This window comes from Vigna radiata, chromosome 5, assembly GCF_000741045.1.
Source record: "Vigna radiata var. radiata cultivar VC1973A chromosome 5, Vradiata_ver6, whole genome shotgun sequence".
Classification (NCBI taxonomy): domain Eukaryota; kingdom Viridiplantae; phylum Streptophyta; class Magnoliopsida; order Fabales; family Fabaceae; genus Vigna; species Vigna radiata.
Genome location: NC_028355.1, coordinates 23,149,226 through 23,256,988, shown reverse-complemented (window position 1 = coordinate 23,256,988; position 107,763 = coordinate 23,149,226). Strand labels below are relative to the sequence as shown.

Below are 107,763 nucleotides of genomic sequence, written 5' to 3'. Positions count from 1 at the left end.
TTTAAAACTATACTACAGTATTCAAATGCACTTACGCACTTTATTTTAATATAAAAACATAGACATAGGTGTACTAACAAAGCCAGTTCTTGAATTATGTTTAGTGCAGTCTCCTCAATACAATACAAGTTCAAACAGTGTCACCATATCTTAATGAAACACAAAACAGAAGTCAAACTCTAAAAAGGTGGAAAAGAAAAAAATCAATCATGCTTATAGGGCACCTAGGATGAAAATTTTAATCACAAAGATATATATATATATATATATATATATATATATATATATATATATATATATATATACACACACACATAAAAGATATTTATCACTTCCAGTCAAACTGTACCACGCACAGTATCCATTTTCAAGCTTCCTATTGATAGAAAGGTGTAGCGCTGACTGAACTTTAATTAGACTTTTAAAAAAGTTGAAAAACTTAATATCATTTCAAGGCAAAGCAATAGGAGAGAACAAAACAGAAGGTACTGAGTGTTGCAAGTAACCTAGTATTATTTGGCTACTCAGCTTTCTTCCCAGACGTAGTGCTGTGGTTTTGAATTTATCTACCCGCAAAAAATGTGTTTACTTTTCCATTCATTTAGTGTGTGTGTGTATATATATATATAAAATTAAAGGTTGTAATGTCAGAGTTTTCAATCATAAGAGGGCTCGTGTAACTTTGTAAAAAAGTATAGTAGTGTATTCAGCAATAGGGGGCAATAGGGAAGGGTCAGTCATAAAAATTAATGCCAGCGGTTAAAGTACCATCTAATATCTATAGTCTGTGCTGCCTGCGGCTGGATATGCAAATCAAAATCATCAGAACCAATGCGTTACCAATTTTTCACTTACAAATATACAAAGAGAACACAGACAGTGACGATCATGCATGCAGCCATTATTTCCACAGCATAAAATAATCAAATAACCAGAGCCAAATAATTTAAATCATGGATTCAAAAGTTAATTAAAAGTAAAAATGAACAATACATTTCTGCATGCACTCCTATAGCTGTGGAAACTACAGATCCTAGCAAAATAGAAATTCCCACTGATCCTAGATGATTGCAGATTTACAAACTGTATAACCTCTAATTGCAGAAACCCTAGATCCAGTAACTTCAACAACTGCAAACAACATAATGAGAAAAACAAAGACAAAAACATAAGCTATTCGCAAACTACACAGGAAGTGAAAGGCATCAATGCCATGGGAAACTCGTAGGGCATACTCAGACCCGCATAAAAGCCCCTAGATTTGTTGGGTTTCCACTTTCCAACACTTGCAGAAAGTAAAACAAGGTTCTCTATCCTTCATTTCTGACCCCAAGTGTCCTGCAAGATTAAAACTTCAGAGACAAAAACACAGTGTAACGTTAAAATCACCAACACCAAACAAGAAAAAAGTTAAAATTAAACTGATATTCTTCGTGTAAATAGCTGGAGACAATATCCTACAGGAGCCTTTATCAGACATGTAAAAAGCCAGCGTGGTGTATGTAGATGTCACATAAAACCAAACATGAGACTAGAAAAAAAAAAACGAGGAAAAAGGATGGTGGGGTTCTGTTTACCTACCATGTTATGCTAATTAACAGTCAAAAAAAACTCTAGAGAGATTTGAGAATAAGATATATCACGAAAGGCTTTACAAAGAGCAGCCAACACAGCTCTGTTGGCAGTATGTCCACCTCCTCGTAGTGGTGAAAAAATGCAAGAGAAAGAAACATACATCAAATGGAGGTGGACAGAATGCCAAGAAACTCTGCAAGCACCCCTTTGTTAAACCCGTGTGAAGAAGTGAAGACAGAGAGAGAAAGAGAGAGAAGCAACATGAGATGAAGCACAGCACAAGCAAAGAGAATGAAGAGAAAGTTTGTGGTGTGGCCTATTTAAGATGTGATGGAGCATGAGAATAAATAAGAGAGAGAAGAGGGTGGAGGAGGTGGCCTTGATTATTGTTTAATTAATTAATTATTAATTAATGAGACTGAAAAAGATTTGATAAGCAATGAGATTGGATGGTTCATTCTTCCTGATCCTGAAGGAGAAGGGCATATTTAGAAAGATCAAAGGTGGTAGGATCATCATGGTTGTTCTCTTCTTCCCTCGTTCTTGATGAAAATCACTCTTTCTTCTTCTTCTTCTTCCTCTCTTTTCCTTCACATCCTCGATTCCGATGCCCACAAAACAAACAACACACTTGGATCTGTCTCACCAAGCTCTCTCTTTCGACACTTGGACGTCCGTGCTTAACATTTTTTCCCCTCAATGCTTTTCATAAATTATTACAGCTCATACTTATCATTTCAGCTTTTATTGTTATATCAAAATGAATAAATAATACTTTTTTATTACTGTACATCTGAAAATGTTCAAATAACTATACTTTAATATTAAACTAAGAAATATAATTTGGTTATAATTGAATGCAACAGGTTAGAGGGTCTTACCTGCGTCAATTTATGGTTATGAACAAAGACTGAATAGCTGCAAATACTCAAGTGGAGTCCATGAAGTGTAAAAAAGCTTAAAGAAGAATATATCTAAAAAGGGTCTATACCTATGTTATAGGCTAAGGAATGAAATATTTAGAATCAGATGAGAAATGTTTACCTACCTGTCAACCAGATTTAGGTGTGCTTGAGGTTAAAAATCAATTGTGAAGAATTTTGACTTTAAAGTTGACTGATATCTAGATTAATGAAGGTTATTAAATTCATTAATATATATGGTTATACGAGAAAGACAGATAAATATTATTAGTATGTTTGATTTCTAAACATTGGTTTTGCATTTTCTAACCACATGCAGATGACCAAATATACTTCAAGCCATGTATATTGTTCAAAATTTTACATAAAATTGCATTTAAATATAGAGTCATATAAAAATAAATAATGTAAATAAAATTATAACATAACATGATATTAAAATTCAAGTTAGTTTATAAATATAAATTCAAAAAAAAATATGTACAAAATATCAGTTTTAAGTAAAATTAATTTATTTTAAAAATTTAATAATATACATTTAAATTAAGAAATTAAATGTTATATATATATATATATATATATATATATATATATATATATTAATAACTAGTGATCAAAATACTGGAAACAATGAAATATAAAACTTGATTATAAAAAAATGAAGCTTAAAACCAGTCTCTAAAATTAATAAAATTCAAAATTAATCCTTAAAAAGTAGGGTTCTTCTTTTTACATTGTCTTTTACATGAATATAACTAATAACATTTGTTATATAATAAGAGACCTTATATGATATCTCCAAGGATTATCGTTGTTACTCATTCACAGTAGTTATTTTACTTCACACATTATATAAAATCTCAACTATTACCTTATTTTTCAAAGTGTTTATCATATAGAGAGGATCAGAATAGTCAAAATCAGAAGTAGACAAAAAAAAAATGCAGGTTTTATCATTTTGTGTGATTCCTACAGAAAAAACAAAACTACAAGAGTAAAACCTAAAATACAGGACATACATGTACGAAAGTTGATTTTATAAAGAAGAAATACTGCACACGGTTAGATTAACATGAATAATTTATATTAACTCATTTTTTACAGTAAATAAAATGGATTAGTTTAGTTGGTTTTTTCTGAGAAAAAAGAGATAAAGGTTAAGTTTATCTTTTTATTTCATTGATGTAGTATTGGTGTAGTAAGGACCTACCTTCCTTCCACTACTTCAGAATCCAAGGTATCATATCTTCTCTTCAACTGAACCAGATGACTTTGAAAAAATGAAGTAAAAAAAAGAAAAAACTTTTGACCTAGAAAATTAGAGGATGATAGAAAATGTTAAACTGATTGAAAAAAATAGTGAGTGACACAGCAGAGGAAGTATGATTTAATGTTTCCTTTTTGTCGTGTGAAACGTCGCACTCATCACGCCCACAACCACAAAGCCACGCTCTAGGCTTAGAAAAACTCACTCGTCCAAACCCCAATATAATGAATCACAACAACAAACTCCCACACAAATAATTACCATTACCATCTTCTTCTTCTTTTTTTATGCTACTTATGTGTGTGCATGCATTTATGACACCAACCCATTTTACTTCCCTTATTTATTGTTTCAAATCTAACCCTCCAACCATAATTTAATACCTTCTTTCACCCTTTGGAAGTTCAAACAAGAAACCCAGAAGATATCAGGATCCGTTCTTCCCACCACCATGACATGACCTTCACTTTTTTCTACTCTTTCTCTCTCTTTCTGAATCACTGTCAGACACAGCTATGATTAAATCATTGGAACAATGCAAAATTATTAACACCAGCTTCTCTTACTATTTACTATTACATCACACCTCAATGCACCATTTTTCTTTCTTTCTCTTGCTAACCAAATTCAACTCACTGTATTGTTCAACTCCCCCACCTTCTTCATTTCACAACTACTGTTCTATTCTTTCTTTCCTTCTTCTGACCAAACAAATAATTTTGATAGATAAAATCAAATTTTTAATAGATAAATTAATTAACTTTATTTTTTGTTTCCACTTTAGTAGACAAGAAATTGACAGGGTTGTTGATTCATATGGAAGTTGAAAAATTATTTGAAGAACTAAAAAAATCAAGAGTATTTATTTAGATCAATGGGTGTGCTGATACTGAACCAAGTCAATGTTTTACCATAAAGCATTTATAAATAATTTTCTTTCAATCCTCTTTTCAAGTTTGAATTCTTCATGTAACAAAAATGAAAGAGTAATACTAGAAGTGCTTTCATACTCACAGTTAATCAAACTTAAAAGTTTATACTCATAATTCTCACATGTGATCATAAGTGACTGATCAAATTTTTAACTTTTATTATAAAAATTACATTTTTGTGTTTTATTATATCTTGAACTTTAAGTAAAAATAAAGAATGCTTGACAATAGATACTAATATAGACTGTTAAAATAGAATTCCATTATAACTAGAGAATAGTATTTATACCATCAATATAATGCTATATTTTAAATTAATATAAAAAACAATAGTTTTCAACATAAAAAATAAACACATGACAGAAAACAAAAGTTAAAACTTAAATATGTATTTTAAATTTTTAAGTATAACAATTTAACATGTACATAAATACAAATTATAATAAACACATCCATTTTTTACAAAATAATATTACTTTTATAATTTTATTTTTTATTTTTCAAAATAGATCGATCCCAACTAAACTTGTTTAGATTGCGAGTAAAAAATAATCTAGGTAATACTTCATGTAATTTTTTTAAAACATTTTTCTATCTGTTAGACTAACTTTACTTTAACATTTATAGTGATAATGAATTTAAAACTATTAATTTGGTAAATTTAAGAATGGATGAATGAGAGAGAGAGAGGCACTGAACACATGACAGAATAGATATATAAAGTTTAGAAGTTGATTAAGATAATTAATATTTTCACATACACTAATTTTTTACATTTATTTTCTTCTTTTATAAAAGATATAAAAAATTTCTTTTTACGATTATTTTATTTTTGTAATAATACTGATGAAATTGACTTATGAGATGCAGAAGAAACAACTTTGTAGTCCACTTTGAGTTTAACCTTTCAGAAAAGTACATAAGCTTTGCTTCCTGCTTCAGTGTCAACTTTTATTCTTCTTTCTTTTCTTTCTTTATTGAAAGGCATTTTTAAGAGATGGTGCAACTGTGGGGACTAAATTTCAGGTATAAAAGTTACCATGGCGCAAACCAAAAGGAAGAAAAAGGCTGTTTCTCTTTTATCTTACCTTTTGCTGCATCAATTTTTTGCTTTTGGGACACAAAACATTAATAATGGAATTATTCTAAAGTACCACTAATTGGACTATTAAATATGCAAAATGGGTTTATTAGTACTCTAATTGAATATCAAACAGATATTAGGCATACTTGAAACTACTCAATTTCCCAAAACTCGATGCATAGGAATCCACTATTCTTCATGATTATGAACCATTGTTATCCTAAATAAAATGCTATCATGTTTTTCGATTTATACGTAAAAAGTTTTTGGATAATGATATGTCATGTTCTGCCTATTCAAATAATGTAACTTTTGGACCAATTACTTTCTCCTAAATAAAGGCCCAAATACTGTATGTGCATTTGTGGGACCCTTTACTTTAAACTACTGTTAGCCTCAGCATAGTTTACTTGCAAGAAATTTTAAGAAGATTTGTAACAGAACAACTTTTCTACATGTAAATTAAAAAAAGTAAAGTTAGAAGGATATAATTTAAGTTATCAATGTTCTAACCAAAATTTTGTAAAATCTTTTAATATTAGGATTTGTCATTTTTTAAAAAAACCATATCTTCTTTGGAGAATTATTGTTGTGGGTGTTTTAAGAATGATTTCATATGTAATTAACATATGATACTAATACAGACCATTTGATCTAATTTAACCTAGTTTATTACGAGTTTCAATTTACAAAAGCTGGTGAGTTAATTAGAAATTTTTTGTCAATTCAAAAAAATAAAAAATAACTTCTAATTTAAATATAAATAAAGATTTTAAATTCTAAAGACAATTTGAAACGACATTGGATTTTCTCATAAAAGTTAAGAACACATTGGATTTACAGCCTTGGCACATGGTAGATTAAACGACAACTTCGTAAAAGTAATTGCATTCTTAATAGAAAATATGCCTTTCATACCATTAAATCAAATGCCCACATTTATTGTAAACATATTTAAAGAAGATTGATAGAAACACTCATTCTTTCTCAGTATTCTGTTTGGGCTTTAACAACTACAGGCCATGTTCCATTTCTTTACTTTGGGCTTTTCTTCTGTCCCGTGTGAATTGTCTTTTTATTTTTAGTATTTGGGTAGTTCATGGTCCAACTGTGTATTCTAATTAGGGGGTGTTGCTTTCTCCATCACCCCGAGTCTTTACACTTCTTTAATATTTTTTTTATTTCAGAAATATCCCACACTTTTCCATGTTGTAACCCTGGATTTTGAAAAGTGATGAGGAACAATATGTGTTGAGCAATCATATGACTTTGCTATTCCACGCAGCGAAAACAAAGTCTACAATCTTTCCTTAATGGATTGAAGCACTCTCCAAGGGTTTGGTATAGTAGGATTGACAGTTATTTACTGCATAAAAGATTTTAAGGAAATGAAACTGAATGTAAAAAAGGTCATGAAATGAAGTACAATTCATTGTGCTGTTGTATTTTGATGATTTGTTGATCATTGAAAATAGTTTAGATTCATTAAGCAAATTCAAACATGACATGGAAACTCAATTTGAAATGACTAATTTGGGAGAAGTGAATTATTTTCTTAGAATGGAAATATACCAATGTGATGCGTGGATTTTCATCACAAAAAAAAAAAAACTAAAGTTGCAACATATACAGATGTAGGATACTTATGGAATAAAAGAAATTAATGAGAAGACGTAGGAACTTGGAGTGATGGATGGAGCAACATCCCTCAAAGTCATATACCAATGAAAATTCAAAATAAAACATTTATGAAATTAATGTTGTTACAATTTTGATTAACATTTACATATTGGTATTTTTTATTATATTTTTTATATACAAATAGGACTTTTTCTATCAATAATAAGACACACAAAAATTAATTTTCATTCTCTCTTCTTTCTGTTTCTTTTTTCCTATGTTATAAGCTTTATTTCACCGTACTTTATCGGCACCATGTTCTTAACCCGTTGAGTTAGAAGAATATTTAATCATTTTTTTTATTTATAATTTTATTTTTTATTTTTATTTTTGTGATAAGAATTATTCGATTTTATTATTTTTTATCATTGTATTATTATTATTATTTATATTTATATTTGATTTTTTTTAATATTCAATGTTGCTTTATTAATTTTATAGTTTTATACATGAAAAGAATATTATTATTAATATTTTATGTGTTAGTTCTAAATATAACAATCTTTGCAAAATTTGAATTTGTGATCCTTAATTACGAGGAGTAATTATTTTATTGGTGATGTCATTAAATAAATAAACAAAACATCTAAACAACTATTTTGTTCTTACAACAACAATATCACGAAGAATAATTTCACAAATTCTTTGAATTAATTTCATGCTTCTTTATGGCTTAACAGAATAATAAGCTTTTGATGAAAAATCACGAAACCCTGACCAGCCCATTGGTTCAACACCATCCCTATAAGTGAATGCAGTAATGCCTTATTTGTATTTTCATGGTCATGGCTTTGATTATGGTTGTGGCCTGCAAATGATCGTGATTGTGGATAGATATTATCATAAAGAAATTTTTAAAAACACATTCTATATCATCAAAAGTGGAATAATAATGTGAAAAAGAGAAAAAAAAAATGGAAATAGTAAATAAGATAAAATTATAAACTATCATTACGGTTGTAAAAGTTATACGAGTTATACTTGTCACACAACAAAACATGTTAAAAAACAATGAGAAGAATATAAAAATGCATTTTTCTTATGAAGATGGCGATTTTGATTATGATGATACGGATGTTACTGATCTTGATATTTTTATTCTCATTGCTAAATTAGATGAAAGCATTGATCACCTCAATTGGTAGTATGAGTATTAAAAAATGTTTTCTTTTCTTTTTTATAAAATGGGAAAAAAAATTCTCTTACGTGATGAATTTTTAAAATTATTTTGATTATAATTTAATTCAAGGTAAATTTTCTATGGTATTTTTAATATATATATATATATATATATATATATATATATATATATTAGTTTAAAAATGTATATATGAACTCGGTATATAATGAAGTGAATATCTTTTATATTAATACATATATTACTGTAAGAATGTGAAATAAGGATTTTGGTATTTTGATTTTGTAGAGAGAGAGATTAAAAGACTTTTAAAAACAAGTTTTTATATTTGGTTTTATTTTATATTATGTGATAATACATATTACTTTCATAATTGATTAATTTGGGGTGGTATATGCAACAAATTGAGGTTATGTCCATTAAAATGTAATTAAATGTATGATTGTTTGGTATGTGTTGTATAGACTAATAAATCATGTTTAATAAATAAGAGTGTAATAACTCATATCATTCTCAACAATAGTATTTTTTTTTTTTGTTAAGTGAGAAATAATGTTAACATTATTTCTGGTACTACAAACATATTTAAAGACTTCAAAAGAGCTACAATACTTCTATTCTATCAATAAGTATATATTAGAAATTTATTAAATTTTAAGAATATCTATCCAAATGAATATCATATTAAGCAAACAATGAATAAGATGTAAAATATCTCTATACTAGTAAAAAAAAATCACAATTTAAAATAAATAGTTCGTATTGAATAATATATAAAAAAATATATAACAATTAATAAAAACATAGACTATTTTTATAATTATTTTGTATGTTATATTATATTAGAAGTTTGTTCTTAGATAATGTTTTTTTATTTTGATAACATCAATAACTTTCTAATTATATCTTTCATTTTATGTTTGCATTATGTAAACAAGATTATTCTCAAGATAAAAACTAAAAACTTTAAATATAAATGCTATTTTGAATTTTATGAAAGTTAATTATAAAATAAGTAAGTCTTATTTGTATGACATCACTTAATTTTAAAACGAACATTATATAAATATGATTTTAAGTTTGATATTTTACTCCAAGTTGACCAAAGTAAGTTTCATGATATTGAAAAAATTATATAACATAAATACAACTTTAATTAATGGTGCACACACTTTATACAAAACAAAAGTGTATCTCTCCCTACATAACTCCAATTTGAATTACATTAATCAAGTTGTATTTAAACCACATAATTTTACTATTAGTATACAATCCTCTTTTAAGTAAAAATGATTTCATGCTAGAGGTTAAATACCATGAGAAGTATATTTACTTTTAAAAAACTGGTATTGCATAAACATGAATTACTAGTATAAGTTTTTTTATATTTAAATTTAAATAAAAGTTACACAAATTCTGTCATCTAAATATAACGTACTCATGAATATATATTTTTTAAAAAATTATGATAAACATTGTATTACGTTGATCAAATTCCCGGAGTCTAAAAGTAATAATGTATTTTGATTAATTTTTAATTTTGATAATGCATAATTAATTGCACTACTAAAACTTATCATATTTTCACTAATACGATATTATGTGTAGTGAGAAATAGGGGAACAAAATCTATGCATAAATCAAATTATATATAAATATTTTTAATGATCTGGTGACAATAATAACACGTAGTTATTTAGTCCCCATTTATCTATTATTTGTTTGATTAGGAAATTTCTTTTCTGTAACTTGAATTAAATAGACGTCTAATTAAAATAAAAACAAAAAAACTCATCCACTCCAACATCAGTGGATAAGGTTGGAGAGTTTCTGGTATTATTTCCTTAATTATCTAATACTTAAAATAGTTTTTATACTTCTTAAATGCACCTATATGGAATTGATATTTTCTTTAATGCTTTTAGTGTAAAATAGTGGGAAGTGATAAACCAAAGGGTGCAGGTGACAGATGGATGGCTGAAACATTAAATCGAATGGATAAGATATTAACGTGACCAACAAATAGGATAAATTCTGGATGGATATTCTAAGACTATTTTATTATCAATTTTTTAGATTATCTAATGTTTTGTTTTTGGTTGGAGTATAGCATGCATGAACAGACCTTGCTTAATTTCACTCCTGCTTTCTGGAACTTTGAATTCAAAATTGTTGTGTTGAGTAAAATAATATAGACAAATTCGTCCCCTCTTCATTCGTTAATTAATTATCTACAGAACTTGGTGTTATATTTACTCCACGTATTCATTTAAGAAACAATGATAAGATAATAATAATAATAATCATATTGATAGTAATATTTTTTAATGTACATCAGTTTGAAAATGTACAAGAGCTCCATAAAATCTTATTATAATTTATCATAACTTTCAGGATACCTTGAAAAATTATTTGAAAGTTATACTTTGGCTAAAAAGTAAAAGAAAGAGTAATTATAATTTATTTCTAATAAATATTTTAATTTAATAATTTATAAAATAAGAAATAAAAAATTAATGAAATTTTAAAATAAATAATTATTTTATTAGACATTAATTTATATGAATATTACGATCACTCGAAATTTAATATTAATTTGAGGTGTAGACTATAATTTCAAATACTACCTATACAATAAAAAAGATAATCATGTCCTAGTGTATGTTATGTAAAAATGATTAGAAAGTCAAAAAAGCCTAATTGAGTAAAGGATGACACCATCCACATACATTAAATACTACATTTAGCAATTAACTCGTATCACATTGTTATATTTGGCCTAAGTAATACAAAACTGTTATTAAATGAGATTTTGAAATGTTTTTTTAAAAGTTAATTAGTTAAAGTTTAATATTTGGAAGATGAGTTCTCTGTTTTATTAAATTATGTTTGTTTGAATGTCTAGGTCTCCATTTTGAGAGTTTTTTTTATCTTCAAATCTCACTAATATATACATCATATACCAACAAATATAATTTGTTCATCTAACAAGTAATATATATATATATATATATATATATATATATATATATATATATATATATATAAAATTGATTACCACTGTATATATTCTATAATAAATTTAAAATCTTTAATATTATATATTTTATCATAAAATTGAAATTTTCAATATTATTAACTTAAACTAATTAATTTAACAATTGTAATTTCGTTAAAAATATTTTTATTTATTAAATATAAACTAGGAGAAAAATCTTGCACTTACTATCTTTCCTATTAGTTGTGTTCTCTTTCATTGGTATTTTGTGCAAAATATAGTCGCATTCTACAATAAAAAGGGAAATCAAAGAAGAACTGGCACCACACTAAAAAATGACAATCAATAAATATTTTTTGTAAAAATAAAAACTGGTAGGTAGAGAAATATATTATATAAAAAAATATTAAATTTTATAATATTTATTTAAAAACATTTTCAGTTATTTTCTAGATAAAAATATTTTTAACCGACTAACAGTATAAAACGTCACATTACTAATAATACATTAAATGTCTTTTACCCTGCTTAACTGTTCTTGATCTTTTGATCTGTTGTGTTTATGATAATCATAATGTCAAATAAAGGTTCAAGTTGCGCGTGCCTAGTTTTATTTATATTATTATATTTAATAACAATTTAAATAAGAAAATGCAAAGTAAGTTAATAAAGAAGAAAGCATGTCTGGTTGAAAATGTGCATGGCTAGTTTTTTATTTAATTTTTATATTTGATAAGAATTTAAAAATGCAAAATAAGGTGATAAATAAAAAAGGTAGTGTGATTATTAGAAACAGAGAAAAGAGTAGTAAATGCATGATGTGTTTGATTGTTTGATGTAGAAGGAAGATAGTATGGTTTGATGTCTGAGGCATGGAAGGGCAGAGGAGTCAGAAACAGAGGTGCATGTCAACGCTCCTAAACTCTTCACACAGACCGGTCTGCAACAGTGCTCTCTCTATCTGTCACCCTTCCAATAAAGGAACACACTCAACCAAGTAACATAATAATATAATATAATTTTTCAAATATTATATTATATTATAAGCTTTCTTTTTCTTGGGACTTTGTACCCTACTTACTGCGTCCGCAATGGCAGAAAAAGCCAACTATGCTGAGTAACCGTTCTCCCACGCGGCCACCCTTCTTCTTTAATTCCCATTTTCTCCCACCCTCTCCTTCTCTCTTCCTATTTACACCTTCATTCATCACCTTTTTCTTTTCCAACAACACTCCACCCTTCTTCATTTTCCGCTCCGAATGTCATCTCTGCCGGAAACCTACGCCGGAGAAGACGGAAAACACTACCCTGCTCCACTCGCTTCTCATGACGACGTCGTCAGGGACTCCTCTCTCTTCTGGGACACTCTCAGACGCTTTCACTTCCTTATGGGTACCAAATTCATGTGAGCTTCTATTTTTTATTCTTCCTTTTATTTATTTATTTACTTATTCTTTTTCACATTTTTTCATTAATAAAACTGTGCTGTTGATTTAATGGGGGTTAAGGTTTGATTTTGAAAAGTGTTTTTGTGATATTATTATTAAAAATGGTTAAAATAAAATGAAATGTGGACCGTTTTGGCCTGGTCAACTTGTGAAGGATTCCTGTGATTGGAGGGAAGGAGCTGGATTTGCACGTTCTTTACGTGGAAGTTACCAGAAGAAGTGGCTACGAGAAGGTGGGTTCCCTCCCTACAACCTCTCTAACGACACCCCTAATTAGTATTTCTTAATTGTAAGAAATGGAACATGTTTTCTTTTTGTAACTCCCTAAATGTTCAGGTGGTTGCAGAGAAGAAATGGAGGGAAGTTGGAAGCGTTTTCAAGTTCTCAGCAACCACCACAAGCGCTTCTTTCGTGTTGAGGAAACATTACTTCAGTCTTCTTTATCATTACGAACAGGTTCACTTTTTCAAAGCTCGGGGTTCTGTCTATACTCCTTCAACAGGTGCCACATTACATTTATTTTTTAATATTTATTTTATATTTTCTCATTCATTTAACCTCTTGATGGATGAAATGCTATCCTTCAGATGCATTTTCCGGGAACAGTCCTTCTTGGAGACCTGAATTAGCTATCGTGGAATATTCTCCTAAGCCCTTGAATAGTAGTGCCGAATCCCGTGCCGAAGGTGAATAAGAAAGAAAAAAAAAAATTAAATTTTTAAGATTAATTTGTTTAATTTCGGTGTTGCTAGTTTTTGGAATTGTCATCTTTGTGGAATGGAGTGATTAATTTCTAATTCATTTATCGATGTTGTTGCGTTCTATAATTAATGAAACTCGGTTTCTCTTGTGTAAGCTGATTACATTAATGGCTGCTTATTCATCTCATGCACACAATTTATCTTGGTTGAATGTTGAAAAGGCTGACTTCAACAAACCCTCGAATACATGTATAATGTTATGTAAATGTAATTTGAAATGAACAATGGTCGGACAAGAAGGTTGTTGTTATTTGTAAGGAATGTGTTTGACTTGGTAGTAACAAGTAGTGCTGTTATTGGCATAATCCTTGCAAATTAGCTTATGGTTTTTTAAGAATGCAGTTATTTATTTAAGGTTGTTGTGTTGTGTGTAGAAACATCATGTCTCTCAGGAAATGGAACTATAGAGGGAAAATTTGAGTGTGGTTATTTGGTGTCAGTGAAACTGGGTTCAGAGGTTCTTAGAGGGGTGCTTTACCATCCAGAAAAAATGGCTGCTCCTCCGTCGATTCCACAACACGAGAATGCCATCGTGCCGTTCAAAAGCAAAGGTCACCGTTCTGGTCGGAGGAGGAGAAACAAGAGAAGGTGGGACCCTAACTATCCAAAGCCGAATAGGAGTGGCTATAACTTCTTCTTTGCTGAAAAGCATTACTCTCTCAAAGCTCTCTACCCGAACAGAGAAAGGGAGTTTACCAAGATGATTGGCCAGTCATGGAACAGTCTTAGTCCCGAAGAACGACTGGTTATTGTTTTTTTTCCTTTTCTTCCTGTGTTGTTGTTATTATCTGGATTATTCCAATATAGTTTTGATTAAAGCATGGATGTTGGAAAATAATAAATTGTTGGTTAATGATGTTTGTTGCAGGTTTATCAGAACATCGGATTAAGAGACAAAGAAAGGTACAAGAGAGAACTGACGGAGTACAAAGAGAGGATGAAGCTTAGGGAGACCCCAGAAGTTGGACTTCCATAGAATCTTACTGCTTACCCTTTTCTGGAAACCAAAGAAAGAATGGCTTAGAAATCTTGTGGACTTTTACATACATACCATTCATGTGGATAATGGTCCACTGGACATTATTGTTTTTTCTTTCTTTATTTTTTCAGAAAAAGAAAACCATTATCGATCCTTTCCTTTCGTTTAATCAATCAATTATCTTCCTAAATTTGTTCTTTCTGGATGGATGGTACAATCTATTTAATATATTACATCCATGCTTTCTGGATGGATGCTACAATCTATCTACTGTATAGCGTGGTCCACACAATCTTTAATATATATACATCTATTTATTTTTAATTCTTCAAATTTTCGTTCATCTTTGAAAATAAAAAAAATGATTTAAAATCGTTCGTCTCCTTCTCTTTTTCATGTGGTTAGAATTTTTCTCAAGTGTTTTGAATTTAATTTTACCTTTTTTATTGGTTGTGCTCGTTTTAACTTTACCTTCCTCTTTTGTATATAAAAAATAATTGGTGATATTTTTTAAAAACATCATATTTAATATATTTATTGTAAAAAAGGACCTGTTTTTACTGAGTATATTTAATTAATTAAAAAGAAACCTATATTTTGATTGAAATGAGACAGTGCATCGTTGATATAATTATTCATCATATTCTGTTTGAGCACAACTTATGCTTTCTCCTTAATAAAACTATTACTCCATTTTCATCGTATTATTATTTTCAAAAGTAAAATATCCATAAATTTCCTCTATTTCAATGGAGAATTGAAACCAAATATTTTCTGGACTTTTTTCCTAAAATATAGTTACTATGGATTACACAAAATGCGTGTTGCGCCCAAACCTTTGTCCTTGTAAGAAATTCTTTGTTTTGTTGCTTGAAAATATCAGTGGTTCCTAAAGTGGTTTTATGATTTTGGACCCATAATACTTTAGTATCACAATAAATTAAATATATTTATTAATATTCTTAAAATAAAACTTTTGTTCAAATATACTTTGTTCATATAAAATTTATGACTAAACAAAGAGTAACATGTCACGAGACAATAAAAGTGATTAGATGTAAAATGGTGAGAAAAGCTTTACATATCTTTAATTATAAACGAAAAAAAAATATTACGCATATGGAAATTTCTAAAAAAAAAAAAGAATAAAATCATAAGTCTCGGGAAAATATCATGACAATACTAATAATTTAGTCACATAAAAAAAAATAAAGATTACATATTATTTGTTAAAAAAAATATTTAAAAATTATAAATAAAGTTTCACTAAACCCTAGTTACTACCTGTAAGATAATGAAAATAATTGGTAATGAAATATTATATGACTGATCAAAACCTAATGCACATTTTTAAAAGTTGGACACTAAAATTTATAGTTAAGGAAGTATTTAGTGAATGAATCTCATTCAACAATACCACAAACTTTAACAAGGGAAACGAAATTTCTAAGTTTTCTAAGTTTTTCAAAATTGTTTTCATTCTATGCTAAAGTCAAAAGGTTGCCTATTAACAAATATAAAGTCTTTATATATTTTTTAAATTAGTTAAATTAAGAGATAATTGACATAACTAGGGATCACTTGTTCTTTATTCGTAATTATTAACTGAAATGCTATTTATAATCTTTGGTTTGATACTAATTACTGAATTAAATGTTTGTTAATAAACGGAAAATGTAATCATAATCCGATTATAACTCTTTCTAGTTAAGAATTTATTATGCAAACGTTAGGATTCATTTTTAAATGAATTATCTGACGTATATCATAGTTACCTTCAACACATAACACGTTTTCTTCATTAACTATTCCAATGTCAATCTGATGAGAAGGTATGCTGTAAAATAAATTTGTATATTTTTCACAAAAAGGAATATAAAAAATAACATACTATATATAGAGGAGATAATAACAAATATTACAAACTTTTAATATGAAAATTGCACATCTTTAAAGCAAATGAAAATGATTTTTGAGAAGAATAACAAAAAAGAGAAAAACGACCACACAAGACTTGAATCAAGATGATAACTTAGACTGAGGATGATAAATTCAATAGATTATTTTTATTATATAATATATTTTTCGTTTTGTATCTTAATTTCCATAAAAGAATGATAATCTATACTTTTTTCTTAAAAATAATAATTATTATGCATTCCAAGTGCAAAAACTGTACCATAGTAGAAGTGGTCGTGATTTATTATGTGTTATCAACCCCACATGGCTAGAAATGTTTTTTTTACTAGTTTAAATTTGAGATATTAAGCTTAGGTTCATGTTGTGATCATTTTATATAATATTCGAATTCTGAGTTAGGTTTGAACCGAAAAAAAAAAATCATTACACCAAAAACTTAAGGGGGATAAAATATATGCAGAACAATCCCATGATTCCAGGAATCTAGTATCATACATGCAATCAAATTATTATCAATGAGATTCAATATTATACTATCAATAAGTACTTTTTTATTTCAATAAGTAATGAAGCATAGTTAAAATATGTAAAATCGCAAGGTAAAATACACACACCGATATATATATATATATATATATATATATATATATATATATATATATATATATATATATATATATATATATATATATATATAATAAGTAAAAGTAATGATCTTACATTTGATAGAAATATGATAAAATTAAGAATGGAAATATATTAAAAATGTAGATAATTAAAATCTAAAATAAAATAATTTTAATGTCAAAATTTAAAGCAAATAATCTGAAATTTAAGAGATAAATAAGTCTTAGCATAAAAAACCATTTGCAAATATTTATATTTATTACTTATCAGGAAAACTATTATATAAATATAAGATATATCATTAAACTAATGTATTATAATTTTAAATAAATAAATCTGTTAAACTAGTTTTTATTATAATTTAAAATAATTACGAAACTAGTCTGCGTTCACCCGTCTATAGCCCACTAAATTGAAGAGCCCAAGGGATGGATCAAAGCAGATGGCGAGCTGAAAATGTGAACGCAACCCTTTCACTCATGAAGATTTTTTTATTTTTATTTTTTATTTTTTTTTACGAATCAATTCATAATGAGTAGCTCTGATTGAAAATTTTAATTAAATAAAAAATATTTTGATGATAATTATTAATTATGCATAACTATATTCAATGTAGATTAAGGACATTTAAAAACATTCATTTGTTTGTATAAAAAAAGTGTTATAGGAATGGCATAAAATGAGAAAAAAAAGATGCGTGGATAAATTATAAATAAGAGGGTGAAATAGTAAAAACAAATTTAGTTGTGCCTGACTAAGTGTGAGTGTGATGTTATGGTAGTTTATGCGGGAGGCGAGAGAAACAAGGTGCGAGAGAGTGTTTGGTGGGTGGGTGATGCTATCAAAGATGTATATAAATTAATTATTTAATATATTAAAAAACGACTTGTATTTTATTGTGTTTATCGTCATTGTTTAATCTGTATGGTTAATTTTTGTGTACAATCCACGTCGATTTGGGTTAGTCAAGCTAACGGTGCGCATTACTCACTCCCCTCATTAATGATGTTATTTAAAACTGACATCCATTAATTTCTCGACACGAGTGCCAGAGCAATTTTTGTTTCATGCAGAGGTCTTTTGATGTCCTTCCAACTTCCTTGTTCTTGTTCGTCTCATATTACGATATTATGGATCACTGATCTTTGCTTGCTGACTCGGATTCAGTAAACATGGGAGACACAGAGAGTTGCAATAGCGGAATTTTGAACTCTGGCTGGAATCATCGATGTCCAAAACAGAGACAGAAGGTTGGAGTTTACAACGAGGTTTTGTGCAGGCTTAAGGAATTGAATGTCCCAGAAGCTGTGGTTCCTGGTTTTGAGGACGATCTTTGGGCGCACTTCTATCGCCTTCCCGCAAGGCACACCGAATCTTCGTTTCTCGTGCTTTTTACTGTTTGATTGTTCATACGTTGTTTTAGTGTTGCCGGTGATCATTTTCGGAACTTGTCATTGGAGTTGTTGTGAATTGAATTGATATGTTGTCGTGTTAGGTATGCGTTGGATATGAATGTGGAGAGGGCAGAAGAAGTTCTTATGCATAAGAGGTTACTGGACATCGCCGGAGGCCCAACTACAGCAATCGGACCTGCAATTGAAGTCCGTCTTGTACAGGTCATTTTCGAAATCACAACAATACAATGGCCACCAAACACACTTTATTTATTTATTTTTACCACCAAAATAAGTTTTGACTTCTTATATTTGCTTTCACCTTCATGGGTCAATTTTCCTTGAATTCCAATCACTATAATACTATATAGTATATGTTTATGTATGACGCACTACTGGCTATTGGCATTAGGCGACATTGTTGGCGAAGGAACCAACGTCACGCTTCCTTTACTACAAAGAAATTACCTATAAAATATATATAAATGGAAATCTATTTTTTATTTTTTATTTTTGACTTTATTATTTACTAATGGCCAACACTCCCTTTAATTATTAACTAAGCCTCTTTAACATTCCAAAAACTATTATCGGATGTGTCTTATGGTTTTGTTTTTTTCTTTCCTTTTCTTTTTCTCACCATAACGTAGCCACTTCAAAAATGTGAAAGAAAATATTACTTTAGAACTCTGTCAAGGATTATATCTTTTGTATGACAGTTCATCTAGAGTTAAAAATTAAAGATGTAATTTAGAGACACAGTTAAAAATGTTACTCAGTAAAAAATACTAATATTTGAATTTTCATTTAAATTATCAATTTCTTCTCTCCATTTACCTATACTTTTCACTTAAAAATAGTACTTTTCAAAAGCAATGTATTGTCTTTTTCTTTTTAAATTGTTATCCAATTATTACGTTACATTTAAATTAATATAAAATATAATTAATATAATTTTAAAGTAATTACTATAAAATTAATAAACTTTATTACACATGATGTTTTACGATTAAATAAATAAAAAATTAACGAGAACGAGGGCGTTTTCTCAAACATTTATACATTACAAACGATTACGCTCTGAATTCAGTAGTACGTAGAACATAAATTTCTTCACTTTATATATAAGGCACTTGAAACTTTGCTTGTGGGTACCTGCTGGTTGATTTTGCTCTATTCTGACAATATATGTTTTATGCAGGTTCGTTCTGCTTCTGCTTCTGCTGGTGGTTCTAGTAAATCTCTTCTTTTAAATTCACAAAGTAAAGTTTGTCCTGAAGATTCTGGTATTCCAGGCAGCATGAGGCATGTTAACAGTATATTGAATTCATCACCTACATTTTAAGTTGTATGATAAAGTTTTTGTTGTTCATGCTTTCTCAGCTTCCATCCTCCACCTGCCTTCGGTTCGTCATCTAATGTGGAACATAACACCCAGTTCTTACCAGTCCGAGACAGGGATAACTATTTGAGTTTTTATACACATTATTCTCGGTAAATGTACTGCTTATTTGTTTAAATTTCCTTTCTTTTGAATGCAATATATAATGTATGTAATGATCATTTGAAGAGTTTCTTACTATCACTTACGGTAGGCCAATGCATGAAATCACAATTTCAACAAATGACAAGCCAAAACTTCTGAGTCAGGTAATTAATTAATCTTCTTATTGTTGTGCAAATGTTTTCTAGCTAACGAGAAAAGCCTATGCTTTTAGCCCCTTACCGTTTTCTACTTTTAAGAAATTCTTCTACAATATTTCCTATGTATTTTTTCTTTGCTTTAACAACCCTAATACTATAATAATGTTTGATTGGGAAAGGAATGATGGGACTAAATTTCGTTCTGACTCAATCCCACGCATAATGCTAATGGGTCACAGTCTCTAGTTTTGGTTTTATTGATCTCATTGTTTTATACATCTATTGATAACAACATCAATAAAATCTTTTTCCCACTACACTGATAGCTACAGAAAAGTATTGATCTTGCTGTGTAATTAGTGAGGACTGAACTTATGGATACCAGAATGCNGNTGTTATTAATCTAAGTGNCTGACTTGACGCAATTTGAGCAATGTAAATTGCAGTGCGGATATCGTATATATTTTTTACAACCAGAAAGCTAGAGATGTGCTAATATGCAGCCTCAGTTTGCATTTCTTTAGTTAAATTTTACAGAAATCAATGTTTCTATAGTTTTAAGCTTTTGTGTTGAACTACAGTTGACTTCCTTACTTTCTGAGACTGGGTTGGACATTCTAGAAGCACATGCTTTTTCGACAACAGACGGCTATTCGTTGGATGTTTTTGTTGTTGGTGGTTGGCCAATAGAGGTATTTCCCCATTATTTTGCAGATTGAAGTACAATAGCTCATTGAATTTTATTTATAGGAAAATCAACAAGTGTCCATTTTTGAAATTTATAGGAGACGAAGAAATTAAAACATGAACTAGCAAAGAAAATTCAGAAACTCCAGGTAGATCCTCTATATGTCACTGATGGTTGCGTATTTACTTATATGTATGAAAAAAAATTCTTTTGCTTTTTAAGAAAAATGATCAGTTGTGCCCAAAATTTCATATATAGCTATGGTAACAGTTTTACTGCCAGTCACAATATTCAATTTCCCTAGTTAACTTTGAATAGAAGTTAACTGGTTGAATTGAGAAATACCCATACACAAGCGGTAGAACTTTTACTGTTCTTGACCAATATTTAGCTTAACAAAATAAGTTTTGCTTGCATTTCCACTTATATAATAGAGAACCATTTATAAGTTATTATTTTTGGTGGAAAAATTCCGGAAGCAACATCAATTGAAAGAAAATGGAAGTCTTCCTACTAGTACTACTGCAAAGCAAGAGCAAATCGGGATGAACTTTATCTGGAGAATTGATGCCGGGCGTCTGAGATATGAAAAGAAAATTGCATCTGGACCTTTGAGTGATTTGTCAGTATTATCAATCCTTCTTCTTAACTTGTTAGTGGATCAGTAAATTTGAGTAACCGATTAGTTGAAACAGGTATAAAGGTTCATTCTGCAATCAAGATGTAGCTATCAAGGTTTTAAAGCACGAGAATTTGAATGAAAATATACAAAGGGAGTTTGCTCAGGAAGTGTATATCCTAAGGTTCGCTTTATCATCAACTTCCACTCATCTCCCCTGCCACCGAACCTTTTCTTCGAGTTTCACTAATATTTCATGAAGATTGTTGTTAATACATGACTTTTATAAATTTAATTCTTGCAGCAAAATTCAGCACAAAAATGTTGTTAAATTTGTTGGCGCTTGTACAAAACCCCCAAACCTGTACCTGGTCACAGGTAAAACTGGTTCTTGTTACTTCTCTTATTGATTAAGGGGTCAATGTAATGGGAAAAAGATACTGTCAATTTCAATGCACATTTTTTTTCACAGAATACATGCCTGGTGGAAGTATGTTCGACTTTTTGCATAAACAGAAGACAGCCCTTGCTCTTCCATCTTTACTCAAAGTGGCCATTGATGTTTCCGAAGGAATGAAATATTTGCATCAGAATAATATCATACATCGTGACCTTAAAGCGGCTAATCTTTTGATAGATGAGAATGGGGTTAGTTTACACTATAACGTTTTCTTCTGACTCTATTGGCTTGACTTATTACTTCTTTGTAAATGCTCTCAACTTGTAGTGGGGTAATAACAGTTGTGTTTTCATCATTTTTCTAAGCTAAATGTGTTTTATCACTTTACAAAGTTTAGCTATACTTGATCTTATGGCTTGGGGGGATTTATGCTGTTGTGTTTTATTTTTAAAATCTTTTCCGACAGGTAGTTAAGGTTGCTGATTTTGGTGTGGCTAGAGTGCACAATCAGTCTGGCATAATGACTGCAGAAACAGGAACTTATCGGTGGATGGCTCCAGAGGTCTGTGTATATCTATGAGTATTGACATATAGGGTTGATCACTTTAAATTTATTAAATGTATAACTTACAGGCATGGATGGGGCTGTTTAAGGACACGATAGGCAGCAGTTTTTGATGTAATAAGATGAATCTAGACAGGTTGGAATGAGAATGACGGTTTTTTTTTTTTTTTTTTTTTTTTCTGATAAACAATACTTAATGCTAACATGGTTTCAGTACTGCTTTTGGTTGCCTATGCGCTTTGCAAAAGCAAAATGTAACAATATCCAATAAAATACAATGGTAGGAATTCTGGTTTTATTCATGGAGGCTTTATTTGGTTATGTAAAACAACTAAAAAAACTGATATTTCTTGTCTTCTACTGCTTACTGTATTGATTATGATTAAACTTGTGATTCCCTTGACATATGGAAGGTTATTGAACATAGACCATATGATCACAAAGCCGATGTCTTTAGCTTTGCCATTGTGCTTTGGGAACTGCTCACAGGAAAGGTAGCACCTTTCCCTTTTACTTTCTCTTGTTTGATATTCATGGAGCCAAAAACTAGTTTCCAAATGAAAACTGAATTACTCTCTCTACTCTGTAAACTATATTAACCTCTTCATATTGAAGAAGTACTGAGCAGAAATTTCTAGGTACTTTGATTCGTATAGGATTAATAGATAGTGTACAACTTGGCATAGAGTAGAACAAAAGTGAGTAACAGTATTTAACAGAAATGGAGAACAAAGACTTATTAGGTATACTTTAGACATTGTTTTATCAGTATTTTCGTTCAGTATTACTTTACTTGCACAGACTTCACATCTTTCGCCTATGTTTTATGACTAAACGACAGCTTCCTTATGAGCATTTGTCCCCATTGCAAGCAGCAGTAGGAGTGATCCAGAAGGTATTTCTCAACTATAAATTACATATGCAGCGTCAGTGGACACTAAATTGAAAAGCTCTATCTATAGTATCATAAGCTACCAAGCCACAAGAATATGGTGAAATTGAGTAAGCTTTTTGGATATGAATTGCAGGGTTTAAGGCCTAAAATTCCAAGCCATACTCATTCAAAGTTAGTGGAATTGCTTCACTGGTGTTGGCACCACGATTCATCTTTGAGACCCAATTTCTCAGAAATTCTGGAATTTCTGCTACGTGTGACCAAGACGGTAAGTGTAGGAGGATTCTTGACAAATTTTGTGTTACATTCAAAAGAAAAATCGAAGCCTCTACACCACTACTTTTTCTTGAACAGGTTACTGGGGAATGTGAAGGCTAGGGAATGCATGAAAATTGTATTCACCAAACTCACTGTATGTACACATAGACATTTGTGATTTCTCAATTTAAAGTAAAGGTTCGTGATTGGATTATGAAGTTGATATTAGCCTTTTGGGTAGATGTATATAAACTTGGATTTATAAATAATAGGAAGAAAAACAAATAACATAATTGTATTGTGAAAGTGGTGTATGCTGCACTTATTCTGAATGAATGGGAATTTTCATTTATTGTTGCATGTGTTACAGAAGAAGAGTTTCATACTAAAAAAAAAAATTTAAAATATATACCTAAATTATGTACGTCAAATAAGAGTATTCTTATTATATATTATTATTAATTATAAATTATTTATTTTAAAAGATAAAATGATAATATATATATATATATATATATATATATATATATATATATATATATATATATATATATATATATATATATATATATATATAAAACGTATGTCTTGATTAATTTTTACAAATTTATTTTAATAAGTAAAAATTATTGTTTCTCGAAATTTTGAGGGATAAAATTATAAGAAAATATGCATATCAAATAAATCCTTTCGAAAATAATTTTTAATTACTTTTCTTTTTGCAAAATAAGAAATAATTATGAGAATACCCTAGTTAACAAAGTTTTTATTCTTGGTTAATATTTATAAAAACCTATAAAATCGTGATTAAAACTCAATGAATAAGTGGGATCTACAATTAGTAATGTGTCTTTGAATACTTTTCCTTTACAAATCCGTTTTTTCCTTTATAAAAACATTACTATGAAAAAATATACACCTTTAATTTCTTAAAACTATAAAAACATTGAATTTCACTATAGAGAAGAATAAAAATTGTGATTGGAGGAATTATTCTTTTATAAAACTCGACCGCATCCTACAACAGTGATAAGTGATAACAAGGGCAGCAAATGGTGGAGAACTAGATTCTTGTCAAAGTGTGATATTTAAAAACATATCTTTCATTTTTAATAGATTTTAATTAATCATTCTATTTAATTTTATTAAAAATGCAAATACTTTGGGTTGGTCCTTTTACATTTGCATGACATCCATACTTTAGCCTTTGTATTTTTCTTTTTTAAGAAAGTACACTTAATTTTTAATTGGTACATAAATGAAAAAAAAAGAGTCATTAACTATAATAAAAATATAGTTTAAAAACTTAAAAAAAAAAGTGATGTTTATAATAAAACTTTCTTTACTCAATATTGCTTTTTCTTGATTTAACTACATTGATTTATTCTGTTGCTTATAATTTTTTCATCAATATCGATAAACTTATTATTGTCTAAAACGAATTTTCAATTAAGGAACCATACTCACAAGAAAAAGAAAAGTCATATCTATTATTAAAAGCAAATAGTTTATAAGTATAAAGAATGTTTATATTATTATAAACTTACAAATACGTTAAGTTTAATGATATTTATAAAAAAAAATATTTAAACTTTTCTACATTTATTACGAAAAAAAAACTAAACTCCATAATAAATCTGATCACAAATAATAACTTACTCTAAGTCACTTATTATAATATAATATCACAAGATAAAAAAAAAAAAAGATAATATAATTTTGCATGTTTATGCTATAGTTTAGTTAAATTCAATTTTAAATATAAATGAATTATTTTTTTCATACAGAAAAAGGGTATAATTTTTTTCATGATTAGTTTCTTCAATTTCAAAAAATTTAAACCGTTTTAGAAAATTTCAACAACTCATCCCCATTCTCTGATACATTTGAAAATGGTCGAAGCTATGCACGTTTGACATTGATCCAGAGAAATAAGAATGAAAGAACATGCATCAGTAAAAGTGCATGTAATGAGCATTACCACAACATAATGAATAATTCTGAAAACTTGCAAACACTTTATTCTTTTGAACCTTTATTACATGCTATTCGTCACTTCCTACGGATTCATATATTTTGGCATCAAAAGAGAGGTCATGTCTAAATATTCCCAATTCTTTCACCGTCTGCATACATACAGGATTTGAGAAAGAAAACAAACACAAGGCTGTATTCTGTGGCGTAAAAGAAAATCTAATGACCCAAAGAGAGGAAGTTGTGCTTGATTTTGAAGACAACAATGGCCGCAGCAACAGCAAAGATGAAAATTTAGCATCGAAAGGTGTTGTTGTCAACGGTCAAAGTGACAAGCTTCATCAAGACTTGCAGGAAAAACGCAGAGGAAGTGAATCAATAAGAAAGAGAAAGCAGGATCAGCAAAAAAACGAAGAAATCCATCTCCAAACTTCACATTCACAAGAAAGCGTGGTGAGGTCTTCTTCGAACAATTCAACTCCGCGATACTCGTGGAAATCATCAATAAGCAGAACAAAGTCTCGGCTGATAGACCCTCCAGAAGAATCATGCGCAAATTCAGAGTCAAGTGAACAAAAAGCGGCAGAAAATGATGACAGTGTTGAGGACATGCCTGAAATTTATAAGAAAATGAGGTTTAGTGCGTTCTCACTGCTTCAGTGGCTATGTCTGGCCTTAATAATCGTAGCCTTGCTTTCAAACATTTGGATATCGTGCTTGCAAAAACTCAAACTCTGTGGCCTTCCCCTGTGGGAATGGGAGACAATGATTTTGGTTATACTTTGTGGGCGTTTGCTCTCAGGTTGGGTAATCAAGCTAATCGTCTTCTTCGTGGAACGCAATTTCATACTGCGAAAACGAGTGCTGTATTTTGTGTACGGTTTGAAACACTCAGTGAAAAACTGTGTCTGGTTGGGTCTTGTTCTGCTGGTGTGGCATTTTCTTTTGGTCAACGCGGTGAAGAAAAAGGTCAACGACAGGATTTTGTCGTGTGTGACAAAGGTTGTGGTGTGTCTGTTCATCGGCACTCTTTTGTGGCTCCTTAAAACGATCCTCGTGAAGGTCTTCGCCTTGCACTTCCACGTGAAAACGTTCTTCGAACGGATTCGGGAGGCTCTGTTCAGCCAATACGTGATCGAAACGCTGTCGTGTGATCGGTTGAGGGAAGAGGAAGAAGGTGAAGATAGATCCGTTGGGAGGGTGTTGTGTAATAAGAAGAAGAAGCAAGATGAGGAAATGTCGATCGAGCAGTTACATAGGTTGAATAAGAGAAATATATCAGCGTGGAATATGAAGAGAATGATCAACATCGTCATGCATGGGTCGTTTACTACATTGGACGAACGTATTTTGTGTTCAGATGTTGAGGATGAGCCTTTGCTGCAACTTCGAAGCGAAAACCAAGCAAAGATCGCAGCTCAGAAAATTTTTCATAACGTTGCGCAACCAGGATCCCAGTAAGGCTTCTTAATTACGTGTATCATTCTTAGTTCTGAATTTCATTATTGTTACTACCACACCTGAAAACGAAAACTCTGCAATCCGACAGATGCATTTTCTTGCAAGATGTGATGCAGTTCATGCGAAGAGACGAGGCTTTGAAGTCAATGGATCTGTTGGGAGCAGCGTGTGCAGAACATGGGATTAGCATGTCTTCTCTTACAGAGTGGATGGTATTGTGCTTGAATCTGTTAGATAAGTCCTCTAAAAGTCATTCTAATGGATGATTTGTATCTTGTTGAGACAAAAATGTTTTATAGTGTCAGAGTCTCTACTTATATTTGTGTGCAGGTGAATGCTTTCAGGGAGAGAAGGGCACTGGCACTATCACTGAAAGACACGAAAACTGCTGTGGATGATCTTCATAACATGTTGAACATGATTGTCGGCATTGTCATTTTGATTGTCTGGCTTGCCATACTAGGAACTCCAATCCTACACTTCCTTGTCTTCATGGGATCCCAGCTTCTGTTGGCAGTGTTTGTGTTCGGGAATTCTTGCAGAACTGTTTTTGAAGCAATCATCTTCTTATTCGTGATGCACCCATTTGATGTTGGCGATCGATGTGAAGTAGATGGAATCCAGGTTGAGGAAATTCCAAGTTTAATTTAGTTTCCAAACAATAAAAGCATTGAGTTTTCTGATTCTCTTGTTTGGTTCTTAGATGGTAGTGGAAGAGATGAATATACTGACAACAGTGTTTCTGAAGTGCGATAACCAGAAGGTTACATACCCAAACAGTGTTCTGGCTACCAAACCGATTAGTAATTATCAACGTAGTCCAGACATGGGAGATGCAGTGGATTTCTGCATTCATGTCTCCACCCCATTAGATAAAGTTGCAACTATGAAAAGAAGAATTATAGAGTACGTGAATTGCATTTATTTCAGTGCTAGCAGAAAGAAAAAGCAGACTCATGAGTGTTGGAAGATTTACTGTTACATGTGTTGTAAATTGTAGGTATATTGAAAGGAAGAATGAACACTGGCATGCTGCACCGATGGTGATAATGAAGGATGTGGAAGAGTTGAACAAAGTGAACATGTCAGTGTGGCTTACACACAAAATGAATTATCAGGACATGAAAGAAAGATGGAACAGGAGAGCGGAGTTGATTGAAGAGATGATCAAAGTGTTGAAGGAACTTGATATTGAATACAGGCTTCTCCCCTTTGATGTCAATCTTACAAAACAACCTTCTCTGCTCTCTAACAAGCTTCCATCCAATTGGAAAACTTGTGACACCTCTCTCTCTTAGTCTCATTTTATTGAAGGAAAAAATGTCTTGAAAAACACTTTTTTCACAACTTTTTAACAATACTTTTTTAATAATTTTTTGACAACGCATACGTGACAATTTGTGATTGGTCCATTTTAAATATATTTGTAAACAAAAATTCAAATAAACCAATAAAATAATGAAACATGTCCCATTGTCAAAAAAATTATCAAAAAGTGTTGTCAAAATATCATCTTCCTACATATAGTAAAGGAAAAAGTCTCTTCAACAACTCTTTTTTAATAACTTTTTTACAACCAAACAGGTGTCACCTTTTTATGGTCTCTTTGAATTTATTCTAAAAAAATATTTAAAATGGAACAATCACAAATTATCACTATGTGTTGTCAAAAAGTTGTTAAAAAAAGTTGTTAAAGAGACTTTTTCCTTTACTTTTGTTAAATATGTTAAATGAATAATGAATGTAAAAATGTACAACTTTATTATTGGTGTTTTTAAGTTCTCATCCTCTCTTGTTTTTACAGTGTTTTTAGTATCATAAATTCCTTTTGATTATGTAACTAATATCAGTATATCGATACGTTTACGTGTGAAATACATTCATTTTAACAGGTGTTATGTTATTAACTTGTAAAATAGTACAATATGATTAACTGAATAAAATTATTATTGTAATCCAGAGTGTCATTTCACTGTTAAAATGAATAACCGTGTGAGAATATTATTATTTTTATGTAATACTTTGAGTAAAGTTGTAGTATCATATTTACTCAGAAAAATTATATTCTTCATACATTTACATTAAACTTTTTACCCTTATAATGTATAAATTTACTTATATAGTAAATATTAATATGAAATCAATTTACAATAATATAATACTTTTAAACTAACATTAACTACGTCATGCATAAATTAAGAACATATGGTTTTAACCTTAAAGCCAAATTAATATTTCAGTACAAAAGCAAAACAAATTTTAAAACGCTTTTATCTCTGTTAATGTAAATATTTACTATAAGAAGAATTATTTAGTTTTTTTGTTTCTCTCAGCATTGATATAGAGAAACGGGGTCTTTTAGTGATAATAAAATATAAAAATTTAATTTATTTTTTTAAATTCGTTTAATCAATTGATATTGATATTTTTTTAAAATTAAAACTATTTTTTAACTGACTAAACATTTTTCTAACTTCAGTGCTCAATTATTTAATTGTGTTACCAACCACAATAATAACGAACTAGATGGCATACCGGTGGCCCGTTCTCTAATTCAAATCCAAAAGATAAACGGGCTAAATGACTTCAAATAAGCCGAAGGTCATTAGCATTTACTTTTTTTTGTCTTTTAAAAAAGACTCTTTCTTCCTGTAGCTCCTTTTTTCCTGCATCTCACCAAACTCTTTGAACTCTAAATTGTCTCTCACTAAAACAATTTTATATAAAAAAAAGTGTGAAATCATCTATGCATCTCCATTTTTTTTAGTGTATTTCGGATTGTAATTGTTGCTGTAAAATCAATGGTAAGTGCAATGGTTTCAGCGTAGCAAGTGATAAAATTGTCTCTCACTAAAACAATTTTATATTAAAAAATGTGTGAAATCATCTATGCATCTCCATTTTTTTTAGTGTATTTCGGATTGTAATTGTTCCAGCAAAACCAATGGTAAGTGCAATGGTTTCAGCGTAGCAAGTTATAAATATCATTTTCTTGCAAGGGACTTGTGCAACACATGACAATTATTTTTTATAACCAAATTAGAGATCAAAGTGTACAAAAAAAACACAAGAAACTATTTTTAGTATTTTATCAAACAATTGGTGTGCAAGGAATTTATATTTAAAAGAAACTTCATTGGAATTGGGTTTTATGAATCATATGAATATACATCTCTGTTTAAAATTTCATTATTTCCTTTAAACATTCATGTCAAGACATACTAGTCTTAATCCCTTAGCAACTAGTTCTAAATTAATTTATCAAACAATTAATTTCTTACTAAATTTAACATACAAATTGCATTAAATTTGATGTTAAGAATAACTAAGTTATTGAGTCTATCTCTAAATCCCAAATCACTTAGGTGTGCTTTATGTATGCCTATATTCAAACATACTATCTTGTAATAAGAGATTTTATTTAAGTTGATTTAAACGTGAATGGATGATGAATTAAAAGAAACTAAGTGTGCTTTGTTTGGATAATGAATTGAAGGGATTAAAAAAATAGAATGATTTTTTTTTTTGAGAGTTTAATAGGATAGATTACAAAATATGTCTTAATTGATAAAAATATATAATTATTGATTTATTTTTGTGTAGAAATGTAGATATAAATTTAAATGTAAGTAATGGAAATTATATTAAAATAAATTGAATTTTTTATTTATAATAAAAAAAAATCAAATTAGGAAAATAAAACTAAAATTTATAAAAGTGATTTGTAAGAATAAATTTCAAATAAATAATCTTAAATATTTTTTCTATATTATTATTTAAATTATTGTTAACATTAATTTAAAAAAAACATAATCAATAATTATAGAAGAAGAAAGAATCGATTCCACCCTTTCTAAAATGTATTTAGAGACGCTTCCAAAGGATTTGCAACAACATATGTAATCGGTTCGTTGGCCTCTTTCACATCTTCATAATTGATTTCATAAGCTTAAGAATCGATTTCTTACCTTCTTAACTTGTTCCCTCTCACAACTGATTCCCATCATTCATTCTCATGAACGTTTAAGTTTATAACTGCTTAAAAAACTTGTGCTAGAACAACAAACTTTTATTTATCTGTTTTTAAAGAAGTGATTAAAATAAACACAATTAGATATAAAATGTTCACCGTCACAGTTAAATTAGAAAATAAATATGCTAGAAAAAAAATTTAAACTTTGATATGTGGTTTTTAAAGTTTTCTTTTATGTATAAATTGTCCCAATTCACGGTGCCATAACCTAAATTTTAATACTTACTTTAACGACGAATATTTTAAATTAAATTGTCATAATTTAAAGATATTTTAAATAGTGAAATAATGAACAGTTATTGAAAAAAAAGTTGATGTTCATCAAAATTATCTTTAAAAATTTTACTATTTTTCTTTACAAATCAATTTTAAAGTAATGTTTGAATATATCTTTAATTACTAAGTAATGTAAAAACCCATCAAACACATATCAACAAAGTCATTTATACAAAATAAAAAAGAAATCATCAACATTAATCTCTCTAAATTCAACATCCAATGTTAATTATATTTCTACCAAATTGTTTCTCTTACTCTCTTAATTATAACCTCAACTCCAATGTGAAATTAAAAAAAAATAATCATTTTATGATTTTCATTTATATATTTTTATTATATATGGGTGTTTTGTTTGGTAACATTTTACTTGTATAAATCAGAATTAAATTAAAAAAACATATGATTATATAATATTTTATATGTTATACAATATTTTTATCTCAACAGTTTTAATTAAGTCAAAAATCATGTGTGAGTAATTTACTTTATATTATGTACACTATTTTAATAATATATAATTTAGTTTGTTAAACAAAATATGTAGAGTTGATGAACTCACAATCACTCTATCCCTATTACATTACAAGTAATATATTTTATATGTTGGATAAATTTGACTACTTTAGCTCATCATTGTCGAAAAACTGTTTTTTTTTTTCACATGTGTGTATAAATATATATATATATATATATATATATATATATATTTTCAAACTTATATTATAAATATTTTTTATTTTATCATACTACTTGTCTATGAGTGCCAATAAAGAGTAAATGCATTGGTTCATGATAAATATTTTTTGTTTGTGTGTGTGAATTACTATTCTGTTGTATTAATTGTTGATGATTGTATTTAGTAACATTTTCAGGTAACTTATCAGAGTCTCGTGTTAATGTGTAGGCAGACAGTCAATATTTCTAATAAATTACGAGGACTTTACATTTAACAAAAACATGCATTTAAATTAATTTATCAATATTTACATGGACCTTCACTACCAAGTCCATTTAAGTTTATTTGATATTTTAATAATCCGTTGGGTTACTTAAACTTATATGAGAAATGTTGTCTTGTATCTATAATGTTCAAAACATGTTTTTAGATGGTTGAGGTGAACCTTGTCTGTTAATTAGGATCACTACGAGTAGAAAAATCGTTGGATAAGATTATTCTTCGACATTTTTTTCCAAATTTTTTAGGACACATAATTCAAATAAATGAAACCTTATTGAGATAGGTTATTCTAATGTGATAAAACATTTTCTTCATTTTACGTCTATTATAAATTTAATCAGTATAAACACATTTCACATCCATTTACTTCAGCTATTTATAACCATTATAAAAATGTATTTATTCATAAAAAAAGTGTCAATATATTTTCTTTATCATAAATTATAATTTAAATATTAAAAAATAAACTTTAAATTTAATAAAATTTCACAAAATTGATTTGTAAAATAAAATTTCCATTCACTTATATATTAATATATAAATAATGTAAACAACGGATTGTGTATTAGGTAGAAGTTAGAAAAAGATATGAAGTTGGATAGTGGCGTTTGCACTTTTCTTGTTTCTATAATTTATTGCAATAATCTCTTCAAAATACAATATATAGCACTGTTATAATATTCACCACGTTCTTTGTTTGTGTATTAAAATCTTGACTCGTATTACAATCTTGACTGCCATACTCGTTTCTCACTTTTCAGTTCATCATGAATTTATGGTACACGAAAAACGGAAAAGAAATCTAAATTAAACAAGAGTGAGAGAATAGACAATATATCACATGTTAAAATAAAAAGCGTAAAAATTAATCAATTATTCTATGGAAATTTAACCTATTAATAGAAAAAAAAAGAGAAAATAATATCCCATTAACTTTAAATAAATAAACTTAAGAAACTTTCTTTTTATTTAAATAATGGAATATGAAGGATATTATTAACATATTTTCTATTATATTTTACTTTTATCATTTTTTATTACGTTAATTTTACATGAATTATGTGTATAAATGATTTTTAATGATCATCTTTATAGTTGATTTATCACGTGCTATGTTTGTAATTTTTTATTTTAACTAGTTTTAAATTTGTGACTAAGTATGATGTTGGTTCGTGTGTTTTTAAAAGAGAGTTAGAGATTGAAAAAAAAAATCTTTATAATTAAATTTTGAATAAAATCAACCATAAAAATAATTTAAATTATTTAACATGTTCAAGCTCAAATGTTACTTTTGAAAAAAAATTAACACTATTAAATTGAAATGATTATATTTACCATTTTTAAAGTTGGAGAACATACACTTATTTGTATATAAGAGTATACAAATACATGATATACTATTTTTAATAAATACCTAAATTAATCTATGAAAGATTAATGTACTAACTAACATGCATTTAAGTATTTTGCTTGCATGGCAATCTCTTAGCTACTAAGATGTTAAGGATTACTAAATGAATTTATTTTTAAGTTGTTTTAAGATCTAAAATGATTGATTTGCTTTATTTTTGTTACTAAGATTGAAACTTTATACAATGCATAATCCGAAAATTGATTAAGAGAATACGGTTAGAGTAGTTAAGGGTTTAATCTAACTATGTACTGTTTGTAAAATGATTTTTTAACTCGTAGTTTTTTGTTACAACAGTAAGAAAGATTTGCAAGGAACGACATTAGTCCATTGGAGTATAGTGAATACTTTACATGTGAGAACACTTAGATAAAACTTACATTAATAATTGACTACTTAAAAAATGTGAGAAATTGTACAACTTTAATTTAAAATATTTTAAACTAAATTCGTATCAATTTGACTTACTTAAAAAATGTTTTCAACCAAAGTCGTCTTTATACGACTTGTAATAAAATAGTGTCACCTTAAAATTTATTCACTTTTGTATTTTTTTTAAATCTTCCTCGTTGCGATAATTTATATATATATATATATATATATATATGATCTTCATTTAGCTTCTCAAACAGCGAAGACACTATCAAGCATTCAGTGGTCAGTCACGTACTATAACACTCTCCCTTCGTCTTCTCCTTCACCTCTTAGTTACCTTTACTACCAAAAATGTCTACACTGGTTTCTGAACCATTCCAAGCCTTGAGCTTGAAGCCTGTTTTCAGTGCTTCAGGCATTAAGGGCAAACGAGTCACTGCACTGTCACCACAAGGAAATGCCCTCACTGATTTCATTCAAACAGCCATTGCCGAAAAACCAGACATTGACTCTCCATTCAGCGTACTAGATTTGGGGGTCGTTATGGGCTTGTTGGAAAAATGGACCACCAAGCTTCCCACGGTCCGGCCCTTCTACGCCGTCAAGTGCAATCCCAACCTCGCCCTCATCGGGGCTCTCGCCGCCCTAGGCACCAGCTTCGACTGTGCCAGCAAAGCCGAGATTGAAGCCATTTTATCCCTTGGAGTCTCACCCGACCGCATCATCTACGCCAACCCTTGCATATCCGAATCCCACATCGAATACGCCGCCACCGTAGGCGTCAACGTCACAACCTACGACTCTAAAGACGAGGTAGAAAAGATACGCAAATGCCACCCCACGTGCGAGTTGCTTCTCCGCATCAGGCCGCCGCAAGAAAGTGGAGCGCGCACCAGCTTGGGCCTCAAATACGGCGCGCTTCCCGAAGAAGTCCCGGAGCTTCTGAGCGTGGCTCACGCCGCCGGACTCAAAGTGACGGGAGTGTCCTTCCACATTGGAAGTGGTGGAGGCGACCCGCAAGCTTACAAAGGAGCCATATCTGCGGCAAAGTCCGTCTTCGATATTGCTTCCCTGCTGGGCATGCCGAGAATGCGCGTTCTCGACATCGGCGGCGGCTTCACCTCCGGGCCGGAGTTCGACGTCGCGGCTATGCAAATCAACGCGGCAATTCAATGCAGCTTCGGGAAAGAGGAGCTGGTGGTTATTGGCGAGCCGGGTCGTTACTTTGCAGAAACGGCTTTCACGTTGGCCACGAAGGTTATCGGTAAACGCGTGAGAGGAGAGTTGAGGGAGTATTGGATTGACGATGGAATTTATGGAACGCTTATTAACATCGTATTTGACTACGCTACCGTCACGTGCATGCCACTCGCCTGCACCTCGAAACCTGAGAACCCTTTTTGCAGGGATTCCAAAACCTACTCTTCCACCGTGTTTGGACCAACCTGCGATTCACTTGACACTGTTCTTACGAATTACAAGCTTCCGGAATTGCAAGTGAACGATTGGCTCGTGTTCCCCAACATGGGTGCTTATACAACTTCGTCTTGCACTAACTTCAATGGCTTTAGCTCCTCAGTGAACTCCACATTCCTTGCATATTCCAACCCTATGACGCCGGAACAGACAATGTTCTAGTCCAATCCCAAACTGAAGATGGCCATTTCTTACACGTGTTGTTTCTGACATGTCTCTCTTTTGCTTGGGAAAGTCAACAATGGCTGAATAGGTGGTGGTGGCCGCTGCGTGGTTTCTCTTTCAATGGATGTATCTTTTTCTTTTTATGTCTTTTAATGTACCTTAGATGTTCCTATAAGCTTGGTTTATTGATGATACTTTATTAGAAAAATGTTTTTTCAACAATTTTTTGTATAACACTTTTTTATCATGAATTGTGATTAATTTAATAAATTTAAACGAATAATGACATGTAATCAAAAAATTGTTATATTCCTATTTTTATAGGTTTCATGTATTATATTTCTTTCTTTTTTAAGATATTTATATCATAATAAAAATAAGATGTAATTAGTTATTTTATGTATGTTTTCATTTAAAGATGTCAAATTTGTCTTGAAATTACTTTTAATTTTAATTTATTTTTGTTAACTATATCAATAAAATAAATTATTTTTATTAATTTTATTAACAATTTTATTTTTAATAAAAAAGATTGATCTGTTTTGGAAAATTTAACAACAACATATATCACTTTTTTATAAATTAAGACCAAATTAAATTATGTTTCACAAATTAATATCAAAATGAGTTTAAAATAACAGGACGAACAACAAGACCATAAATAACTAAACGACTAATTAAACCAAAAATAATTAAATTTTTTATTATTAAATATTTAAAAACAACAATACAGAAAAAAAAAATAAACAAATATAATAATTTCTATCAGCATTGTTGCTCTGTGCTTGTATATTTTCTATAACCACGGGTTGATACAACGTCAGAAGAGTTAACTTATACTTACACAATTAGCGTAGGGCATAGGATGCTGGCCTAGGTGTGACAATACTTACATGCTCATCTTGACATAAACTATTAAAATTATGATTAAATGGACTTCCTCGTACTAGTACGTGATTTTTTTAACTTCAACTAATTATTTCATATTTTTAATTTTTTTGAAAGCGAATGTTTTATGGACTTTTGTTTTATTTCTAATATTTTATTTCTAAATTTATTCTGAGCGAGATCCTCTTTTACATCGGTATATTGTTAGTTATTAAAACAAATTAACGAGTTCAATATGATTGATGGATGAGGTAAATTCATTGGAAAAAAATTCAATAATAAAATTTGAGTTAAATTCATATAAAAATTAACATTATTTTTAATCTAAATTTTTGACACAATATTTAATGAATAACGTTATCATTGTTATAAAACATCCCAAATTTCAAATACACCATAATATATAAATTTGGTTGTATAATTTAATATTATAGCATGAAAAAAACATATAATACAATTGTATTGTATTTAGTACACTCTTCCAAAATCATAAACATTTTTTTAAAATATCACATATAACCCAATTAAAACATAATATAATCATAATATTTTTAAACATTTCAAATTTACTTCCTTAACTTCAATGTTTCATACTTTGCTCACGTGTATTACTTTGTACTCATTTGAGTAACCTTATATAACAGAGAAATAAAAATACATTCTAAAATAAAACAATTTAGTTATTATGGCCAAAATATAAGATTACGCTTATATTTATAAAATAACTTGTATTCAGACCATAATAAAATACTTATCATACAATTCTACCCATATTCTAATATATAACATATTATTACTCTTTAAAAAAATTATAGATTTAATGTATTGATTAAACTCTAAAAACATGTATTTGTTCTACTCACCCTCTCTTATTCGGACCTCGCACCTCGTTATCTCGTGACCATATTTCAATTCAAACTTTAAAACTAAGTGAATTACTCATATGTGGATTTCAACATGATGACTTCCTTCAACTCTTACTCTAAATCAACTTTTCTATATGAATAAGTACTTAGTCAATACATTACACACATGAATCATACATTGACATCTCCATCATAATTATTACTAATCCTTACTCATAATTCATAAAATATTGTACAGTGATTAATCATAGATTTCATATGACCAATTGGTCAACCACAAATCGATCAATTTCCACCAGCGGAACCAATCAGTCATGAATCAAATGAAGTACATTAACTCTAATGTTAGTCAACTTAAGAGTTAAGTATGATTACACACAATTGGCTATCATTAAGCCAACATTAATCAAAAGTCTTCCCTAAAACCTATAAATAATGTTTAAGGTAAGAAAGTAAGTAACTTGGATTTACTATTGAATTAATTGCTAACCGTCAATGTTGAGCTGACCCTGACACTAGAGTGCCTTATGCAGGCATCCTCCGAACCATTTGGATGAATAGTTTGAAACAACACTTGGACTTCTGAATTACATTCAAATTTTGAAGACACAACACAACTTAGATAGACAACCTCCACCTTACGTCTAAAATAACATTAATCTCACTCATATCATAAATGTAAGACTTAATTAACGTATATAGTAAGTTGACACATGTTTAGCAATTTGTTTTAATTGTGTTCCAACTTTTTAAAAAAGTATCTCAATCAGGTCATTTAAAAAAAAATTACTAATGACATGTCACATGGTTTTTTTATTTTTTAAAGTTTTTTATTTTTATAAGCTTTTTTGTCCACATATCATATTCCTGGCATGACACATGACATTGTTAGTATCAATGTAAGTGTTATTGTCTTGATTTCAATTTAATAACTTGTGTAAGTTATTTTTATTCAATTTAATTTTTTTTTTTCAAAATAGAACAATATTTTTTTTCTCCAATTAAGTTGACACCAAATGTATTATTTTTACAAATGTTATACTAATATTTTTTTTTTAAAATGACTTTTTAAGAAATTATATTATTGTATATTATTAATCCATGTTCTGTAAAGTCATGTTTTTGTAACAATTTTTAATATAAATATTAGTATAATATTTATACAAACAATAAATATTGTACCAATTAAAAAGAAAATTAATTTTTTATTTGTATAAGTGTTATTAATTAATTTATTCTTATAAAAATTATGGATCAATAATATATTAGTTTTACATACTTAATCTTTTTTTGAAAAAAACATTTATATTTAATTAGTTTTAATCTTATAAAAAAATTATTAATAATATATAATAATATAATATGTTAAAAAGTTATTTAAAAAAAAAATATATTAGTATAACATCTATACAAATAATAAATTTAGTCTTAATTTAAAAAAGATAATATTGTTTTTTAAATGAAACTAAATTAAATAAAAGAAATATGTATATAAAGGAATTAAATTAAAATCAAGTATATGGATTTTGACCCTAGCACTAACATGTGACGTTGTTGTGTCACATAACATCAATAGGGTCACGTATCATAACATGTAGACTAAAAAATGTGAGAAAAAAAAATCACATATTAACACGTTGCATGCTACTGATAATAATTTACTCTATTACTTTAATTTGTAACTGAACAATATCAAAATAGATTAAAAATAAAATTAATGTTAAGAAAAACATTACTTAATTACTATAAGATGATTATTTTTAGGTTTAAACATCTTTTTGCCCCTAAGTTAGAAGCGGGTTCAGTTTAGTCTTTCCTTTTAAAAATGTAAATTTTTGATCTCTAAGTTATAAAAAATGTATCAAATGAGTCATTTTTTAACTTGAAATACTGTTTTTGGTTGTTTCAAGTTAAAAAAGGACTCATTTGATATATTTTTTATAACTTAGTAATCAAAGGTTTATATTTTTAAAAGCGAGACTACACTGAACATCGGCTTATAACTTAGGAACCAAAAAGAAATTTAAACCTTATTTTTATATATTGTTAGTTAATTACTTCTTCTATTCACCAAAATAAATGAAGATAAATTTTCTTTAATTACTTTTCTTCGTATTTTTATTTATTTAGAGAATTTTTTATTTCATTACATCTCTATGGATTGATGATTATTAGTAATTTTATATTATGATTGTCTGATCATTCAATTCAAGAATCAAACGTGATCAGATAATTCAATCAATCTACAAACTCAAAGAAACCAATCAAATAATGGAACGATCATACTAAAGTGAAGTTAATACTAAAAATGATTATGTTAAATTTTAACTAAATTATTATCAATTGAACTATAATTAAAAAATAATCTGAAGTCCTTTTCAAAATATACAAATATAAATTTATAATATTATAATAAGTTGATTACATTTATTACATCTTTATTATTATAAAATTCTTATTGACTTTCACATCAGATTTCATTCACATATATAAATCTCATTTGACCCTTGAAATTGAAAGATTTTGTTAAAAAAAATGGCATAAACCAAAACAGAAATAATCTAAAACTCCTTACACGTGATTTATTGGTAATAGTGATTTATTTTCTTGAAAGCTTGAGCTAGTGGTGAGTGTCTTACTAACATAGATTCACCACCAGCTTTTTTTGCTTGTGTTAATTACAGAACAGAGATTCTACTGCATATGTATGTGACAGAGAAAGAAATGAAAAAAAAAAAAAAAATCTACGCCACGTCAGAGGATAACATCTGATTCAACCAATGGGAACAATGGTGATGAGATGATGAGATAAACCCTTCACTCTGCATTATCTGCATCACCCATTGTTCCTCTTCTCTCAGCCACACAAACAACAATCCACACCTTTCTCCATTCTCTCACTCTATAAAAAACAACCTTACCGGTTCTCCGTTCTGATTTCCCCCATTCCACACACAAACCTCACTCGCCACACCTGCCTTCACAGACAGACATGGCCGCCGTCACCTCCGCCGCCGTCGCCATTCCCTCATTCACCGGCCTCAAGGCGAGTGGAACAACCAAAGCGAGTGCCGCGGTTAAAGTCTCAGTTCCCCAGGCCCCACGCTTCGGCATCAAGGCTTCCCTCAAAGACCTTGGAGCCGCCGTAGTGGCCACCGCCGCCAGCGCCGTCCTCGCCAGCAATGCCATGGCCCTCGAAGTCTTGCTCGGTGCCGGTGACGGCTCTCTGGTCTTCGTTCCCAGCGACTTCTCCGTGGCCTCCGGGGAACAGATCGTGTTCAAGAACAACGCAGGGTTCCCGCACAACGTTGTTTTCGATGAGGACGAGATTCCCAGTGGGGTGGATGCAGGGTCAATCTCTATGCCGGAGGAAGAGTTGCTGAACGGACCTGGTGAGACTTACAGCGTCACTTTGAGTGCCAAGGGAACCTACAGTTTCTACTGCTCGCCTCACCAAGGAGCTGGTATGGTCGGAAAAGTCACTGTTAACTGAATCTCTGTGTCTGTGACTGAACAACAAGATTCCCGTGGTTCGTTCTTGTGATTTTGTTTTTGTAGAAGAGCTTAATCTACGTCCTTCTTGTTATCATGGGATATATATATTGTTTATGTCATGGATGAACATATAATGCCTTTCTTGTAATTCATTTGCTTCCTTTGGTGGATTAATTCTCCCTTAATCCTCCCTCCTGTTGGTTCACTGCTTAAGATACTATTATTTTCTTTGGTCAAAGTCTCACTTATTTATGATTAATCAAGTTAAATAAATACTTAAATCGCTTCCACGGATGACCAAAAACAAGTATACTATATAGTTCAGAAATTAAAAATATTTTAAAAATATCTATTGTAGCTCAAGATAGTTATCTCATGCAAATAAGTTTATTTAACTCTATTTGATATTTGTTGATCTTTAAATTGTTGGAGCTGGGATTCATAATTCATTACCAGATCGTCGTACACATTTTTTTTCTCTGGAAGAATATAAAAAGACTACGATGCGTTGCATAAAATAATATTGCAATTACATAACATATAGAAACCAAATTGAATAAATTCTTCAATTTCCGAATTAAATGCCTAGCAGAGAAGTAGAAAATCTGACTAATTTTAAGAACAGAAAGGACAATGCATCTACAGTAATTAAAAGTTACAATTTCAAGAATGTATTTTTTATTAGGACACGTGGTATAATTATTTTTTTTATATTGTATCTATTCACACACTGTTTAGAAGTACTGGCAAAATTAAGTTTAGAGATGGATATAAAATAGATAACGATAAAATGATGATACTTTTAAATAGTTGAAAGAGAAAATAAGAGAACAGTTAATTAAAAATAAGGAAAGAAGGAAAATATTAAGAATGTCCAATTATAGGAGATTAAAAATTTACGATAATGAATTTCACTCTTTTTAATTATACATATTAATCTATGGTATAGAAAAACATCTATCTGTAATATAAATTAGCGATATATATATATTTTTCATACTGAAATGTTAAATTTGCATCAGCAGAGTGATTAACAAGTGTTGTCTGATTAAGAATTAGGGATGCAAATGTACAAGTGGCAGTGAATGAATGAATGGTTTATTGGACATTCGACCATTAGGCAGAAAAGAATTGATACACATGTACAATGTGGCCGTGACATACAGTCCACTAATAATTACTATACGCAGCCTGTAGCATACTAAAAATGTTTTAACTTTTTCTATACCAATTGAGCCCTCGGATGTGAGGTTTTTTGACGTAGAAATTAAGAGTGTATGCTATGCCTATGTGGTTAGAGCATCAGGAAGGTTGGATCTGGAGCCAAGCACCTTGCCTCCAACATCTGGGAAAGACTCAAATCCAGGTATGGACTTTATCTTCCCAGAGGCATTTATAATCACAGGATATTTTATCAGGTGCCCTTGCAATGGACTATAATCGTCAGATGTGTACCTCCTCCAGTTTTCTTCAGCAATACTGTTCACACTTCTCACGCATTCAAGACTTTCAGGATTCTTAAAGCAAGCTTGTATGCTCCCTATGTGTTCTGCCCATAAAGACATCCTATACCCATATACCTGCAAATACCATAACTAAGTTCTCTCCAATGAAACAACTGGGGACTTTTTTCTGCCCTCGAAAAGGCAAGAAAGACAACCCTGATTCAACCCGTGAGCCAATTTTACAAATAAAGTACGAATATGGATTTTGAAACAATATATTGCCTTAGAGTATCTCAAATACGAGATTGTTATTCATGTGTTTGAATAAAGTACTAGTGGTTTGAAGCAGTTAAAGTAAGTAACTTCTTCAGTGAAAGAATATGAACTAATATTGGCGGTTGTTTGACAAAAATTGAAGTTGCTTTTTGTTTCTTACTAATAAGATAATAACATTTTGGGTTAAGGAAGACAGAACAGCAATAAGACAAAAGAAAGACAATAAAAAATGCATAATATAGTAAGTTACTTAAATTCTTTAAAATATTATTAATAAACAAAATTAGATATGAGTTGCTTAATAATAGTAATATGATATAGTAAAATCTATTTTACTTTTATAACAAGAAAAGTAACTTACGAGAATTGTTTCTATTGAAGTTGTCGTAATAGCAACCTAATTTTTGTTTTTGAAAATTTGGTTGTAAACCCACACATCGTGACATGTAGATGTTGTTAGTCAAATCAGAATATAGTTGTTGCTACTAACCAGTGTAACTAGTATGGGACTCGTGACATGGTAAAAAAATAGCTAAAGTTGGTAGCGCTAGAAGTTAATTTAAGTAAAATGTACAGATGACATGATACAAAAAATTAACTAAAATTGGTAGCACCTATATATAACCGGTTTACCTAGAGTTCCACAGTTGCATTGTAAAACATAAACTTTACCTATTTAAATTGTTTAACATGCCATGAGTCTCACATTTGCGTCTCACTAGCGTTTCGCTATTCTGCTACCCTTCCCGGCGAATTATATGTGACATGCTATATGGTCTCGCAGTCAAATTTTCAAGAAAATAAAAACAAAAAGGTTGATGGGGAGTGACTCTCCCTAGCTAAACTAGTGGTTTGATCAAATCAATAGTCAAAGGAGTCCTGTGCTAGTAATTATCTGTTTTTATTCATAAAAGGGGTGCAGAATGTTGAATAAGCCCGAAAGAAGTAAATAACTAACGTACTCAATTTACAGTCCATACACTCACAAACACACACCAAAAAGAAAAATATGTAAAATAATAATTGACAGCATATATTTAATGATATACTGACCTGACCATGTGGATGCCCCTTTTTCTTACCCCAAGTATGACGGGGTTGATACGCACCCATTGCTATCTCAGTGTCTCTTGATCCAGCCATGGATCGTTGATTGATATTGGCAGACCCAAGAATTACATATTCGTCATCCACAATCATTCCCTTGGCATGTACATAAATCATGAACCTTCGGAACTTTTGTGAGGCTGAAATCTGATTACATAAAGATGTTAATGTGATTAAATACAAAAACAAGAATAATAACCCCGAACTACTTGTTTTCTAAAATTTCTCTAATTGTAACTTGATATTATAAATAAAATGAAGTCTTTAAAAATGGAATCAACGTTAAACGAAGTGTTTTAGAAATAATGTTAATAAATAAGCTGAAGTAAGTTAATCTGTCAATTGCTAGTTTTATTGATTCATTCCTTTAATAAGGTACCAAACTCAGAAAAATATTTGAACGATTACCGTATCGCCATTATCTGGAGACGAACTACTTGGACTTAAAATATAATTTTTCAACGGCTCTCGGTTTCCAAGACAATAAAAGTTGAGATAATCTTGTGGATGATGGTCAAGTTCCATAACTATTAATTCCCGAGCTATGACATTATACATCATTTGCATAGTTTGTGCCTGAAAATGTGAATTCCTTTTTATAATTAATAAATATAACACTTGCAATTGATCAACGAACAATTTTTTTCCTATTGTATACTTTTGCATGATAAGCTAGCAGCGTAATTTTTTAACTAACCTGCCAAAAGAGTATCTCTTGCACAGAAGCAGAAGTAGGGTTACCTTCGGGCCACATTGGGATGACTATATACACTGTAAATCTCTCCTTGGATCGTATCTTACTAACTATCTTCAGTGCCAACTCCATCGGAATTAGGTTATCAGCGCCTGATCAATGAAAAAAATGGAATTTTTTATAAATAGAAAGTGTTACAAAAAAATATAATGAAAAGAACGATGTCAATAACCATGTCCGGTCCCACCAGGTGGGCTTTTTTTGAGGGAAAAACAATGATCTTTCACATGATGCAGGTATTCAGGACACATAATCGTGGTAAATACCTTATAATTTACTTAGACCCAGTTTTTCATTCATTAAGTGTGTTAAGAAGATGTTCGATTTACATCATGGGACCTAAAAGCAACGGTATGGTGATATGATCCAAACTCATTCTTACTGTTAGGCCCAAAGGAATATTAATAGCATATTTTGCATTTTATTAATGATATTCAAAAAGGAAATTATTAGGAATCCGTTATTGTTTATGTTTTGTGTGTAACAACATTATTCTAGGATACCTTGGTTTGTATCATTCTGTTATAAATATAAAACCCATTATAATGACATAATGTTGGAATCAGAATTAAGTTTCTATTTCTCCCTTTTGTTGAAGGAATTTTGTAGCGTTCTGTGCTTAAAAGCAGCAAAATCATGCTACATGCTAAATACTAGTCATAGGTGCTTATATAGAAATTATGAGCAATAAGCAGATGCAACAAGTTACATTAGTAAGCATCAATATTCTGCCAAAACCTGCATCTTTGTAAGCTGGCCAAGCAAAGGATGATCCGACAAAATATTGATTCTCGATATAAATAAAATGTTGAGCAGATCTGATAGCATGTATATACGCTGTTTGAATACTCTTGTCTATAACCAGATTTTTCGCACACACAAGGTTCTGCAATGAATGGCAATAAAAAGAAATTAACGAGACAGCGGAATCCAAAAAGTTCTAAGACATTATTATAAATATTGAGAAACTCAATGTTTGGATAACTTACCTGGGACTCAGCTTCAAATACATCCTTAGGAAATCCTTTCAAAGAGCCAGAATCTATGGATCGGAAAACCTGTGAAAAACATAAACCAAGTACAGCTAAACAAATTCTTTGTTGAAAAAAAAAACGGGAACAGAAGACAGAAGACAGTGAACTAGTGACCTGAACATGCCAATTTTTAGGATCGTCTTCCTTCGAAACCCAGAGTTCAGGATCATCAGTTAGAATTGATTCAGAAGGACTAAGAATCCAAGAGATGCGTTCTAACTTGATCAAAGAATCATCGTTCCAGTGAGACACTCTTTTGAGCTTTCGACCCAACTCGGACCATCTCGTGGCCTTTCTCCAACGCTGCTCAAAATTAGTGAGTATATCATATGCAGCAGGGCCTTCAATTTTGCAATGTAAATCATGCCATGGTTGCCTTGGACCTTTGGTTCCCGCCTATTAAGAAAAGTGGAAGACAGGACAAATTTCAGTTGATAACCGTACACTTACGTTCTCAATATCGGTATCAAAGAAAACATCAAATGACAGTTTATATTTATGAAGCAACTACATGCGAAGTGCCAATAACAACAGTATTTATAACATTCTAAATCTGCCGAATGAGTAGAAGGCCTGAAAGCTTTTTGTCCCTATTTTTAACATGTTAAACAATTATAATATGTTAAAACAATGTCCTTGTGAAAATCTATACATCAAACTAAGAAGTCACTATTAGCTTATGAATATCTATACTCTTATTAATTAACCTCACTGAATAAAACAACTCTACTTTTGCCTATTATAGAAGAAAACAGGAACTGGACATATATCATCCTAAAAAAAACGCTTTTATATGTGTGTGTAATCGATGCATGTTTTAGAATGCAACAACTTATACGCAAAGCAAGGTATCCTCAGAGATCATGAACTTACGCAAAAACTGGGATTATGATAATCGTCCTGAAAAACAGTGTCCTTATCGCGGAAAAGTCTGTGCTCAGGTGTATCATACCGGCCATCACAAAGATCTAGACCACCTATAAATGCAGTTATCTTCCTATTATTGCCATGTGCTTGAGTATCCACAATCACACATTTCTGATGATGCGTAAAGAGCGTTCCAACAACCTGAAGTTTGGCGCCAAGTAATATAGTCAACATTTTATCAATTTTTCGAAAACAAAAATAAAGTATTTTTAGAAAGAAAAGCAACTCTGTTGAGATTTAAAAAATCTCAACTTTTGATTACTAAATTAACAAATTTTTATTTTTTTTCTGGGTTAACTGTTAAATTTAAAGTTTTCATATGCCAGGCATGCAATTTGGGCAATACAAAAGGGAAGGGTTCCAACTAATTCAGTAACACATCAATGCAAAGTTTAACGCAGGAATTTATGCTGTTAATGGAAATTAACTTCATGTTACACTTTGCATGATCTTGTCAAGTAAATGTTTTGTGTATTTCTCTCTTCATAAACATTTATAGATTTTGATATGGCCTACCCTGTTTAATGTCTATCCAGACATATATTATTTTATCATGTAAAATTTTATGTTAGGATCCATCCCTCCTATGCATATATTAAAACTAGAGAGGTATTCTGAAAACATGGAAAGCGAAAGTGATCAAGTATCTATAACTTTCTAACAGAAAAATGACAAAATCTGGGAAAGCTACTAAACCATAGCATAAAGCATGCCTGCTGCCTGAAAATGCTAAGCTTACTGCTGGCATATCTTGGTGACAGCAAACATCTAACTGAAGAATGTTTGAAAAACTTTCGAGTTTCTTCATCATGCGTTTGCATTACTCCAGTCTGCAATCAAATTTACTAACTTGTAAGGTTGCAAAAAAAATAAAAAATCAACAGACACCATATTCAACTAGGCAGAATGCGAAACAAAGCATATATGTCTAAATTGGTTTAGATGTTCAAGCAACTGGGAAGTACAAAATCGAAGTGCATATTAGTTAGAACTTAGATGATGAACACACAGTCATGTGGCTATACAACATTTGATTTGAATACGTAATTTACACTGGGTATTTAAATCAAAATTGAAGAGCAGTACAACTGTAAGGTCCAATTTGAATACCAAAATCCAATATCGACAACGGAAGGAAGATCATCAAACCATTCCTAATAGTTATGTACAAGCATGTTCCAATAAAGGAACAAAAATCACATCAACATGTTACTCCTCAAACTTTGTAAGCTAAAAAAATGCATAAAAACTATATTTACAGCTATGTCTGGATTCTGTTAGGGAAATAAACTCTGTTTCTTATCATAATTGGTTATCCTTAGTGTGTCTGCACACCTATATTTTATCTGAAACGAAGTTCTCATAGAATTAAGATTTGAGTTTCTTTTGGAAATTCAGTTTACAAAATAAAACTACTCCAAAATAAAATTTGTCAATTTTAATCCAAAAATGCACTACGCAGTTATATCGTGAGAATAATTCCTGCCAGAAATGAAAAACAAAATGAACAGTACCATAATGGATAGATGCTTAATTTATTAAGTTGGTGATGAGTTGTCACATGTCAGTTTAATTGACAAAAATCATGTATTTTTTTAATCTTAACAATTTAAATATGATCTAATGGTATGTATTTAAAGATTCCATTTCACAAACATGCCAAAAGATTGAAGGAAGAGTGAGTATCAACACAATTGTATAAAATAGCAAATAAATACAAGAAGATTAAATTAAAACTGCAAAGCTATCATTCATCAGTCTGTACAGTAAAATTCCCATTTAAATAAAAAAAAAAAAAAAAAGAGAAACAGAAACAGGATTGAACATTGCCATCGAACATTCCATTTTCACCACAAAACAAGTGCTGAAACATAAAATGTACGTACCGTGTTAATGAAAAACTTGCTGTGCGAAGTCTTATCATCCCAAACCAAAAGTAAAACTCGCAAACCTTCTTGGGACTTGTACTTGAGCAACTCCCCCAAATTCAAACTACCACCGCTCGGTAAGGGTTTGGTAGGCTCTCTCACGAGCCTAACCTTGTGGTAGATGGACCAACCCACAACGTAAACCAAATGGTGCGCTTCCAAAATAGCGTGGCATATATCTTCCCAGCACTTCCCATGCTCAAACATCACACCCTCCTCTAACTCAACCTCCGGCAACATTGCCTCTGGCACGTGGGCGTCCTGATACAGCGTCACCGCCCCTCCGTGACGGACCGGGAAATACGAGTCCCGAACCACGAACCGATCCGGATCCGGTTCCTTGACGGACCGGAACAGGCGAGTGTTCTCGCACCTCGTGAATTTCATCGCTAGGCGCAGCGCGCAGTCAGGCTTCGGCTGCTTCCCGAACGAGCCGATGATCGGGAACCAGTCGCTGATGGGTTCGCCGGAGAGGATCCTCTCGGCGGAGACGGTGACGACTCCGATGAGGTCGGCGCCGAACATGTCGTTGTCCTTGACGAAGAAGTCGACCTGCGCGGCCGGGTGCGCGAGCGGGATCTTGAAGTGCTCGTCCCAAGAAGGGCTCTGCGAATTAGAGATCACGCGGGTGCGCGCGACGGTGGCGCCGGCGAGGCACACGGTGACGTAAGGATCGCTGGTGATGATCTTGTGGTGGCGGGGGCGGGGGCGGTGGAGCTTCCTTTTTCCGGATATGGAGGAGCTGCAAGTGTTGAGGGCGGAGAAGAACCTTCGGACACGCTCGGAGAGCAAATCCATGTTGGGAAGGCAGCGAGCCTCGACGATTACCAGATCGAGGGTCCCATGGAGGTAGACCACGGTGTTGTGTTTTTGAGGCATTGTGATGGCGGAGGGGTCACCGGCGGGTGAGATTAGATTGAAGGAGGTTTTGCGAGGGAGAGTGATAGGGAGCGTCGTAGAATAATGCAAGGTGGAACCTTCGAACGCTCGCTACCACGATACGGCGTTACGGAAGGTTACAGCATTATCACTCCGTCGTCGGTTTATTTCTTCGGCGGCGAAGTTCAATGTTATGTGAAATAAATATTATAACTTACTTAATATGGTGGCGTTAGCGGGAAAGAGAGGGTAACGGGATTGGCCATGCGTTCTCTGCTGTTCTTTGCCGTTGGCGTCTAATTTTGGACACATCAACACGTGTAAATGGCAGGATTAGGAGATCTGCAATGGTAATGGGTACAAAATCCTCTCGTGTGAGCCCAATAAATACTTTGTGGGCCCTTTTTTACTCCTTTGGGCCTGCTCTGTCACCTCAATCCATTTTCTTCCTTAACGGACCCATATCCGTCCTTAATTATAAATTGCTGTCAAATGTCTTGCTACCCATACACCTATTCTTCTACAAATTATGCAGTTCTTTTTATTTCTTTTTTTTTAACATCTATTTTACATATTTATATTTGATAGAGAGATTAAACATAATGATCCCAAAAATAAGACAAATCTAAAAATTATTCGGAGATCAAAATTTATTTCTTACAAAAAAGATTAAGGTCAGTAAAAAAATTATTGAAAAATTATATATCATTATTTTAGAAAGAAAGAATAAAAGACAAAAAATATAAATTCTAAAAAACGTTACATGATTATCCCGTTTCATTAATAAAAGACGTGACTGCTTATATGATTATACATTGTTATTTAATGATAATATGTTGTAATTCGAAACCAATATTTTAAATAAAGAAATATTGAAATAAAAAACTAAAGATGGATAGTTTTTGGGGCTAAAAGTAAAATTATTAAAAAAACCAGCATTTATTGAAAACGCGCTTACTTATGAGATAATAAAATTCAACAATACAACTGTATACCTACCTATCTTATCATTACTTCCAAGTTGCAACGTGATAACAAAATAGGATTAATAAAATATAATATTTCATTTTGAAAAAATAATAATAATAATATAATTATTTTTCATCTATCTATAATATAATTTATAAACTGACTTACAATAATAATTCACTAAATTGGCAACGTTAACTTCAACATATAAAATTGTCGTATTTTAAAATATTAAAAAATTAATTGAATTTTCAATAAGTTCTTTGATATATTAACATATTTTAAATTTGAAAAACTTGATCGTGTAAAAAATGAGAAAATCTGATTAAAACTTCTATTTGAAATTAAGCAAAATAAAAAATTAATAATTAAGCCAACAAAATAACAATGACAGTAAAAGTATAAACTTGACCTTCGTATGAAACTACAGAGTTGACACAGTGTCGAATAGTATGAAACTATGAAATGTCCATTCTAGGAAACAGCTTATATAACATATTGTTTCCCCAAAAGCGTCACTAAAGACAAAACTCGTGTAGACCACAAACGTTGGATATCGTTAAAATAAAAAAGGCTGCTTCTGATTTCTATTTGCCTAATTCAAAATGGGAGGAACCACTCGGAGCATCATACTTTGAACGAAAGATACCATCTGTAAAACAAAATTCAACCACACAGCACGTAAATACATAAATATAAAATTCAATGAAAATAAAATAATATCAGGCATGAATATACTTCAAATATAATAATTCATAGAACAACTTTTTACATTCGAAATTAAAAAATGGCATTTAGTTGTCTGGTATAAAATTATAAATAAGATAATCAAGCATAAATGAATCAAGGATATAGTTAGAAAACTTCTTCTTAAGAACTTTTATAATAGAAAAATAGTTTGATTTAATTATAAATTAAAACTAACATATATACATATTAAATATAAAAAATCTAGAAAATCAATATTAGAGAGTTTCTACAAATTGGCTTTTGTATAATTAAGATATTTTTGTTTCTTGTAAAAGTTCTTGTGGAGACGTTTCTCTAATCATATCCTAAGGAATTGTGTCACATACAATATATAATTATAAAACTTTGAGGTTTATAATTCATTTCACCCATTAATATTAATAGTAATATCTAAGTTCTCATTTTGGTCTTGGTATGAAGATTACAAATTCTAATACCACAAAAAAGTTATGTACTATCATGTTGAATATATGTTATGTGAATGAATTACCTGCTTCAACTTAATACCATAATTAGATCTATTATTTTTTGACCTTAATCCGTTCATTAGGATAAATATCTATACTTGAGATATTATTTGTTTTAAAACTATATAATAATTTTTTTAGTTTTGTCTTTGAAAAATATTTTAAAATATTAAAATCAGGTAAATTATTCTTAATCTTCACTCTCAAATTATATGACATTATTAAAAATTCTATTAACTCTTAATTGAAAGGTTTGTTTCGCATACCTCATAATCTGACATAAGTTAAAAGTTTAACTTAAAAGACAATTTACCTTTCTTCTTCAACCTACGAGACACACGAAATCTCATGCTTAAAATCAAACTATGTATATATGTTGTTATTAATATTAATGATGTTATCTCATCTAACTTGATATTAAAATAATTAAAAAAAATGGAGGCAGTATAACCAACGAAAATTAGAACATTAGTTAAGTTCTTACCGAAGCAAAGCCAATGCACATTATACTAAATCCGGGAAAATCGAAAGGTGCCTTTTCAGAAAGGAAGAGAGCTGTCAATTGAAAAAGGCACTTGTTAATAAATTGGGTGATTATCTAAATCTAATCATATTTGCATGCTCTCACCTGTTAATGGAGAGAAAACTAAGGGAGAAACTATATGTGCAACTGAACATATGCCAGAGATGCAACCTTGAGCCTTTCCCTAAAAAGAAGAGCAAAGTTAAAAAAAATTTAAGTTATCTACCAAATGTTATAAAAAAAAAAAACTAAACTAAAAGCTTTCGATCATGCTAAACAGAGTTGTTTTGTTTCTTTTAAGATAGGAAAAAGATATTTAATATGTATCATTTTTTCATTGATTTATTATTTTGTTAACATATTTTAAATCTAATAAAAGAAATGATATATGTTCTGGTTTATTATATTGTTTTTTTACCACTCCAAAACAGTTTGTCAAAAAACAGAAACTTCTACAATTGAAATTAGGATTTATTTATTTATAAGAAAGTAAATCCTAATCAGCTTGTTTAACGTTAATCAGTATTATTAACTCCGTACCTGCTCATGGGGACCAACTTGTTTAGACACAATACTTCGTATCTGCAAATGTAAAATGAAATCACGATATTTAATTTGAAGGATGAGAATGAAAAAAAAAATGCTTTTAAAGAATATAGAAACATTAAATGAGGAAGTAAACTTACACAAGGTTGTGAGAAAACAAATAGAATTGAGAACATGGCAGAAGCGTAAGGAACCTGTCAACACTCACACCAGAATAAATTATACAACATAACAGAAAAAAAGAAGAAACATGAACAACAAAAGGATAATAGAGACATTGTGTGAATAATCAACCACTCTATCTCAAGTTTAACCTCGTAAATATGGAAAAGTAACTGACAGGAAGAAACATGTAATTAGAAAATATTGAAAAAAGACATACCAAGGAGGACCATGCTATGCTGTAAAGGAACATCTGCATCCCATTTAAAAAGTTTAGAACTTCGTAAAAAGAGAAAATGTTTTTTAAGATTGTATTAAAAAAAATACTTACGTGTACACAATGAAAGAATAGCCCTATTGAAAGTAGCCTTGCCTCACCCAGAATAGGAGCCAAAATCGGCATAACAAGAAGCTATTACAATCAATGTTTAATACTTAGATTCTTAACATATAAACATAGAAATTGAAGATTTATGAAAGAAGAAGAGGCGTATCAGTTGATAATTAAAATATAACCATGTAAAAATACCTGTGACACAGTCCCTGAAATTCCAGAAATGACCATCAAGTCAGCAAATTGATTCTTATCAAAATGAAATTGAGCCTTTAAGAAATACTGCACGCAAAAGAAAAAAAGTGTTACCAAGGACTACTACAACTTGATTAACTAGCTCTAGTTATAGACATAAAAAATAATTTTAATATCAACTCGTCAAAGATAATGCAATTGACAGAGATATCAAGTAAAGAGAGAGATATCAAGTAAAGATATATAAATACAACGTTCTTGAACACTGAATGATTTCCTAACACCTAAACTTACAAATAAAACAAATCAATAACGTGTGTGCATGTTATAAAAATGGAACTTGGACAGGATAGAGATTAAAGAAAATATATACCAGCATTGATCCATGAAGGCCAACATCAGCAAGGTTACTAAAGAATGCAACAATTGCTGCTTGTGTAATAGTGAAGCTGAAAAATCAAACCAAAAGTGTATAACTATTGACACACAAAAAACATGTTTCTTTGATGCGAGGAGAATAAGGAAAATTGTTGCACCTGCTACCGAGGAAGGAGGTTAGGTCCTTGAAAGAACGCAATGCTTTAAGAAGATGCTTGTTACTTTCCAATTTTGCATCGACCTTAGAAACTGTGGGCTTTTGTTGTGAAATGATTGGGGTGTAAAGGTGTCTGTCATCAATGACTGAATCTCGAAGAAAAAATTGCATGTACACTGCTCCAATCACAGCAATAAGAGTAGAAACCTTATTCATGGGAAAATGGGTTAGCATTGCAATTATGAAAGAATAATTGAGATTAGGATATTGAAACTTGCATTTTCATATATTCTTAAATTGATTTTATCTCTAATACCTGAAAAGTTTGGGCAGTGGATAAGAATCGAGCTGATAAAGTGGCACACACGAACGCGGCAGATCCTATCCCTGAAATAATGCCAAATGCAGTGCTTCTTCCACTTTCTGGAATGTTATCTGCCTGAAAAAGATAGAGATGTAGTAATATCGGTGAATGTCTCATATGTATATGTAGAAAAGGAAAGACATAAAACTGTGTTCGTAAATTAACGTCAACAGAGTTGTTGGATAAGAAAAAAAAAACAGAACACATACAGAAGAAAGAAGAAAGAATTCCTCAACCGATTGTTTAAGCTTGACAACAAACTCACGATAATCTTCCAAAGACCGAACATTATATGACGTTGGAGAAAATTAACATTCACTGAGGATAAAGAACTTGATCAAGGAGAAAAATCATCGTGTCTTGTCGCCTCTACTGCTACTTATAAGATGAAAAAATTCATCTTCCATTTACAGATCACATTATAAGTACATTGCTCGATCTTGACAAGGTCTTGAATATCACATTATAAGTACATTATATTTTTTAAAGATTCTTGTTGTGAAGTATGAATATCATATTTGATACATGTTCTTGAATTGACCATAAATACCTCATTAATGTTAATTATTATAACGGAACGTATAATATATCGTATTATATTTATGAGAACCGATTGCTAATTAAGACAACTTATGTCATTATGATTAACTGAATAATAACTTTTACTTACAGTTAAAGAAAATATTGAAGACTTACCACATAAGCTAGAGCGAGGCAAGGGACGCTTCCTTCGCATACCATCGAAATGAGTATTTTGAACACATAGTACACATAGAAGAATTTTTTGGTCCTGTTGTAAGCTAATATGCCTGTCAAAACAAAGATCATTTACTATTTATTAACACCTAACACAAAATTTGAATTTAAGATTATATCTGAAAAGAATCAGGTATGTTTTAAACTTTATTATTTGATTATTGCCATGTGTGTTTATGCAACTTCAAAAGTAAAATGATTTCATTTTAATTAATTATATGCATGATTTTTTTTATCTCTCTGTATATTATGTAAAAATAAAATAAAAAAGGCTTCCCTTATCGCTTAATCATGTAATATTACATTACTCAAAAAAATTAAAGTTTTATATTAAAATTACTTAAAATTTGATTTCTTTGAAGAGCCATTGAACACAAAAATTACCTGTGGGAATGATCGTGAGGATCATAGGAACTGTGAGAATGGCCTTCCTCCCATACTTATCGGAGAGATTACCTAACAGTGGCATCATCACGAGCGTACCCACTCCAATCATCTGCACAAAATAACAATTTTTTTTTTTCGGATGATGATATTTTGATAACATTTTTTTGACAATTTTTTTATAACAGAATATATACCATCATTTTATTGGTCTATTTGAATTTATGTTTAAAAAATATTTAAAATGGACCAATCATAAACTGTCACGTATGCATTGTCAAAAAATTGTTAAAAAAGTGTTGTTAAAAGAAATTTTTCCTTCTTTTTAACCATGACCATACAAAGGAGATGGGTTTTTTTATTCAGCCGTTTCATTTAAGAAAATCTTATATATACACACACTATTTTTAATTTAAAATCTTAAAATAATAAATTTATGTGTTTTTTTATATAATATTTAATTTTGTTATTTTGTATCTAATTTGAAATTTAGACTCATTATTAAATTATTCACAACAAAAAATAATAGTTTTATGTGTATTATTATAACATTGAAAAAAGGAAAATGGTAGTCATTGTATTGGTGTTTGTATTTATTTGGTGGTTGCATCTTTAGCGAATCTTCTCTCTAATTTTTTGTCATGTTTGAATTAGGTAGATTCCTTAAAAAAGTAAAACTCATTATCTCACACCAACGACTTGTTATCTATAAATTACTCTTTCTAAGTCATTTTTAAAAATCTATGATTAATTTGTAATGGGTTGAAGGCACAAAAAAATCTTTTTATGGAGGACGACAAAAAATTCCAAGACTCGATCAATGAAATATGTATGATCAAAGATTCAATTAATTAAAAAATGTTCTTGTGATTAATAATAGACACTATATTTCATTTTGTAATGTGGACTGGACCAAGTGATTGATTTGTCCTGAAGATAACTCGTTACCTTTTTTTATTGGGCCTTATAAAGTGACAAATTTTCTAAGATGGACAAAAAAGGTACTATTGATAAAAAAAATAAAAAATAAAAAACTGATCGACATTCGACGAGACAAAAGAAAACGTAAGGAAAACCACGACAAGTAGAGGAAAAAGTGAACCAACCTAGTGAGTGTTAAATTTTCGTAACATGTTAGAAAGAAGGAAACCTACGAGGCTAAAGAAATCACAAGGAAATTTCTTTCTCAGTTGGAGACAGACTTACCCATAGACGTTACCCCCGTGACAATTTAACTTTACTACTAATTAATTGCTTTTGAATTTTGAGTACGCCACTCGTCATTTATAGTACACCAATAAATGAAGTATCATTCATTCATCAACAAATTAAATTCGATGAGGACAATAATCTTTTAAAATCTTCTTCGTCTCAAATTAATCAGAGAAAGTCCTTGCAATTTTAATTATTTTAAATTATAAATTCAATTTTATTTATTTTTTCACCCACCTATGTTTGTTAGTTTGTAGTAATGGACTTAAAAATGAATTTTGTAAAGAAATAATTGCTAAATCTTAGTTTTATTACGAAAAGGTAATGCTTTTACGTTATGATAAAAAAGTCATCATGCATTAAATTTTTACATTATTATATGCAAAGAAAAAAATATAAGAAACAGAAAAGTATGTTATAAAACACGCCATTTAACGCACTTAATATGTTCATCTTTACCCTGGTATATATAAAAAATAATCTCGTTAGCAATAATTTATCACCATTATATGTCTAATTTATCATAATTTAATCGGAAATGAAAGGACGTAATTAATTCAAGTTCTTTTTTTTTTATGTAATGTGAGGTTAATTTATTTAAATCTATAAAATATAATAACTCTATAAAATTGACTTGTAGAATAAATAATGATTGAACAATGAGTGGAATAAAAATGTAAAAAAAAAAAAGAAATATACTTAAGATAGACTCTTAATTATGGTTATGATATTATGTTAGAAGTGAATTTCAAACTTAACTCAACCTTACAAAATCGACTTATAAAATAAGATTTTTATCTCATTTATATCATAAATTGACCTTATCTCTATATGTGGTACTTCCAACAATATAAAAAGTTAATTCATATAATATTTTACCACCAAAAGGATGAAACTTTAATACATGGAAATATGCCTATGAAAATATATACACTTTTGCTAAATTTGTTATGAAAGAAAGTGAGTTTCATCTGGTTTTGCAGCAATTCTTGTACGTTTAGCCATGTTTCGTGTTGCTCACTAAAGAAAACGTATTACCGAGCAAGATTAGTTTAGATGAAAACAAAAAACTTCAACTATTTAATTAAGAACTGACTCGACTCAAATTCCAGTAACTAATCACAGATTAAGGAACTTAATTAAACATAACAAACATAAGATTGAATGCAGAATGAGTGAAGAAAAATTGTAATGGATGTAGAAACTGACCGCTTGTTGAAAACCAGTGAGGTAGATGGCAAGCGAGCATTCATCTTGTCCAGGACATAGAGCAGCCATTGTTACATCAGTGATGGCTGGCACCACCATGAATATGGCAAAATTGTGAAGAAACACTGTCATGAAGAGATGACTCAGGCCATATAATTTCTCCATGATTCCCCTTTCCAGACACACACTCTGTTTCCCGTTGATATGACTAAAGAACTAACTTGCTAGAATTCTAGGTAAGGTTTCAACTCTCTTACAGAGAAAGCTAACTCTCTACTTTTAGCCAAACTACATGCATATTCATGGTTCCCTTAGAAGCAATATATATATATATATATATATATATATATATATATATATATATATATATATATATATATATATATATACATATATTATAATATGAGTATGACCTCAAAGCTAATCATATGACCAATGTGGTGTACTTTTTGCAATTTCTTTTTTACTTGTATTTCACAATTATGCATAGTTCAAGTGAGTTGCACAGTGATGGGTAAAAAAGGATGCAAATGCTTGCTTTTTTGCCACAGATATAAATTAACAGTGGCTGTATTGGTTTTTAGTCACGTAGCTGAAGTGCTGTTAATTATTTATTCGAGTATTTCGTTAAATTCTGTCTGTTCAGTGGGATGCGTGGCGTCAAAGATTATATAAATTACAAGATTAACTTACGCCTTGAAGCGTGCAAGTTTATGAATACCCTTTTTTGAACAAGCAAGCAACGACGCATCGTCTAAATGGGCTAAAATAATATCTTGTGAAATTCATGGATGAAGTATATAATTAATGCATCTAATTAGACAAATATTGGAAAAGATATAAGGGATTAGTCTTTGGTCAAGTTTTAATTAAGAGTCGTAATGTTATATTGTATGCGTTTAATTAAAATTTAGAGTTTGAAAGCTGATAGCATATTTTTTTTCCCTTTAATGTAACTTGTAAGCAATAATATTTAATAACGTGCATGAAAAAAATTCAAACTAATAATTTTATGCCTGGTCATATTATTTATGAGAAGTATGTTTATATCTTGCCTATATAATTTAATTGACAATCGAAACAAATTTTATTATCTAATCCTCTTTTTAGTTGTGTTGATTATGATTAGCCACAACTTTTGTCATTAATGAAAATGTATATACTAAGCTTTTTAAGTCCACACAAGGAACATACTATTGTAATAAGTATAGATGAATGAAATTTGGTTTAATAGGTTTAGAGGTCCCTATTTTTGTGAGTTTGTTTCAATTGAGTCCTCTTATTTTAAAAGTGTTTAATTAAGTTCCTATTTTAATAAAATTAACTCAATACAACCGTTAAATATCATTGGACGGCGTTAACTATATGTCGAGATGGCATCCAGAGACACACTTTAATTTCCACGTGGCAGGTTAACCAATCAGAACATACCATCTCATTCCTCCTACCACGTCATCTACGTCTTCTTCCAGAAACCTTAATTTCTAAAACCCTAGCTACGCGCCGCCACCACCATCCTCGCCGGCAGCCATCCCGCCGTGAATCTCCATGGTCGTTGCAAGCCCCCTATCACTCTCCTCCTTCATCAATCGCAAGCAACCTACAGACGATTAAACCACAAGACCCAGAATCAGAAGCCACCGTTCTCCGCCACTTCGCCAGCCACGAGCAACCTCTGAAAAATGTGAAAACGAGAACGCACAAATCGCAGCAATTAAACCCCCAAGTCGTGAACCTCCTTTAGTTCATTCATCTCTGCGCCATTGATGAAGCTAACCTGCAAACAGACCAATCAAACCCCAAATCACAAAATCTCAAAATCGAGCAAGCAGAGAACGTGAAATCTTCGCATCGCAACTACAATGAGAGGCCATTAACCCAAATTCTTATTTCCAACCCTAACCCCAATATCGCAACAAAACGGAGGGAACGTGGGCACCTTTAGTGGGTTTAGTAGGAGCAGAAGAGGAACTCAAGAGTAAGTCTCATTTTGGGCAGAGGATATTTGGCGGGATCGACTGGGCCGACGTGGAGGACCTTATCGGCGCAAAGTTCAACCTTCTGTTTGGTACCGGCGGGAGGAAGCTTGAGGTGGGCGTCGACGACGACGCAAGTTCCAGTGGGTACGAGTTGATCGAGTTCGCGGCTTCAACGATAACTTGGGAGGTTACCGGCGTAGCTGCCACCGTTAATTTCGAGGAAGGAGAAGGTGTCTTTGTCGGCTTTCTGACCAGTCTTGACCCAGCCACCGACGCGCGCCTTCCGGCCGGCCAAGCTAGAGCCACCGTCGGAGCGGGCAATGATGGAGCGGATCGGGACGCGACCCGAGAATTGGGCCCTGGGTACCTCGTCGTCGAGGGTGGTGACTGCGAGTTGGTCTGTCGGAGGAGAAGATGTGTCTGCCATTGTTGTTGACGGCTGCGGCGGAGGAAATGGGTGGCACACCAGGAAGGTAAACCCTAAATTGGAGTGTGAAATTCTGATGTGTCTGTTGTAACCTTCTTGCCCATAATTTAAAATAATATAAAATCCACCTATAAAATTCAATCTGTGCCACCTGGAAATAAAATAATATCTCAGCATTTCACATTTTTAAAAGTTAACACCGTTTATATTATTTAACGGAAAGGATATTATTGAATGAAATTTATTAAATTAGGGATTTAATTGAACATTTTTAAAATAGGAGGACTCAATTGAAACAAAACCACAAAAATAAGGACCTACAAACCTATTAAACCATCAAAATTTTACTTCACATGATCATTATGTTATATTTGTATAATTAACTAGAAAAAAATGTCTGATTTTTATAGCCTAGAAAAAAGATTTTGACAACTTTTTAAATAAATTGATTATTTAGATAAAATAAATTAGATGTACTTCAAAGTTTAAAATTTAGTGCGTTTTATTATAAAGTTAAAATTGATTGATAGAAAACTTTTATGTTGTAATAAATAACTTGTATCAAAAAGTAAATCCTGTTATACAAATTTTCCTATTACATGGAGACATCAAATTAGTCACAAGGGAAGTCTATTTATTATTATAAGTTCTAAATATATTTTAAAAATTATTTACCTTATTTTGATTTCCTTATTTTGATTTTATTTTATTTATTGTTATTGTTTTTATTTTATTAGTGAGGTGTTCATATCTTTTTTATTTGTTTATTATTTTATTAGTGAGGTATTGATAACTTATTTATTTTATTCATAGTAATTATTTTGATGTTATTAGTGAGGCATATATATCTTTATTTTTATTTATTATTATTATTTTATTAATGAGATGTTGATAACCTTATTTTTATTTATTTATTTATTGTTTTTATTTTTGTTTTATTAGTGAGTATTTATAACCTTATATTTATTTATTTATTATTGTTATTATTATTTTATTTGTGTCTAAGATAGTATATCAAACATAATCTACTATTGTGGTAAAGATTAAATTAGGGTACAATTTAGCAAAAATATTTCCAGAATATCTGTAGGAAAGAAAAAAAGTTTCTTTATAAACTAAAATTAACTTATACATAATTTTTTTTATAATATATATATATATATATATATATATATATATATATATATATATATATATATATATATAAAATCTATTTTTAACTTAGAACTAAATTTATTTTGTTTTGTTCTTATATAAAATGTTCATAAAACTTTTATCTAAATGTATATTTCCTTAAAAAAATTGTTTTCAATTGTGAATGAAAATAAGTTTAATTATGCCAAGAACTTATAGAGTAATCCATTTTAAATTTTGGTCAAGTCAGTCCTATTTTTTGTTTAAATTTTAAGACCTTTTAAAATTTACGTAATTTAATTCAAAATTCTATATTTTAAACCAGTTGAAAAAATATTTAGAGAAAACAACCAACCTATTTAAGGAAATCCAGTAATAATACTATAATATTATTAATACCACTATTGATAATAGTGTATAACAATATTTTTCAACATATATATTTTGTACTTCTTTTAAAAGTTTAGAAACGAATCTAAGCATAGGTCCATTGAGTCTCCAGCTGTGGGTTTTATGACATATCTAAAAGTCATTAAATCATAATAGTATTTAATCGGGCCTTTAGACCAGAATGCACTTTTGCAAATACCAGATTTAGACTTTTTTGAAAACATGAAAAATCTGACGTTATAAAGTTAAAAATGACAAATAAATTTGTTTGTTTTAATATTTAAATACGGATAAGTAATATTTAAATTTTTAAATTAAGTATAAAAATAAAAATAAATATATACACATACATGGGATAGTAAAAATACTTATTCGGATATTTACAACTAAAATTTGTGATAAATAGTTAATATTTATGAATATTTATTATTTATTATTTTAATATTTTTGATCCAGTATTATAGATATTATTAGTTGCAACAACATAAAAATAAATTTATATTTATATTTATTATGTTAAATTTAATTAAAATTAAAACTATTTTATATTTTATTAGATTAAATTTAATTAAAATTAAATTTTTATTTATATTTAATTTAATTATCCACCATTTAATTAAAATTAAATTTAACCATGCTTATATATTTTTTTTAATTTTATTTAGATTTTATTTTAAAAAATTATAAAATATATTTTTTAAAATAAGAGAATATTTATATACTTGTTGATTTTAAAATATCTAAAAGTATTTTTTAAATGAATATATGACCGATAATGAAAATAATAATAGAAGATTATTTTTTTAAATAGAATAATGTATAGACATTACCCGTATCCGACTTAATTTATTTTCATCCTTATAAAGTTTGTATTCATACATTCATTATGGATATTGTTTTAGATTAAAAAAACACATTTAATTTATTAAGTTATTTAATAAACTTATATAATTTTTTCCTAATTTTTAATTTTTTAATCTATTTATAAAGTACATAAATGATATTTTTGTTTTTAATTATAATTATTTGATATTTATTTAACATTTATATAAATATAATTTTTTTTATTAATATTTAACATTGGAAAAAAAATAAAATATGCATCATTTTAGTTATTTAACATTGATAATATAATAAAATTTTATTGTGATTTTTATTTTAATAAAAATTATTTGATTAATATTGATAACAATGAGATGAAAATAAAGATAAAACAAAATTTTTATATTCACTAAATATGAGATGAGAGTAGAATAATCATTTGCTTCCAACCCATATATACCTAAATTAACTTTTATATTTTTCATATTTCAGGTTTCATATAATAATACTCCACAAAACAATCAAATAATAAATTAAGAAAATTGTGTTGACAAATAAAACTCGTGTGAGGACAAAATTTACGAGTTTTGTATGTTGCCAAGTTGTCTGACAGATCTAACTAAGAAAATGGTTGTTGATTCTTTCAACGTTGTCCGAAGTTATCACAAGAAGAGATATCTTTTAGCTGGTTAGTTTTTTGATGACCAGTTCTTCCGGAATTAAAATCTCATCAAGACAATTCATTACAAACCTTCTACGTCCTATGTTTCTGATGAAATCTATTTTTAAGGAAGTCCTATGTTTCTGATGGAATTAATCTATTTTTAAGGAAATGGTGAGAATGTAGTTGTATTTTTTAATTCACTTATTTAATTATTTATCACTTTTTCATCCGTGAGCTATTATTAATGAACCATAGTCCTTTATGAAGACTCGGAATATCTTTAGGATGAAGTCATTGATTAAGGGTTTTACAGCAGTAATTATTTTGTTGACAAATTTTATTTTTTTTTTGCTTTTATTCCTTTTTATGGTTGTCTTTAATTTCAATGAATTTTTAATTAAAATTCAATTACAATATTAAAATATAATTACATTTTATTTATTTAGAATGCCGGGACATTCTAAATATTTTCAGACAAATTTAAATATCTAAAATAGCATGAATAATTTCAAAGGATTAGATTAATACATTGTTAAAATTCAGTTAAATACAAAGTACAAATTGCTCTTCGACTTATAGTCATACAATAAATAAACAAATTATCGTCTCACATCTTATTAAATAAATATTTTATATTTAACGGTAATAAGCGAAGCTGAAATGTCAGAAACAAGGACCACCAAGAAATTGATATAATAATAAGTTGACGGTTAATAGTACACGAGAATATTGTAATTCAAATTAAAGGTTGTGTTTAACGAATTTTCTTTTTTCTGGTACGGATAAAATTGATTGCTCTAGCTTTATTTGTTTATAAGGGTGACTTTTTCTGTTTTTAGATGTGTGTTCGAAAAAGCAAATAAAAGTGGAGAAATAACTTGTATTTATATAAAATCTGGAAAATTGAATTGAAAGTTAGAGGGTTTATAAATGGAAGTTTTAGAAAGTGGAAATTGTGATGGTAAGAAGTGATTTAAACAAAGATGTCATCATGGTTATGAGACACAAGTTTAGAGATTTTTCTTAAAAGGGCAAACAAAAGAGATAGAGGTTGGTGGGAAAGAGGAAATGGGTGTTGGAAATGATGGTTTCAAGGTTTACATAATGAAAACTAAGTGAGAAAAAGAAAAAAGAATCAAATAATTGTAACTTTTTCATGAGAAATCATTCCAATAATATTTACTTAGAAGAAAAGTCAATATGTTGGAAAATTAAATATTGGTAATAAATAGATTTCATATTTAAGCTACTGCCATAAAAAAAATACTAAATTATTTATTATTATAAGTTATAACGGGCAGTACATCCTCTCTCTCTGGAAATTGTAGCTGTTCACTATCCATTAAAAAACAATAATTACCGCAGTTATATATTTATATTCTTCCACAAATATAATAATTTGGTAAAATTAATGTTTAGAAACATATAGGTAAGGGTAAAAAATGTTAGAAATATATATTATGACAACAGTAGTTTTGGAAAGTAGAGAATAATATTGAAGATGATAGTTTCACTTTTATTTAAGAGGTGATTGTTTAAGAGAAAGCAGCCAAAGAAGATTCACGCGCTAAGCACATGGAGTGAAAGAAAAGAGAAACAGATTTGCAAAAAGTCCAGTAGATCAATTAATAGCGGGTTAACCCAGCCCACAGGCCCACTCCAGAAAGTAAACCTCAAATAATCTCTTTCCTTATTCTTCACTCTCTTCTATTCGTTTTTCTCACTCCCACAACTGCAAACCCACAATGGACTCTTTCTCTCTCCTCTGCACCGGAGCGCTCCTCGCCGGCGGCCTCTACTGGTTCGTGTGCGTACTGGGCCCCGCCGAGCAGAAGGGAAAGCGCGCCACGGATCTGTCTGGCGGCTCCATTTCGGCGGAGAAAGTCCAGGACAACTACAAGCAGTACTGGTCGTTCTTCCGCCGCCCGAAGGAGATCGAAACGGCCGAGAAAGTCCCGGACTTCGTGGACACCTTCTACAATTTAGTGACCGACATCTATGAGTGGGGGTGGGGCCAGTCCTTCCACTTCTCCCCCTCGATCCCCGGCAAGTCCCACCATGAAGCCACGCGCCTCCACGAGGAGATGGCAGTGGATCTCATCCAGGCCGGCCCAGGAGACAGAGTCCTGGACGTGGGCTGCGGCGTGGGCGGGCCAATGCGCGCCATCGCAGCCCACTCCCGCGCTAACGTTGTGGGAATCACAATCAACGACTACCAGGTGAATCGTGCCCGCCTCCACAACAAGAAAGCCGGTCTGGACTCCCTCTGCGAGGTCGTCTGCGGTAATTTCCTCAACATGCCCTTCCCCGACAACTCCTTCGACGGCGCATATTCCATCGAGGCCACGTGTCATGCTCCCAAGCTCGAACAGGTATACGCTGAAATCTTCCGTGTGTTGAAACCGGGTGCGCTCTACGTATCGTATGAGTGGGTTACCACAGACAAGTACCGGGCCGACGACCCAGAACACGTGGAGGTCATCCAGGGCATTGAGAGGGGTGACGCCTTGCCTGGCCTCAGAAGCCACACTGACATAGCCGAAACAGCACGTAAGGTCGGGTTCGTCGTGGTTAAGGAACAGGATCTGGCTAAGCCGCCGGCTCAACCCTGGTGGAGCCGCCTGAAGATGGGCAGGATCGCTTACTGGCGAAACCACATCGTGGTCACCGTTCTTGCTGCCTTGGGAATAGCACCCAAGGGGACCGTGGACGTCCACGAGATGCTTTTCAAGACAGCTGATTATTTGACCAGAGGGGGCGACTCTGGGATTTTCTCCCCGATGCACATGATCCTCTGCAGAAAGCCCCACGACAGTGACGACCACGTCCAAACCTGAGTTCCTATGAGAAATTGGAAAACAAAAACAGCATCTCCTTTCTTGTTTCCGGTACCCTATTTCTTTTTCATAATAATAATTATTATTAGTATCTTTGGATTAACTTATTTTAGCTTTTGTTATTATTATCATTAGTACGAACTTGGTGTAATTTGGATTTTGATCTTTCTATTTTAAATTTTAATTTTGCAATGTATCAAATTTGATTGAAGAGGAGTTTGTGTTTTTGTTTTAATGCGAAAAAATATTTAGATTTTGTACAGAGTGAGGTATGGTTTTGATTGGTAACGAATCGAATAGAAGTGAGTGATGTTTGATTTGCGCATATAAAGGAGGAGAAAGTATGTATAAGTGCATAGTAGTGATAAGCAGTATTAGTAGTCTCCTTGATTTTGGGGTAATTAATTGGTGGAGGAATCTGAGAAAGTATCTGAAATGCTTTTGTGGTAGGATTTATGGTGGTGGTTGTTGAAGAGGATATTTTAATGAGTATGTATGAGTGGATTAATGAAGAAGGGTTTTGTCGTGGGAAGCGTAGGGTAGGGAAAGAACAGAGACAGAACAGAAAAGAACAGAAGAGAGCACATGTTAGATGGGTATATTAGCGTGTGATTAGGTGGAGACCACTGAGGATGGGTTTAGCCTGGTTGTATGGTAACGTGGTTATGTTTGAGCTTTCAGTGTCTGAATCTGCCCTTGATGCTTGTTGAGTTGCTTTTTTGGTTTTACTCTTGTCACCTTGTGCCTGGATTTTTGCAAAAGCCCCACACGCACCGTGACATCTGGCCCGCACTCCCTTTAGATCTGCCAAATCAGTTTACTCTATCTCTCACTCAACTTCAAGTTTAACCATTCCTTATTCTTATAAATGATACTTAGATATATTTTTTTTCTTAGTATTTCAACATCATTTACGTGTCATTCAGTAATTTAATTGGTATATGATAGTGTTTATGATAATTTTTATTGATTGTGGAGTAATTTTAAACCAATCACAAAATGACATGTAAATGATGTTTAAATGTTGTATAAGTATCGTTATCCTTCTTATAATCATCTCTGCTTTTCTAATAATGCCTTCTGTAGTAAAATTAACACTATGCTCTTTTATTCTTTTATAGTGTATGAGAATTTATTATATTGGTATATTGTTTTAAAAAATATTTTAGTGTTAGTGATTTTCAATAATTACCAATCATAATCCAATTGGAAATTTAAAATATATTTTATAAAAGTTACAGGATATATAGAACGTGGACTTGTGCACGAGACTTTTCAAAATGATAATATGTTTATTGTATAAATTTGAATTTGTAAAAATTTAATTATAAATTAATATAAATATTTTATTTTATATGATTAAACAATGGCATACTTGATGAACACAACTCTTTAATAAAGGAGAGGAAATATCATTTTTTTTGGAATGAAACAGAATTGGAAGATCTTAGTCTCTATAACTCCAAAATATTTTGTCATTTTTCCTGTTCATGGGTTAAGAGTATCAATTTCTTTTGGCATGCATAAGCCTTTTGTTGGGCCTGGAAAGAACAAATTCTTGATTTTGGGACACTTAGCTCTTACAAAGAGATTTTGATGAAGTTTGTAAATATATTAAATGTTTTTATGGAGTTCACAAATGGCCTAATTAATATGCTTTTATGTTTAGCTGTTAGAAGTTAAGGTGCAGTAGAATTAAAAATTCATGAATTCTTTCCAATGAGAATAGAGACTAAATGCATTAATTTGGAAGTTTTGGAAGTTTAAAAATATTGACCAAAAGTTTTGAAACCCCAAACATGTATTTATTAAATTATTTATTTTTAAAAAAATTAAATTTAGTCAATGCAGTTTTTAATTTACTTGAAAATAATATGATATTTCTAGTTATTATTTTGTTGGGAGTATTAATTTTGAGATTATGTAAAATTATAACTTGAACGTTTTTGAATAAATCCCACCTTGATTAATGTGGTTGAGGTGTTTGAGTCTATAATGTTGACATTTTAAACTTTATAATTTTTTTTGTAAGTTAAAAGAAGCAAAAAAAGTGTATAATAGTTTTACTTAAATGAAAAAGTAAGATTACTTCTGAGCGTTATTTAATACGATTACTTTTGAGTATTATTTAATGTTATTTAAAAAAAAAAAAACTATCATTAGAATACATAACAACAGATTATTTATCTATGAATACCATTATTTGTATTTATTTAAAAACTTATGTAAAAAGGAAAGATGGTAATAAAAAATGTTTTAAGTGTCAGTACGTACTTTAATGATTAGACTCAACGAATTAAATTAAGCAGACAGGCAAGTGTAATATCAAAATATTTTTTTATATAAAATGACAATTTTAATATTAAAATATTTTTTTATATGAAATGATTAGATTTCTGTGACATAACAAGGCTTTAACCGTTATGAATGTTTTAAATAGAAAACGCCTTTGGTTAAATTTACTGTTAAACCAAAATTAACCTCCTCATTTATTGCTTAATGGAATTCAAACATGGACACCTGCATACAATAAGTGAAAGAAACATGTGATGTTGTTTCCTTTATAAATTATTCTAAAAGATTATTCTTTTATTTTAATTTTTTTATATGTATTTTTATTAATTAAATGTAATGTTTTATTATTAAAAGCGATGGTAAAATAGAAGTAAGAGAAAATAAGTGATGTCAAAAGAGTCTATTTACAGAGTTAGCATCTACATCAAAGCATCAACTTCGAAAATTAAGGTGCTCGTTCTCCGTGTGTGTAAAGGATCTCCATCAATGCTAGAAAAATCATATTCTACTTTTTCAGTTGAAAGGATCTTTTACTCTGGAAAATTTGAGGTTCCTCTTTTTCTCAATGGAAAGTAAAAGCATGTTGCATTGATTTTATAAAAGTATTAAGCAGTCTTTATCATTCTATTTTTTATATAAAATAGAATGGATGCAATTACATGTTTAAAAAATTCAGATTTATTTAAGTTCCAGCTGTACACTGTAAACAAACTACCCAACATATAAAACAGAACAAAAAAAACCACACTATGAGCAGGTGCATATAAACAAAGACTGTGGAACATAAAATACAGAAAATGGTCGACATAAAAGTAATAAATTTCAAAACAAGTCCAATAGTTAGAACTATTTTTTTTAAGTCACCAAACTTTTTGAAAACATATAAAATCTTGGGTAACAAATTAATAATATGGAGATACTATGGAACTTACATATGAAACTTGCAATATAATGAAATCAAAGTTTTTCTCATTTATTCAACACACAAGCATACATTGTATTTGTAATTCTTATCTACAAAAGCAAAAAATGAATAAAATAACAAAATACAATAGTTTTTGGTAGGTAACAATTTCTTAAAATAAGTGTAGACCACACTTGATTTATTTTCAATACTGTCTTCTTAAATCCAGTTTTTACTATTCAAACATCTTCATTTTATAGAAAACTTGGTTTTTTTTTTTACTTTGTAAAAATATCAATAATTTGTTTTTTAGTGGATCAATACTCGATCACCATTTTTCTCGAATTTTTTGAAATTAACTATCTATGTGTTTTGACCGTTCATGAAATACTAAATTTTTACATAACGTAATATTGACTTGTTATCACAAAATATTACGGTGGGAGTATCTTGTTTTTTATGCATCACTTCAATAATTCTTTTTAACTATATTATTTAAGTTGCACAACTAATTGTTGTCATGTATTCTGTTTCGACTGTTGAAAGAGTAACAACATGTTGTTTCTTTAAAGACTACGACGATATTGCTTTGTTCCTAAATGAAATGCATAACTTGATAGGATTTTTTTTTTGTTTCAACATCTCTTGTCTAATCACTATTTGTATATTAGACAAACTTCATATCATTAGTGTTAGCACAAAAGATTCCATTACTCATAGTATCTTTGATATATATGAGAATTCTCTTTGCTCTTTGTAAATGGCACTTGATTTTTCCATGAATTTGTTCAACAATCCTACTATAAAGACAATGTCGGGTTTACTAGCAACCATATATCTAAGGCATATAATCAAGTCCTTTGTAGTATGTTAAATTAATACCTTCGATATATTTAAGAATTCTCTTTGTTATTTGTAAATGACACTTAGCTTTTTCATGGATCTGCTTAATAATCCTACTCCAAAGACAATGTTAGATCTAATAACAATCAAATATCCAAGACTTCTAATCAAACTCTTGTTGTACGTTGAATTAATTTTTCTTCTATCAGTGTCATTTTTTAGTTTCAACTTCTCTTCAATCGAAGTTGAAAAATTGACTTTAAATTTTTCCACTTGAATTTCTTCAAAACATTAGTAGCATACATTTTTTAAAATATAAAAATTTCCTCGTCATCCTTCAGAATGACCTCAATGCCAATGAAACATGAGATGAAGTCTAAATATGTCATTTCAAAACATTTTAATCATGACCTTCCTTAATTTTATAATCATCTTTACATTATTGCCGATAAAAATCAAATCTTCATAATGTTTTATGTTTTCATCACTATCATATTCCTTAATTATTATCTATAGGTCCATTTTAGTATGAATATTACACCGATATCATCTAATTATCTAATAGACTATAGATTTCTCTTCAAATCCTTTACTTATTTGTATTTTTTGAATTGTTCAAACATATATTTTTATATTTGACAATAAAAAAATTTAAAATTATATAATTTGAGAGTTAAAAATAACTTTTAAATTATATAATTTATTATTTTTTCCTAAAAATAAATTAGGTTGCACAACTACGAAAGATAATCTTCAAATTATGCACTGATTTTTCTTTTTCAATTTCTGAATTTCACAATCCAAAATACTAGAAATTTTTTTATGCAGAAAACATATGGAGATCTAGGAAGAAACTGCAGTGATGGGCTTGGCATATAGCTATCGACTTTTTGCCTAAATTCTGATGTTGGTCCGTGGCAAGTTTAGCTAACTGGTCCTTCAACTATGGGGTATTTGTGTTGCAGATGGGGAGGATATAGAATCCAATTAAATGATTCAATATTTAATTGGACAAAATTGACTTCAATTTAAATGTTAATTTAATTTTTGGTATCCGCACTATTTTTTTTTTGTCAAATCAAGTTTGGTTTTAAACTGTGAATCATTTTCAAAATATTGTTTAAAAAAAAAAACTGAGTTGAAAATATATGTTGAAGTCCAAATGAAGATTTATTCATAAAGGTATAAGTAAAAGTATTTTAGTGAAAAGATCAAAGTAACAATACTTTAAATTAGAAGTTCAAAATTATGTAAATTAAATGAAGTTAAAAATAAATACATCAACACTTCTCAAAAAAATATCTAATCAAAATTGATCAAATAAACTAATATAATTGACCAAAAGATATATTGATTGAAGTCAATGAAAGATAAATTGACTAGATTCGAATATACGTTTTTTAATTAAGATTACTTTGAAAATTCTTTAATCAAGTCTAAGAAAAAAAATCAATTAAATTTGAGTTACACAGCTTATATTGATTAAGGTTGAGTTGATAATATTCTAATTAAAGCCACATTGTAGAAAGCACATTAGATATTTGAAAAAAAAAATCAATTCTATATCAAATTAATTAATGACATTTTTATTTGTAATCATTTAATCTGTTTGGACAACAATGTTGTATTTAAAAGGAATAAATAAAACGTATCAATAATCTTTGTTTAATCTTCAAGCATAAAATCCTAATTATCATAATATTAAAGTTCATAACATGCTGGCACTTTACTTTATATAATTATCCAAAAATGATATATTTAGTTGTGAATTTTTAGCAAACATTTTGGAAGTGTCCAATTTTCTTTTATAGATATGCATAGATGTGAAATATAAAAAATATGTTAAAATTAAAAAAAAAAATTAATTATATATAAAAAAATTGAGGAATCAAGTCTCCTTAATCACTAAGGTCCGCGGTTATATATTATTATTTTTTATTTCAAATTTTATATATACTTATTTTTGTCATTTAAATAGTTGTTTATAAAAAAAAGTGAGTGAGAAATTATCCTTTTCCCAACATTAAAACTAGTAGAAAATGTTTTGTACAACCACAAATTACAAGTTGAATTTCTTCTCAATGAACTTTAATTTGGAATAGAGTAATAAGATCATAATTTTGATGCAATGTATTTTTGTACACTATATGATATACTGGTCTACCACGACACCTTGCCAAAATTGCATTATTTGGCTGTAACTAATAACTATTTATCTTCAGACAAAGTGTTTCAAAACCAAGACAGAACCACATTAAAATGGACAGAACAAATCAATCGTTTTGCATTGTCGTCTCGAGTAAAACAAAACAATCAGTTTGCCAACTGAAGTGGCATTGGTGGAGCCATTGTTCTTCTCTTCCAGAGGTTTATTTCTTTCCGAGGCTTCAGATTAAGCACACCAACTCCACCACCAACCAAAATAGGTGCAGAAAAAGGGATCATAACCTCTTCCTCCTCTTCTTCTCCGTCACTGCTCTCCACTCTATAGTCATCGGAATAGTAATCAATTTCCTCTTCATCCGCCACCACCTGAGCCACCTTCCAATCAAAGTCAGCAAGAGCGTCACGTCCACTACAAAACCTTCCCATCTGACTCACGTGCGGTGCACGTGCCGCCGCACCGTGACCATGATCCCTGCTACCAATATCTCCCGGAGCAGAAGCGTTGGATTTTCTTCCCTCAGATTTTGGCTTCGCGGCGTGGAATAATAACATCTTCTGAAACGTTGAAGCGTGCTTCTTCGCCTCCGTGTCTGTTGAAGCAGACGATGATTTGTTGCAAGCAACTTGTTTTGGCCTGGTCACGCTCTTGGTCTTGGCTTGTTTTATCTGCTTCTTCTTGTGCTTGATCTGACCCATGCAGGATATTTTCGGTGAAGTAGGTTCCTGAGAATAAACTCCGTCGATGCCATTTCTATCGCGGGTTTTTCTTCTAGCTTCGTGGGGTATCATGGACACGATAGGTTTCGATTTATGGTCCCTTCCTGGGCTGAATGGAGGGTTTTGAAATGTCATGGTGACTGCTGCTACTGCTTTTGGCAGTGCCTTCAAGATTTTGTTCCTGAGTTTTAGTTGTTTCACCATAGCCACAATTTGTGAAAGATCAGTAGAAGCTCAAGGAGTTGGATTTTGATAATATTCTGTGTTTTCTTTCTATGGGATCGAGTCTGTTTATATATTACCTTGGATTGTTGACGAAGGATAAGGGTGGAACTTGTATTTAGTCTTTTTTTTATTAGTTTATTAATCATTGATTATGTCAAGAAAGGTGGGTAATTGAGAAAGGGTTTGGTCAAACAAAACCAGTGGTGTGACTTGGCAAATAAAACAGCTGTTTGCTTCGGCCAATAAATGCTGGTATCAAAACTGCGATTATATATATATATATATATATGGAAAAGGAAAATAATATTTGGACACTATTTTGACACTGCACACGTGTCAAAACGTGGCTGGACAATTTTAAATTAAAAAAAGTGAGATAAGAGCATATTTGGAAGAAAAAAATCAAAGTTTTTTTTAAAATTTGAAATCATCCAATCACATTTTGACACGTGTGCAGTATCAAAATGGTGTCAAAAAATTGGTGTCAAAATATCATTTTCTTATGGAAAAACTTCTTTTAACAACACTTTTCTAACAATTTTTTGACAACGCATACCTGACAGTTTGTGATTGGTCCGTTTTAAATATTTTTTAAACATAAATTCAAATAGACCAATAAAATGATGACACGTGTTCCGTTGTAAAAAAAGTGTTCTCAAAATATCATTGTTATATATATATATATATATATATATATATATATATATATATATATATATATATATATATATATATATAAAAGTAGATAGATAGACACATTATACTTTTCGCTTATATTTATTTAACTCCGGACAATTTTGAATTAAAATTATTATTTTGTAAGAATTAGATTTTGCAAAATGATTATTTTAATCCTTGGAATTAGATGATGACACGTGTATGTCAACCTATCTGAAAATATTTAACTAAAATAATCAATATCAATATCATTACTTCAGAAATGGTAATAACTGAAACCAAATTAACATATCTAATCGTAGAAAGTAATCAAAATTGTTCAACTCTTGTTATAAAAGGTGTGGTGTGGCATGTGGACATTTTTGGGTCACCTAGGTAGAGTGAAATCTAGTAAATATAGAGTATCTTTTTAACTTACTCCTTTTAATGGTATATTAATTTTTTTATTAATTAAAATGTATTATAAATTGTAAAAATTTGTTGAACCATGTTATAGAAATCGAAAAGTGTATTTGTAAAACTAATAAGGTAGATAAGTTTAGATGTTCTTTTTTTTATTAAACTCGTATTGTTTAAATAAATTATTATTATTTACTAATTTAAGTGAAAAATTTTGAATGAAAAAAAAAATTACGAAAATAATTCTAAAATCTATAATATAATTAAATTAATAAAAATATTTATACATAAAAACTTCATTATGTTAGATTTCATACATCAAATAAATATGAAAATACTAAACAATATACTTCTCATTCTTATTATATCATCCACATAACTATTTAATAATAATAATAATATCTTGAAGACAAATCTAGACTTATTAATAAAATATTTAATGTCTTAAATGCTTTTATCAAAAGTCTTCATTAAACATTAAATTAGATGTGTAAAATGTCAGATTAATTTTATAACTAAATGTACAATCAATTAATTGTTATATGTTAACCTAAGTTTTAATTTCATATTCAATAATTAAATATCAAAAAATATGTAATCAATGCAGTTAAAAAGAGAATATATTATGTAATAGTTAAGAACAACAATATATCATGTATATTACTTAATCTTCAATTATTTTTATTTATTTCCAAAATTATAAACTAAATACTTACACTTTCTAAATTATTAAATAAAACTTTAATTATCTAGAATGATAATAATCAAAATACCAATAAAAGATAAAATACTTTTCTTTTCTAAATTTATCTATAAAATCTTAATTATTTAAATAGATAATAATCAAAATATCAGTAAAAGATAAACTACTTATATTTTTAAAAATTATTTAATAAATCTATTTATTTAAAAAATAATCATAATAAAAGATAAAAATAAATAAAATAAAAAATATGATAATACAAATTATCAACCACATGTTATTTAATGCATTCATCCACTAATTTTATTATTTATTATTAATTTTAATCCATAAAATAACATGTGTTGGTTAGTATCACTTCTTATTTTATGATTAATTGCTCTTAAAATTTTGTATAAGATATGGTACTCTATTTAAAAAATATATAGTTATATTTAACTAAAACATTCTTTATTAGGTACGACAAGACAACGTAATATTACAACTAGTATACTTAATATACTTATATCTGTAATAAATTTAATTTATTGATGTCGTTTGCGCCCTTGCTGTGGACCATTTCTGACTCGTTAAGTTTTGACCTAAATTATTGAACGGGGCATGTGGTTTTTGAAATTAAAAAAAAAAAAAGAAAAAGAAAAAGACCGTTTTCGTAAAATAAGACAACTAGAGTCACTACATAAACGTGGATTTTTTTCAAGAACGTTTCACATCACAATTTTTAATTATCGGTTGTCGCTGTTTGAAACGCTTTTAAAATCTTCAATTAAGGTTAACAAGTCGTTTAGTTAATATCACACAAATGTATTATTATAATGTATATTCTTTTAATACTCATCAAATAAATATATTAATACTATTAAAATATAATAATAATAATAAATGTTAAATAAAAGGATATTTTCATCGGAAAAGATCCACCCTTTTCTTTTGACTGCATTAATTGGTCTGTTCATTAGGAGTTTTATAAGTATTAATTTGGTATAAACTAATTACTGTTTTTAGTTTCATTTATCTTTAATTTTACTTTGTAAATTAAAAAAAATAATTAAACTGTGTCATCTCTCTCTTTTTCTAATAAACTTATGATAACTTTAGTCTCGATTAATTAATTCAAGTTGTTTTAGGTAAAGTCGTTTATTTTATGCGAGATAAACTAAAGAAACAAAACTATCTCCTCTATTTTTGATAAATTCACATGCTTCAATCCAGTCTCTATTTTAATTATTTTAAAATACGGAATAATGATTTTTAAAGGATGAATATTAATTAACTCTGCTGTTTTAAAGTGAGAAGCTAAACTTTCTGACATTATTTAGAGTATTCTGTTAGACCTTCTTAATTTGATAAATTTAGGATGTGTTCTTTTGGATGAATTTGTGGGAGATGATTTGGAAGAGATGATTTGAATGGATTTGAGTGAATTTGATGATAATTTTTTTGTTGTTTTTTGAATAGATTTGTGGGTAATTGAGAGTGGATTTGAGGGTAAAGTTTGTGAGAATTAGTGTAGGATTTGATTGATGTGACAAATTTTTAAAATTAGTTTAATTGGTAGAAATTGAAGATTACCAAAATGTCCCTAATTATTAAAGTAATATAAAATGTTATTTTTGAATGTTATATTTAAATTTATAAATGTTATTAAAGAGAGAAAATTAATTAATAATAATAATTAAGAGTAAACTGCCATCGAAAGAAAGAAGTCCACCGGAAAACAAAATGGTGGAACCGGATAAGTCAAAATGTATCCAGATATACTTCCTAAGCAAAACGAAAGACAACATGGATCCGGATAAGGAAGAGTGTATCCGGATACCCTTCCGAAGGAAAACACTGAAGAAACTGGATCAGGATACAAGAAGGGTGTATCCGAATACGTTCCTGCGCCAGCTTATGTGCATGTGTTTTTTATTTCACGATTTCATATTTCCTCTTAATGGATTATGAGTTCTTTATATTAAAGTTTATGATTTTTTAATATTATAAACAGTTGTAAGACTTGGAGTCTTGAAAAATAGTAAATGGTATATGAGTCTTTTACGTATAAATCAGTACAAATCTTTCCAAAATGGTGAGATTGCTTGAACAGCGCAATCCATGGTAAATAATCGCAAATCATCGCTTTTTCTTCCTTTTAAATCAACGCATGAGAACACAATTTTAAAATCATTCATTGCTCGCAAATTTGCTTGAACAGTAAAATCTGTTCAAGCGAACACAACATTAGAGTTTATATTTGTCGTGTTTTTTTTAGAGCATGCTTATGCTTTTATAAAAAGGAAAAAATGTCTGTCCTATTTCTTGATCCTACATATTTTCCAGTGTCTTCACATATCAATAATTGAGCATATCTGGCATGTGGCTGTTATAATGTTGAAACAGCTTATTGAGCACGTGCACATCCGTGTAAATCAACACGTGCGAGAAATGGGTTTCCACGTTGTTTGTTCCCGGATTTCTACACTCTGTAACAGTGTGAATGGTTTCATTTCAAACGTATAATCGGAGTAAAGAGTTTAACAAATAATATTTTGGAAGAAAAAAAGTGTCAAAGTAATAATATTTTTAACTTCTAAGTCATAAAAAAGTTACGCGCTGTTGATTGTGTTTGACGTCAAACGTTGAAAGGGAAGTCATTAATTACTTCTCAAAATGATCTGGCAAATACCACACAAAGGTAAAATGCATTTCTAAAATGTAAATTTGATGGAAAATTTGCGGCTTTTTGTTCATCACTTCACAAGGATTTATGAATTCAGATATTTCGTTTTTTTTTTATATTATTCAGATAAAGTCAGCCGAATGCCATTGAATTAAATTGATACTGAATTCATAAATCCACCCAACCCAACTATTATGTAATGTATTTTTCATTTATTGTTACTTCAGACTCCTTTAAATCTGCAAGCACAATTTGCATTTAAGGCAAGTAAAAAATGTTTCTATCAGCATATTCATGGTGTCACCATAACACATCACAATATTTATTCAAATCAAACTCCTTGACATGAGGCAGTTCACTAGCTCAATATGAGATTTCTACATTATACCTGTTGCAAAATTCTAGAACTGTTTGCTCCGCTGCAAAGCAAAAACAATGTATACAGTATGGACTCTACGGTCAGTGTATTATCAAAAGCGATCGGTTGGTCAATTCACTAAAACTTCCAAGATAACATACACCGATTGGTTACCAACCTCATAGGTGACCCAACGGTAACCCTATATATTAAGGATACCACAAACCCAACATAATTAACAAGGTAAATCATATTTATGAAATATTGAGCTGTAATTGGATCAGTCTTAATCAAAAATTCACTCTGAAATCTATAAATATAAAGATAAGGTAAGAAGATAAATAATTATATTTATTGGACATTTAATGACTTATCTATCTAACTAAAACTAACCTGAATGTCAGAATGTCTTTAACAATTATCCACTACGGTCATCCAAGATATGCATACGATTTTCTTCCATTACCTTTGATAATGCATCTGCAACGGTGTTGGAAGTCCCACATCGACTAGAGATAAGGCCAAATTATAATATATAAGTGAGGTGCAAACCTCACCTTACAAGCCGGTTTTGTAGGGTTGAGTTAGGCTTAAAACCCACTTCTAATATGGTATCAGAGCCATGGTTAAAGCCTATCCTAGCGAGTTTTAAGTGGACATTTCTGTTTTTATTCCACCCATTATAATATATAAGTGAGGTGCAAACCTTTTGTAGGGTTCAGTTAGGCCTAAAACCCACTTCTAATAAATGGCACCAAAGACCACTCGGGTAAAATACTTATGAGGAACCAAATTTTGTTGTGTGGGTGTGTGTTTGTACAGTAACCAATAATTTTAGAAGGCTTAAAAGTGAATGCACAAGTTAGTATTATTTGATGGCGAAGAATTTGTCAAATGGTCACTAACAAGACATCAACAACCCTGTCTTTCACAAGGGTCTATCTCCTTAGGTTTAAGATTTTAAAAGGAATGGTTTAACTCATAAGGTTTAAGTTGTCATTTTGTTTAGGTAGTTTAAGATTTTTGTTTGCAGCCATAGAAAACTACAAAAGCTCTTCTAAAAGACTGATAAGCTTCAGCAACATGAAATGTAATAAACTACTCTTACAGAATACAACATATAAGGATGGATCTAACTGACTAACGAACTAATTATCTCATAAAAGGTGATAATTTTGATAACATCCATCCAGAATGCAGCAAGCTTAAACAATTATGAAACACTTCTACACAAAATAAATTCCAATAGTTTTGTTGAGCAGAGGACTAATCCTAGCAGTTTAAACATTTTAATCATATCTTAACTATGATTCGGCATATGTGAACAAGTTACATTATACAATTAAAAATGCCAACAGATCTAAATATCTTTAATCATTAATGTGTTAATACACAAACAGAGATAAAGTAAAGATATCAATAAAGGGTACTTGTGCATTCGAAAGATTCTAACTCTGGATGGCTTCCACACTTGGGATAATATATGCTCAGATTCTAACTCTGGATGGGAAATGATCTCAGATTCCAAGTTGCACCTTTCCTCTAAACACAGTGATGGTTCTGATGTACGCCTAGGATGTAGATGACAACAACTACTAAGAAACCCAATCATGCAGTATTAAGTATTAAAGTGACTAAACATATTTAATCCTAAAATTAAGCCTAAAAAAGAATTTATAGTGTATGGGAACCACCATCATCCAATCTAACATTTGCAGAATATATAATGTCAAGTTTTCAATATTGAAGTCACCACTTTGAGGACTTTACCCAACACCACATAAGGTATTGGTGCACAATTGTACCAAAAGAGATCTTCTTTTGTTTATATATACTTCTTACAGCACAAAAGCATGCTTTTTCAAGGTGAAAAAACTCCCTATGTAAAATCTTAAATGGCCAAAAGTGTATGGGAACTTGTTCATGAATAACTCTGAAACTAAAGGTATGGATTAAAAATATGTTATATATATAGAGAGAGAAAAGATGGGTTTGTTAGGAATTTTTAAGATTCAATAATTGAGAAGTTCCAAAAAGAAAATATGAAAACCACATCTAGGGATTCTCAAAACACTTCTCCTTTAGCTCGAAAGAAAAACAAAGAAATATCACTCTACAACGATAAAAAAAAAATGCTAATTGCTGACTTAGGTCAAAACAAGAAAATTGTGGAAGAAACCGCCAGAAAACACAGAACAGATCCATAACAATGATCAATGAATACATTATCAGAGTAATGAAACACACCCAATCCCTTCAGAAATACCTATTAATCATGATTAGTAGTGATTACTTATAATAAGATTTATTATTTCATCGGTCATAGCACTACATGTATGATGAAATAATGTTGCAATTGTTGACATGGTAATTATAAAAAAAACAACGCTGACACATTGCTGTTCCTTCGATCCAAGGAGCATATAACTAAGACGTTAGGGCTGTAGTGAAAATGCAGGAAGATGATTTTGCTCTATAAACTACAAAATAAGTAATATGATTGCATTGGCTTATCTTGGCCAATGAAGTGAAGCAAAACAAGTTATAATTTTGCAGCTTATTTGTCTGTGAATACAAGCACAGCCAGCATTGTCTTTGGTCCCATATCTAAATATTTTAAACACTATAAACTGACCATTGCCGGTTTATGTTGCCTAGTGAAGAATTGAATAAGAATGAGAGACACGATTTCATTACGCTTTTGATTGTCTATTGTGAATTGAACCTAAGAACAGCTAATTAACACAAAGATTAACAAAATAAAAAATCCCCAGGGTAAGATGCTAAAATTGAACCAGAACTGAAAATTTATGAATCGGTGATTGAAAAAAAAAAATGAGATGGAAAAAGGCTTTAAAGCACGATGGAAGAGAAACATAAAACACAGTTTATACAGTTAACTGCACTGCATATACAGAGGTTCAGTTTTTTTTATATTGAACCATAAAATGGTATAACTTAGTTTTTAGTAAAAATAGTTTAGCTTTTATAGATTAATATAGTATAGATAATCTAGAGTTTAGTATAATTAGGTTGATTATGCTCAGCTCTAGTCACAAATGTGCAAACTACCAATTGGAGAACAAGAACTCACAGCTAAAAGAACATCATTTATCAGTTAGGCTCAACAAAATGCTTCAAATCACATTTGTGTTTTTCGCTCATGAACACCTGAATTTCGGCCATAAACCAAATTCTAAATCACGGCCATCACGTTTATAAATTTTCTTAACAGAAAATACTTCATCCAAGATGTCAATCAGCTATACCACCAATCTACATTAGGATACATAAAATAGCAATGAGACTAGAGCACCTGAATTAAAAGAATAAAGCACACTTTTTGTCTCACCAGTAGCAATCAATAAATAAATACCACCATCTGTGTTTGTTTTAACATTCACTAAAAAATGCGAAGGATGAAGCAACTTCTACAAAGAGCGAGTGACGAATCCCCTCAAAACCATCTTCTCCACCAACTCTTCATGCTTTTTCAACTGTCCAGCGTTTCTGAGCAGCTCCAGAACCGTTCCATAAACTGATAGATTGGGTTTTAGGCATTTTTCTTCAACCATTTCCTTCATTAACTTGTAAGCATTGTTCCAGTGCTTCATTTCACAAAACATCGAAATCAAAATCCGGTAAGTGTTTACATTAGGTTCAACCTGATTCTCGTCCATTTCCTTCTTCATTTTCAGAACCATATCAGTAGATCTTGACTCAGCAAACATCCTCATCAATATATTATAAGTCAACGTATTGGGCTGGCACTTCAGCTCCTTCATTCTAGCATACATCCTGTGCGCACCATTCACATCATGCAACTTAGCTATGCATCCAAAAACACAATTGAAAGTGGATGCATTAGGAGCAACCCCTTTCTTCACCATCAAATTGAGAATCTTCACAGCCTCATCAAGATTCTCATCCCTGCAATGACTCTCAATGATGAAATTGTAGCTAATGGTATCTGCAGGACAACCTAGCCTCTTCATCTGATTGTAAACCTGCAACACCTTCTCAGTCCTCCCAGCCTTAACATGAACCCGCATCAAACTGTTGAAAGTAACAGCATTAGGATCACACCCTGCATCAATCATCTCCGCGAAAACATCATGAGCACGCGTAATTTGCCCACATCGGCACAACGAATCAATCACAATGCTGTAAGTATAAACATTAGGCTTAATCCCAGCCATCTTCATATCATTAAACACCTCTTCAGCCTTAGATATGTTACCAGCACGACACCACCCATAAACCAAACTAGTGTAAACTAAAACATCAGGCTCAAACTTATGCTTGAGACTCTCAAAAAACGATTGAGCCTCATTTGCCCTTCTTTTTTTACACAAGCTACTAATCACAATTGAAAACGCAACCTTATCGGGAGTGCAGCCATAGTCCTCCATGCGGTTGAAAGCGTGCACAGCCTCCGCAGGTAATCCAGCCCTCACATAGCGGCGGACGAGAGCAGAGAACGTGTGAGCGCTGATTTCGACGCCACGAGTCTTCATAAGGTCGATCACGTGCCACGCGAGGTCGAAATGTCTCAGCTTTCCGGCGAGGTCGAGCATCTCGTTGTAGGGCTCTGGCGAGGGGGGAAATCCGTCAAGGGCAGTGGCCCAGTTGAAGAACGCGAGGGATTGGAGGAAGGGGATTCCGTGGCGGACTGCGCCGCATTTCTCGATGACGTGGCGGGCGACGGCGGGGGAGAGCGTGTGAGCGGCGGAGAGCGCGGAGAAGTCAAGGGAGAGGTCGGGGATGGTAAGATTGGGTGCAGGGGGAGGGGCATTGGGATTTGGCGTGGGGTGTTTGCGGTGGTGTTCTTTGATGGCGGCGTGGAGTTTGTCTGCTAAGGTGGTTTCCTCGGAGGATAGGTTTGGAATTTGGGATGTGTCGTTCGAATAAGGTTGGAGAAGAGGTTCGGGAAGCGAAGCCGAAGAACAGTGTTGCTTGAAAGTGCAGGGTAGGAGAGGTGAGAGGGAGTGGCGCAACCGTGGACATGATTTGATAGAAGCCATGGTTAAGTTATTCAGAATTTAGGTTCACTAAACTAAGGCTTTATTGTTACGGGCGCTAATCTGAAGAAGAAGAAGAAGAAGAAGAAAATAGTTATGGACAGAGTCAACACAATGTTCAGATTGGGCTAGGTTATGCACCCTTCTTATTTAAAATAAAATTTAGGTATAATAGCTTTTTGTTTTGATTTTTCTCATAATTATTTAACATACTGATATATAGACTCCACATTTATTTTATAAGTTATCTTTTAAATAATTTTTAAAGTTAAAATTACTATATTATTAATATTATCTTTTTAAGTAATGGTTTGTTTAAAATCTAATCGCTTTTACATTCATTTTGACATGTCATTAAAAAAAGTAAAAACTTTATTATCAATATATTTGTAATGTTTTTTTTTTGGATATTATTGATTTATTATTTATAATTTGATCCTGAATTTCTTTATCATGTTAACTAGTGAAAATTGTTCAGTACTTTTTGATGATAAAAAATAATAAGATTATCATCGTCGTAATCGTATTCGTAATCATAATTATTATTATTACGAAATTAAAATAATGTAGGTAATTTTTATTTATTTTGCAGTTAGTTTTATGATTAAAAAATCATTTAAGTTTACAAAAATAATTTCTCAAAAGATAAAGTTGATAAATATTTATTTTAATTTTAAACAAAATATTTATTTAAAAGACAGATTAAAAATGTGGAACAAAAAGATGAATCCTTTTTGTATACACAAGTAAATTATATTTTTAATATATACTATTTATAAATAAAATTTCTACAAAATTTAAAGATATGAAATTTTACGATATTAATTTAAATAATTAATTCAATTTATAGCTTCAATTTTCAATTCTTATTAACAAATAATTTTATCATTATTAAATAATATAAAATATTATTACCTTTTAATCACAAAAGTTCATTATAAATAAATATTTTTCCAAAGGACCATACTAAAAATTGCAATAATTTTAATAAATTTATGGAGTTAATGTACAATGTATAAAACTGATTTAGAATATGCTTCTTAATAAAATATCACAGTACGTTATAAATTTATTTTTTTAATTGAGTTAATATAATTCTTCTGGTCAATCATAACAATATTTCATTAATACATAGCATAAATAAGTAATAATATACCTCACAGGTTAATTAAAATATTGATTGAATATGTTCTATTAAAACATATAGATATATTTACCAATATGTTAATTATGTATTTAATTTTCAAATTTTAAAGTGAATTATATATTTTGTATCAATTTCATCCCATGATTTAGAACCAATGTATTTTATTAATTATTTAATGTTATTATCATCGAAGTCATTTACTCATTCATAAAATCTGAAATAAAATTAGTANAAAGTTTACACTATGACAAAATGTTGGAGACTAAAAATCATTATTAACTCCTTTAACAATCATTATTCATTTAATGAAAATTTGTTCACTCATTAACTTTATTTATTTTTTAAATAACAGACATTCATAACAACAATGGCAAATAAAAAAAATACAAATTTACAAGTTTAAGTAATTTGTATTAAGTTTGTAACAAAGAAATTGATTATTTTGTTGAATGTTTTTATTTTTATTTAAATGTTTTATTCCAGCGATTATTACTTTCATCTTTTAACATTTAACTAGTCAATTAACTTGATCTTCCTTTTTATTCTTTTTGAGCAGGAGAAAAACTAAATTAAAAAAATCAGAATAATAAAACTTAAAAAACTTATAAACCTATATTAAATTATGTATAACTTTTACAATAAAGACAGTGTTAATTAATGTAGTTAAACTTATATTAAATGGTCATATAACTTTTACAATAAAGAGTGTTAATTAATGTCATTCACTCCAGCGTTATCTTTTAAATTAATTTTTCTGTGGCAGCTTACTAAAACGAAAAACCTACAACACGCCAATATCATGATAGGTCAACAAACTTTCTGCATCTGGAATTTACATTTTAAAATTTATTTATAAAGATAGAAGACGCGGTTGTTATTTCGCGTGTAAGGAATAACTGCTGGAGTCAACCAAACCGTGACAACATTCTGAGGACTAGTTTGTTTAAGTAGGACTGAGTAAATCCTACATTCATTGTTAGGGTTTCGGAAGAGATTCCGTTCACCGGCATTGCAAGCAGATGGCGAAGGGAAAGCATGCGCATACCCGTGCACAGGGGAAGAAGTGGTCAACATTTTCACTATTTTTGTGGATGTTTTTCTTCCTCACTCTTATCCTTGTCGTGCTCTTTGTTCTCGGCATTGTTTATATTCCGACTACCGATGACGATTTTCCAACCGCGGATCTAGCAGCCTTCAGGCGCAAGACCTCTCAAAGGTGATATAACTGTAAATTCATTCTGCTCCTTTTGATTTCGTTTTAGATGAACATGTGTTTAATAGTAATTGTTGCGCGGTGAAAGTTTGGAGGAAAAACCGGAGCAGTGGACTGAAATTCTCTCCTGGGAGCCGAGAGCGTTTATCTATCACAATTTTCTGGTCAGTTTTCGTCATCTACTTATGGATCTGCCACTTCTTGTTTTTTAATTTATACTTTCTGGACAGCTAGAATTGCGCTTATTTAAGTATTTTAAACTTTTGTCGATGCGAGACAGCGTTTTTAGTTAATTTTTTGTTGAACCGGTGAGATTGCGAATCTTAATTTTCCTTCAATGTTTTCCTGGATTATCAAATTGTTCAAGCATATATTAGAGGACTAAGTCTATGACAGTGCGTCCGTATCAACTATTTTGGAAAATTCACGTGTTCCAATTCTTAGGTCGTTTTTTTTTTGGTTGAACAGTTGAGATTGTGAATAGTTAGTTCCTTCAATGTTTTTCTGGATGATCAAATTGTTCAAGCATAGATTAGAGTTCTAAGTCTGTGATGCTGCGTCCGTATCAACTATAAAAGAAAATTGAGGTGTTTCAATTCTTAGGTCGTTTTTTTTTTGTTGAACCGTTGAGATTGCGAATATTTCGTTCTGTCAACGTTTTCTGGGTGATCAAATTGTTTAAGTATAGAATAGAGTGCTAAATCTATGATGCTGCGTCTGTGTCAACTATCAAGGAAAATTGTGGTATTCCAATTGAAATCTTTACAATTATTGGTTAGGGTCAGGAACGACTGAGTTATGAGTGAAATCTTCTGTGTAGTTTGGGATAAAAGAAAATTCTGGTGTTCGTGTGTAATGTTCAGATTTTTGGTTAACTCAAACTTGCTGAATGACTTACGGTTTACTGAGAGATTTTGTTTTACTGCTGTAAATTCTTGCAGTTGCAAACTGCTGAAATTTATATTTTATGCAAATGTTAACTTTACTTATCATTTGAAGCAGTCGAAAGAAGAATGTGAGTACTTGATTGAACTTGCCAAACCTTACATGGTAAAGTCAAGTGTTGTTGATAGCAAGACTGGGAAGAGTACAGAAAGCAGGTTTGATCTTTTGTGCTGTGTTTTTAATGGATCCAATAATTGTGGGTTTCATTTTTGTACACTTTTTTGAGAGTCTAGTTGCAATGAATTAATCTAGGTATGGCCTGCCTGTAGGGTTCGAACTAGTTCAGGAATGTTTCTGAAGAGAGGACGGGACAAAGTTGTTCAAGATATAGAGAAAAGAATTGCTGACTATACCTTCATACCTGTAGGTATGAGTTTTATCTCTTTCCTTTTATTTGTTAATTTGAATTCATTAGCTGGATATGTTGCTTAGCCATACAAAAGGTATTGGTATACCAATTACTCGCATTTCAGGGTAAGTAGAACTATAGCGTTTTACATAAAAGCTCTTGAAATTATGCATCTACCATTAAACCTGAAAATCATAATTATCTTAAGGTGAGTTTTCTTGTTATCTGGCATTTTGGCCTGTTTACTCTTCCCCCCATTCAGAATGGGAATTAAGATTAGGATTCAATAGAATTTATGAAGTGGGGATGTTGGAGTTAGTTACAAAGTAGTTACAGAATTAGTTTGGTGAAATAGAGGGAAGAGCAAGGGCATCACTTTAATAGTTATAGTGATAGAAGGAGATCTATAAGGACTTGTTGGCATTTAGAAACAGAGTTTTTTTTTTTTTTTAGAAAGTGAAAATACTTGGAGGATAATTCTCCTCTTTTCATTGTTGTCATTCAATATGTAACAACTGAAGCATTATTTCTCTTTGTTTCCTTTTCCTTATTCACATCTTTCTCTAAATTCCCATGTTCTGTTTATAGGTCCCTAAATTATTGTAGCAATAAGAATAAAGTTTCTAAGAGTGAAACTAGGAGGATATTTCTTCTTTTGAAGAATTTATTTAATGCCTTTGATGGTTGTTGTGGAAAAGCGTAATAATATTGTGCGAAAAGGAAATTGTTCTGTATATACGGGGATGGAGATCATAACCATAGTATTTTTTAATGTCATGATAATGTTGTCTCAGTACGTTTATTTTTGTTATAATCAGAGATTCATGACTTGGGGAGGTCCATGGGGCAAATGAAAACACAGGAGGTCCTGGCAGGGTTTGGACACAGGACTCCGATGAACCTATGCCTTGCTGGACTAAGGCCCACTGTGTTTTAATACATTATGCATATGTCTTTGTCAAAACATTTTATGTTTGTTAATAACATTTCCAATCCGTGGGCATGATTTGACTATTTATTTTTTCTCATTTACTATTGCTTAAATTTAACGTATTCAGAAAATGGAGAAGGACTTCAAATTCTTCATTACGAAGTAGGGCAAAAATACGAGCCTCACTATGATTACTTCCTTGATGAGTTCAACACTAAGAATGGAGGCCAACGTATTGCCACAGTTCTTATGTACCTGTAAGCTGTCATTGTCTTTGCAAATTATGTTCTTGCCTGTGGTTTCTAATGGATTTTAGATTGAAACATGATGGTTCCCTTCGTTTTTTTTTTCTGCTTCATCTGCAGTTCAGATGTTGAAGAAGGTGGTGAGACTGTATTTCCTGCAGCAACTGCAAATTTTAGCTCTGTGCCATGGTGGAATGATTTATCCCAATGTGCAAGAAAGGGTCTGTCCGTGAAACCAAAAAGGGGTGACGCTCTGCTATTTTGGAGCATGAGGCCTGATGCCTCATTAGATCCATCTAGTTTACATGGTTAGACACTGTTCATAATTACAGATTGTTACTATATAGCGCGTTAAGTTCTTATTTATCCATATTTTACCACATTCAATTATGAGCCAATTTTCTACATTTAGGCTCTGCTTGGTGTATGCATTTGCTGTGCGGATTCTTCTGCACGCTTGCTCTATTTCAGGCCTCTGAGAAAATTATAATGAATATGTTATGTATGAACCATATGTTGAGAATATTCTTGTCATCTCATTCCATAATTTTTCTTGCCACTCGGGGAAATTAAAAGCCACACGACACATTGTTATATTCTCACAATTTCTTTTGGTTCCAGGAAGGCAATGACTAGTCAATTAATTTAAATTTTATCATTGCTTCCAGGTGGTTGTCCTGTAATTAAAGGAAATAAATGGTCTTCGACAAAGTGGATGCATCTCCATGAGTACAAGGTTTAAGCCATCGTCTTTGCAGGTACTTCTAGACACCAATTATGAACGTATTCTTCTCTTGTAAATAGTCACATATAAGATAACTTTCTGATGAAAATTCGCCTCCCCCCTTTTTCTAGACCGGACTTCCCGATTATATATAAATAATATATTTGCTTTGTACCAAAAATAGTCCAAGGAAGGTCAGCCTTTGTTTCTCCAAAAACAATTTTTTTCCTTGTTTGCAAGCACATCTCATCGTATATAGGAATGTTCAGATACTAAACACTGTAGCACCTACCTTACTGTGGTTGTTGGATCATTGAACCTCCTCAGTTGACACATTTACTGAGCACCTGATGGTTTTATATTTGCAGGATTAATGTGGTATACTGAGTATTTCAACGCTTTTTTGGACTGGAGAAACACAGGGTCAATGCATTCATATTAACCTCTTATACCTGGTGATGTTTTCCTTTGCTCAGGTGCGCCAGTTTTCTTCACATGTAGAATACAATCATTTGCTTTTTCTTTCCCCATGGGTAGATAATTTGGCGCTGCCGAGGGAAAAAAGAGTGCTTATGGTTAATGATTCGAGTTACAATTTTTATAGTCTTAATAGAGTTTTCGAAGGGAAGATGTCTCTAGGAAGAGCCTCACTAGGGAGTGATGTGTTGAATACAAGTAGAGATAATTTTGTAATTTAACATAGTGAAAGGATAGTACATTGGTCATAGAGAAGATTTTGAGAATGTGATGTGTTTCAAAGAATAAAAAAAACACATTTGGAGAAGAAACAAATTTTAGTCTGTAAAAAAGTTTATTTTTCCTGCAGTATTGGCGTAATTTTTATTATGTGTTGTTTCTTCGTTTAAGTTGTTCGTCATCAAGTCACCATGATATAGTCAATGTCATTTATTAATATGACTATTGTGTTGCACAATTATTCATTATAGTTGTGCATATGTAAAATCACATTCACATATTTAATCGTCATAGAATTGATTTATTGCCAATTTTATTTTAAGCTATTGCTAAATTATAGGGTGACATAGTTAAATTTTATTACAGAAACTTTAGATGCTTTTTGAGTTAGAACTGGGTATCTGGGCAAAGGCTCGCGGACTACCCATGTAACCCGCAAGCCTTTTAAGCTAAAAAATGAATGCGGGTTTTTAAAATATGGTTTGCATTATCAGTGTTAAATGAGTTTTACCCGTAGAGTCCGTGGTTACCCGCCGCATCCAGGAAAAAAGATGTCTGACACTACAATCCAATACATTAGGTTTTTAATTGTGTTGTTAGAGATGGTTTCACCAACAAAAAACATCGATTCGCATTCAACTTCCAATTATATTTTAAATAGTTTTTCTGGGACTGCCCTCAATTTAAAGCCCTAACTCACCTTCTGCATATGCTACTTTGATTCTGACAGAAAACATTTCTTGTCTCAATACAAAAATTAAGGCAATTTTTATTTGCATGTGGTATAGTAGATATAATGGACAAATTTTAAGAGAGTGAAAAATTGGAAGAACCTAAAACATCATGGATGAATTGAAATGTGATTGATGAATGCATATCATATTGTTATGGGTTGTCTTGGAATTATCTTATATTTTATTATGTAATTTAATATTTAATGTACTTTATATTTGAATTTAAAATTTTCTATTTTAATTTAATGAACACTTAAAATGTGTTTGAAGTATATTAAAAATATTTTTAACTACAATTTTTGGGTTGCAGGTAAGCTTGCATGTCATTTTTCCTAAGTATGGATTATTGTGATAAACTCGAGCGCATACATGAGATTCTTATCAGTGAAAAAAGGTGTAAGGACGACAACCTGAAATGAATATCTCAAAAATTAAGGAATAATATTGATTTTAAATAAATATATATTTACAGGTACTATCTAATTTATTAAGATATTTTTAATATACTTGACACTCTTTTAAAAATTATATAAGTATATATAGTTTACTATTATTTAATGTTGAAAAGGACAAAATGTGTATCTTTTAATATTATACTTTTTTTTACATCATATTTTCTCATTTTTAGATTTTTTATAAAATTATTTAATAAATACATAGGTGGGTTTTACGAGTATATTCAATGCATAAAATACATAAGGATAACATATATAGTTGAAATTTCACTTTGAGATGGAAATGATTATGATTTTATTTTGGAGTCAAGAAAGATCCTATTCCATTACTATTTATAATTGGAAAATTGTACAAATTCATTTACTTAAATTTATTTCCTTAATTGCAGGAATTTCGTAATTTTTTTTTAGTTTCTATAATATTTTCAAGACTCTTACTGTATTACGTAACTTTTAAAAATTGCATAAAAACAATCTTAAATTAAATGAATAAAACGAATTAATCGATCTTATTTTGATCTGATCTAGTGTTTTGTAAAAATAAAAAAAAATGAAACGGAGTATTTGTTATGATAATTTAATTAATTTTACAACTTATTTAATTATCGTAATTAAAAAATTATTATCTTTATAAAATAAATTATTGTTATAATTAATAATTGAATTTAATTTAGAACTGTTACAAATTTAAATTATAGTATCACCATTCATTTTTATCATTCAACTAATACAATTTTAAAAAAATTAATCTTTTAAAATTATTTATTTTAATTTTTAATTTTGGAAAAATACTAACCCTTCAGCCAAACGGGGAACATGCAACCTATTTTGTTAACTTAAATATTTCAAACTTACATAAAAACTAATATTATATATATGAACTAGACGTACAAAACTTACTTAAACAGACTAATTAAATAGATTTTATCATTTCAGACAGAAAAGCAAGAACGATGTGGTCCCCTTTAAATTTTACTAAAATGATACGATTTTAAAAAATTAAAGAAATGGATAGAAATTCAGAAGAGTGACTTAAAAAATTATGGAAAAAAAAATTGCAGTCATGTCAATAAGGAGCAATTTATAGTTATCTTTAGAAAAAAGAAAGTTGTGGTTTCCCAATTTGTCAGAAAAAAAAGAAAAACTTTTTCATAACTATCTTGAGTTCACTCGTGGATTAGATGATTTATCCTTTTACTACAAATAAATCTATTATTTGATAATAATACAAATTAGGTAATTGCACAATCTTTTAAATTGTCTAGGCTATTATACAAAGAAAAAGAATCATTTTTTTAGATCACTTTTGGATTGTATGGTTTTTTATCCTTTACTAAATAAAGATAAACTAATTATTTAAAATAATATAACTTGGGTAACCACACAACCTCTTAACTTAAAAATAACTGCAAATCTTCAATGATTCCAAAATTGGTATAGCTCGCTCACGACGATACGATGTTAACAGAGATAGTTGTAGAATGCTGGGGGTTACATCGTATATGACCATGATGGAAACAGGCAATGAATGGTTTAATAATGGCAGTTACAATATGAACAATAAAAAAAATAAACAAAAATGGTGGTAATGACAGGGGTTAGGGATTGTATCAACAACAATTATTGTAACGAAGATGGACTATCAAGAGAGGATGAGGGAGATCAATTATCCTATCTTGTTACATTCAAGACAAAAAATACACCACCAATATGATATTGATACATTAAAACAATTGATTATAATAAAATAGAATATCATTATGTATCACAACTAACATCAAACTAACCAAATGAGACAGAGGCAAATGTAACTTAACTGAAATGTTAAGGTGAATGTGTAGTCAAATTAAAAAGGCAAAATACAAAATGATTATATACAAGAAAAGGTTAGCATCACTGCTTGAGTAAAGCTGACAAAATCAGTTAAGATGATTTTCACTTTACAAACAAGGCCTTAAAGAGACTCTCCAATAATAATAAAAAAAAAAAATAGGTAGCATGATTGTTTGTCATCTGAATAGGTGGAGAGGAACCAAAAACGACATTGGAGGAAATTGCTAAAGGAGATCTCTAACTAAATAATATTTCGTTTTTAACAATGTCAAATGTTTAGTTCATGAAGCTGACATCACCTACGGAAATATGACTTATGTTTTTCCGCAAGGGCTTCTAAAGTAGGAAAACAAAGAAAAGAGATTATTTTTTCTATAAGTTAAAATTTAAAAAAACTATACGAGAAAGTTTATACATAACCTTTATAAGTTATTATGGAGTTGTTCGTTTAAATAGATCATTGACTTTGTTGTTGTCTAGTCTCTCTTATTTTATTATCTTTGAACAACTTAGAAAAATGAAAAGTCAAATAAAAAATAAAGAGCGAAAAATGATAAAAGAACAACTAGTATTATGTAAATGCAGAATGATGCACACAGATGTAGACTTTTACTAATCCAATAATAGTCTACGATATGAAAAAAATAATAGCGAAGTAATTTGACAAGTCGAAGCTGCTTACAAAACATGAATGCAGTGCCCTCGTCAAAAATTTGAACGCTTTGAGAAAGAAACATTCTCACTACCAATTTTACGAAGCTGGCTCAAAATCTCATCGAAGTCTACAGGGGGTTCACATGAAAAGTGCACCTGCTCCCCTGTATGGGGATGCTGAAACCTACAAAAACAAAGGATTAACCGCAAAACCTTAACAAGTTTGTTATGAAAAGAGATGAGAAGCAAGGTTTAACACGTTAATAGGCTTCTATCGTCTCACCCGAGTGTCAAAGCATGAAGGCAAGGCCTATCTAGCCTAGAAACCATTTGTACAATTTTTCCATGCAAACTGATGGGAGTTCGGGGCCTTAGTAGTGACAAGACCATGCTTTTTGTCCCTCCATACACCTCATCACCGAGTAAAGGAACTCCCAAATACTTAGCATGAGCACGGATCTACAAAAGTAAATATGGATCGTTTTGGGAGGTAAATTGTTAGCAAGTTCTAGTGGAATAATATTCTTCAAAATATCAAATGCAATTACAGATTTTTCTTCAAAATATTGGTATCTATTATTCGTATACAACTGTGTAAATATATAGGGTGTCCTTGGATTTCAGTTGGAACGTTCAAATCCACTTCCAGTTTACTTTTGTGCCAACATGTTTGACACAATTTTTTCAAATCCAGTTAAAGGTAAAATTCACCTTAAACTCTAATTGATTTGAAAGCTAAAGTGAACTGCTTTCCTTCAAACTCAACTGAAGTTAATTTCTTAACTGAAATATAAAGGCAGTTTTTGTAAAAGGAAGAAAGAAAGGACAGCAAAGCTCGACTTAAAGTTCCACCAGCAAAATCAGCTAATAAGATGTGAAATACCCTGTGCAGACAGCTCTCAGATCTCCCAAACTGTCACTTAAAAGGGAATTATGCAAACCTTCCATTAAGACTATGCGAAACAGATAAATGGCCATCCAAAAAGAAATTACAATTCCAAATCACCAAATGCAGTACAAAGTAATACTAGAATCATAAATATTTTCAGTCCAGTTTACTAAAAAAACAAACTCTCCTTTATTGTTTTCTCCAGTTTAAAAGATAAATTCCCATGCGGAAGATTCATGTATTTTAGATGATGGCATGCAGTGTCTCTACATCTTCAAACTTTAAAAGTTGACCAAAAGCTGTTTGGGCAAACACATGGGTTAAACCTAGGTAAACTAGTATGTAGTATACGAGCTCACCATCAAGAGAAAATATGTAATTTACCCATGCATCATTTCTCCGAAGTTATGGGTCATTAAGTACCTGATGAGTGCGTCCAGTTTCCAACTTCCACTCAACCAATGAACAACTTCCCCCAGCAAGTATCTCAATTACTCTGTACCTGATATATGGTAAATAATAAATTTTAGATGAACACATGCTCCTGGTGTAGGACTAGCTATAATAAAACCTTAAATATACCTGTTCTCAAGGGCATCTTGCCACTTAATGGATCACACAAAGTGAAATACTAAATGATTTTAGTTTTGATTGATACACAAGTTGAACTAATTGCCGAGATCGTGTGAATTAAATAATAAAAAATTAATTCCGTGTCATGTAAATATTTGAAGTATTTTATGTAAATTTATATTGATATATTCCAAATTTCACAAAAGTCGAATATGATCAGAAGCAACTAATATAGTTCACATTAATTAGCAAATAACCAAAATATTAAGTGTATCAGGACCATAAATCACCTACTAGCAGCATGACGGGCATTTCTAGAATTGGCTGGTCCAGCTACAGCAGTCATACGCAATCGGTTATTACGATCACGGCCAACTGGAACCTCAACTCGCCCAGAAACCGGAGTGGGTACCCCAGCGGTAAGACTAACATAAACCCTCTTGATGGTGCGTTGCTTAAATTGCTCAGATAATTTCATATGTGAATGCTCATCCTGCAAATCATACAAATGTTTAAACGAATAAACAAAACTTCGTTTCCTTGCTAAAATAGGGTGCTAATGCAAGGTTTTAAGAAAGTCCAAGAAACACCTTTGCAACAACAAGTAACCCACTTGTGCCTTTGTCCAATCTGTGTACAATCCCTGGTCGAATTGATGACATAGACAATATAGAATGTGATCCTTCATAAGAACTTGTCATGGAGCCATAGCTATTAACCTCGTCATCAGAATCTTCTGTATCTGAAAGAGATTCGTCTTTAGAAAATTCAACATTTGGAAGATTGAAATGGTGAAGAATGCCATTGACAAGCGTCCCCGATGTATTTCCAGGAGCTGGATGCACAACCTAGGTAGTAGACCAAATAATGAAATTGGCAATTTCAGTATTAGCTGCTAATAATAATGCCTTGTGAATGTTTACATGATTAGAAATTGGAGATAAAAGGATAGATAACTTCACAAATCTTACAAGTCAGGTTCGGAATTACCATGTGTGCAGGTTTATCTATTACTAGAACATGCTCATCTTCATAAACTATATCCAAAGGTATATTCTCTGGCACAGCCCTCAACTTCTGCAACTCCGCAATTGTGCATTTGATCTGATCCCCAGCTTTGACGTTGAAAGAAGCCTGCTCAAACATTAATTAAAAAATGTAACTTAATCTGTATAGTTCAAAACAGTTAAAAGTGTGAAGACTGGACAATGATTAAACCTATCAAGGGATAATGAAGGAATCCAGCTATTTCAAATGAAAAAAAAAAAAAATTATGATCTCTTAATTAAGAATTGTAATCCCCGCAACTCACCAAAGCAATAAGCACATTGCTCTGGTTGATGCGTTGATTTCTGAAATTACCAAACAAATACCAGTGTCAAATATACAGTCAAGGGCGTGTTTTTGTGAATCATCTAGGAATGAATAAATCATTTTTTCCATTTTAACTGTCATGTGGAACATATCAATCATTTATTAAATCCTTTTGTCAACAGATTCGGAAAAGGCTGTCGTTAGACTCTGAATATTTGATCCAACATCTTAATGAAGATGGTAAACAAATTTGGATTCAGAGGATAACCGTAAAAAATATTCATAACGGATAGGAAAATAATCTTCTAAATGGATTTGTCTCTTGGTATGAAATGAGTATTTCCAACAAAATATTAAGGAAATGGATTTCTGAGTACTTAAATACCCAGATTGATTATTTAATAGTTTATTAGTATAAAATTATAAAAGAATTCCATACTTATGCAACAATAGAAATAAGCTGAATACTGGTCAGATTCTAAGAGATTGTACACTTCCCATTTTAAAACACTAAATCCTATTGTGGTAATTATGTTGCCCAATGTTCTTCGTCTTCATCTAGTTGCAGAAGTAGTCAGTCATTTTTCAATCCAGCACAATGTTAAATTTTGATTTAATAGTACGTCTTAGTTAATTTTATTATTAACATAGCCATTCTATTTTATTAGTTTGTCAAAAATAGAGTACATTAAAAGGAAAATATATTTCATCTAACTAACAACAGTCAGGTAATGAGTGTGAATATAGGCATACTAATATGCATAGGTACAAGGATGGACACTGAAGTTTCTACGTTTGCTGATCTGGATTCACGAACGGCTCTGTCCTAAAGAAGGGATTGTAGTATAGTACCTAGTCCAAGCTCTACTAATTGTGATCCCAACGTAAGAGTCCTGAGTAATGGTGATTCCTTAAACTCTCCGATCGCAGCAAAGAAAACCAGCATTACAGATTAAGTTTCAATTTCGAATAAGGAAGCGCCTCCAATATCTAAAACCTGGGAAACGGAATATTCTGTAAAATTTAAGCACTGCACATTTTCTATTCAAGAATAAACCACGCATAAACAGGATATCTTCCACAGCAGAAATATGCAGATTTAAATCGTTGCACAAATTGTCACAAATCAACATTGAAACTCTTTTTAAGAAAAACCAAAAACAGATCCGAGTTGGTCATCCACAGGTAATTGCAGTTTTTCTCAGTACTGTACAAAACGAACGTTACAACAGGTTCAGAATCTAGTGCATGAACGCGACTCTGAGATTACCTTATCAACGACACGACCATTAACATGAACGAGTCCCGATTTGATACTTGATTGAACGCGTGCTCTACTAATGCCGTTGATGCGGGAAGAGATCCAACTATCGAGTCTTAGTTTTGCAGATCCTATTGTGCTATCGACAGCCTCCTCCAACCGCACACCGGAGAAGTTCAATTTTCTATCTCCATCGGAGTCTGAGTGGCCGGTTAAACCAGAACCAGCGCTCGCTGTGGTAGAACGAAATTTATAGCTCGTAGCATAGAGAAAGAGTGAAGAAGAAGGTAAGGTACGAAACTGGAAATGGAACGCTGTGGATGTTGAAACGCGGCAACATCCACATGAGTGAAACGATAGCATCTCTATTCGATCAATCTCGGTCACTTTTCAGTTGCAGGGTGGGATAAAAAATGTGACGGAAAAGTTGAAACGACGACGTGTAAGTAGTGTTGGGCCAGAGTCCATAAGAAGAAAAGGAGGCGGAACACTTGTGGACTGTTGCGCATAAGTAAGGACGCGACGGCCCACTTTCAATTAAGTATTCCTGAAAATAAAAATAGAATTATGTTTGAGTAAAGACAGTTAATATTTCCTAATATTTACAAAAATAAAAAATTATTTATTAATATTTTTCGGATTAGAAAAACTGTGGTAATAAAACTTCAAACCTGTCAATAATGCATATATTTATAAATAAATAAAAAATAAATAATTATTAAATACTACTCTCTCCGAATATAATTAAATAAAATTAATCCTTAAAGTCATTTAACTTAATGAATTTTACAATCCAAATAAAATCATTAGACGGTGCTTTGGATTGATATACAAAAATACAATAAAAGTAATTAAAAATTCTCCATATTTTTGAAAAAAAAAATGGAAGAATCATATATTAGAAAATGTAATTTTAGTTTTAAAAATAAAGAAAACGTAAAAGCACCTTCTAATGCTATGAAGAACAATAGTTGATGACGTCTTGATCATTTAAGAACAAGGAATGGCCATTTTTCCGACAGAAAATCAAACTTCAAACCTAAATACAGATCACGTCAGTTTCCACACTCATTCTCGATGGTAGTATCTCCTTTATCTTTTATCAATATTGTCATTCTTTTCAGCCACATATCTTCCCAACAAGAACAAAAGCACCCATAGAGCTATATAAACGAATCTAATTAATTCTAAAGGCCATTATTCCAGTCCCCACCCTGCTGCGGATTAGGATATATATATTTATATNTNTNTATATATATATATATATATATATATATATATATATATATATATATATATATATATATATATATNTATATNTATATANNNNANNNAANTTTTCACCATCTTGGCCGCAAACAAGAACATTCAATTAATAGGAACAGCAAGTTAATTAGTTATTAACACACTGTTATGACGGTCGACTGTTCTGACGCATTTGGGGTGCACTTCATAACCACATTGGAGACACTGGTAGGCCCAACTAGACCCTTGTTCATCGCACACACAGCAGATAAAGGGACCTCCACCGTTCCCATCAGACACCAAATTCAGGTCATGCCGATGACCTTCGTGATAAACCAGTGCCGGAAGATCCTTCGCCTCTTCCTCAAGCTTCTTTTCCAGCTCTTCCACTTTGGCGTTCGTGAAAGGGTACGCGTTCTCTTGGTACAAGTTTATCAAGCTCCTACCATGCACTGTTATTGTTTTACCATCAGGACCTACGATCACCAACCATGGAATCCCTTGCACGTTGAAGTGTCGAACGAGGTTCTTCGTCTCGGAATCACCGAAAGGCAAGGCTAACCAAGGCATGCTGCTGTAGTATGACTCGAAGGATGCTCTGTCACGGTCGCTGGATACCAGCACAACTTCGAAGTCTTCCTCTCCCTTCTCTGCTAGCTCCTGCTTAATCTTCTCGTAAACGGAAATCAGTTTCGGAGTGAACTTCGCGCATGGCACGCACCACTCGGCGGAGAAGTAGAGTGCAATTGTTTTACCCACTAGAGAAGCGACAGGTACCTGTTTACAGAAGCAACACCCGTCACACGGAACAGGGAAAGGAACAGGAACAGGAACAGGATCTCTGCATGCACTTCAAACAACAAAACTTCGTCCACGTGCAACACATTGATAAATATTAATTTTCATACAATTAAAATCGATTAAAACAAAATTTTCTATAAAAATATATATTATAATTAAAAGTCATGAACACTATATTACAATATAGAAATTTTATTTAGACTTTAAATTATGTTACATAATTATTTCAAGTTTCTTTGCTTGAAATTCAACTTTCAAGCTTGCGATAAGAAGATGAAGTACAAAAGGTGGAAAACAGTGGCATGCATGCAAGGTGTCGGTGGTAGAGAGTGTTACCTGTTTAAATCCAGAGTGAGTGTGACTCAGAACATAGTCTCTATGCTGGTTTGACAGCAAATTCAGGAGGGTCTGGTTTTCACGCTTCACTTTGTCTTCCTTTCGCAGCTGCTCCAACCTCTCGTTAGAGAACGGGTAAGCTTCGGCTCCGTAACGGTAAATAAGTTCAACCCCATCGCGAACTGTTCCCTCATCTTTACCATCCTCTGGTTGCAACAAAATCAAGCACGGAATGCCTTCCACCTCATACTTTCTGGTCAACCATTTCTTCGTTTCCAAATCAGAGAACGGTATCGCTAACCATGGCATGTTTCCATAGAAGCTACCGAAAGCATCCAAGTCTTCGTCAGAGGACACATACACAATCTCAAACTGAGCGAAACGGCTTTTCAACTCCTCGTAGATTGCAACTAGGGCTTGGGTGAATACGCGGCATGGTGGGTACCAATTCGCACCGAATAATAGACCCACTACTTTCCCTTCAAGATCACTCACCTTCACCTGCGTATAAGATGCACCGTTTCCAACAACCTCAACTTAACCAAACACTGACTATCAATACGTAAGAGCTTCATCTTTTCACTTAACTTTCTTAAAAAAATTATCTAACTTAATAGGTTCTTTTATATTCACATAAAAAAAAATTAAAAATATAAAAGACACTAATATATAATAGATCGTATATTTATTTAAATATACGAATATATCAGACTTGAAAAATCTCAAATATCGATCATATCTCAAGTTTATATTATCAGAAAAAAATATTTTTCCAAGAAAAAATAAAACTTCATACAATCAAATAGTGTTTTAAAGAACTTCAGTTTAACATGACGAGAAAAAGCTTGCACGAAAATTCTAAAGAAAGAAACAAGGCATCACGTGATACGTGTTCGTACGTGTCGCTGGCATAACATAGTCTAAGACCATGCCGGACAACGTACGGCTACCTTCCAGCGATGACCATGTGTCTGGTCTGCAAGGTGTCAATTTACTATGGGGGAAATGGGAAACGAAGATAAATGAATATATATAATATATCTTACAAGGGAAAGGATAAGAACGCATTTCTCTTAACACATTCCTCAATGTACCATCTGTCATACTCTGTAAAGTTCGCACTTAATTGACATGTTTTTATGAAAACATAAATGCGACATTTTATCTCAATAAGAATTCAGAGATTTATACGAAAGCAAGTTGAAATGAAACACCGACAAAGGAGTACCGAGTACACGATGATATATAAAAGCAAAGCTACATAACAACAGAAAGAGAATCCAGTGCTATCCGAAATGTGAAAGAGACGGGCCACCGAAATGGCCCAGTGTTTTATTTTGTAGGGGGTAATGGGCCACGTGTAGCCTAATAGCTAGGACAACGCTACAGGAAATGTTTAGCTGACACATGTCCTTCGATTCAATCCTTGGTCCTCCATCACACACTGATAAGGACTACAAATATTGGACATGTGTACCTCGTGAATGCTTTTCATCTATCATCCAACCAATCGACCAACTCCATGGCCAACAAGAATATCATCACCATTCATTTTTAATTCCATTTCCCACTCTTAAAATAACCAAATTTGGGTTCAACGATCACCAGGTGTCTAAATAATTCCATTTCCTACCTTTCTACAAAAATCTAAAGAAAATAATTATCTTTGTATAGTCTGATTGAGTAATATTAATTTTACTCTCAATAAACTTCTAAACAAGTTTTATATTTATCATTTTATCCTTCTTTTTCTTTTTTCAAAGTTAACTTTTAGTATAAAGAAACATTTTCGTTCCCGGTTTCTTAGTTGACCAACTTCAAAGACAGTCAACCTTAAAATTTAAACAACAGTTTTTTAACCGATTGACTGTAGTAAAGGAAGAGTAGTTTACTCAAGCAACCGTTTTTTATGACCCACTTATAATTATGTACAACGCTCCATTGACGGTGCCCTTTACTTTACGATTAAAGAAGAGTTGTGTAAAAAGAAATTGGCTTCATATCTCAATTTCTTTTGCACTTCGTGTAAACAATACCCTTTTTACACATAATCCATTCTCTCTTTCGTAGAGTATATTACTTATAAAGATGCAATAACTCAGTGAAATCGTAAGCTTAGTTTGTTGGGGATGGTTTCATGAACTTAAAGAGTAAGAACTTGACCACTATGGTACTGTTCAAAGCAAGTAGAGATAAGCCGCATTAGACGGCACAAAAGGACTTTCTTCTCTCAGCTTATTCTTTATTAATCGTTTATTTGGGCGGGTAAAGAACTCCGACGGGTCGGGTTCTTACATCCCCTTAATGGTTCTCAAGTAATAAAGGTCATTGGAAATGGATTTACCCATCCGATTCATATTTAAAGAAGAAGAAATATACGAACATACTGCATGCAAGAATACAGCTAAACAGAGCTAGTTTTTTCAATTTGAGAAGTTGCGTCCTTTAAATAAGACTAATATGATAATTGTTTTTAAACCCTAGAACATGATTTCTATGGAGGAAGATTAATTAGCACTGCGACAACTAGGTCCAAATCCGTTCATATTTTTGGGTTGCCAATGTTCTAAGTTATGATATATAACAGATAAACATATAAATAGATAAATCCAGAAACATCTTACCTGTTCAAAACTCTGCAAGAAAACAACTGCCACATATATGCTGGGTACAATTGTTTTAAAACACGTGAATGGAGAATTTTTTACAGATATAATAAGTGTAACTAAAAACACATTTTCTTTTTACTAAACGTTTGAACAAGAACACTACGCTCACCCGCCACCAGCATCTGCGGCAGCAACCCACCAACATGTCTTAATTATTTAAATTTAGCAATACCAGAAAACATTGCAAGACTAAATCCTTGCCACCAGAAGCCACAGAGAAGAGCTTGAAATAAAGGAAACTGAAAGAGAAGTAGAGAAGTAGAGAAAGTATGATTTACATAATCATATATTATTACCAAAAATTATTTTCTCGTTATTATTATCCTTAAATTTCTAATGAAATCTTGATATTTTCACCGGCTAAGTACCAAAGTTGGAGGGCCATGATAGCAAGTCTGTGGAAGCGTATAAAGCACAGATATGTTAAATCATATCAAGATCAAGACAATTTGTAAACGACGAAAACTGACCAAGTGAGCTAGGAGCATTCTCTATACTATTTTTTTTTCCTTTATACAAAGAATATGTTATTTATCTTCAGCTATGTTACTGGAAGAAGTCTCTGAATAATTAACTCTGACAAACAAGTGAGATATGAGAGAGATAGAGAACCTGAGCCCCAGTTGGAGAAAGAAGATAATCACGATCTTGGGAAGCAAGCAGATGCGAGAATTTGCCGTTGTGAGAATTATCATTCACCACAGCTTGAGTTTCATCCTTCATCACCGCTCTCATCACTTTCTCTCTCTCTTTTCTTTTTCTTTTTCTTTGTTTTGTACTGTGTAGCAGTCTAGAGATGAAAGCACCGGGAGGAGAGTACGAGCGTTCTCATACACTCGACACTTATATTCATTAGAAATAGAATCATATTCTTTCCACATCATTGCATCCTATGCATCCACAAATCACACATCAACACCTTCACACGTAGCATTCATCTGCGCCCCGGGATAATACCAGCCTACATCGCACACACATGGGGAATGATGGTGCAGCCTTTTTGATTGCGCGATGTCATCCATGTGCAGTGGAGTCGGTGAAGCGATAAAATAAAGGCCACGTGTATGGTGGTGATTTTCGAATGGGGTTATAAATTGTTGCTGTATCTTCTGGCCACCGTGATATGGAAGGTCCGTGTTGTCATAAAAGACTTTTGAATTTGAATAAATTGATGATGCCGAATACGGCAAAACTCTTCTTCCAACACCTGTCACTCCTTTAATTTCCTTTCATTACTTTTCACTCCTCACTCCTCTTTCTGCTCAAGCTTTCATAGCCTACCCTTCTTCCGTGCATTGTTATTTGTTAGTAACGTGTGAAATCATACTTCTGTTAGGGTAATGATATTTTGACATTTAAAACGGGATAAATTTTTTACACGGTCACGTATCACATTCTGGGTATTTTACATATTTTAAAAAATAAAATAATAAAATGACGTAGATTCATTGTGAAGTTTAAAATAAGTGGCAGATTTAAAGATATCCTCTTAATGTTAAAAGTTAGCTTAAATTATCTTGTTATCTATACATTGGTATCACTTTCCTTTCTGCATCATCACTTTAAATAAAAATATTTTCTTCGGGATAGATTTCGATGTAAATGTGTTCTTAAATAATAATTAAAGAATTTTATTCAATAAAATTAGTTAAAAATAAACTCTAGACAAAATAAGTGGCAAATTTAAATATGTTCTCCTCATGCTAAAAAGTTAACCTAAACAATCCACTTATTTGTACATTGATCCCAGATATGTTACTACACATTAATTAAGTCATTCTGGATAGTTCACGTGTTTTAAAAAATAAAATGATAAAATTACGTATATTCATTGTGGAGTGAGTTTAGAACAAGTGACAGATTTAAAGATGCTCTCTTGGTGCTAAAAATTAGCTTAAATTATCCCGTTATTTATACATAGGTATCACTTTCCTTTATGCATCATCACTTTAAATAAAAATGTTTCCTTCGGGATAGATTTCGATGTAAATGTGTTCTTAAATAGTAATTAATGAATTTTATTCAATAAAATTGGTTAAAAATAAACTCTGGACAAAACAAGTGACAGATTTAAATATGTCCTCTCATGCTAAAAGTTAACGTAAACTACGCACTTATTTGTACATTGATCCCAGATATGTTACTATACATTAATTAAGTTATTCTGTTATTTTATTTTTTTAAACTATGTGGATCACCCATAATGTAACACGTGATGGTGTCAAAAAAATTTCAGATCCTAAGTGTGAAAGTATCGTTACCCCTTCAGTTATTACACAACATTTTTCACCTTTTAATTACATTCATACCTCCAATTTATCATCATTTTCATTTTTTATTTTTGTATATTTTGTTTCTAATTTTCGAAAATGATGTTTGCCACCTTTGGTTTCTTTTTAGAACATGTGTTTTTAGGAAAGGAAAAAGAAATTAATTGGATTTTTATGATAAGAGGTGAAATGTAACGGATGTTAGAAGGGCTAGAGGAAGGTCGGGATCGCAATTCTTTTTATTCTTAATTTCTGAATTAGTATACAAATAAAAGTTTGTTTTTAATTTTAGTATATTTTATATTTTATATATTTTACACTAAAATACCTTTATATATCTATATTGATAATTTAAAGAAAAAAACTAAAATCCAAATGTTACACTCTTCCAGTGTATAAAACAATTTTACATAAACTTTAGAATTAAAAGGACTCATTCAGATATTATATATAATTATTGTTTATAAAGTACATCAGCATAATAATTTATTATAATTTTACTATTTACTGCAATTAACTAATTTAAGTGCTAGAGTATTTTTGCATAGTCTCTAGATCATCTCCCATTTACTGACACAAAATCCAAACATCAAGAATAAAAGACACATCAACTCCAAGAGTGAAAATAGAATGGACTTGAGTTTCCTAAAATACCTAGTTTTAATAAGAAGATTTATGTATTTTTAAATATATTTAGAGAAACCATAAAAAAACAAAAACAAAAGTAATACCTATATGCGAAAGACATTAATAATATAAAATAAAATACACAATTGATTAAGATATTATTTTGTATCATGTTTGAAAAAAAATAATGTATTCGATTATATGATCTATTTAAAACTGTAGAATTAACTTTATACAAAGCATAATGATGTTTAGACAACATTTTTTTATAACATTTGAACATTGATTATGTGTGAATCTGTGATTGGTCAAAAATTACTCTACAATAGTGTTTATAATTATTATTATTGATTGTGGAGTAATTTTTGACCAATCACAGATTGATACGTAATCAATGTTCAAATGTTGTCAAAAAAACGTTGTCTAAATATCATTATCCACAAACATGCATATTGACTATTAAATGTCACAATAAATTATAGTGGCAAAGTATTTATAAAAAAAAAAATATGTAAATACTATATAACTAATAAAATGAATATAAAGTATACCATGGCAACTTTAAATAAATATTTATTTATCTTTCTTTCACTATATATTTATTTTTTAATCAAGTTTTTTTTTCTTTTTTCATCGCCTATTTGTTCTCTCCAATTTTGTTCCTCTTCCAAACAAAATCAAAACTGACCTTCTTTACTGGCAAACCTTTTTTAGTGAAAAATGACATAAATTAGTTTATTTTGGCTCGATCTCTCTTAAGTCAAAAATATATTAAAATTTAGTCCGGTAAAAAATTAAAAGGTTTCACAAATTAACAGGTGATATAACTTAACATTAGAAATCATTTTAAAAAATGAAAAGACTATATTAAACAAAAATACAATAAAAAAATTGAATCAACTAAATAAATATTATGACTAGATGTATAAGTGAGCTTAATTTTTAATATTAACTAACAAAATTTTATTCATTTATATATTATAATTTAGTCAAAACTTAAAAAAACGGTTAGACTTAATAAATAAAATTAATAAATATTTAAAACATTGTAAATTTATCATTTTACTCGTATCGTATTAATCTCAGTTCATATTTATTCTTTCCAACAAAAAGCACATTACATTTATATCAACTCTGTATCTCACAGGATTAGCAATTCCAATTAATTCTACCAAAAGATAACTGAAATGCTGAAAACTAACATGTCTATGGATAATAATAATTTACAGAAGTTATTACAACATTTGCAAGTAGAACATTTATTTTAGTTGAACTGTCATTAACGAAACAGTTCATTCACATCTTGAAATCATTAATAGGAACTTATTACATTACACATTCCAAGACCTAGCAGGTGGGAACCGATTCTCCAATCTCCAAGAACGATTTCGCGTGTCAAACTTTTCTTGCAAGTGAACGTGATTTTCAAATTTGTTAGGATATTTCTTGCAAGTGTTGTCACTTAAGAGTGATAAACACTGAAATGATAGGTGCTTAAACGATAAAGTAGTCATTGGAACTAGAAAAACTTAAGACCAAATAGTAGTGTTCTCATGTTACATTTTGCTTAAGTGAAAAAATTGTGTTTAGATAAATAGTTTTGCTCGTAAAAGATAGCTTAAAGGATAGTATATTGAGAAGTAATAATTTTATTTTTATATTATATGCTTTTATAGATGTATTTAATGTTATATTAATTATATGTAAAAATGCATTATTAGTTGACGGTTATGAATTTACAAATTTGTTTTTTTAGGATTGAATATACTTTTGTAAAGATTTCTCTTCAAATCGTTTTTTTCACAATTCTGTACTTGTTCTCATTACTCGATATTCATTCTTTGATATACTTCAAATACAGGAAAGATTTCTACAAAAAGTTCTTCAAAACTAAAATCATTATTTAATTATAGTTTTTAGTTAAATCTCAACTAATACCAAAATTAATAATAAATTATCATTAATATTTTATTTATATTGTTTTACTTCATTAACTTCAAGTATAACCAGATAGATTAGCAAACTTGAACGACGGGAGAAACTACTCCTTTACAAAATTGAGTGTATTAATTATAATTTAATTTTTAAAAATTAAACTATAGAATATTATAGTTAATTTCAAGGTGGTTGAGTACCAACCGATATTAGTTTAGTTATTTGTTAACAACCCGGAAATTAATGAACAATATAAGGACAAGAGAGAAAAAAATAAGAAAAAGTCTTTTTAATAATTCTTTTTTACAATTTTTTGACAATGCATACATGATAGTATATGATTGATTTGTTTCAAATATTTTTTTAAACATAAATTCAAACAGACCAATAAAATGAATCATCTCCATCCCTCATTTTGGATGCAAAGTAGGGGTGATTCCCGCGATTTCGTCAATGAAGTTCTGGAGAATACCGCAGGAATTAGGTGTAACGAAAAGGGCTCATTGATTTTCTATAGTAATGTATATTTTAAAGAAACATGTTTAGGCTAGAAATAATATATTTCAAAAACTCAAATATGTGACTTTTAAAACTAAGTTAAATCATAAATTTTATTACTCAATTATTACTTCATCATTCTCATTTTTTATAAAGATACATTAAAAATAAAACAGTATTGTTTTATTATAAATTTTATAAAACAATATATATTATTGTAATTAATAAAGAATGAATTTTAAGTTTAATTTAATTTATAA

At 30.7% G+C, this 107,763-nt stretch overlaps 13 protein-coding genes across 14 annotated transcripts; 7 read left to right on the top strand and 6 right to left on the bottom strand.

Moving 5' to 3' along the window:
* Positions 1–12,617: 12,617 nt before the first annotated feature.
* On the top strand, positions 12,618–14,939 carry LOC106761182 (high mobility group B protein 9). Its single transcript, XM_014644707.2, has 6 exons — positions 12,618–13,002; positions 13,200–13,278; positions 13,382–13,547; positions 13,633–13,731; positions 14,181–14,551; positions 14,675–14,939. The coding sequence occupies exons 1-6, from the start codon at positions 12,857–12,859 to the stop codon at positions 14,780–14,782; spliced, it is 969 nt and encodes a 322-aa protein (XP_014500193.1). The 5' UTR covers positions 12,618–12,856; the 3' UTR covers positions 14,783–14,939.
* A 3,452-nt stretch (positions 14,940–18,391) lies between these two features.
* On the top strand, positions 18,392–24,121 carry LOC106761427 (serine/threonine-protein kinase STY46). The gene is made up of 15 exons (XM_022780312.1): positions 18,392–18,695; positions 18,828–18,948; positions 19,928–20,031; positions 20,110–20,220; positions 20,322–20,376; positions 20,952–21,062; positions 21,156–21,206; positions 21,538–21,680; positions 21,754–21,861; positions 21,982–22,055; positions 22,150–22,325; positions 22,544–22,639; positions 23,056–23,136; positions 23,484–23,537; positions 23,671–24,121. The coding sequence occupies exons 1-15, from the start codon at positions 18,505–18,507 to the stop codon at positions 23,971–23,973; spliced, it is 1,779 nt and encodes a 592-aa protein (XP_022636033.1). The 5' UTR covers positions 18,392–18,504; the 3' UTR covers positions 23,974–24,121.
* A 1,778-nt stretch (positions 24,122–25,899) lies between these two features.
* On the top strand, positions 25,900–28,611 carry LOC106761107 (mechanosensitive ion channel protein 6). The gene is made up of 5 exons (XM_014644615.2): positions 25,900–27,226; positions 27,319–27,442; positions 27,561–27,854; positions 27,934–28,136; positions 28,231–28,611. Exons 1-5 carry the CDS (start codon positions 25,992–25,994, stop codon positions 28,526–28,528), a joined length of 2,154 nt encoding a protein of 717 aa, XP_014500101.1. The 5' UTR covers positions 25,900–25,991; the 3' UTR covers positions 28,529–28,611.
* A 6,017-nt stretch (positions 28,612–34,628) lies between these two features.
* LOC106761805 (ornithine decarboxylase-like) lies at positions 34,629–36,117 on the top strand. The gene has a single exon (XM_014645373.2). It carries the CDS (start codon positions 34,638–34,640, stop codon positions 35,922–35,924), a length of 1,287 nt encoding a protein of 428 aa, XP_014500859.1. The 5' UTR covers positions 34,629–34,637; the 3' UTR covers positions 35,925–36,117.
* Positions 36,118–40,533: 4,416 nt separating this feature from the next.
* Positions 40,534–41,414, top strand: LOC106759922 (plastocyanin). Its single transcript, XM_014643307.2, has one exon. It carries the CDS (start codon positions 40,674–40,676, stop codon positions 41,172–41,174), a length of 501 nt encoding a protein of 166 aa, XP_014498793.1. The 5' UTR covers positions 40,534–40,673; the 3' UTR covers positions 41,175–41,414.
* An 844-nt stretch (positions 41,415–42,258) lies between these two features.
* Positions 42,259–50,064, bottom strand: LOC106762543 (phospholipase D delta). The gene is made up of 10 exons (XM_014646513.2): positions 48,606–50,064; positions 47,433–47,549; positions 46,666–46,860; positions 45,907–46,188; positions 45,748–45,816; positions 45,497–45,644; positions 44,702–44,850; positions 44,413–44,580; positions 43,951–44,151; positions 42,259–42,756 (listed from the first exon to the last, which is right to left on the bottom strand). Exons 1-10 carry the CDS (start codon positions 49,524–49,526, stop codon positions 42,463–42,465), a joined length of 2,544 nt encoding a protein of 847 aa, XP_014501999.1. The 5' UTR covers positions 49,527–50,064; the 3' UTR covers positions 42,259–42,462.
* Positions 50,065–50,883: 819 nt separating this feature from the next.
* LOC106761181 (hippocampus abundant transcript-like protein 1) lies at positions 50,884–58,239 on the bottom strand. The gene is made up of 14 exons (XM_014644706.2): positions 57,933–58,239; positions 55,512–55,623; positions 55,068–55,180; positions 54,324–54,446; positions 54,009–54,214; positions 53,846–53,921; positions 53,473–53,559; positions 53,275–53,355; positions 53,164–53,196; positions 52,922–52,975; positions 52,776–52,817; positions 52,341–52,419; positions 52,197–52,267; positions 50,884–51,147 (listed from the first exon to the last, which is right to left on the bottom strand). Exons 1-14 carry the CDS (start codon positions 58,095–58,097, stop codon positions 51,091–51,093), a joined length of 1,299 nt encoding a protein of 432 aa, XP_014500192.1. The 5' UTR covers positions 58,098–58,239; the 3' UTR covers positions 50,884–51,090.
* A 6,785-nt stretch (positions 58,240–65,024) lies between these two features.
* Positions 65,025–66,396, top strand: LOC106759766 (24-methylenesterol C-methyltransferase 2). Its single transcript, XM_014643100.2, has one exon. The coding sequence runs from the start codon at positions 65,094–65,096 to the stop codon at positions 66,183–66,185; it is 1,092 nt and encodes a 363-aa protein (XP_014498586.1). The 5' UTR covers positions 65,025–65,093; the 3' UTR covers positions 66,186–66,396.
* A 5,913-nt stretch (positions 66,397–72,309) lies between these two features.
* On the bottom strand, positions 72,310–73,358 carry LOC106761613 (uncharacterized protein At1g76070). The gene has a single exon (XM_014645181.2). The coding sequence runs from the start codon at positions 73,312–73,314 to the stop codon at positions 72,541–72,543; it is 774 nt and encodes a 257-aa protein (XP_014500667.1). The 5' UTR covers positions 73,315–73,358; the 3' UTR covers positions 72,310–72,540.
* Positions 73,359–81,314: 7,956 nt separating this feature from the next.
* On the bottom strand, positions 81,315–83,284 carry LOC106759890 (pentatricopeptide repeat-containing protein At1g20300, mitochondrial). The gene has a single exon (XM_014643270.2). The coding sequence runs from the start codon at positions 83,160–83,162 to the stop codon at positions 81,570–81,572; it is 1,593 nt and encodes a 530-aa protein (XP_014498756.1). The 5' UTR covers positions 83,163–83,284; the 3' UTR covers positions 81,315–81,569.
* Positions 83,285–85,115: 1,831 nt separating this feature from the next.
* Positions 85,116–90,630, top strand: LOC106762876 (probable prolyl 4-hydroxylase 3). Of its 2 annotated transcripts, XR_001375842.2 has the most exons (9): positions 85,116–85,522; positions 85,608–85,683; positions 86,522–86,619; positions 86,734–86,831; positions 87,872–88,001; positions 88,110–88,297; positions 88,658–88,747; positions 89,082–89,189; positions 90,454–90,630. XR_001375842.2 is itself a non-coding variant. In XM_014646985.2 (8 exons), the coding sequence occupies exons 1-7, from the start codon at positions 85,326–85,328 to the stop codon at positions 88,729–88,731; spliced, it is 861 nt and encodes a 286-aa protein (XP_014502471.1). In that variant the 5' UTR covers positions 85,116–85,325; the 3' UTR covers positions 88,732–88,747; positions 89,082–89,628. The 2 variants fall into 2 exon arrangements, 1 of the variants encoding a protein (XP_014502471.1); XM_014646985.2 differs by lacking the exon at positions 90,454–90,630 and having other exon boundaries at positions 89,082–89,628.
* A 1,399-nt stretch (positions 90,631–92,029) lies between these two features.
* LOC106762805 (RNA pseudouridine synthase 2, chloroplastic) lies at positions 92,030–98,441 on the bottom strand. The gene is made up of 8 exons (XM_014646877.2): positions 98,069–98,441; positions 97,132–97,669; positions 95,538–95,681; positions 95,138–95,395; positions 94,838–95,040; positions 94,398–94,476; positions 93,369–93,544; positions 92,030–93,269 (listed from the first exon to the last, which is right to left on the bottom strand). The coding sequence occupies exons 2-8, from the start codon at positions 97,483–97,485 to the stop codon at positions 93,137–93,139; spliced, it is 1,347 nt and encodes a 448-aa protein (XP_014502363.1). The 5' UTR covers positions 97,486–97,669; positions 98,069–98,441; the 3' UTR covers positions 92,030–93,136.
* Positions 98,442–98,459: 18 nt separating this feature from the next.
* LOC106762776 (probable nucleoredoxin 2) lies at positions 98,460–103,079 on the bottom strand. Its single transcript, XM_014646838.2, has 3 exons — positions 102,786–103,079; positions 99,505–100,005; positions 98,460–99,144 (listed from the first exon to the last, which is right to left on the bottom strand). The coding sequence occupies exons 1-3, from the start codon at positions 102,906–102,908 to the stop codon at positions 98,512–98,514; spliced, it is 1,257 nt and encodes a 418-aa protein (XP_014502324.1). The 5' UTR covers positions 102,909–103,079; the 3' UTR covers positions 98,460–98,511.
* Between the last annotated feature and the right edge of the window lie 4,684 nt (positions 103,080–107,763).

Bases quoted from the DNA above. Each gene is read 5' to 3' on its own strand.
- LOC106761182 (XM_014644707.2), top strand. From the start codon at position 12,857: ATGTCATCTCTGCCGGAAACCTACGCCGGAGAAGACGGAAAACACTAC. The intron at 13,003-13,199 runs GTGAGCTTCTAT...CAACTTGTGAAG, and splicing joins CTTATGGGTACCAAATTCAT to GATTCCTGTGATTGGAGGGA. The intron at 13,732-14,180 runs GTGAATAAGAAA...TGTTGTGTGTAG, and splicing joins TGCCGAATCCCGTGCCGAAG to AAACATCATGTCTCTCAGGA.
- LOC106761427 (XM_022780312.1), top strand. From the start codon at position 18,505: ATGGGAGACACAGAGAGTTGCAATAGCGGAATTTTGAACTCTGGCTGG. The intron at 21,207-21,537 runs GTAGATCCTCTA...AAATTCCGGAAG, and splicing joins AGAAAATTCAGAAACTCCAG to CAACATCAATTGAAAGAAAA. The intron at 22,056-22,149 runs GTAAAACTGGTT...TTTTTTTCACAG, and splicing joins AAACCTGTACCTGGTCACAG to AATACATGCCTGGTGGAAGT.
- LOC106761107 (XM_014644615.2), top strand. From the start codon at position 25,992: ATGACCCAAAGAGAGGAAGTTGTGCTTGATTTTGAAGACAACAATGGC. The intron at 27,227-27,318 runs GTAAGGCTTCTT...GCAATCCGACAG, and splicing joins GTTGCGCAACCAGGATCCCA to ATGCATTTTCTTGCAAGATG. The intron at 27,855-27,933 runs GTTGAGGAAATT...TTTGGTTCTTAG, and splicing joins GTGAAGTAGATGGAATCCAG to ATGGTAGTGGAAGAGATGAA.
- LOC106761805 (XM_014645373.2), top strand. From the start codon at position 34,638: ATGTCTACACTGGTTTCTGAACCATTCCAAGCCTTGAGCTTGAAGCCT.
- LOC106759922 (XM_014643307.2), top strand. From the start codon at position 40,674: ATGGCCGCCGTCACCTCCGCCGCCGTCGCCATTCCCTCATTCACCGGC.
- LOC106762543 (XM_014646513.2), bottom strand. From the start codon at position 49,526: ATGCCTCAAAAACACAACACCGTGGTCTACCTCCATGGGACCCTCGAT. The intron at 47,550-48,605 runs GTACGTACATTT...ATTTGATTGCAG, and splicing joins GCAAGTTTTTCATTAACACG to ACTGGAGTAATGCAAACGCA. The intron at 44,581-44,701 runs GTTAGTTAAAAA...TCACATTTTCAG, and splicing joins AAGAGATACTCTTTTGGCAG to GCACAAACTATGCAAATGAT.
- LOC106761181 (XM_014644706.2), bottom strand. From the start codon at position 58,097: ATGGAGAAATTATATGGCCTGAGTCATCTCTTCATGACAGTGTTTCTT. The intron at 55,624-57,932 runs GTCAGTTTCTAC...TATTTTGTGCAG, and splicing joins TCACTGGTTTTCAACAAGCG to ATGATTGGAGTGGGTACGCT. The intron at 52,420-52,775 runs GTACGGAGTTAA...TCTTCTTTTTAG, and splicing joins AAGTTGGTCCCCATGAGCAG to GGAAAGGCTCAAGGTTGCAT.
- LOC106759766 (XM_014643100.2), top strand. From the start codon at position 65,094: ATGGACTCTTTCTCTCTCCTCTGCACCGGAGCGCTCCTCGCCGGCGGC.
- LOC106761613 (XM_014645181.2), bottom strand. From the start codon at position 73,314: ATGGTGAAACAACTAAAACTCAGGAACAAAATCTTGAAGGCACTGCCA.
- LOC106759890 (XM_014643270.2), bottom strand. From the start codon at position 83,162: ATGGCTTCTATCAAATCATGTCCACGGTTGCGCCACTCCCTCTCACCT.
- LOC106762876 (XM_014646985.2), top strand. From the start codon at position 85,326: ATGGCGAAGGGAAAGCATGCGCATACCCGTGCACAGGGGAAGAAGTGG. The intron at 85,523-85,607 runs GTGATATAACTG...GCGCGGTGAAAG, and splicing joins AGGCGCAAGACCTCTCAAAG to TTTGGAGGAAAAACCGGAGC. The intron at 85,684-86,521 runs GTCAGTTTTCGT...CATTTGAAGCAG, and splicing joins TTATCTATCACAATTTTCTG to TCGAAAGAAGAATGTGAGTA.
- LOC106762805 (XM_014646877.2), bottom strand. From the start codon at position 97,485: ATGCTATCGTTTCACTCATGTGGATGTTGCCGCGTTTCAACATCCACA. The intron at 95,396-95,537 runs GTAATTCCGAAC...TCTACTACCTAG, and splicing joins TAGATAAACCTGCACACATG to GTTGTGCATCCAGCTCCTGG. The intron at 94,477-94,837 runs GTGATTTATGGT...ACCATATATCAG, and splicing joins GCCCGTCATGCTGCTAGTAG to GTACAGAGTAATTGAGATAC.
- LOC106762776 (XM_014646838.2), bottom strand. From the start codon at position 102,908: ATGAGAGCGGTGATGAAGGATGAAACTCAAGCTGTGGTGAATGATAAT. The intron at 100,006-102,785 runs GTTCTCTATCTC...TCTTATACGCAG, and splicing joins TTTCTCCAACTGGGGCTCAG to GTGAAGGTGAGTGATCTTGA. The intron at 99,145-99,504 runs GTAACACTCTCT...TTCTGTAAACAG, and splicing joins CTCACTCTGGATTTAAACAG to GTACCTGTCGCTTCTCTAGT.